Source organism: Mobula hypostoma, chromosome 8, assembly GCF_963921235.1.
Source record: "Mobula hypostoma chromosome 8, sMobHyp1.1, whole genome shotgun sequence".
Taxonomy (NCBI): Eukaryota; Metazoa; Chordata; class Chondrichthyes; order Myliobatiformes; family Myliobatidae; genus Mobula; species Mobula hypostoma.
In genome coordinates, this window is record NC_086104.1 from 94,634,241 (window position 1) to 94,778,419 (window position 144,179).

The window sequence follows — 144,179 nt, forward strand, 5'->3', positions numbered from 1 at the left end:
TCATAACCAATAAGGTCATAGATAATAAAGTCATAGCTTGTAAAGTCGTAACTAGTAACATTGTAACTAATGAAGTCATAACTAATAAAGTGCTAACTAATAAAGTGGTAACTGATAAAGTCGTAACTAATGAAATTGTAACTAATAAAATCATAGCTAATAAAGCGGTAACTAATAAAGTCATAACTAATAAAATCGTAACTAATAAAGTTGTAACTAATAAAGTTGTAACTAATAAAATTGTAGCTGATAAAGTCGTAACTAATAAAGTTGTAACTAATAAAGTCGTAACTAATAAAGTTGCAACTAATAAAGTTGTAGCTAATAAAGCCATAACTAATAAAGTTGTAAGTAATAAAGTGGTAACTAATGAAATGGTAACTAATAAAGTCGTAACTAATAAAATCGTAACTAATAAAGTTATAACTAATAAAGTCGTAACTAATAAAATCGTAGCTGATAAAATCGTAGCTGCTAAAGCCATAACTAATAAAGTGGACACTGAGTTGATGTCATTTTCTTTCCTTTTTTTTTCTCTCTGCCATTGGCACCAACAGAAATAGGTTTGGTCCAGTGGTTTCTCACAGCACGCAAAGACAAAACTATATGGAATGCAGAGATACCATTAACTCCCCTATCACAAGGGACTGAATGGAGTAATGGACACAGCCCAGTCTATCATGGGCACAGCCTTCCCCACCACTCACAGCATCCACAGGAGGTGCTGCCTCCGGAACGCTCCATCCTACCATCCAATCATGCCCTCTTCTTGCTGTCGCATGCAGACAGAAAACACAGAAGCCTGAAGTCACCCAACACCAGGTTTCCTATAACCATCAACACAAGAGATTCTGCAGATGCTGGAATTCCAGAGTATTCAGAGTCCCAATGAAATGTTTTGGCCTGAATTACTGACTGTTTATTCCTCTCCATCGATGTTGCCTGGCCTGCTGAGTTCCTCCAGCATTCTGTGTTTCTTACAATCATCAGCTTCTTCAAGTGACCTGCACAACTCTTACCTTACCTGAGGAACAGAACACCAGGGATTGTGTCTCATTTTTAATTAATGTTCTGTTGTGCACAGACTTCTCTGCTTCACTGTCGTATATAATTTATGTTTAATTTATAATCTTGTGTGCTGTCTGAGCCTATGTGCCTGTGACGTATACATGTACCTCACTGTACTTTTGCACGTGACAATAAGTTCAGCTTGACTTGACTTAAGTGAACTTGAACACTGGGAATTCCTCCCCAGGGTACTAGAAACTGAAAGACGTGTTCTGGTCTGTCTCTGGCTTCCCTCTGTTTCTCCCCATGTACTGACTGACCTGACCCCCGCTTCTAAGCACCCGTGTACAGCTAGGAACTGACCATGGGGCCGAATGGTCATGCATTGTCAGCTTGCAATCTTCCACTCTGTGGGACTCCATCACTCTTTTCCGGGGGACAGGAATGTTGCAAATGGCACTTCACTCTTTAAGAAGGGAGGGAGGCAGAAGAAAGGAAATTATTGGGAGAATGGGCAAAGAAATGGCAGATGGAATTTAGTGCAGGTAAGTACATGATCATTCACTTTGGTAGAAGGAAAAAAGGCATAGACTATTTCCACAAAAGGAAGGACTCCTCTATAGCGATTAAATCTTTAGGCCTGAATGGGACAACCTCAAATTTACTACGCTGCAGGTGTCTATATAATAGTTGGATTATATAGTATATTGTGTGTATAAGATAACTAGACATCTATGTGACATAAACACCAAACAAAGGGCATATAATGTAGCAAAAGTGAGTGGGACGTTGGATGACAGGGAAGCTTTTAAAACCCAACAAAAGGCAATTAAAAGGCTATAAGAAGGGAAACGATTAAATATGAGGGCAAACTAGCCAATAATATAAAGCAAGATACTAAAAGTTTTTTCAGTTATATGAAGAGTAAAAGAAATGACAGATAAACTTAATGGGTACTTTGTATCAGTCTTCACTGTGGAAGACACCAGCAGTGTGCCAGAGGTCCGTGAGTGTCAGGGAGCAGGAATGAGTGTCATTGCTATTACAAAGGAAAAAATGTTTGGCAAAGTCAAAGGTGTTAAGGTGGATAAGTCACCTGGACCAGATGGCCTACACCCCAGAGTCCTGAGAGAGGTTGCTGAAGAGATAACAGATGCATTGGTCATGATCTTTCAAGAATCACTTGATTCTGGCATGGTCCCCATGGAGGTGGAGGAGGGGTAGGTAGTGCTGAGGAAGCAATGCGATTGCAGCAGGACTTAGATAAATTGGAAGAATGGGCAAAAAAGTGGCAGATGGAATATAGTGTTGGGAAACTGTATAACAGACACAATGGTATTTCTATGTTATATTTGTTATCCTGTTGTACATAATATTTAATATAAATTACAATAAATTGCACATTGCACATTTAGATGGAGACATAACATAAAGATTTTTACTCCTGATGTTTATGAAGGATGTAAATAATAAAGTCAATTCAATTCAATTCAAAAGTATGATAATGCATTGTGGTGAAAGGAACAATTGTGCAGACTATTATCTAAATGGGGAGAAGGTTCAAACATCAGAGGTGCAGAGGGACTTAGGAGTCCTCGTACCAGACTCCCAGAAGGTTAATTTACAGCTTAAGTCTATGGTAAAGAAGGCAAGTGCAATGTTGGCATTTATTTCAAGGGGAATAGAATATAAAAATAATGAGATAATGCTGAGGCTTTATAAGACACAAGTCAGGCCATTCTTGGAGTATTATCAACAGTTTTGGGCCCCATATCTCAGAAAGGATGTGTTGTCGTTGGAGAGAGTCCAGAGGAGGTTCATGAGGATGATTCCGGTAATGAAGGGGTTCACATATGAGTGTTTGGCAGCTTTGGGCCAGTACTCACTGGAATTTAGAAGAATGTAGGGGGGATCTCATTGAAGCCTACTGAATGTTGAAAGAACTAGATAGGGTGAATGTGGAGATGATATGTCCTGTGGTGGGGATATCCAGAACTAGAGGGCACAGCCTCAAAGTTGAGGGGCAATGTTTTGGAACGGAGGTAAGAAAGAGTTTTTTTCAGCCAGAGAGTAGCAAATCTGAGGAATGCTCTGCCACAGACTGAGGTGGAGGCCACGTAAGCGTGTATTTTTATGGCAGAAGTTGATAGTTTCCTGATTGGTCAGAGCATCAAAGGATACGGTGAGAAGGCAGGTGTATGGGGTTGAGTGGGATCCGGGATCAGGCATAATGAAATGGTGGAGCAGACTCGATGGGCTGAATGGCCTAATTCTGCTCCTATGCCTTTTGGTATTATGGTCTTATGGTTTAATACATTACATATCTGAGTTGAGATGCATTCTCCATTCTATATTGGGTTGGAGTTTATAGCTGATCACGGAGGAGTGTAGTATTTTAATATTTGAGTAATATTGTAAATATATAGTTTAATTAAGCATTGTTTGTTTACATAATTTCTTATGGGTTATATGAAAGAAGTACATAAATGTCATGCGTTATTATGCTACCACATCATTTGAGCACATCTCACTCAAAGTAAAAACACATTCCCCGGTTCCATGGTTTTCTTTTGATTAGTTTGATGTTTTGGAGTTAGAAAGCATGATTGTGTTATGATTTTGAATTATAAGATTAGAGATCCGTTAGATACAATTAACTTTATTCAACTCTCCTTGCCGGCAAACAAGATCACAGGAATGATTGACCACACAGTTAGGAAACTTTGTTAAAGTCCTGAGGTGTGCATACAGTACTTAGTCCATTGCCAAGTTAACTGTTCAGCATCAAACAATCTGCTGGAAGACTTGCTGGATCAACAAAGCATCCATAGGGAGGAAGAAATGGTCAACATTTCGGGTTAAAACCCTGAATTGGGACAGAGATTGGGCAGTAGGCTGTACGAGGGGTGATTGATAAGTTTGTGGCCTAAGGTGGAAGGAGTTAACTTTAGAAAACCTAGCACATTTATTTTTCATCATAGTCCCCTCCTACATTTACACACTTAGTCCAGCGGTCGAGGAGCATAGGGATCTTGGACCTCTCGGAAGTGTCCACAGCAGGGGTGATTGATAAGTTTGATGGCCTATGGTAGAAGGAGATGAGTTATACAGCTCTTGTTAAATGCACATGCAGTTCAATTCTTTGAGTAATTATGCAGAAAGTTTGAAGTTAATAACTCATCAGTTAATAACTCATCTGGGGTGATTGATAAGTTTGTGGCCCAAAGCAGATGGAGATGAGTTATTAACTTCAAACTTTCTGCATAATCACTCAAAGGGTTGAACTGCATGTAACGAGAGCTGTATAACTCATCTCCTTCTATCTTAGGCCACAAACTTATCACTCACCCATCTGTGGACACTTTCTGGAGGTCCCAGATCCATATGCTCCACGACCACTGGACTAAATGTGTAAATGTAGGAGGGGACTATGCTGAAAAATAAATGTACTAGGCTTTCCGAAATTGACTCCTTCTATCTTAGGCCACGAACCTATCAATCACCCCACGTATATGAATGAGAGGGGAGACCTGTGACAGGGGTCCTTAAGTGACAGGTGGGGTGATGGACAGTGGACTGATAGAGCCCAGGGCTGGGGGTGGGATGGGATGGGTGACAGAGACTGGTGGGGTATTAGTGGAAGCAGACAAAGGCAAATCAAAGGGGCAGATGGAGTGAGGGGAGAGGAGGGGAGTGTGAAGGTTGGAGACAGCTGTTGGAGGAGATAAGCAGAAGCACAGAGACGTTGGTCGGAGCAGGTTTAGTGTATTGTGAGTAGCTTTGGGCCTCTTATCTATGGTCTGGCATTGGAGAGCGTTCAGAGAATGAAAGCGTAAGCATATGAGCAGTGCTTAATGGCGCAGGGCCTGTACTCACTGCAGTTCAGGCAATGAATGGGGATATCATTGAAACCTATCCAATATTGAAAGCCCCAGACAGAGTGGATGTGGAAATGATGTTTCCTACAGTGGGGAAGTCTAGGACCAGAGGGCACTGTCTCAGAATAGAGGGACAACCTTCAGTTGGGATGAATTTTTTAGCTAGAGGATGGTGAATCTGTGGGAATCATTGCCACAAGTAGCTGTGGATGTCAAGACATTGGGTATATGTAAAGTGGAAATTGATAGGTTCTTGATTAGTAAGGGTATCAAAGGTTATGGGGAGAAGTTGGGCAATGGTGTTGAAAAGGATAATAAATCAGCCATGATGGAATGGCAGAGCAGATTCAATGGGCCGAATGGCCTAAATCTGCTCCTATGTCTTATGGTCTGGAGGCTTTATGTTTGAGCTGGACTCTGATGAATAACGAAGGTGGAAATGGGAATGTTAGGGGAGAGAGAAAGGCAGATGGAATCAGATTCGGTGGGTGACAGAATGGGTGGGACCAGGAGGGGACAGGGAATGAAAATGGGTGTTGTGGGTGCTAGAAGAGGAGGGGATGGGAATGAGAGTACTGCAGGTGGATCAGCGAGAAGGAGAGATGGGAGCATAGAAGGGAAGGGTTATCTGAAGTTGGAAAATTCAATGGATGGTGGTCTATCCAAGTGGAACATGAGCTGCTTGCTCTCTGGTTTCTCTTGGGCGTTGTCCTGGCACTGGAGGAGCTGCGGTTGGGCAGCTCAGCGTGAGAATGGGAAGGAGAATGGGGATGGAAAGCAACAGGGGGCTTGGGATGGCCGTGGTTAACTCAGCCTCAGTGATTGTCGAACAGTCTGCTCTCGGTCTGGCTGATGTCGAGGAGTCTACAGAGGGAGCTACTGTCCTGTGCGGGCAGGAGTGTGGATTATTCTATTTGTCAAAAGATGCTTCCGTTGTGATCGGTTAGCTCAGAAACTGCAGATGCTCTTCCTGTTGGTTAGCAGCCTGGTTTCCAGTTTCAAATATCCCGGGTATAAAACACCACGTGAAAGAGGCTTGCTCTCTTCTTCCATTGTTTAAGGTAAGTGATGCACATAACCATTGGGGAGGTATGCTCTGCACGTTCTTTTAACTATGTAAGTATATTTATTGAATATTCAGCTTTATAGTTTCTATAACCTGGAGAACATGAGAATTCAGTCAAATTTTTACTGCTTGTAAATATTTACACAGTATACGCAGGAGTAAGGAAAACCCCAAGGCATTGTACAAGTATGTGAAGAGCAAGAGAATAAGACGTGAGAGAATAGGACCAATTAAGTGTGACAGTGGAAAAGTGTGTATGGAACTGGAGGAGATAGCAGAGGTACTTAATGAGTACTTTGCTTTAGTATTCACTATGGAAAAGGATCTTGGCGATTGAAGGGATGACACAGCGGATTGAAAAGCTTGAGGATGTAGATATTAAGAAAGAGGATGTTCTGGAGCTTTTGGAAAGCATCAAGTTGGATAAGTCTCTGGGACCGGACGAGATGTACACAAGGCTACAGTGGGAGGCGAGGGAGAAGATTGCTGAGCATCTAGCAATGACCTTTGCATCATCAATAGGGATGGGAGAGGTTCCGAAGGATTGGAGGGTTGCAGATGTTGTTTCTTTATTCAAGAAAGGGAGTAAGGATAGCCCAGGAAATTATAGACCAGTGAGTCTTACTTCAGTGGTTGGTAAGTTGATGGAAAAGATCCTGAGAGGCAGGATTTATGAACATTTGGAGAGGCATAATATGATTAGGAATAGTCAGCATGGCTTTGTCAAGGGCAGGTCGTGCCTTATGAGCCTGATTAAATTTTTTGAGGATGTGACTAAACACATTGATGAAGGTAGAGCAGTAGATGTAGTGTATATGGATTTCAGCAAGGCATTTGATAAGGTACCCCATGCAAGACTTAGTGAGAAAGTAAGGAGGCATGGGATCCAAGGGGACATTGCTTTGTGGATCCAAAACTGGCTTGCCCACGGAAAGCAAAGAGTGGTTGTAGATGGGTCATATTCTGCATGGAGGTCGGTGACCAGTGGTATGCCTCAGGGATCTGTTCTGGGATACCTTCTCTTTGTGATTTTTATAAATGATCTGGATGAGGAAGTGGAGGAATGGGTTAGTAAATTTGCTGATGACACAAAGGCTGGGGGTGTTGTGGATAGTGTGGAGGGCTGTCAGAGGTTACAGCGGGACATCAATAGGATGCAAAACTGGGCTGAGAAGTGGCAGATGGAGTTCAACCCAGATAAGTGCGAGGTGGTTCATTTTGGTAGGTCAAATATGATGACAGAATATAGTATTAGTGGTAAGACTCTTGGCAGTGTGGAGGATCAGAGGGATCTTGTGGTCCGAGTCCATAGGACACTCAAAGCAGCTGCGCAGATTGACTCTGTGGTTAAGAAGGCATACAGTGCATTGGCCTTCATCAACCGCGAGATTGAGTTTAAGAGCCGAGAGGTAATGTTACAGCTATATAGGACCCTGGTCAGACCCCACTTGGAGTACTGTGCTCAGTTCTGGTTGCCTCACTATAGGAAGGATGTGGAAACTATAGAAAGGGTGCAGAGGAGATTTACAAGGATGTTGCCTGGATTGGGGAGCGTTCCTTATGAGAATAGGTTGAGTGAACTTGACCTTTTTTCCTTGGAGTGACGGAGGATGAGAGGCATTAATTGTATGGATAGTCAGAGGATTTACCCGAGGGCTGAAATGGCTAGCACGAGAGGGCACAATTTAAAGGTGCTTGGAAGTAGGCACAGAGGAGATATCAGGGGTAAATTTTTTTACACAGAGAGTGGTGAGTGCGTGGAATGGGCTGCCGGCAACGGTGGTGGAGGCGGATATGATAGGGTCTTTTAAGAGATTCCTAGATAGGTACATGGAGCTTACATAAATAGAGGGCTATGGATAACCAGAGGTAATTTCTAAAGTAAGTACATGTTTGGCACAGCATTGTGGGCGAAATGCCTGTATTGTGCTGTAGGTTTTCTATCTTTTTAAATAAATGCTTAATATACTTATTCGCAGCCAGTGATGTCTGTTCAGTGGCCAGACCGGTGAATCTGACAGGCACGAAACAGAACAGATGAGGTTAGAAGAGCTGCATGTGAATTTTGCGTCACTGGAAAGGCTTTTTTCAGAGAATGCGCAGTGTGTATACCCAGTGACGCCCAGTGTTTGGTTCTATCGTAGTGCTGAACAGGTTTGCAATGTATGTTCAGATGGGGCTCTTTTGCCGTTTCTGAATGTACAGATTTGCTTTTCCACTCAATTTAGTGTCATCAGCAAACTTAGATACACTACACTCAGTCCTCACTTCCAGACCGCTAATGTATATCGTGAACAGTCGCAGGCCCAGCACGGACTCCTGCGGCACACCGCTCTCCACTGATTGCCAACCAGAGTAGCACCCATGTATCCCAACCCTCTGCTTTCTATTAGTTAACCAATCCTCTATCCATGCTAATACATCACCCCCAACTCTTTTATGTGGCATCCTCGTCTTATGGGTAAGTGTTTTATGTGGCACCTTATAGAATGCCTTCTGGAAATCCAAGCAAATAATGTCTATCTGCTTCCTTCTATCCACTTTGTGTGTTATATCCTCAAAGAACTCCAGTAAGTTTGTCAAACAGGACCTGCCTTTGCAGAATCCATGCTGCATCTGTCTGATGGATCCATTTCTTTCCAGATGCCTTGCTATTTCTTCTTTAATGATAGCTTCAAATATTTTCCCAACTATGGATGTTAAACCAACTGGCCTGTTGTAACCTGCCTTTCGCCTACACCTTTTTTGAATAGTTGTGTGACATTCGCCTTCTTCCAATCAAGAGGCACCCTCCTAAGTCCAAAGAATTTTGGTAAATCATCACCAAAGCCTCAACTATAACTTCTGCCACTTCTTTCAGTACCCTGGGACGCATTCCATCAGGACCAGGGGACTTGTCTATCTTCAGGCCCACAAGTTCGCTCAGCACTACCTCTTCAGTAATAGTTATTGTATGGAGGTCCTCACCTCCCATCACACCCATAACATCTCTCTTTGGCATGTTAGATATGTCCTCCACCATGAAGACTGACACCAAATAGTCATTCAAAGCCTTGGCCATTTCCTCATTCCCAATATCAATTCCCCTTTTTCATCCTCCAAGGGACCTACGTTCACTTAAGCCACTCTTTTCCACTTTACAGTATATAATTATAAAACTTTTACTATCCATTTTTATATTTTGTGCTAGTTTATTTTCATAATCTATCTTCCCTTTCTTTATTGCCTACTTAGTGGTTCCTTGTTGCTTTTTAAAGTTTTCCCAATCTTCCAGTTTCCCACTACTCTTGGTGACTTTGTACACATGAGCTTTTAGTTTGATGCCTTCTTTTATTTCCTTAGGTATCCAAGGCAAGCTCTCCTCACTCTTACTGTCCTTGCTTTTAACTGGAATATAGTTTTATTGAGCACCATGAAAAATCTCTCTGAAAGCCTTCCACTGTTCCTCAACCATCCCACCATATAGCCTACGTGCCCAGTCTACACTAACCAAATCCTTCCTCATCCCCTTGTAGTCTCCATTGTTTAGGCATAATACACTGGTTTTAGATTGAACTATTGCACCTTCCATTTGTATGCGAAATTCAATCACTCTTTCCAAGAGGATATTTTACCTGTCTCATTTGCACAGGACCAGATCTAAGATAGCATGTTCCCTTGTAGGTTCAGTAACATGCTGTTCATGAAAGCCATCACAGATGCATTCTATGAAGTCCTCCTCAAGACTGCCTCGACCAACTTGATTTACCTGATCTATGGACAACTCTCTTGTATTTGCCTCCAGCACCACCACTGGCAATACATTCCAGGCACCCACCTCTCCCTGAGTAAAAGTTGTCCTGCTCATTTCCTTTGAACTTGACCCCACTCATCCTGAGTACTCGTGCTCTAGTATTGGACATTTCAACCCTAGGGAATCGACACCAGCTGTCTACCGATCTGTGCCTCCTGTAAGATTATAAGCCTCTACCAGATCTCCCCTCAGCTTCCAACCCTCCAGTGAAAACTCGTTTGTCCAATGTCTCCTTATAACACATGCCCTCTAATCCAGTCAGCATCCTGGCAAACCCCTTCTGCACCCTAAGTCTCTACATCCTCCCTAAAATGGGGCACAGGAATGGAACTCCAGATGTGGCCTAACTAGGGGTTTATGATGCTCAAAGTCAAAATCAAAGTTATTTTTAAAGTATGTTCATATAACAATGGATTCCAGTTGATTGGGACACATTGGGACCAGTACATTTTGACCCAATTAAGCAGCTACCCTAATTTTCCAGTTTCATGGAAATAGTTACAAAAAATTAAAAAGTCAAAATACTGTTCAACTGAGTAACCATTGAAGTATTTCAATGAAATACAGAACGAATTTAAACATTACCAATACTACTACAGTACTATAAAACTGTGCATTAGTTCCTAATGTAATTAATGAATGAATTCATCCAGTTTGATTGAACAAAACCAGCACAGAGACCTAGTGCAGATAATGGACCGCCTTCATACAGTGATTTTGACAATTGCATCCTTCAAATCTTCATCTTCATTGTAACATTCAAGATGATTTTTGATACCTTCAAATTCTTTGTAGTCTCTAACTTGTTGAAATAGTGAAATTGTTTCATTTTCACTCCCAGCTGTTTCTATCACCTCCGAGTCTGAATGCTTGAAACGGCAGTGAGCGAAAACAGTTCTGAATTGTCTTACTACTTATTTCTGAAGAGCTAGCAGTGAGAAAGTTCACTGTTTTTTGAACACAAACACACACAACTGACGCTATTTAAAAGTTGTTTGCTCTAAGCATGGTGTAGTATCTAACGGCCACTGAAGTGTAAGTGACTGAATATAATAGAGTTTAAGAAAAGGTATACGTAAACAAAACAGACAAACAGCCAATATGCAAATGGAAAACTGTGCATATAAAAACTAAACGATACTGAGAACATGAGTTGTAGAGTCCATGAAAGTGGGTCTGTTGGTTGTGGAATCCGTTCAGAGTTGTGGTGAGTGAAGTTATTCATGCTGCAACATAGTTTCTGGAGTTTTTCCAACTTAGTGCCTCATCTACAAAAGGGAAACATGGCACATGTTTTATAACTCTATTGGGCTGTGGGGTCACTTTCAGGGAGCTTTGGACTTAGACCCCAACATACATCCACTGTTGCTGCTACAGTTTCTGCCATTAACTGTGTACTGTTCCTTTTGTTACGTAAACGGCAACAATGAATATCAATCGAGACAGGTTATATAAAAACAACCAAACATTTATTAAACACGGATAAACAATAAGGAAAACAAAACAAAAACTTTAACAGGAAGTTAACCGTTATGTAGCCGTTCAACAAATTGCCACTCGGCACTGGTTCTTAAAGCGTTAAATGCGAAAACAGTTCTTAAAGTGATAAAGTCAGATATAGTTCTTAAAATGGTAAATTCGAAAGTCCAACAGATTTATACATTCACTTGGGAGACTTCCCTGGAGAAGGATTTCTTCATAGACACGACTTTCCTGCTGGTTCTGTCCACAGGATTCACGATGCCGAAAATAAACAGTTTAAAACAACTGACCTTAAATTCTTTTACAGAGAGAGCAAACCTTTGCATGAACTCTTTGCTCTTTTTTGGCAAGAGTTTTCTTCGATGCAGGTCGCTACTCCTCCAATGAAGACTCAATAAGGTCAATCCTTTGTTAAACTGCCAAACGATGCCGACTCCTCTCGATCCTTCGGTCCCGTACTTCAATAAAGTCTTCACTCTCCCTTCTACTGCTGGAATTGAGTAAATCAGCACATCTAGCAAAAATTTCCAGTCCAATAATATTGTAACTTGCAGTAGAACGCAACACTCCGTTTTAAAAATGAAACTGCGTCACAAAAACAAACACGCAACAGAAACGGAAACACAGCACGTTCTACCCGGAAATCTACAAATTAAAAACGAACTGCGTCACCTGGGATCTTCGCTTATTCCTATGGTGCACATGTCATCACGTGACCTCACATCGGTGGGAAAGTCACATCAGGTGACCTCCAAAAGACCATTACATCATTCTCACAAAAAAAACCACAGATCTCCTTGAGCATGTAACACTTTATATTTAATCTTTCTAAGCACAAACCTCACATTTGGCTGCATTAGATGCCCAGATTTCAGTGTCCCGGTGAGACAGCCGTTGATAATTGATAAGCCTGATGTGAAATGGTTAGCCCGAATGTGAAACACAGTTAGTTCTTTATCTATTAACTTCATTATTTGCTCAAACACTTTGAAGACCTTTGAGCCAGACTCACATCAGCTCCCCTTCTGTGTGGACAGCACACTCACTGGTAGCAAAAGGACTACAGGGCCGGGGAAAATGGTAACCTTTGACGACCTCTTGGAGGAAGCTGGAGAATTTGGAGTCTTCCAGAAGACGGCCTTCACTCTGTCCTGCATAGCATCAACAGCGTTCTCCTATTTGTACGTTGGGATTGTTTTCCTGGCCTTCACTCCTCGACACTGGTGTAGAAGCCCAGGGGTATCGGAGCTGAGGGCTAACTGCGGCTGGTCCCAGGAAGAGGAGTGGAACTATACAGTGCCCCCTGCTGCTGGCGGGGTCCCATCACATAGCAACTGCCTCAGGTACGATGTGGAGTGGGAGTGGACCCCGTCAGGCCACTGTGAGACCCCGCTCTCGTTCCTGACAAACACCTCGGCACAGGAGCTCCCCCTCACCCTCTGCCAGGGGGGGTGGGTTTTCGAGGAAGGCTCATACCCCAGCATTGTCACCGAGGTAGGTCACCCCTCACAAGCCTGGCCCTCAGCAGGTAAGCGTCATCCAGTTGCCAAGCCAACACAAGTGAGGAGACCGCAGTCCCCCCCCTCCCCGTTAGAGGACCACGCACCGTATGCGCGTAGGAGGGAAGGAGGAACAGGTCTTGTTTCACTGCTGTTGGTTTGTCGCTTGGTATGTTCCGTTCTGCTGCGTTCCGTGCGGCTCTGCTGAGCACAGTAGGCACGCTATGTTGGCGACACTAGCAGGCTGCCCCCAGCTCGTCCTTTGGTCCGGGGCATTTCACCATCTGTTTTAAAGTGACAAATGAACCTGAATCTGAATCCACGTCCTGACATCCAGCCCAGCGCACGGCGATGCCAGCACCCCGCTCCCTGGGTTTCACCAGATACTCAGCTTCGGTTTAAGCCAAGTAGCTGAATTTAACCAAGATCCTGACCTGAGCTCGCAGAACCTACGCATCAGATCAGTCAGAGCCCGAGGCCAAACAAGCAGCTAGCAGCCCAGCGACTCACTCTCACTGGAATCCAGGAAGAGCGGGAGCAGGCTCAGACACACCTGAGCTGGTGCTTCTAGACCAGATCTTATTGCTCTGATTCTATGCCTTGTAGAATGTGGAAGATACCCTTCGGCTCGGCACAGTGCTAAATTAAACTAATTCTCTTCTGCCCACATGCAATCCACATCGCCCCATGCCCTGCACTTTCATATCCCTAAAGAACAGCCTCTTAAATGCCACTGTTGTATCTTCCTTCACCTCTCCCACTGGCATGCTAGGCAGCTGCAACTCACTGCGTCAAATTCAATATCTTCCAATGTTTTAGTATGTTTTTATTCCATTGTTTTTGGAAGGTGCAATGTTATTTGGAATCTGGCCCTCAACGGGGGAGCTTTTGACTTCCAAAGTAGAATGGATCTATGCATTAAACTGACATTTACCCCAACCACAGGGGCATTGGGATGGCTGATTCCTGGAATATTTCTGTCTCTGTTCTATTCATTTCCTTCCAGCCATCTTCCACCTCCCTTCATACCTAGAAACTGGATTTTCATCGTTTGATGTGTTAAGTGTGTGCTGCTTATAGTGTGAACATGGATTTAGATCACTATGATCATATAAGTGAGCAGCTCCCTGAAGTTCAAAGTTCAAAATAAACTTATTATCAACGTTACTGGATACTATCTTGAGATTTGTTCTCTTGCAGGCAATTTTCAAGAAATTTTCAATACTGAAACCTATCAAATATCAAAAGGCTAAGATAAAGTGAACGAGGAGCAGACATAAAAGTTGCTGGTGAACGCAGCAGGCCAGGCAGCATCTCTAGGAAGAGGTGCAGTCGACGTTTCAGGCCGAGACCCTTCGTCAGTTAGTCCTGAATGTGTTGCTTGAATTTCCAGCATCTGCAGAATTCCTGTTGTTTGCGTTTAAAGTGAATGAGGAGATGTTTCCAATAGTGGGAGAATCTAGCACCAGCGGGCAAAGCCTCAGAATAGAAGGATGTCCCTTTAGAACAGAGATGAGGAGGAATTTCTTTAGCCAGAGGGTGGTGAATCTGTGGAATTCATTGTCTCAGACGGCTGTGGAGACCAAGTTACTAAAGCAGAGGTTGATAGGTTTTTGATTAGTTAGGGTATCAAAGGTTATGGAGAAAAGGCAGGAGAATGGGGGTTGCGAGGGATAATAAATCAGCCATGATGGAATGGCAGAGCAGACTCAATGGGCTGAATGGCCTATTTGCGATCAGTTATTCTTAAACGAGGGGTGATTGATAAGTTCATGGCCTAAGGTAGAAGGAGTCAGTTTTAGAAAACGGCACATTTATTTTTCCTACATTTAGTCCAGCGGTTGTGGAGCATATGGATCCCTTCTTTGTAGAAGTCGGTGTCTTGGACCTCCAGAAGTGGTCCACAGCAGGGGTGATTGATAAGTTCGTGGCCTAAGATAGAAGGAAATGAGGAAAAACTTCAAACTTTCTGCATTTTCACTCAGAGTTGAACTGCAAGTGCATGTAACGAGAGCGGTATAACTCATCTCCTTCTACCTTAGGCCACGAACTTATCAATCACCCCTGCTGTGGACCACCTGGAGGTCCAAGACACTCTCATTACATGCACATGCAGATCAACTCGTTGAGTGATTCTGCAGAAAGTTTGAAGTTAATAACTCATCTCCTTCTACTTTAGGCCACAAATTTATCAATCACCCCTGCTGTGGACCCCTTCTACAAAGAAGGGATCCGTATGCTCCACGACTGCTGGACTAAGTGTGTAAATGTAGGCGGGGACTATGTTGAAAAATAAATGTGCTAGGTTTTCTAAAATTGACTCCTACCTTAGGCCACGAACTTATCAATCACCCCCCACCCCCCATATATACACAACCAAGCAATGTACAAAAGACAAATTGTACAAAGGAAAAATGATCCTGAGAAAATGAATGGTAGAGAATCCCTGAAAGAAAGTCTGTAGGCTGTGGGATTAGTTCAAAGTTGTGGTGAATGGAGTTATCCACACCAGTCAGGAGCCTGTAAGCTAATAACTGGTTCTGAACCTGGTGGTGTGGGACCTAAGACTCCTCTACCTCCTGTGTGAGGGTAGCAATAAGAAGAGCGCACGGCCTGGATGGTAGGGAAACACTGACGATGGATGCTGCTTCCTGTGGCAGTGCTGTGTGTAGATGTGCTGAACGGTGGGGAGGGCTCTGCCTGCGATGGACTGGACTGTGCCCAGCACAGACTGTGGAGGCGCGAAGGTGAGTTCTGCAGTTCGCCATACTGCTGGAACACACTGAGCCAAGGCTGGTGGGGAGGGAAGTGGGGTGGGGTAGGGGAGGTTCCGTTTTTAGGGGAAGCTCATGAACTGGTCTGCCTTTTACTGGATGGTGTTGGGTCTGCACTCATCCAGGCAAGTGGAGACTGTTCCATCTCTCTCCTGACTTGTGCCTGACACCTAGTGGAGAGGCTCTGGGATGCTAGGAGCTGAGTCACTCACTGTAGACCATCCTACCTTGTTTCTGTCCTTGCAACGAGAGCGTGTCCATGGCAGGTCCAGTGCATTTTCCAGCCATTGATGCCGGCAGCATGGTGATGGTGGGGGTCTCAGTGACAGTGAGGATCTTGAACATATTGGGGAGGTGACTACATACTCTCTTTGCTGGAGATCAGCGTTACCTGGCTCTTCCGTGGCACAAATATGTCCCTCCGGAGCAATGCACACAAAATGCTGGAGGAACTCTGCAGGTCAGTCAGCATCTGTGGAGAGGAATAGCCAGTAGACGTTTTGGACCAAGACCCTTCATCAGAACTGGAAAGGAAGGGGCACAAGCCCGAATAAGAAGGTGGTGGGGGGGGGGGAGAAGTGGAAGGAGCACAAGCTAGTGTGACAGGTGAGACCAGGTGAGGGTGATGGTAAATTATAGAATCCATTGTTCTATTACAACAATAGATGCATGCTATAATATCATTTATGAAGTTCCTGAAACTTTTTGTGTCGTTGCTGTTGCATCCCATGTCTCTACTTTTGTCTCCGGTTCCCTGTCATCATATTTGGATACCAACAGTTACTTCAGATATGTAAAGTATAGGATACCAAAAGTTTGTTCAGATACGTAAAGTGTAGGATACTAAAGTATTCTTCGATACATAAAGTGTAAAAGAGAGGTGAGAGTGGATATTGGACTGCTGGAAAACAATGTTAGAGAGGTAGTAATTGGGGACAAGGAAATGGCAGATGAACTGAATAAGTATTTTTACTCAGTCTTCACTGTGGAAAACACTAGCAGGAGGGTGGGAGTTCCAGGTGTCAGGGGTCATGAAGTGTGTGAAGTTACCATTACTGGGGCGAAGGATTGTGAGAAACTGAAAGGTCTGAAGGTAAATAAGTCACCTGGACTGGATGGTGTACACTCCCTGGGTTCTGAAAGAGGTGGATGAAGAGATAATGGAGGCATTATTAATGATTTTTCAAGAATCACTAGATTTTGGAATGGTTCCAGAAAACTGGAAAATTGCAGATGACACTCCACTCTTCAAGAATGGAGAGAGGCAGAAGAAAGAAAATTATAGACCAGTTAGTCTGACCTCAGTGGTTGGGAAGGTGTTGGAGTCCATTATTAAGGATGAGGTTTCAGGGTACTTGGAGGCACATGATAAAATCGGCCATAGTCAGCGTGGTTTCCTCAAAGGAAAATCTCGCCCTACAAATCTGTTGGGATTCTTTGAAAAAATGACAAACAGGATAGACAAAAGAGAACGGTTAATGTTGTGTACTTGGATTTTCAGAAGGCCTTTGATATGGTGCCTCACAAGAGTCTGCTTGATAAGCTACGAGCCCATGGTATTACAGGAAAGATTCTAGCATGGATAAAGCAGTGGCTGATTGGCAGGAGGCAAAGAGTGGGAATAAAGAGACCCTTTTCTGGTTGGCTGCTGGTGACTAGTGGTGTTTCACAGGGGTCTGTGTTGGGACCGATTCATTTTACTTTATATGTCAATGATTTGGATAACGGAGGTGATGGCTTTGTTGCAACGTTTGCAGGCAATACAAAGATAGATGGAGAACAGATAGTTTTGAGGAAGTAGAGAGACTACAGAAGGACTTAGATTAGGAGAATGGGCAAAGAAGTGGCAGATGGAATGCAGTATCGTGAAGTGTATGGTCATGCACTTTGGTCAAAGAAATGAAAGGGTTGACTATTTTCTAAATGGAGAGAAAATACAAAAATCTGAAGCTCGAGGGGACTTGGGAGTCCTTGTGCAGGATTCCCTACAGGCCAATTTCAGGTTGAGTCTGTGGTGAGGAAGGCAAATGTGATGTTAGCACTCATTTTGAAAGGACTAGAACATAAAAGCAAGGATGTAACGTTGAGACTTTATAAAGCACTGGTGAGGCCTCTCTTGGAGTATTTTGAGCAGGTTTGGACCCCTTATCTTAGAAAGGATGTGCTGAAACTGGAGAGGGTTTAAAGGCAGTTCACAAAAACGATTCCAGAATTGAATGGCCTGTCATATAAAGAGCATTTGATGGCTCTGGATCTGCACTCACTAAAATTCTGAAGAATGAGAAATGACCTAATTGAAACCTATCAAATGATGAAAGGTCCTGGTAGAGTGGATGTGGAGAGGATGTTTCTTATGGTGGGAGAGTCTAAGACTAGATGACACAGTCTCAGAATACAGGGGTGTCCTTTTAGAATGAAGATGAGGAGGAATTTTGTTAGCCAGAGAGTGGTGAATTTATGGAATCCGTTGCCACAGGAGGCTGTGGAGGCCAAGTCTTTATGTATATTTAAGGCAGAGGTTGATAGATTCTTGCTTGGTCAGGGCATGAACGGAAATGGGAGAAGGCAGGAGAATGGGGCCGAGAGGGAAAACGGATTAGCCATGATGAAATGGCGGAGCAGACTCGATAGACCAAATGGCCTAATTTTGCTCCTATATCTTATGGTCTTATTAGCACAATCCACATCCCTGTTGACTAGGTATTTTGCCCTCTCTATTCTTTCCCCTTCAACAGTTACAATGTTATAAGACAGAATATGAACAAAAAATAAAGAGGAGCCATGAGAACAAAGGAAAAGATGAAGGAAAAAGCAGTTGTGGTCATCTCATAATCACACTGGAGATAAAACGAATTCCCGTGGTAACGAGTAGAAAGCAGTCAGATTCCAGTCCTGTGACACCTGCTACTGAAAAATACAGAAGCAACAATACTGTAATTACTGGAAAATTTGCAGACAATTGCATGGATTACATTAAAATTCAAGAAAGTTAAACTACAAGAAAAATAACAGTTCTATATGCCAATACAACTTGGGCATGCAGTGAAACTCATAATTTATACCCAAGAGCTCTAATGAATGGTGGTAAGGATGCCTTGCACGACTAGTGGTATAATCTGTTGTTCATCTGAGACGTGCTTTCAGCTGAATCTGATTGCCAGTGTAACCCAGTTAATGTTGATTCTGGATGTGTCTTGAATGTAACGAAAGGGTGTTAATTGTTCAGTGTCTGGGTATTACTGTTATAATTCTCACTAAAATATTTGATGGACTCTGTCTTCAGCAGTGGCTTCACCACCACCAAATAAAATTCCTGTGTCAATATTTAAGTTACCAAATTCTTCGTGGCATTGTCTTAACTCTACGCTTTTTCACTGCCAGAGGATCAACTTCCCCTGTTATATTATTTCCCCCATTTTATTCCCCCAACTGCAGCTATATTACAGCTATATAGGACCCTGGTCAGACCCCACTTGGAGTACTGTGCCCAGTTCCGGTCACCTCACTACAGGAAGGATGTGGAAATTGTAGAAAGGGTGCAGAGGAGATTTGCAAGGATGTTGCCTGGATTGGGGAGCATGCCTTATGAGAATGGGTTGAGTGAACTCAGCCTTTTCTCCTTGGAGCGACGGAGGATGAGAGGTGACCTGATAGAGGTGTACAAGATAATGAGAGGCATTGATCATGTGGATAGTCAGAGGCTTTTTCCCAGGGCTGAAATGGCTAGCACGAGAGGGCATAGTTTTAAGGTGCTTGGAAGCAGGTACAGTGAAGATGTCAGGGGTAAGTTTTTTACACAGAGAGTGGAGAGTGCGTGGAATGCGCTGCTGGCAGCGGTGACAGAGGCGGAAACGATAGGGTCTTTTAAGAGACTCCATGATGGCTGCATGGAGCTTAGAAAAATAGAGGGCTATGGGTAAAGCCTAGGTAGTTCTAAGGTAGGGACATGTTCAGCACAGCTTTGTGGGCCGAAGGGCCTGTATTGTGCTGTAGGTTTTCTATGTTTCTTTGTTTAACCTCTCCATGCTCTATCAGGTCTACTCTTAACAGACCTGAGAACAATACAAAAGGTCCCAGCAATTCTCAATAGTTGCCCCAAGCCTGTTTTTCATGGTTATGTCCCAGTGAATGAAATTCAGAAAGAAAACTGCAGGTGAAGATCTCCAATAAAAGCAGAAAATGCTGTGCTTTTGGCTTTGCTTTGTCCTGGTGGAGGAAGGGCTTCAATGCGTTGCTACCATTACACCAACATGGACCTAATTAAGTGTGCATTAGTTCACTGTCACCTCTGATTGCAACCTTTGCCGCTGGCCCTACAGCCAACAAGTCAAGCCATCTTATAGGCTCATTGAGGGATACAGCCTGGAAAAACGGCCCTTTGGCCTACTGAGTCCGTGCTGGCCAGCGACTGCCAAATTACACCCCCCCCCCCACACCAGGCAGTACAGTCGCTTAGCGGCTAGCGCATAACTTGACCGCACTAGTGAGCCAGGTTTAAGTCACGCCACTGTCCGTAACCAGTTTGTAACTTATCTGCGTGACCAGAAGGGTTTCCTCTAGGTGCTCTGGCTTCCTCTCATAGCAGTAGGTCACGTGGTGTGGCTGGGCAGCGTGGACTTGCTGAGTTGGAAGGACCTGTTACTGAGCTGGATTTCTAAGTGTTAAAATGTTCATTCGCCCCACTTTCCCATCGGGTCCCAGCACCTGCTGAACGTCAGGGACAAGTTACCGCAAAAGGTTAACCCATCAAGCTGTGTGCGTTTGGGATGTGGTGTTGGGGGTGGGGGCGTGGCTGCAGCCCTCTAAGAAATCGGTACAATCTCAGGGAGGACATGCAGACTCCACACAGAGAGCACCAGAAGTCAGGATTGAACCTGGGTCTCAGGTACTTTGACCACGGTAGAAGGAAAAACCCTCCTGATGAGGGGTTCCGGCCCGAAACATTGATTGATCATTTCCACGGATGCTGCCCGACCTGCTGAGTTCCTCCAGCGTGTTGTGAGTGTTGCTTTGACCCCAGCATTTGCAGAGTATTTTGTGTTTATGATGGCTCTGAGCCTGTACTGTACTTGCTGGAGTTTAGAGGATTGAAGGGGGATCTGACTGAAACCCAATGGAAAGGGCTTGATAGAGTGGACATGGAGAGGGTGTTTTCAATAGTGGAAAAGTCTAGGACTAGAAGGATGAACCTTTAGAACAGAGGTGTAGAGCAATTTCTTTCGCTGGTGGGTGGTGAATCTGAGGAATCCATTGCCATTGATGACATGGAGGCCAAGTCATTGGGTGTATTTAAAACGGAGGTTGGTAGATCCTCAATTAGTAAGGGTGTCAAAGGTTATGAGGAGAAGGCAGGAGAATGGGGTTCAGGGAGAAAAATAAATTAGCCATGATCGAATGGCAGAGTAGACTCAACAGACTAAATGACCTGATTCTGCTGGTTTGTATTATGGTCTTCCCACTGCATCTGCTTTTCAATGCATTTGCTATTACCTGGTTTAATAACTGGCATTATCTATATACCATGGGCCCATTTCCCTCCACTTCCTGAAAAACTATCGACACTTTATTGTACTGTTCTCATTTTTACTTTGTGTCTTATTTATCTGCTGTGAACAGCGACACACATTAGTAAGCTGAGCTACTTACTGTCTTCAGCACAATTTGATGATGGGCCTCTGGTTCTGTGCCAAAGTCGGGCCTTTTCTGCAATTTAGTTCCCCACATTCAGTCCCTCTCCTCACGTGACTAGATTCCTTCCATGACATGCCTCTTTCATCTGTTCCTCGAGGCCTCATCTCTGATATCTTATCAAAAGCATCAAAGACTATTTGGCTTTCGCTAATTGATGCTGTCTGACATAAACTGACCTTTACCTCAGTCTGCAACCACAGACACAGGATAAGATCCAACAACTGAACTAAGGCCAATGATGTCCCACCCCGCCCTACACGATGAACATAAGGGTATTTGGAACCTACCCAAATAATTTTTCTTTTATTATTTTAAGTCAAAGCTTCCATTCAAGATGTCACTGAGCTGCAGTCTCTGCTTAAGTTATGGCTCAGTCTTGGTGTCTTTTTTTAGATAGGGGTCAGGTGAGCGTCTGGGGACGGGGCTGTTTGGGGAATCAGGGTTCAGACTGGAGCCTAGTTCAAAGATCAGCGGCATGGGCATGGGACATCCGCGGGTGGACGTCGGGATAGCAAGGACTGGTGCCATGCATCCCCCAACTCTGGATCGGCGAGTCAGCAAGTTACCAGTGGGTTCCAGGATTGGAGTTTTGCACGTGTCACTACCTGTGACACCACTTTTAGGGAATTTTGTATCTGTATTCCCAGATAGCTCTGTTCTACTGCACTCCTCAGTGCCTTACCATATACCCTGTATGTTCTACCTTGGTTTGTCCTTCCAAAGTGCAATACCTCACACTTGTCTGTATTAAACTCCATCTGCCATTTTTCAGCCCATTTTTTACAGCTGGTCCAAATCCCTCTGCAAGCTTTGAAAACCTTCCTCACTATCTACTACACCTCCAATCTTTGTATCATCAGCAAACTTGCTGATCCAATTTACCACATTATCATCCAGATCATTGATATAGATAACAAATAACAATGGACCCAGCACTGATCCCTGTGGCACACCACTAGTCACAGGCCTCCACTCTGAGAAGCAATCCTCTACTACCACTCTTTGGCTTCTTCCATTGAGCCAATGTCTAATCCAATTTACCACCTCTCCATGTATACCTAGCGACTGAATTTTCCTAATTAACCTCCCATGCGGGACCTTGTCAAAGTCCTTACTGAAGTCCATGTAGACAACATCCACTGCCTTCTCTTCATCCACTTTCCTGGTAACCTCCGCGAAGAACTCCAATAGATTGGTCAAACATGACCTACCACGCACAAAGCCATGTTGACTCTCCCTAATAAGTCCCTGTCTATCCAAATGCTTGTAGATTCTGTCTCTTAGTACTCCCTCCAATAACTTACCCACTACTGACGTCAAACTTACCGATCTATAATTTCCCAGATTACTTTTCGATGCTTTTTTAAACAACGGAACAACATGAGCCACTCTCCAATCCTCCGGCACCTCACCCGTAGACACCGACATTTTAAATATTTCTGCCAGGGCCCCCGCAATTTCAACACTAGTCTCCTTCAAGGTCCGAGGGAACACCCTGTCAGGTCCCGGGGATTTATCCACTTTAATTTTCCTCAAGACAGCAAGCACCTCCTCCTTTTCAATCTGTACAGTTTCCATGATCTCACTACTTGTTTCCCTTAATTCCATAGACTTCATGCCAGTTTCCTTAGTAAATACAGTCACAAAAAACCCATTTAAGATCTCCCCCATTTCTTTTGGTTCCGCAGATAGACAACTACTCTGATCTTCAAGAGGACCAATTTTATCCCTTACAATCCTTTTACTCTTAATATATCTGTAAAAGCTCTTTGGATTATCCTTCACTTTGACTGCCAAGGCAACCTCATGTTTTCTTTTAGCCCTCCTGATTTCCTTCTTAAGTATTTTCTTGCACTTTTTATACTCCTCAAGCACCTTATTCACTCCGTTTCCTATACATGTCATACAACTCTCTCTTCTTCTTTATCAGAGTTGCAATATCCCTTGAGAACCAAGGTTCCTTATTCCTATTCACTTTGCCTTTAATCCTGACAGGAACATACAAGCTCTGCACTCTCAAAATTTCTCCTTTGAAGGCTTCCCACTTACCGATCACATCCTTGCCAGAGAACAACCTGTCCCAATCCATGCTTTTTAGATCCTTTCTCATTTCTTCAAATTTGGCCTTCTTCCAGTTTAGAACCTTAACCCTAGGACCAGATCGATCTTTATCCATGATCAAGTTGAAACTGATGGTGTTATGATCACTAGAACCAAAGTGCTCCCCTACACAGACTTCTGTCACTTGTCCTAACTCGTTTCCTAACAGGAGATCTAATATTGCATCCTCTCTAGTTGGTACCTCTATATATTGATTTAGAAAACTTTCCTGAACACATTTTACAAACTCTAACTCATCTTGACCCCTAACAGTATGGGAGTCCCAATCAATATGTGGAAAATTAAAATCCCCTACCACCACAACTCTATGTTTCCTACAGTTGCCTGCTATCTCTCTGCGGATTTGCTCCTCCAATTCTCGCTGACTATTGGGTGGTCTATAATACAACCCCACTAATGTGGCCATACCTTTCCTGTTTCTCAGCTCCACCTATAAGGACTCAGTAGACAAGCCCTCTAATCTGTCCTGCCTGAGCACTGCTGTAACATTTTCCCTGACGAGCAATGCCACTCCCCCACCTTTCATTCCTCTGCCTCGATCACATCTGAAACATCAGAACCCTGGAATATTAAGCTGATGAGATAATGTTCTCTGTAGCAGCGTGTTTGGGTTATAATTAGTGATAACGGGACTTGTATTCATTTGCTAACCAATTGGGATAGATGTTATTCTTTCTGTCTGTGTGAAAGCTGTTAGTTTGCGCGGGCTTGGGGGAGGAGACGTGAAGAGGATGAAGGGAGAAGATGTGGCTTGAGGAGATGGTGGCTGGACCCGCTGGTCCCGGGCTCAGGGCAGGAGCCCAGGGATCGACAACCAGCGAAGGACGATCAGTGAAAGTGAATCCGTGAGCTTCAACGTTTGTGCACTGGACATGTTTATGAGATTATTGACGCCTTTTATTTGTTTTCCTTTTCTTTTGTTTCTCTACTAACCCCATACTTAGATATAAAATCTTAATCGTTTAACCGCACATTGTGGACTGAATGTTATTTTGGGGTACGGATGTTACAAAGGAGACACAACATGTAGCATCCACCCAAACAAGAGTGCTAAAGTTTGGCTGGGTAGGGGGTGCCACCCCCGAGATCATGCCACTAGGCAAAGTGAGTCTTACATAAACAAGGTATTTTCACCCACAGAAGTGCTGATCATTGGATTTTTTTTTTTTGTTTTTCACAGCATTTTCTGTAAACTCTAGAGGCTGTTGTGTGTGAAAATCCCAGAGGATCAGCAGTTTCTGAGATACTCAAACCACCCCGTCTGGCACCAACAATCATTCCACAGTCAAAATCATTTATATCACATTTCTTCCCCATTCTGATGTTTGATCTGAACAGCAACTGAACCTCTTGACCATGTCTGCATGCTTTAATACATTGAGCTGCTGCCACATGATTGGCTGATTAGATATTTTCCACTGAGCATATATGCAATGGAAGAACAATATTGATATATTGCTATGTTTCTCTTCTTCCGCCAATGGTACAGTTTGGACTTGTGTGTAATGATGCCTGGAAGGTGGATTTGTCTCAAGCTTGCCTAAATTTGGGATATATGATTGGAACTGTAATCCTGGGTTTTGGGGCAGACATGTAAGTATCAATCCACGTCTATACCATGTGAAAAGTAACATTCAACAATGTTTACCAATTGCAAATCTGAGTGTTTTGCCTCCTCTTTTTGTAGATATGGTAGGAAATTCTGCTTCTTATTTTCCCAATTTATGACGACAGTGGCAGGAATTGCGGTGGCGTTTGCTCCGAATTACCTTTGGTTCCTCATCTTCCGCACACTGCAGGGAATATTGAGCAAAGGGGGCTGGATCAGTATCTATGTCTTAAGTAAGATGCTCTTTTATTTCTGCTAAATAGTTAAGTAAGATATGTGTGCTCCTTCAGTCCTGGAATTTTGCATCTCCCAAGATTTAATCGCCTAAGACTTGTTACTCATTCCTAAACTCTGGGAATTCCCTGTAAACCCTCCCTTACCTTTCAACTTCTCTGCTTTTATGAATGAGTAAGTCCAGTAAAGGTCCTAGTGTCTGCATATATAAATAAGTGTTTTTTATGTTGATAATAATGTCATAAGGGCACAGCTGGGAACGGACCCAAGTGCAAGACACAGACACTGAAGTACTAGGATAGGACTACAGGACTAGGATACAGGGCGATGGCAAAGACATGGACAGGAAAACCAGGAACCTGGAACAGGACTGGACAAGAGAGCTAGGAGCCTGGGTTTGGACTTCGAGCCAGAGACTGGACAAGGACCCAGTACCTGGGTCTTGCCTCTGGCTCGGACCCCAGAACTAGGCAAGGACGAGGCTTGGCAGGCAGGCAGGATGAGGCTGGAGTCTTCAGGCTAGAAGCTAGAGGCTAGAGACTAGACTAGGCTTGGCTTGGCAAGAGGCTAGAGGCTAGAGGCTGGAGTCTACAGGCTCGAGGTTAGGCAAGAGACAAGGCGAGGCTTGGCAGGAGGCTGGAGACTTGAGACTTGAGGCGAGGCTTGGCAGGCTCCTCCTGGGCAGGGCGCAGATCACCTGGGCAGGGCGCGGTACTCCTGGGCAGGGCGCAGATCACCCCCCGACAGAGGCAAGGGACAGGAAGGGACAGAATCAACCCCAGATAATGGCAAGACAGCCTGGCTTACCTGGGCAGAGGCAAGGGACAGGAAGGGACAGAACCAACCCCAGGTAACGGCAAGACGGCCTGGCTTACCTGGGTGGAGGCAAGGGACAGGAAAGGAGCTGGGTACCGGGTGGCTCCAGGACCAGACAGCAAGACTAGGCAAGGCTACAGGCAAAGCAAGGCAAAACAAGAACTTTAGGCAAGGCGAGAGTTACCGGCAAGACAAGGCAGGGCTTCAGGCGAGGAAACAGAAGGCAGGGGAAGGGATACAAGGAGTAAGGACAAGAACAATCCAGCCACCACACCCTGGTCTCTGGAGGTATTTATGCAGCCAGCCCCAACGAGCATCAGCTGCCTCAATTAGCTCAACAAGAACAGAAACAGGGTAGATAGGAAAACCTGGAGCAAGGGTCGATGGACCGGACCGTGAACCGGAATATGGACTTCATGGATCGGACTATGACAAATAACCCTTAAATAATTCCGCTATTTTAAAGATACTGGATGTTGCTATGGAGATGTCTGCAAAACTCATTAATAATGGAAGAATTTGTTACTAATGCATGCTCCAGTTTCGGATGTCCTCATCAAACACACAAAAAAGACTTTCCCTTCTTCTCTCTGGTTCTAACTTATTATTGGTCTGGTGTCACTGGTTACTTGTAGACCTTACTTTTCAGAATTGGATTTATTGTCACTGACTTACCTGACGTGAAACTTGTCATTTTGCCACAACAGAGAATCGGTGTGTGAGCCTGTGTGTGTGTGTGTGTGTGTGTGTGTGTGTGTGTGTGTGTGTGTGTGTGAGAGAGAGAGAGAGTGTATGCGTGTGTGTGAGTATGTATATGTGTGTGCATGTATGAGTATGTGTATATGTGTTTGTGTGTGTGCATGTGTATGTATGTGTGTGTGGTGTGTGTGTCTGTGTGATGCTCATGTAAGTGTATGTTTGTGTGTGTATGGTGTTGTGTGGGTGTGAGTGAGTGTGTGTGAACGTGTGTATGTGAGTGTGTTTGCATGTGTGTTTGTGTGTTGTTTATGTGTGAGTATATGTGTGTGTTTGCATGTGCGTGTGTGTGTGAGTGCGTGTGTATATGAGTCTGTGTGTGTGAGTGTGTATATGTGTGTGCATGTGTATGTATGGTGTGTGTGTGTCTGTGTGATGCTTATGTAGGAGTATGTTAGTGTGTGTGTGGTGCTGTGTGGGTGTGAGAGTATGTGTTTGAATGTGATCATGTTTGTGTGTGAGTGTGTGTGTGTGTATATGAGTCTCTGTGTGTGAGTGAGTGAGTGTGTGTGTGTATAAGTGTGTGTGTGAGTGTGGGTGTGAGTGTGTATGTCTGTGTATGTGTGTGGTGTATGCGCATGTGCATGTGAGCATGTGTGGGTGGTGTGTATGAGTGTGTGTATGTGTGAGTGTGTGTATGTGTGTTTATGTGTGTGTGAGTGTGTGTTTATGAGTGTGTGTGAGTGTGTGTGTGTGTAAGAGTGTGTGTGTTTATGTGTGTGTGAGTGTGTGTGTGTGTGTGAGTGTGTGTGTTTATGAGTGTGTGTGTTTGTGTGTGTGTAAGAGTGTGTGTGAGTGTGTGAGTGTATGTGTTTATGAGTGTGTGTGTTTATGAGTGTGTGTGTGTGTGGTGTGTCTTAGCCACAGCTGAGGGACCCTGCACCATGCAGTAATGTTTGAGTGTGTTTGATGGGCACAGCTGCAATGTGCTTTATCTGGAGAACACCGCAGCAGATGCTGCAATATCCCACAGCTGTCACAAGCTGCACCGTGACCCGCTCACCATGACAGGTGATGCACGCTAACTGGAGCAGCCTGGCAGTCCAATCAGGAACATGAACAAACTGGCGTTATACCAGTGTTGCCAGACTGTTGTCCGGGCTGGCAGAGAACACCATGAATTCCACCCAGTCATCAAGGCGCAGTGGCAGGTGGACAGGGGCAACCAGGATGTGCGAGTCAGAGTGAGCGGGACCTGAGAGGGTACTGGTCAGACCCTGTGGTGGGACACCTCTGTACTGTTGTCCCATGGCTGGGGCTCTCTGATCTCCACAACGTGATGGACTGGGAGGGGTTATGGCGCACACTTGTGGCTCTTGCAGGGAGTGTCTGATTCAGGAAGTTGCCTTTGAAGGTCCTGTAAGATGTTTATTTTCACGCAACCCTAGTTTCTGAGCTAGTTGGAATGAAGCACAGAAGAACAGTGGGGATTGTAACCCAGACATGTTTCAGCTTTGGGATGATGTTGCTTTCTGCTATCGCTTACCTGGTGCCAGCCTGGAGGACCCTGCAGCTGGTGACTACCGTACCCAACTTCATTTTCATGACCTACTACTGGTAAAGTCAGTCAGAATAATCATTATTGCTTGCTCAAGAGTGTGGACACACAGTGTGGAGAGAACAACGGCTGTTTTATAATTGCAGGCTGCTGCCAGAGTCTCCGAGGTGGTTACTGTCAAGAAATAAACAGAAAAAAGCCGTCAAAGTCCTTCAGAAAATAGCAAAAAGGAACAAGAAGTTTTTCTCGATAAATATTGAGGTAACTGTATCACAGTAACCCACACTTTGTACCCCTTTCAACACCCTTGCTCTCCTGATGTAAAAGGCTATAAAACCGACGTCCACCCTTAACCTTTGATGCCTTTACAAATCAAGAACCTATCAACCTCCACTTTAAATATACCCGATGCCTTGGCCTCCACAGCCGCCTGTGGCAATGAATTCCACAGATTCACCACCCTTGGGGTGAAGGAGCTTCTCGTCATCTGGCTCTGCTACCGTGAGGCAGCACTGCTACCAAATGGGAGTCTGCTTCACTCGACATCAGTGCCCAGCCTCTCCTCAGACGTGGCCCATGGGCGCCAGAATCTGAGCTGACACCAGTCTGTGTCCTTGAACTACCTCAGTTCACTGTTAAAATATCCATGTCCCTGTAACAAAAACAAAATTACACGATCACAATGCCTGGACCAAAGAACCAAAGTTCTGAGCACCCTGGTAAAACATTTCCAGTATTTTGTGAGTTCCTTTTCAAAACCAATGCTTATTACGAGTTGTACCCTGAAACTGCTGGGTCTGAAGTTCGTAACAATTGCTTTAGGTTAAGCCCGTTGCTTTCAGAATCAGACCATTAGACCATAAGACATAAGAGAAGAACTAGACCATTTGTGGCCCATCAAGTCTGCTCTGCCATTCCATCATGGCTGACTTATTGTCCCTTGAGGAAACCACACTGACTTCAACCTATTTTATCAGGCACCTCCAACTTCTCCAAAACCCCATCCTTAATAATGAATTCCAACATCTTCCGAACCACTGTAGTCAGGCTAACTGCCCTTTTATTTCCTGTCTTTTGCCTCACTCCCTTCTTAAAGAGCAGAGTGATGTTTCCAATTTTCTAATCTTCTGGAACCATTCCAGAATCTAGTGATCCTTGAAAGATCATTACTAATGGCTCCACAGTCTCTTCAGCTACCTCTTTCAGAACCCTGGGTTGTAGTCCATCTGGTCCAGGTGACTTACCTGCCTTCAGACCCCTCAGCTTCCCAAGCACCTTCTCCTTAGTAATAGCAGCTACACTCACTTCTGCCCCTTGTCATTCTTGAATTTCTGGCATACTGCTGGTGTCTTCCACAGTGAAGACTGACACAAAATACTTATTCAGTTCATCCGCCATTTCTTTCTGCCTCCATTACTATCTCTCCAGCCTCATTTTCCTTTGTTCCAATATCCACTCTCATCTCTCTTTTACTCTGAAAAGACTTTAGGCATCCTCTTTTATATTATTGGCTAGCTTACCTTCATATTTCATCCTTTCTCGCCTTGGTTTTTCAGTTGCCTTTTGCTGCTTTTTTAAAGTTTCCCAATCCTCTAGCTTCCCATTAATTTTTGCTTTTATGCTGCCTGTGACTTGCCTCGTCAGCCATGGTTTCCTCACCCTCTCTTTAGAATATTTCTTCATCTTTGGGATGAATCCATCCTGCTCCTTCTAAATTGCTCCCGGAAACTCCAGCCAATGCCATTCTGCTGTCAGCCCTGCTAGTGTTCCCTTGCAATCATCTATGGCCAGTACCTCTCCCTTGCCTCTGTAGTTCCGTTAATTCCACTATTTTTTCTCTTGGTGACACAGTTGCAGTTGAATCAATCGAGGAGGCCTTGTGCAGGTCTGGGAGCGAAAGGTTTAATAAAGGAGCTTTAGCGGGAGTTTGACTTTTTTGGCAGTGCATTCACAACTCATTAGCAAGAGAAAATAAAATCGAGGCAGGCAAAAGTGGAGCAGCCATTATGTGAGTAGACCTGGGTTAGGGTGAGGAGGTTTTAGCTTATCAGGCTTATGCGAGAACAGACTTGGGCGAGGTACATATCTGATAAGTTTCTTCTTTCTTCTTCACTCTTCATTCTTCATCTGTTAGCGCTTTAGTTAGCGCAGTGAGGACGGCTCCAGGGTCTGTTTTTCTGAGATGTTGGGATTCTGGGAGACCTCCAGCCTCCCCGATAACCACATCAGCACCAGATCAGAACTGCAGCGCCTCAGAGAACGTGTTAAGGAACTGGAGCTACAGCTCGATGACCTTCGTCTCATACAGAAAGCTGAGGAGGTGATAGGTAGAAGCTACAGGAAAGTAGTCACCCCTAAGTTGTAGGGTGACTGTTTGGAGAGGGAGCAGAAATGGGCAGCCAGTACAGAACACCCCTGTGGTTGTTCCCCTACTGGGGGGGGGGGCGGCGCACAGCCAGGTCTCTGGCCCCGACTTTGGCACTGTGGCTCAGAAAGGAAAAAAGGGAGAAGAGGACTGCAGTACTAATAGGGGCTTCCATAGTCAGAGGACTAGACAGGAGATTCTGTGGACACAATAGAGACACCTGGATGGGATGTTGCCTCCCAGGTGCCAGGATCAGGGATGTCTCAGATCGGGTCCACGTCATTCTAAAGGGGGAGGGTGAGCAGCCAGAAGCCTTGGTACATTTTGGCACCAATGGCATAGGTAGGGAAGGTGAGCAGGTCGTGCAGAGAGAATTGAAAGAGCTAGGTAGAAAGCTGAAAGGCAGGGCCTCCAGGGTAGCAATCTCTGGATTGTGACTGGTGCCATGCGCCAGCGAGGGTAAGAAGAGGATGATCTGGCAGATGAATGTGTGGCTGAGGAACTGGTGCAGGGGGCAGGGGTTCAGATTTATGGATCATTGGGATCTTTTCTGGAGAAGGTACGACCTGTACAAAAGGAACGGGCTATCCTTACATGCAAGTTCGAAAGAACTGTTGGGGATGGTTTAAACTAACTTGTCAGGGGGATGGTTGCTGGAGTGATGGGGCTGTTGATAGAGAGTAGTGGACTGTCAGGGAGGACAGGCAGATGACAGAACAAAATTGCTGTCAGTGGGATGAGATGCAGTGTAAAATGGGGACAAAATTGAAAAGGGTGACAGATACAGACTGAAAGTGAATGCACACAATATAGAAACATAGAAACATAGAAACATAGAAAATAGGTGCAGGAGTAGGCCATTCGGCCCTTCGAGCCTGCACCGCCATTTATTATGATCATGGCTGATCATCCAACTCAGAACCCCGCCCCAGCCTTCCCTCCATACCCCCTGACCCCTGTAGCCACAAGGGCCATATCTAACTTCCTTTTAAACATAGCTAATGAACTGGCCTCAACAGTTTGCTGTGGCAGAGAATTCCACAGATTCACCACTCTCTGTGTGAAGAAGTTTTTCCTAATCTCGGTCCTAAAAGGCTTCCCCTCTATCCTCAAACTGTGACCCCTCGTTCTGGACCTCCCCAACATCGGGAACAATCTTCCCGCATCTAGCCTGTCCAATCCCTTTAGGATCTTATACGTTTCAATCAGATCCCCCCTCAATCTTCTAAATTCCAACGAGTACAAGCCCAGTTCATCCAGTCTTTCTTCATATGAAAGACCTGCCATCCCAGGAATCAATCTGGTGAACCTTCTTTGTACTCCCTCTATGGCAAAGATGTCTTTCCTCAGATTAGGGGACCAAAACTGCACACAATACTCCAGGTGTGGTCTCACCAAGGCCTTGTACAACTGCAGTAGTACCTCCCTGCTCCTGTACTCGAATCCTCTCGCTATAAATGCCAGCATATGGAATAAGGTAGACGATCTTGTAGTGCAGAAAGAGATTGGCAGTTCTAATGTTGTGGGTATCACTGAATCGAGGCTGAAAGAAGATTATCGTTGGGACCTTAACATCTAGCAATACACCTTGTACCAAAAGGACAGGCAGGTAGGCAGTCAGACTGGTGAGGCTCTGTCGGTAAAAATTGAGACAAGTCCTCAGAAAGAGGTGACATAGGATTGGAAGATGTAGAATCCCTTTGAGTGGAGTTAAGAAACTGCAAGGGTAAAAAGACCCTGAAGGGAGTTATATTCAGGCTTCCAAACAGTAGCCAGGATGTGGGCTACAATTTACAGTGGGGGATAGAAAAGGGATGTCAAAAGGACAATTTTACGATAGTCATGGGATTTCACTATGCAGATAGATTGGATACCAAGAGAGGGAATTTGCAGAATGCCTATGAGATGGGTTTTTAGAGCAGCTTGTGTTTGAGCCCACTGGGGAATCAGCTCTTCTGGGTTGGGTGTTGTGTAGTGAACTGGATTTGATTAGGGAGATTAAGGTAAAGGAACCCTTAGGAGACAGTGATCATTAAATGATATGAATTCACCCTGCAATTTGAGAGAGAGAAGCTAAAGTCAGACGTATCAGTACTCAGTGGAGTAAAGGGAATTGCAGAGGTGTGAGAGAGGAAGTGGCTAAAGTTGATTGGAAGGGTACACTAGCAGAGGTGATGGCAGAGAAGCAGTGGATGGAGTTTCTGGGAGCAATTTGGAAGGTGCAAGATAGATACATCCCAAAGAAGACAAAGTATTCTGTAGGCAGGATGATGCAACCATGACTGACAAGGGAAGTCAAAACCAACATTAAAGCAAAAGAGAGGCCATATAATAAAGCAAAAATTAGTCGGAAGTTAGAGGATTGGGAAACTTTTTAAAACCTACAGAAGGCAACTTAAGAGCCATAAGGGAAAAGATTGAATATGAAGTAAGCTAGTGGATAATATGAAAAAGGATACCAAATACTTTTTCAGATATATAAGGAGTAAAAGAGGGGTGAGAATAGATGTCGGACTGCTGGAGAATGATGTTGGATAAGTAGTAATGGGGGACAAGGAAATGGCAGATGAATTGAATAAATATTTTGCATCAGTTTTCACTGTGGAAGACACTAACAGAATGCCAGCAGTTCATGAGTGTCAGGAGGCAGAGGTGTGTGAAGTTGCCATTACTAGTGAGAAGGTGCTTGGGAAGCTAAAAGGTCTGAAGGTAGATAAGTCACCTGGACCAAATAGACTAGATCCCAGGGTCCTGAAAGAAGCAGGAGAAGAGATTGTGGAGACATTAGCAATGATCTTTCAAGAATCAATGGATTCGGACATGGTCCTGGAGGATTGGAAAATTGCAAATGTCACTCCACTCTTCAGGAAGGGAGGGAGGCAGAAGAAAAGAAATTGTAGGCCAGTTAGTCTGACCTCAGTGGTTGGGAAAATGTTGGAGTTGATTGTTAAGGATGTGGTTTTGGGTACTTAGAGGCACATGATAAAATAGGCCAAAATCAACATGGTCTTCTTAAGGGAAAGTCTTGTCTGACAAATCTGTTGGAATTCTTTGAGAAAATAACAAGCAGGATAGACAAAGAAGAATCGGTGGAATGTCATGCACTTAAATTTTCAGATGATCTTTGACAAGATCCTTAACAATATAAGAGCCCGTGGTATTACAGGAAAGATACTAGTATGGATAGAGCACTGGCTGATTGGAAGGAGGCAAAGAGTGGAAGTAAAAGGAGCCTTTTCTGATTGGCTACTTGTGAGTAGTGGTGTTCCACAGGGGTTTGGTGTTGGGAACCACTTCTTTTTACGTTTATTTGCCAATGATTTGGATGATGGAATTGATGGCTTTGTGGCCAAATTCGTGGATGATACAAAGATAGGTAGAGGGCCAGGTATCGTTGAGGAAGCAGGGAGGCTTCAGAAGGACATAGGCAGATTAGGAGAATGGGTGTAGAAGTGGCAGATAGAATACAGTGTTGGAAAATGTATTGGTAGATGGAATAAAAGCAAAGACTATTTTCTAAATGGGGAGAAAATTCAGAACTCCGAGGTGCAAAGGGACTTGCGAGTCCTTGTTCAGGATTCCCTAAAGATTAATTTGCAGGTTAGGGTTAGGATGCTGAGGAAGGCAGCTGCAATTTTAACATTCATTTCCAAAGGACTAGAATATAAAAGCAATGATGTAATGCTGAGGCTTTATAAGGTATTTGTGAGCAGTTTTGGATCCCTTATTTATGAAAGGATGTGCTGTCATTGGAGAAGGTTCAGAGGAGGTTTACGAGAATTATTCCATCAATGAAAGGCTTATCATATGAGGTTCTTGGCCTTTACTCACTGGAATTTAGAAGGGTGAGGAAGGAAAAAAGTATACAGTGCACTGGCCTTCATCAATCATGGGATTGAGTTTAGGAGCTGAGAGGTAATGTTGCAGCTATATCGGACCCTGGTCAAACCCCACTTGGAGTACTGTGCTCAGTTCTGGTTGCCTCACTATAGAAAGGATGTGGAAACTATAGAAAGGGTGCAGAGGAGACTTACAAGGATGTTGCCTGGATTGGGGAGCATGCCTTATGAGAATGGGTTGAGTGAACTCGGCCTTTTCTCCTTGGAGCGATGGAGGATGAGAGGTGACCTGATAGAGGTGTATAAGATGATGGGAAGCATTGATCGTGTGGATAGTCAGAGGCTTTTTCCCAGGGCTGAAATGGCTAGCATGCAAGGGCACAGTTTTAAGGTGCTTGGAAGTAGGTACAGAGGAGATATCAGGGGTAAGTTTTTTTACGCAGAGAGTGGTGATTGTGTGGAATGGGCTACCGGGGATGGTGGTGGAAGTGGATACAATAGGGTCTTTTAAGAGACTCCTGGACAGGTACAAGGAGCTCAGAAAAATAGAGGGCTAAGGGTAACCCTAGGTAATTTCTAAGGTAAGGACATGTTTGGCACAGCTTTGTGGGCCAAAGGGCCTGTATTGTGCTGTAGGTTTTCTATGTTTCTATGAAATCTCATTGAAACCTATCAACTGTTGAAAAGTCTATATAGAGTGGATAGGGAGAAGATGTTTCCTCTGGTGGGGGAGTCTAGGATCAGATGGCAGAGACTCAGAACAAAGGAATGCTGCACTGCCTCTTTGACGGTAGCAATGAGAAGAGGGCATGTCCGAGGTGGAGGGGGTCCTCAATGATGGACGCTGCCCTTCTGAGGCACCACCTTTTGATTTCCTCGATACTGGGGAGCCTAATGGCTGAGTTTACAACCCTCTGCAGCTTTTTCTAATCCTGTGCAGTGGCCCCTCCACACCAGGCAGTGAAGCAAATGGTCAGAATGCTCTCCACTGTACGTACGTCTGTTGAAATTTGCAGCAGTCTTTGGTGACATACCAAATCTCCTCAAACATCAAATGAGGTATAGCCACTGGTGTGCCATCTTCATAATTACATCAATATGCTGTGTCCAGGATAGAGCTTCAGAGATGTTGACACCCAGGTGCTCAGCCTTTCCACTGCCGATCCCTCGAAGAGGACTGGTGTGTGCTCCCTCGACTTCCCCTTCCTGAAATCCACAATCAACTCCCTGGTCCTACTGGTGTTGAGAGCAAGGTTGTTGTTGTGACACCACTCAAACAGCTGATCTATTTTTTAAATCTGCAATATTTGAATTGCAGTGACTTTTTGTACAGTTAATTAATAAGTAGATGGTTTTCTAGGTCATTTTGTCATTTTGGGATTCTCTTTACTGCAGACGGTCAAAATTGAAAATTCTGAAGATGAGCTAAGAAAGCCAGCTTTCATGGACCTGGTGAAAACACCACAGATAAGGAAGCACACTCTTATTCTGATGTACGGCTGGTAAGAGCTTTTTTTATAATTCCTCTGTTTCAACATGAATTAGCTTTCGCGTCCAAGTGTTGCTGGGAAGTGTGCTGAGGACTCCACTGTGCAAAGAGGCAACAAGACACAATGAAGATTGAGTTGCTACAGCATCCCCACCACCTTGCAGTCATTAGAATGAGGTCCAAGCCCAAAGCTTGCTCACCTCTGTAAGTTCAAATTTGTGCTTAGTGCTGACGTGACTTTCACCCGAAACCAATTGTGATTCTGTTAAAGATAAAGGTTAGCACTATTTGTCACATGGACACCGAAACGCGCAGCAGAATGCGCTGCTTTTTGTTAAAATCGAATCAGCGAGGATTGTGTTGGGGACAACCTACAAGCCCGTTACTCACCAATCTTAATTGTACGTCTTTGGACTGTGGGAGGAAACTGGAGCACCCGGAGGAAACCCATGCAGTCACGGGGAGAACGTTCAAAATCCTTACAGGCAGTGGCGGGTGCTGAACCCCGATCTGACAGCTGGTGTTATAAAGCATTGCACTTACCGCCGTGCTATCGTGCCACTTCTATCATTCATCATCTACCTTCTCATGTCCCTTGGGCTTTATTGTCTACCTGTACCACACTTTCTCTGCAACTGTAACACTATATTCTGCATTCTGTAATTGCTTTTCCCTTGTACTACCTCAATGCTTTGAAACGTTCCAGATAGAAGGCTTGCGAAACCTGTATCTCATTATGTGTGACAGCCCCCCTACCTTTACCGTCCCACACCTGCTGCTCATTAGGTGAGCTGGAAGAGGACAGAGGGTCAGTAGGGATATTAACTTTATATTGCCTACCGCCATCTCTGCCTTTAGCGATGGGCCCTTCTGCAACACCTTCAATACATTTCAAAAGATTAAACGAAAGGGATCTCCAGAATTTGACCAAAGCCTTTCCCCTAACAGGATTTTGGTGATGTCCCAAGTGCAAAGGGAGAGACACAGACCCGGAATGAACCGTTCACTGAGTTTTAATAAGAAATGCACAGAAGAAAGGAAAACAACTCTCAGACTAAAGCTAACACCGCCACTGTGGCTCGGAAGCAGTAACTTAACACTAACAGTAACTTAACACTAAGTTAATGCAGTGCCTTTACAGTGTCTATCTAAATTATTAATTTATTTTCCTGGAACGTGGCCTCAGGTAAGCAGGGACCATAGTCATCACTGTGCTTTGATCAAGATTTAGCAAGACTGAATTGAAAGTAAGGGAGTTAAATACAGTTACTGAGAAATCCAAATTGGCTGGAATGTGCATTCTCACATGTGTGACAACCGATTTCTTCCACTGCCCACTTGTGAGAGTACCCAGATTCCACAGCTGTGACTTGCCCCCAGTGAATTTGACTAGAGTCCTTTCCCCACACTCGAGACATCCCAGAACTTCACTCCGAAGGTATTTTAAGATTGTCTTTGTATGTCAGATGTACATCAGAACATACGGTGAAATGCATTGTTTGCATCAAATCCAATCAGTGGGATTGTGCTGGGCAGCCCACAAGTGTCACTACCCCCCCCCCCCGGCACCAACTTAGCACGCTCACAACTTACCAACACTTGCGCCTTTGGTCTGTGGGAGGAAACCGGAGCACCCGGAGGAAACTCACGCAGTTACGGGATGTACGTACAGACTCCCCACTGACTGCGGCGGGAATCGAACCGCGATCTTACCGCTGGTGCTGTAAAGCGATGTGCTAACCACGATGCCGCCATGCCGCCCGTTTCTTGTTCATGTGACAGTTTCTGGCCAGCAAGATCCAAGAGGTATTGAAAGGAAGCAAGGAGAAGGCCACAGTATCCTTCCACGTCTCCATGTACGGGACAGGGCTGGGCCCTGAATTAAGTGGTAATTGGCTCATTATTGTCCCGTGTACAGGGACACAGTGAAACAATTTTGTTTTTGTGTCAACCAGCGAGACCACAGTGCACATAACTGCATCGAGGCAGTACAAAAGGAAACGAGATTGCAGAATAAAGTATTATAGTTCTAGAGGAAGTGCAGTGCAGGCAGACAATAAAGTACAGGAATCGCGAAGAGGTAGACTGAGAGATCAAGAAATCACCTCTATCACCTAAGAGGTTCACTCAAGGATCTGATAACAGTTATCCTTGAGCATGGTGGAATCGGCTCTCAAACTTCCTTATCTTCTACCCAACAGGAAGGGCGAGGGAAGAGAGAGCAGCCAGGGTAGGAGGGGATCTGAAATTACGTCGCCTACTTTCCTGAGGCAGCAGGAAGTGTAGTCGGGGTCCATGTAGGGAAAGCTGAGGGATTCAGAGATGGGATAGAAGTCTCTGTGGTTACCGAGCCAGCACATCGCCTCAACGGGAAGCTCCTTTGTTTCAGGTTTGTCAGTGCTATGGTGTATCTCGGCCTCGTGATGCGCCTGGGAGTTATAGGAGGGGACGTTTACCTCAACTTCTTCTTCTCTGGATTGATGGAAATCCCTTCGGCGATCTCCATTGTGCTGCTGGTCGATCGAGTCGGGCGCCGCTGGCCTTTTGCAGCCAGCTACCTGTTGGCAGGGGTAACCTGCCTGGTGGCTGCCTTCATCCCTGATGGTAAGCTCAACATTGAACTGGGTCCAAGTCCAGAAGGTGCAGTCACATCAGTGTTGTGACCAAGGTGCAGTTTAACAGTCTAAATATTACTGCCCATCCTGGTGTTTTGCAGGAGAAAGATAAGGTGACCATGTTAACCTCTAGTCATCATCATCGTCATGTGCCTTGTCGTATGATGTAGGTGATCATGGTGACTGTGATCATTCTTGTCAAGTTTTTCTACAGAAGTAGCTTGCCTTTACAAGATGGGTGGCTCCAGCCGTTATCAATACTCTTCAGAGATTGTCTGCCTGTGTCAGTGGTCGCATAACCAGGACTTGTGAATCTGCACCAGCTGCTCATACGACCATCCACCACCTCCTCCCATAGCTTCATGTGACCCTGATCGGGAGCGGGGGGCTTAACAGGGTGCTACACCTCACCCAAGGGTGACCTGCAGGCTTTTGGAGGGAAGGAGAACCCTGCAGCTCCTTTGGTAGAGATGCATCTCCACCCTGCCACCCAATAACTTCTAGTACTAGTTTAAAATAAGTTACATCTTCTCTCAAAGGTTAACATTATATTCACGTTTATGTGTGTTGCTTGAAATTCCAGCATCTGCAGTTTTCCTCGTGTTTACATTATATTCACGTTTGGCTGAGATTGATATCGATGCAGGAATGTATAGAGTGATACAAACAAAACACTGGAGGAACTCAGTAGGTCAATTTCAAAAGTTCAAAGTAAATCTATTATCAGAGTATGTATATCTTACCATGTACTACTGAGAGATTCCTTTACTTGCAGGCTCTCACAATAGAACAAAGAAATACAACAAAATCAATGAAAGGCTATACACAAACAAGGACTGACAAACAATCTGTGCAAAAGAAGAAAAACTTTGCAAATACAAAAAAGAATAATAGTAATAATAAACCGAGGCATTTTCCAGGGTAACTCTCTAAACCCACTATGGGTCTGTCTAGCTTTAAACCTGCTCTCTAATTTATTGAATTGGATGAAAACAGCATATCCAATCGGAGACAACCAAACGAATTATACCTTGACACACCTTCTACACCTGGACCATTTGAAATTATACGCTCCTTCATCAGTAAAGCTAAAGCAATTAGTTCAAATAGTAGAAAAAAATTCTATTAAGATATAAACATGAACTTTGTATTAGATAAGTGCAGGATGTTAAACATAAAGGAAGGTGCATAAGAGTTGGTAGAATATAAAACAGAGCATCAGGATACAATACAACTCGTGAATGAATATGAACATGTAAGTATCTAGGTTATCAACAAGCAAAGAAAATAGTTGATAGTGTGATACGGGGAAAGCTTTTGACAGAATTTACTCCAAGGCTTAAGAAAATGAGCTCATCAGTAAAAATATAACCAAGGAAATAAACAGTTTCACTCTACCTATATTAACGTATTCTTTTGACATAATATCTTGGTCTGTAAACAATCTAGAATAGAAAACCTACAGCACAATACAGGCCCTTCGGCCCACACTGTTGTGCTGAACATGTACTTACTAGAAAACATGTAAAACATATAAAATCTGGAAATTTTATAAAGAAAAGTAAGAACTGAAATGACAAATTTTAGAAACCACTCTGTGTACTTGAATGTACTTACAGATCTAAGGATATACAGTACAGTATTTTCAGCAATGAAAACAGGATTCAGCCCTCTATGTGGGCAGATGCAATTTCAATAAGAAGTACGCACCACTAAACTTAGATGAAAGCACCAACCAGAAAAATGTCAACACAACAGAAAAAAAAATTAACCAATGGAAGAGCATGGCCCTCCATGAAAGATGTCCCCACAATCTAAGCAGGCTAGATGTCGATAAGGAAGTGTCGAACGCCCAGCTCAGAGGTGTTTTGTATCCTTCTGAAGATTTACATAAATATTACAGTGTAGACTTAATAGTTTAAACCAAAGGATTTCCTTGTGGCAATGCAGAACCAGGAGGTTAACCAAAAAATTATCAAAAATACATAATTAAATGCCAACAAATTCAAACCAAAGAATGCAGAAACAATCCAACACATTACAGGATCCTGTAGCAGTTTAACTCAATCTGATTACTTACACAGGCACAATCAAGTGGCAAAGATCATTCAACAAAATCTTGCTTTAAAATACAAACTGATAAATAACACCATACCTTACTGTAAATACATGCCTGATCCAATTTTAGAGTCAGAATCCTACAAATTATATTTCAATCGATCCACTATTACAGACAGAACAATCCATAGTAACCATCTGGATATAATATTACAGGATAAACAAGCAACTTATTTAAGAGATATAGCCATTCCAAACACACACAACTTATAGAAATCAATAAATGAAAAACACCAGAAATATGCTGAATCAAAAGAGGAAATTGAAAGACTATGGAACATGAACAGGGTATACATTGTCCCGACAGTAATATTTGTAACTGGTATCATTCCAAAGTCATTACACAATAACATTTACAATTAAGCCTCACAGGAATATCTATATAAATCATCATAAAGATACTAAACACCACTAGAATAGTCTGAAAGTCCCTAGCAATACTGGGTGGGCACAGGAGTACATTCAGCCAGAGACTCATTCCACTGAGATGCAGCACAGAGCGTCATAGAAAGTCATTCCTGCCTGTGGCCATCAAACTTTACAACTCCTCCCCTGGAGGATCAGACACCCTGTGCTGATAGGCTGGTCCTGGACTTATTTCATAATTTACTGGCATAATTTACATATTACTATTTAACTATTTATGGTTCTATTACTATTTATTATTTATGGTGCAACTGTAACGAAAACCAATTTCCCCGTGGGATCAATAAACTATGACTATGACTTTGACAATGAGAAATGAGTGTGTTTAGCCATGCCCATACCTCAGAAAAACAAATAAATAAATAATTCTGAGAGCATGAGTTAAGAGTGAGTCCATAGGTTGTGGAGTCAGTTCAGAGTTGAGGTGAGTGAAGTTACCCACACTGATTCAGGAGCCTGATGGTAGAGGGGTAATAACTGTTCCTGAACCCGGTGGTGTGAGTTCCGATGCTCCTTTCTGATGGCAGCAGCAGTGGCCTGGATGGTTGGGGGGGGGGAGGGGGTCGTTGATAATGGATGCTGCTTTTTTGTGGCAGGGCAGTTCCCCTTGTAGATATGACAAATGGTGGGGAGGGCTTTACGTGTGATGGACTGGGCTGTATTCACCTCTTTTTGTAGGCTGCTTTGTTCTGGGGCATTAGTGTTTCCATACCAAACCACGGTACAGACAGTCAGGATCATCTCCATGATCAGGCAGGCAGCGTCTACGGAGAGGAATGAGCAGTCAGCATTTCGGGCCGAGACCCTTCATCGGGAACGTATAGACGCAGTATTCCCGAAAAACTCCTCAGCGTTCCCTGCCTACCATCCAGTACATAATAAGTGCTTTGTTTTTGAAAAGAAGTGCAACAGTGGTCTGTGAAAGTTTTAAATATTCGCACAAGAAAAAGAGTTTGATGAGTACTTAACGAGGTGGTGCCTAACCAACCCAGGAGCTGGGTGGTCGTGAAGGGCAGTGGTGTGTCACTACAGAATCTGCTGGAGGAACCGAGCAGATCACGTCGTATCTGTGGGAGGAATGGATGGAATGTTCGCCAGCACGGTAGTATGCTTTGGCTAGGAAGCCTCGAGTGGATCGGACTGTGGCTGCTGTACATTGCACAGCTGCAAAGAACTGCTCCCTCTGACGGCGTTGTGAAGAGGGCACGTGGTACAGCCTCCTTCATAAGTCAGGGTCCCGAGTCCAGCAGTCAGGATGTCATGTCACAGCGGTGGGAAGGGCACACTGGGATGGCTGTGCACAGTTCCGGTCACCCCTCTACAGGAAGGGTATCAATACACTGGCAAAGATCCAGTGGACTAAAGCAGTACCACAGAGTTAGACCAACTTCCCCACATCATGGTCATTTCAAACCAATGTGTACAAACATGGAGTGACAAAGGAAACATCCTTTAATCTTTGCAAGTTTATAAAATTAACTCTTGGAAGTAAACAAATCTAAATATTCATTAATTCCTTGCATGCTTCAAATAACAGATGAATAGACGTTTTCCTCAATAGAAATAAAACTAAGATGACACTACAGAAATATGGATTGATAAAGTACAGGTAATAGTTTGGTGTCCCATTTTATTTTCAATTCCCATAGCTGCTGCCTGGCCTGCTGAGTTCCTCCAGCATTTTGTGTGTGTTGCTCGGATATCCAGCACCTGCAGATTTTCTCTTGTTTACGAAAGTTAAAGTGTTTGATTTTGTTTGAGAAAATACTTATTTTTCTTTGGCAAATTGTACATCTAACCTATTTCTAATTCAGATATCTTCTGGCTGAAAACAGTAATCACATCTTTGGGCAAGCTAGGAATTACGACAGCCTTTTTAATGGTCTGTTTTGTAAACACTGAATTATACCCAACATTTTTAAGGTGAGCACAGATTTTACTCATTGCAATGGACAACTTTTAGTTTATCTGTTCAATGTCAAATGGCAGAGAAGGTTCATTTAATGGTAACCCTTTCTCTTCACTGGTTAGAGTAATATAGAACAGGAAGTCGATTTTTGTAGGAGTCGCGACATTTAAAGCATTAATAAATAGTTTAACGAAATACTTAAGTAATTTTGGCAAATGGTAAGACTGGGTTTTTCCGTACAATATAGAAGGATCAACAACTAACCTGCTAGAGAAACTCAGTATCTGAGGGAGCAAAGGAATTGTCAACATTTGGGGGTCAAGCCCTTCATCAGGACTGAGAATTGAGAAGGAAGATTACCGGTGTAAAGAGGACGGGGAGGGGGGATGAGACAGGGGCCAGTCATTGACAGATGAACAAGAACAGAGGTGAGAGGTGAGGGGAAAGGTGGAGCCAGGTGAGGGGAAAGGTGGAACCAGGTGAGGGGGAAGGTGGAACCAACCTATTTTACCCCGCAGGTCTATGGCAGCACACAGACCAATCTGAACGCCTCACAGAGTTTCCCTGCAACGTTCTGGTCTGCTCTCCGGGATTCTACCTCTCTCGCTCACACCGGGGGGGGGGGGGCAATTTAGGACAGCCAACTGACCTACCAGCCTGTACGTCTTTGGGAATGTCGGAGGGAACTGGAGCAGCCGGAGGAAAACAAGGGGGTACAGGGGGAACATGCAAATTCCGCGCTGCCAGCAGCCGAGGCCGGTATTGAACCAGGGCCTCAGGAGCTGAGTGGCAGCGGCTTTGCACGCTGTGCCACTGTGCTGTTGTCAAGAGTGAAAGACGGGGATCCCAATTAATCCAGAACTTTCCTCTTAATTAAATAAACAGTTAAAAAATCAGAATGTATTTTTAACCCTTACCCCACCCCCCACACACACACATTCTGCATACTTGCAACTAATTATAAATCCAAGCAAGACAATATTCCTATGGAGAGTCCATGTTATATAAAATTAAATGTTGCTCTTTGATTTGGAAAGAATTTCTGAAGTTAATTTATGATCCAAATAGAGAGTAAATGCTTGTTTCCTTCAACAGAAACTTTGCTGTTTTGGTATGCTCAGCAATGTCTGACCTTGGAGGGGTGGTGGCTCCGTTCGTTTTGTACAGGTTGGTGGTGGTGTGGACAGAGTTGCCCTTTGTCGTGTTTGGTGAGTTGGCTGCCTTGACTTTGAATGACTTAAGCCTGCATTCAATGGAATGTGTTTTTTTAATTCTTCGGGGGAACTGGACAGTTGAGCGACAGTATATTGTAAATGAAAACAAGCTGGAATGGCAAATGGATTACCAAGTGACCCATATTGGACAGTCAGACCAGGGGAGAAGGCAGGAGAATGAGAATGACAGGGATAATAAGTCAGCCATGATGGAATGGCAGAGCAGACTCGATGGGCTGAGTGGCCTATATCTGTTCCTGTGTCTTATGGTCTTCCCTCCGCTGCCTGTAAAGGGTTTGTATTTTCTCCCCGTGATCGCGTGTGTTTGGGAGTGGGGTATCACTGCACTTGTGTTCAGATTCGAAATACAAGATTGTCATCATCGTCCATCTGTACGTGAGTGTGAAGGAGAACCAAACGATTGTTACTCCGGATCCAATGCAGCATCAATAAAAAACACAATAAATACAAAAAAACTGAACAATAAAGGATCCCCAAAGAATACAATAGGTATAAAAGTAAACTCATGAAGCACAGTGTACAATTAACTGAATGAGTGGGACTGAGGAGGGGAAAAAAGGTTCAGCCCTGATAGAATGTCAGAGCAGACTCGATGGGCCAAATGGCCTGATTCTGTTCCTATGTCTTATGGTCTTATATACATAAGATTATCTGATATACAAAGACTGATCGTACGTACGTTAGGTGATGCTCGGTAGTCGTGGTTGGGGAGCGGTGGGGTGGATTAATGGGTGGAGGTGTTGATCAGCTTCTCAGCTTGAGTGAAGTAAACGTGTTTTTTAAGTGTAGTCCACACAGAATTGCACCGTTCAGACGGGGCCATCCGTTCAAGTTTAATTGTCATTCAGCCGTACATGAACACAGCCGGACAAAGCAGCGTTCCTCTGGGGCAAACGGCAGCGTGGTAGCGCAGGGGTTAGCACAAACGCTTCACAGTACCAGTGACCTGGGTTCAATTCCCGCCACTGCCTGTAAGGAGATTGTACGTTCTCCTCGTGACCACGTGGGTTTCCTCCGGATGCTCTGGTTTCCTCCCACAGTCTGGATGTACTGGTTGGTCAGTTAATTGGCCATTGTAAATTGTCCCAGGATCAGGCTAGGATTAAATCAGAGGAATTGCAAGACGTTGTGGTTCGAAGGGCTGGAAGAGCCTGTTTCAAACTGTATTCCAATAAATTTAAAAAAGTCATACAAGTCATATACAGCACACATAATTATGATAGCAGTAAAAATAGTCACACAAAAAATATCAAATAGCCCAAGTCCCTGAGTGTCAAGATCTATAGCTAGATGTCGTCAGCAAGAATAAGCCCTCAGCAGATCGATCATCACGCAGACTGGCACAGTTCAGCTTGTCTTCCACGAAGTGAACACTGGGAGGGGCCAGCCCCCACCCATCATGGAAGCCTGCCATCTCTGCCATCCTCTCACCTGGGCGACTGCGGCGTGCGACCCTGTGGCACGAGGAACTGGTCCGCGCTACAACCGAGGCCAATCTCGTCAATGAACCAGTGAACCAAGCTTGCAGTATTTTACGTTGCCAGGGCCCAACCGGGCCTTGTGATCAAAGGATAAATGTCCAGGACAATCACTCACTCTATTTGTTAGACCGTGCACTGCCTCCATCGTCTTCTTGTAACAGGCACCAGCATGGTGCAGCAACAAGACCAGCTCCTCCGCTAACGAGATGGGGTAGACCTGCAGTACTCGGTGTTCAGAATAGCCAGCAGTGCCTAAAGTAGTAGCAGTAGTAGTAGTAGTCATACTTTATTGATCCCGGGGGAAATTGGTTTTTGTTACAGTTGCACCATAAATAATAAATAGTAATAGAACCATAAATAGTTAAATAGTAATATGTAAATTATGAAATAAGTCCAGGACCAGCCTATTGGCTCAGGGTACATCTCGGTGGAATGAGTCTCTGGCTAAATGTACTCCTGTGCCCACCCAGAACATTATGTAGTGGATGGGAGACATTGTCCAAGATGGCATGCAACTTAGACAGCATCCTCTTTTCAGACACCACTGTGAGAGAGTCCAGTTCCATCCCCACAACATCACTGGCCTTACGAATGAGTTTGTTGATTCTGTTGGTGTCTGCTACCCTCAGCCTGCTGCCCCATCACACAACAGCAAACATGATAACACTGGCCACCACAGACTCGTTCACCAAAGACCTAAAGGACCTTAATTACACAATGTGCACTGCTATCTTACCGGAAATGAGTGTAATGGAGTGTAATGGATATAAGTCCCGCCAATAGTAATAGTGAATGTCCACTCTGATAAACCTAATCTTGAGCTAACACGCCCGCACTGTCCCGATATGGTGCAGTTCCAGGGAGGTACCAGCAGATGGCAGTGTTGCTAACCGGGCCTGGCTGTAAATTTGCCTGGTGAATCACAATCCTTTCACAGCATGAGACAGGCCACTTGATGTTTGTCATCCGGGCTGCAGAATTTTTCAGCTAAGGCCTTCAGCACAGTGTGCTCTGGTGGAAAGAAGCACACCAACATGCCACTCTCGTCACAGCCTCTTTGCAACCCACTCATTGGGTATAGTCTACCATCACTGCAGGACTTCTATGTGAGGGCAAAAAAGCGGGCAGGAAAACCCACGGTGGAAACTCTATGCAGCCAGTATATTGCCTTGTTCAAAAGCTCTCTTGTGGAAAGTGCTATAGAGCTATTAAAACTTCAAACCATTTAAAAAAAGTTTCTTGCCCCCTGGGGCAGTTAATGTGATCGACTATTCTAGTTAGCCACCCCACCCCACTCTATGTATTGCTTCAGTTACTGCACTCCACCGTAAACACTTTGAACCACTTTTTTATAAGGCTGTTTACATTCTAAGTAGGTGTTAGAGAATGTATTTATGCACATTTTATTCTAACTATTTTTACATAATTCCTAATTCCGTACATTTGTTGAAAGATGTTGTTTTCGTTGCCTGCTGGCTCCTGACCAACACGCCACAGCAATGCGTGTAAATGCAAATGGTGAATGAAGTTGACCCTTGATCTTTGATTCTTAATCAGGCTGGTTAATGGGAGAGACTCCAAACAGCCTTTACTAATTCAGTGGCCGATACAAATTCCCAAAGCTCACTTATTAAAGTCTGGATTGTCTTCTTCGCGAGCGAATGCATCGTCCAGTCCTCACACACAGTGTGCCTGTTCACTTCCAGGGGTGACTGCGCTGCTCGCAGGGGGGCTTGTCTTGTACCTGCCTGAAACCAAGGGCATCCGATTACCAGAGACCATCGAAGAAGCGGAAACCCTTGGCCGGTAGGTACCCAGGGAACGGTGGGAGACTCACCTGAGGCAGAAGTCAATCTGAGCACAAAGCGTAAGGAACAAGGGCAGGATAGGCCACCTGGGCTGCTCCTGTACCACAGCGCCACCTTCTGCCATTGAAGTCATAGAGTTATACAGCAGGGAAAAAGGCCCTTCAGCCCAAAAGGTCGATACTAACATTAGCATCTAAGTTAGTCCCATTTCTCCCCTTTAGCCCATATCCCTCTAAACCTTTCCTATCCAGGTACCTGTCCAAGTGCCTTTTAAATGTTGTTAACGTACCTGCCTGAGTTCCATATACTGTCCACTCTCTAGGTGAAAATGTTGTCCTTCAGTTTCTCCCGCTCACTCTGCATTTCGCCATTCCCTTTATTTCCAAAAACTTATCAGTCTTGCCCTCTGACCAAACTTTCACAGCTGCTTGGACAGCGGGCCATCTGGTCCGTGGGCTGAAGGTCCTTACTTCTGTCCTGAATGGCTGACCCTTAATTCTGAGACTGGTTGTGGACCCCCCAGCTAGGACATCACCCCCGCATCTGCTCTATCAAGTGTGATAAGCACTTTGAATTCCTTATATTTCTAAACTCAAAAATGTATAGGACTAATATTAACCTTTCCAACACATCCACCGCTGGAATCAACCTGCTGAACCATTGCTTGACTACACTATTGTGAGTAAATGCCTGAGGTAGATATATCAGAGCTTTTCCAGTGTAGTCTCACCACGACCCTATACTATACACTCAGTTGCCAACTGTATACCTGCTCATTAATACAAATAGGTAATCAGCCAATCACGTGGCAGCAACTCAGTAGATAAAAGCATGCAGACATGGTCAAGAGGTTCAGTTGTTGATCAGTCCAAACATCAGAATGGGGAAGAAATGTGATCTGAGTGACTTTAGCTGTGGAATGATTGCTGGTGCCAGATAGGGTTTGAGTATCTCAGAAACTGCTGATCTCCTGGGATTTTCATGTCTCTAGGATTTACAGAGAATGGTGTAAAAAAACAAAAAAAACCCACCCAGTGAGCGACAGTTCTGTGGGTGAAAACGCCTTGTTAATGAGACAGGTCAGAGGAGAATGGCCAGACTGGTTCAAGCTGACAGGAGAGCGACAGTAACTCAAATAACCACACGTTACAACAGTGGTGTGCAGAAGAGCGTCTCTGAATGCACAACACGTGGTATCATGAAGTGGATGGGCTACAGCAGCAGATGTCACAAACGTATACTCAGTGGACTCTTTATCAGGTACAGGAGGTACCCTTAAATATCTCACCTTTCACCTTTAACCTATAACCTCTAGTTCTAGTCTAATCCAACCTTGGTCGTAAAAAGCCTGCTTGCATTTACCCTATCTGTACCCCTCATAATATAGTATATCTTTATCAGATCTCTCCTCATTCTCCTAAACTGCAGGGAATAAATTCCTAACCTATTTAACATTTCCCTAAAAGTCAGTCCTCAGCTCCTGGCAATATCTTTGTAAATTTTCTCTGCATTCTTTCAATCTTATTGATATATTTCATGCAGGTAGGTGACCAGAATTGCACAAAATACTCCAAATTAGGCTTCAGCAGTCTTATACAACTTCAACATAACATCCCAACTCCTGTACAGAGTACTTTGATTTATGAAGGCCAATTTGCCATCTTTACGACTCCATCTACCTGTGGCACCATTTTCAAGGAATTATGGGTCTGTTTTCCCAGATTCCTCCATTCTACCTCACTCCTCAGTGCGCTAACTATCACAGTGTTAGTCCTACCCTGGTGTGTCCTTCCAAAGTGCAACACCTCAGTCACGCCTGCATTAAATTCCATTTGCTGTATTCCAGCCCATTTTACCAGCTGGTCCAGATCCCACTGCAAACTTTGAAAGCGCTCCTTGCCCTCCCCCCCCCCACCCCCAGTCTTGGTGCTGTCTGTAAATCTGCTGACCTATCTTCCAGATCATGGATATACTGTAGAGGACAAGCTACAATGAACTCAGCACCGTTCCCTGTGGCACACCTCTGTCCCTTTTAAGTAACCAGTGTCATGGTACCTAATCAAAGGTCAGTGACTATCCCTTGGAACAAAATACACAGGAAACTTTCTTGCCTGTTGTATCAGGCTCTCATCCCCTTGGAGATGAAGTTCCTCGAAGTGAAGACACCTGTTGCCGATATAGCCACCATGCATCGTGACTCCTGCAAACAACAGCTCCTGTACACACGATCTGCTTTGCCCTTCTTCTCTTTTAAGTAATTTCTTTTTATTCAGAATTATTAATTTATTTACTTCTTTCGCCTTTATTCACCCAAGTCCCTGACTCACCAAGGCCCTCCCTCTGCCAGTCATCATGGAAAGAACACGCTTGCGTTTTCGCTTCCTCCACGGATCAACTCTCTCTCTCGAATGACTAGAACCAGAGGTCATAGGTTTAGGGTGAAAGGTGGAATATCTAGGGGGGAGTATTGCCACTCATCATCACCCCAGGGTGCGGGAAGAGCCGCCAGAGGAAGTGGGGGATGCAGGGTCGAATACAACATTTAAGAGAGGTACATGGATGAGAGAGGTGTGCAGGACTATGGGACAGGTGCATGTTGATGGGATTAGGCAGAGTACCAGGCAGGGACAGACTAGACGGGCCGAAAGGCTTGTTTCTGTGCCGTAGTGCTCTGTGATTCCATGACCTGACTCTCAGGCACCACTTTAAGTTGGTTTCCTAATTACCAGGGGGAGTATCAGCTGCTTGTAACAGTACCACTTACACCACAAGGAGAAGAGAATCTGAATGTAAACCTTATACAAGACAAAATGCCTGGCATGCTTTGATAAAGTGACTTCCTCATGTTTCTCCAGAAAGAAGAAAGCCACCCCTCAGACGAGCTATCAGATGGCGGCACCATATTCCGCAGCAGAAACAAGTAACGAGAAGGAGCCTGCCTCAGAGATCATCATATGATGAGATTAAATCATCGAAAGCAAATACGGTGTATATTTACTGATCAATAATATTCGATGCTTTAAACTCTGCAGTGCCAAGAACTTTGAAAAGTGCTTAACTTTCAGTCTTTCTGTAATTATATATACTAATGACTTATGATTATGCCTTTTTCTATGTTATGCGGCATTTTGATGTATCCTTAATGTCTATATCCAAGAGATTTGCGTTCAATAGATTATCCATCAGAGTCTCTGGCAGAATGCACACCTTTGCGTACGCTTTTGGCATTTCAGGGCGCGTCCCTTGGCAGGTCCCTGGTCCACCGTTCCTTTCCTGCCCACCACTCCCCACCCACATGCAGGTACAGGAGGTGTAGCATCTCCCTGCTCACCTCTTCCCTTCCCGCTGTCCGGGGACCCAGACGGGCATGGCAGCCGTTCACATGCAGGTCTCATGAAGATAGGTTGAGTGAGCTAATGTGACCATGAGAGGCTGGGCAAACTTGGGTTCCTTTCTCTGGAGTGGCGGAGGTTGAGGGAAGATCTGAAAGAGTAGACTGGGAGCATCTTTTCCCCAGGGTTGAAATGTCTAATACCAGAGGGCACGTGTTGAAGGTGACAGCAGGTAGGGATGTGAGGGGGATGCCTGGAATGCACTGCCTGGTATGGTGGTAGAGGCAAACACATTAGATACTTCTAAGGACTTTTAGACAGGCTCATGAATATGAGGAAGATGGAGGGATATGGACATTGTGGGTAGGAGGAATTAGTTTTTTTGGGGTTCTTTGCTTTACTCTTTAGCTGGTTCAGCACAACATTGTGAGCTGAAGGGCTTGTTCCTGTGCTGCACTGTCCTATGTGTTTGAACACTGGCCAGAGGAGTGAACTAGGTCTGATCCAATTCACCTTCCACCACAACAATCAACAGCAAACATCCTTCCATTGGCTCTGGAGCAATTAGACAGTGGAAATGCACACATCAGAAAGCTCTTCAGTGACTACAGCTCATCCCCTCGAAACCCAGTCCAAGACCTGGGCCTTGGCACCTCCCTGCACAGCCGGATCCTTGATTTCCTCACAAACAGAATCCTGTTGGTTTAGACTGGCAACAACATCTCCTCCCACGATCTCCATCAGCACTGGTGCACCATGTAGCTGTTGGGGCTAATTCCTGCCGCTGTCTATACGGAGTTTGTACGTCCTCCCTGTGACCGTCCGTGTTTCCTCTGGGTGCCCCAGTTTTCTCCCCACAATCCAAAGACGTATGGGTAAGTGTGAATGAGCTGTGGTCATGTGATGACACTCGCGGGCTGCCCCCAGCGCATCTTTGGTCCATGATGTTTGTTCGCCGCAAACGATGCCTTTCACTGTACGTTGTGATGTGCACGTAATAAATAAAGCTAATCTAGTCTGTTTGGAGCCACTTGTCAAATCCAGTTGGGTCTTTCGTCATATGCACAACATCACAGGCACATAGCATCAGATAAGCAGCACTCACACAAAAACATCAATTACCCACCATTGGAGCAAGAACCAGTGGAGTCCATTTTAGTGCAAAGTGATTGAAGTGACCATAAAGTCATAGAAAAGATCAGCCTTTCAGTCTGTCTAGCCCATGTTAATCAATTTAAACTGCCTAGTCCCATCGACCTGCCCCGGGACCATAACCTTTCATACCCCTGTCATCCATGTAGCAACCCAAACTTCTCTTAAATGTTGATATTGAGCTTGAATGTACGCATCACTTGTGCTGGCAGCTCATTCCACACACTCACCACCCTGTGAGTGAAGAAGGAAGGGAGGGAGGGAATGTCGACTCAGACCATGAGAGGCCTGCATCGGGCATTTTCATGCCTTACAAGGTGCAGATTGGACGTCTGTGTGGGGTGCCACTCCTCGCACAGACACTAGAGCAGTGTGTGGTTAAGTCCCTTGCTCAAGGACACAAACACGCTGCCACAGCTAAGGCTCGAACTAGCGACCTTCAGATCACTAGATGAACGCCTTAACCACTTGGCCACACGCCCAACACTTAAGTGAAGAAGCTTCCCCTTAAAACATTTCACCTCTCACCCTTAATCCATGACATCTAGTTGTAGTCCCACACAATCTTAGTGGAAAAGGCCTGTTTGCATTTACCCTATCTATAACCCTCATAATTTTGTATACATAGAAACATAGAAACATAGAAAATAGGTGCAGGAGTAGGCCATTCGGCCCTTCGAGCCTGCACTGCCATTTATTATGATCATGGCTGATCATCCAACTCAGAACCCCGCCCCAGCCTTCCCTCCATACCCCCTGACCCCTGTAGCCACAAGGGCCATATCTAACTCCCTCTTAAACATAGCCAATGAACTGGCCTCAACAGTTTCCTGTGGCAGAGAATTCCACAGATTCACCACTCTCTGTGTGAAGAAGTTTTTCCTAATCTCGGTCCTAAAAGGCTTCCCCTCTATCCTCAAACTGTGACCCCTCGTTCTGGACTTCCCCAACATCGGGAACAATCTTCCTGCATCCAGCCTGTCCAATCCCTTTAGGATCTTATACGTTTCAATCAGATCCCCCCTCAATCTTCTAAATTCCAACGAGTACAAGCCCAGTTCATCCAGTCTTTCTTCATATGAAAGTCCTGCCATCCCAGGAATCAGTCTGGTGAACCTTCTTTGTACTCCCTCTATGGCAAAGATGTCTTTCCTCAGATTAGGGGACCAAAACTGCACACAATACTCCAGGTGTGGTCTCACCAAGGCCTCGTACAACTGCAGTAGTACCTCCCTGCTCCTGTACTCGAATCCTCTTGCTATGAATGCCAGCATACCATTCGCCTTTTTCACCGCCTGCTGTACCTGCATGCCCACTTTCAATAACTGGTGTATAATGACACCCAGGTCTCGTTGCACCTCCCCTTTTCCTAATCGGCCACCATTCAGATAATAATCTGTTTTCCTATTTTTGCCACCAAAGTGGATAACTTCACATTTATCCACATTAAATTGCATCTGCCATGAGTTTGCCCACTCACCCAACCTATCCAAGTCACCCTGCATCCTCTTAGCATCCTCCTCACTGCTAACACTGCCGCCCAGCTTCGTGTCATCCGCAAACTTGGAGATGCTGCATTTAATTCCCTCATCCAAGTCATTAATATATATTAATATATATATATTAGTATACAGTACCTCTATCAAATTTCCTCTCAATTTTCTAAGTTCTAAAGAACAGTCCTGACCTGTTCAATCTTTCTTTATAACTCTAGTCCCAGTCACATCTTTGTAGATTTTCTCTGCACTCTTTCAACCTTATTTACATCTTTCCAGTTGGTATGTGACCAAAACTGCAGACTATACTCCAAATTAGGCCTCACTGATGTCTTATACAACTTCAACATAACGTCCCATCTCCTGTACTCAATACATTGATTTATGAAAGCCAATGTACCAAAAACTTTCTTTACGACCCTGTCTACCTGTGACACCATTTTCAACAAATTATGGACCTGTATTCCCAGATCCCTTTGTTCTACCACACTCAATGCTCTACCGTTCACTGAGTAAGACCTACCTTGTTTGGTCCTACTGAAGTGCAACACCTCGCATTTATCTGCATTAAGTTCCATCTGCCATTTCTCAGCCCATTTTTCCAGCTGGTCCCGAAGACCATAAGATGTAAGTAAACAATTAGGCCATTTGACCCATCGAGTCTGCTCTGTCATTTCATCATGGCTGATCCATTTCCCTCTTAACCCCGTTCTCCTATCTTCTTGCCGTAACCTTACATACCCCAACTAATCAAGAACCTATCAATCTCTGCCTTGAATTCACTCAGTGACCTGGCCTCCCTAGCCAGCTATGGCAATGAATTCCAGACTTAGCACCCTCTGGCGAAAGAAATTCCTCCTCATCTCTGTTCTAAATGGACGCCCCTCTATTTTGAGGCTGTGCCCTCTGGTCCCAGATTCCCCAATTATAGGAAACATCCTCTCCAAATCCATTCTATCGAGACCTTTCAACATTCAATAGGTTTCAATCAGATCCCTGTCATTCTTCTGAATTCCAGCGAGTACTAGCCCAGAGCCTTCAATCTCTGATCGTATGATAACCCTTTCATGATAAATATGAGGCGTCCCACCTCAGCAAGGAGATGGCACACTGTTAAGGGCAAGATGCTTAACAGTGTTCCTGAGCAGAGAGATCTTGGGGTTAAGTTCACAGCTCCTTGAAAGTGGCCGCACAGGTCGATAGGGTGGTTAAGAAAGCTTATGGGCTGCTTGCTTTTATTAGTTGAAGCATGAGTTCAAAAGTCATGGAGGTTATGTCGCAACTTTATAAAACTCTTTTTAGGCCTCATCTCGGGTATTGCATGCTGTCTGATCGCCCACTGTAGGAAGGATGTTGAGGCTTTAGACAGGGTGTAGAAGAGGTTTACCAGAATGCTGCCTGGTTTAGAACAGGGGTCCCCAACCTTTTTTGCACTGCGGACCGGTTTCATATTGACAATATTCTTGCAGACCGGCCGATCGGCGGGGGGAGGGGTGGGGTAGGGTCGCCAACGGACAAGAGTAGCAGTCAAATACGTTGAGCTTACCCCGAGAGACTACAATGACCATGAAGCTTTGCGCGGGCACCAGTGCGCATGCGTGATTTGTGCATGCCTGTACGTGCCGATTTTTTCTACAAATCATTTTTGGCATTCTGTTCGGGGCGGGGACGGGGGTGTTAATCATGCCCGGAATATAGGTGATAAGTGGCTAATACACTCAATTTTGTTTCTAAAAGGGTTTATCTAACGAATTTTATATTAAACACACAGTGCATATTTTCCTCGCATGAATATAGTGATAAGTCAATTATCAGGGGAGGACAGGGGAGGTTGAAGTAAGTGTTGAACGAACTTCCAGTAGAAGTGGTAGAGGCAGGTTCGATGTTACCATGTAAAGAAAAATTGGATAGGTACATGGACAGGAAAGGAGTGGAGGGTTATGGGCTGAGTGCAGGTCGGTGGGACTAGGTGAGAATAGCGTTCGGCACGGACTAGAAGGAGCGAGATCGCCTGTTTCCGTGCTGTAATTGTTATATGGTTATATAAGTCAATAGCATCATAACATTTTAAGTAACGTTTGGATATTAAACACACAGCACATATTTTGCCCGTATGATGATATAAAATCATTGCAACGCACCAATATCGCTGAATCAGTGGGAGCCCTGGGCTTGTTTTCCTGCAACAAGACGGTCCTATCGAGGGGTGATGGGAGACAGCGATACTCGAAGAGGGTTCCTTATGTCCAGTCTATTCCGCAATTTAGTTTTCGTTGCATTCATTGCAGAGATATGTTGGAAATGGAAGCAACATTTTCAGTGCTTTCCTGGCTATCTCAGGATATTTAGCCTTGACTTTGATCCAGAATGCCGGCAGAGATGTTATGTCAAACATACTTTTCAGCCTGCCGTCATTTGCAAGCCCGAGGAGTTGATCTTCTTCCCGCGCTGACATGGATGACGCATGGGTCACGACCTCGCATGCGTAATGACCTCGCGTGCGTTCAAGCTCAACGGTGCGTGACAGGGAATGAGGAAAGGTGCAGCTGACTCATATCGCCAAATCATATCGTTTCTTCGCGGCCCAGTAGCGCATGCTTTGCGGCCCGGTACCGGTCCGCGGCCCGGTGGTTGGGGACCTCTGGTTTAGAGGGCATGTGCTGTCACGAGAGGCTCGACCGACTTGGGTTGTTTTCTCTGGAGTGGTGGAGGCTGACGGGAGATCTGACAGGGGTTTATCGGATTGTGAGAGGCATAGAGAGACGGGGAGCATCTATTTCCCAGAGTAGAAATGTTAATACCAGAGGGCATGTATTGAAGGTGAGGGGGTAGGTTCAAAGGGGATGTGAGGGGTAAGGTTTTTACGCAGATTGTGATGGATGCCTGGAATGCGTTGCCTGGTATGGTGGTGCAGGCAAATTCATTAGAGGCTTTTAAGAGACGTTCAGATAGGCACATGGATGAGAAAGATGGAGGGATATGGAGATTGTGTAGGTAGGAGGGATTAGTTTTGGGGGGGTTTTGATTTACCTTTTAAGTGGTTCGACACAGTATTGCAAGCCGAAGAGCCTGTTCCCGAACCGTACTGTTCTATGAAAGGGTTAACATATGAGGCATGTTTGATGGCTGGAGCTCAGAAGAATGAGGGGGTATCTCATTGAAGCCTATCAAGTACTGAAAGGTTTAGACAGAATGGATGTTTCCCATAGTGGGGGAATCTAGCATCAGAGGACACAATCTCAGAATAGAGGAAAATCCATTTCTTTAGCCAGAGGGTGGTGAATCTGTGGAATTTGTTGCCACAGATGTCTGTGGATGCCAAGTCATTGGTTACGTTTAATGTGGAGGTTGATAGGTTCCTGATTACTAAGGGCGTCACAGGTTACAGGGAGAAGGCAGGAGAATGAGTTTGAGAGGAATAATAAATCAGCCATGATGAATTGATGGAACAAATTCAATGGGCCTAATTCAGCTCCTATGACTTATGGTCATGATCTTATAATATGATTGCTGTTTCTAATGCTTCCACTAGGGTTATGTAAACTGTAATTAAGAACTTCACAATAGAATTAGTTTTCACTCGAGCAGGAAATCTCAGTAGAGCAGGAAGAATGATTAACTGAGTAAATGTTTGTGGCAAAAACTCTGAATGGAACACTGAGGCTGTTTCTACTGATTCACTCAAATGCAAATTTGATACGTCAGCCAGGGGGTAACATGCTGCAACAACGTGAGTGGGAGGTTTCAGACATGACCGAATCAGAGCAGCTGGCTTGGGAGGAGCATTTGATACTGGAACTTAAAGCCATTGAGCCATAGAGCTCTACAGTTTGGAAACAGGCCCTTCAGCCCATCTAGTCCACGCCAAATTCTGCATAGACCCATTGACCTGCATCTTGCCCCCTTACCCCTCTCAATCATGGACTTATCCAAATTTCTCTTAAATGTTGAACATAGGGTTGCCAACTGTCCTGTATTAGCCGGGACATCCCGTATATTGGGCTAAATTGGTTTGTCCCATACGGGACTGCCTTTGTCCCGTATTTCCCCCGCTAAGGTAAAGCGTTCCTATGAAACCTTTTGTGCTGAAATGATGTGAAGCGAAGAAGCAATTACCATTAATTTATATGGGAAAAATTTTTGAGCGTTCCCAGACCCAAAAAATAACCTACCAAATCATACCAAATAACATAGAAAACCTAAAACAACACTAACATATAGTACAAGCAGGAATGATATGATAAATACACAACCCATATAAAGTAGAAATAATGTATGTACAGTGTAGTCGGGAAGATGAAGCCAAAACCGATTTGTGGAAAAAAAAATCAGCACGTACGCGCATGCGCACGCAGGTGCCCACACAAGGCTTCATGGTCATGGTAGTCTTTCTTGGGGTAAACACAAGTGTCCCATATTTGACTTACTTATGGCCCTTATTTGGGAGTTAGAAATTTGGCGACCCTAGTTGAAATTGAACCCACATGCACCATTTCTACTGACAGCTCAAAGCACACTCGCTCCACCTTCTGATTGAAGAGATTACACTTCCAATATTTCATCCATCACCCTTAACCTCTGACCTCTAGTTCTAGTCTCACCTTACTTCAGTGGAGAAAGCCAGCTTGCGTTTACCCCTCATAATTTTGTATATCTCTATTAAATGTTCCCTCATCCTCCTCCAGGGAATAAACTCCTAACTCAGGTCCTCATTTCCAGCAACATCCTTGTAAATTTGCTCTAGACTCTCACAATCTCAGTGATAACTTTTCCTGTTGGTAGGTGACCAGAACTGCACACAATTCTCCAAATTAGGCTTCAGAATCAGAATCAGGTTTATTATCACCGGCATGTGTCGTGAAGTTTGTTAACTCAGCAGCAGCAGCTCAGTGCAATGCATAACATAGAAGAAGAGGGAAAAAAATAATAATAATAAATAAGTAAATCAATTACAGTATACGTATACTGAAAGGATTAAAAATCGTGCTAAAAACAGAAATAATATATTTGTTAAGAAGTGAGGTAGTATTCAGAGGCTCAATGTCCATTTAGGAATCGGATGGCAGAGGGGAAGAAGCTGTTCCTGAATCGCTGAGTGTGTGCCTTCAGGCTTCTGTACCTCCTACCAGATGGTAACAGTGAGAAAAGGGCATGTCCTGGGTGCTGAAGGTCCTTAATAATGGATGCTGCCTTTCTGAGACACCACTCCTTGAAGGTGTCCTGGGAACTTTGCAGGCTATTAGCCAAGATGGAGCTGACTAAATTTACAACCCTCTGCAGCTTCTTTCGGTCCTGTGCAGAAGCTCCTCCCCCCCACCATAGCAGACTGATGCAACCTGTCAGAATGCTCTCCACTTCAATGCAATGTCCCAACAGCTGTATTCAATACTTTGACATATGAAGGGCAATGTGCCAAAAGCTCTCTTTTCTTTCTACTTACCTGTGATGCCACTTCTAAGGAATTGTGGACTTGTATTCTTGATCCCTCTGTTCTGCCACACTCCTCAGAGCCCCTCTGTTTACTGTGTCCAGTCCTACTCTGGCTTGACTTCCTAAACCTACACTTGTCTGCATTAAATCTAATCTGCCACTTTTTCAGCCTACTTTTCCAGCCGGTCCAAATCCCGCTGCAAGCTTTGATAGTCTTCCTCACGGTCTACTACAGCCCCCAATCTTGGTGTCGTTCGCAAACTTGCTGATCTATTTGACCATAGTCATAGTCATACTTTATTAATCCAGGGGGAAATTGGTTTTCGTTACAGTTGCACCATAAATAACTAAATAGTAATAAAACCATAAATAGTTAAATAGTAATATGTAAATATGCAAATTATGCCAGGAAATAAGTCCAGGACCAGCCTATTGGCTCAGGGTGTCTGACCCTCCAAGGGAGGAATTGTAAAGTTTGATGGCCACAGGCAGGAATGACTTCCTATGACGCTCTGTGTTGCATCTCAGTGGAATGAGTCTCTGGTTGAATGTACTCCTGTGTCCACCCAGTACATTATGTAGTGGATGGGAGACATTGTCCAAGATAGCATGCAACTTGGACAGCATCCTCCTTTCAGACACCACCATCAGAGAGTCCAGTTCCATCCCCACAACATCATTGGCCTTACGAATGAGTTTGTTGATTCTGTTGGTGTCTGCTACCCTCAGCCTGCTGCCCCAGCACACAACAGCAAACATGATAGCACTGGCCACCACAGACTTGTAGAACATCCTCAGCATCGTCCGACAGATGTTAAAGGACTTCAGTCTCCTCAGGAAATAGAGACGGCTCTGACCCTTCTTGTAGACAGCCTCAGTGTTCTTTGACCAGTCCAGTTTATTGTCAATTCGTATCCCCAGGTATTTGTAATCCTCCACCATGTCCACACTGACCCCCTGGATGGAAACAGGGGTCACCGGTGCCTTAGCTCTCCTCAGGTCTACCACCAGCTCCTTAGTCTTTTTCACATTAAGCTGCAGATAATTCTGCTCACACCATGTGACAAAGTTTCCTACCGTAGCCCTGTACTCAGCCTCATCTCCCTTGCTGATGCATCCAACTATGGCAGAGTCATCAGAAAACTTCTGAAGATGACAAGACTCTGTGCAGTAGTTGAAGTCCGAGGTGTAAATGGTGAAGAGAAAGGGAGACAAGACAGTCCCCTGTGGAGCCCCAGTGCTGCTGATCACTCTGTTGGACACACAGTGTTGCAAGCACACGTACTGTGGTCTGCCAGTCAGGTAATCAAGAATCCATGATACCAGGGAAGCATCCACCTGCATCACTGTCAGCTTCTCCCCCAGCAGAGCAGGGCAGATGGTGTTGAACGCACTGGAGAAGTCAAATTACCACATTATCATCCAGATTGTTGATATCGATAACAAACAACAACGGACCCAACAATGATCCCTGTGGCACACCACTAGTCACAGGCCTCCAATGAGAGAGCCAATCATCTCTCGCTTCAATCGCTCTCTAGCTTCTCCCTTGAAGCCAATGTCCAATCCAACTGGCTACCTCATCCTGAAAGACAAGCAGCTGAACCTTCATGACAAATCTCCCATGTGGGACCTTGTCCATGTAGACAACATCCACTGCTTTTCCTTCATCACCTTTGCTGTATGGATGCTGAATTTCCCCTCTCTGTGTTGTAATTTGATTGACAGATGATGGCTATGATTTCAGTTCCATTATTGTCATCTCACTGAGCCAGGTGGATAGTGTTTCATATCACATGGCACTTTAATACTTCTCAGCTCTCCTACACTCTCACTCTATTAGCCTTCTTGTCAATTTTATGGAAAAATGGTCTTCAAAATAAGATCATAAGACCATTAGATATAGGGGCAGAATTAGGCCATTTGGCCTATCTAGTCTGTTCCACCATTTCATTTTGGCTGATCTAATTTTTCTCTCAGTCCCAGTCTCCTGTCTCCTCTCCATATCCCTTCATGCCCCCACCAATTAAGAATCTATCAACCTTTGCCTTAAATATACACAAATATTTGGCCTCCCTCTGTGGCAAAGAATTCCACAGATTCACCACTCCCTGGCTAAAGAAATTTCTCCTCATCTCTGTTCTAAAAGGACGCCTCTTTATTCTCAGGCTGTGTCCTCTGGTCTTAGACTCTTCCACCACAGGAAACATCCTCTCCACATCCACTCTATCAAGGCCTTTCACCATTCAATAGGTTTCAATGAGGTCAGTCCTCATTCTTCTGAATTCTAGTGAATACAGGCCCAGAGCCATCAAACACTCTTCATATGACAAGCCATTCAATCCTGGAATCATTTTTGTGAACCTCCTTTGAACCCTCTCCAGTTTCAGCTCATCCTTTCTAAAATAAGGAGCCCAAAACTGCTCACAATAGTCCAAGTGAGGCCTCACCAGTGCTTTATAAAGTTTCAACATTACATCCTTGCTTTTATATTCTAGTCCTCTTGAAATTAATGCTAACTTCACATTTACCTTCCTCACCACAGACTCAACTTGCAAATTAACATTTAGGGAATCCTGCACAAGGACTCCCAAGTCCCTTTGTGCCTCAATTTTTTGTATTTTCTCTTCATTTAGAAAATAGTCAACCTTTCATTTCTTCTACCAAAGTACATGACCATACATTTCCCGACACTGTATTCCATCTGCCACTTCTTTGCCATTCTCCTAATCTGTCTAAGTCCTTCTGTAGCCTCTCTACTTCCTCAAAACTACCTGCCCTTCCACCTATCTCCATACCGTCTACAAACTTTGGAACAAAGCTATCAATTCCATTATCCAAATCATTGACATAAAATGTAAAAAAGTCAGTCTGAACACAGACCCCTGTGAAACACCACTAGTCGCTGGCAGCCAAGCAGAAAAGGCTCCATTTATTCCCACTCTTTGTCTCCTGTAAATACGATAGTCATTCTTAAATATTTTCTATTTATTAAAAACTGAACTTATAGACACAAGAGGCAACAGATGCTGGAACCTGGAGCAACAAAAAAAGATGCTGGAAGAACTCAGGAGGTCAGGCAGTATCTGCAGAGGGAAATGTATAGTCGACATTTCAGGAGGACACCATTCATTGGATTACATGAATGAAAGGTTTCACTCCAAAATGTCTACTCTCCATTTCCCTCTACAGCTTCTGCATGACCCAGTATCATCCTCTAACATTTTGTCTGGACTTAACTTATACACTTACTCCTTAATCTCTGGGACATCTTGAAAGATGTTCTCAGGACAATACATGTACATATGACAATAATAAGCCAATTAAATAATTTATTTACTGATTTATTGTAAATTCATTGTTGCTGTGTCAAAATCCTGAAACACCCTTCACTACCAGCACTGAAGCAATTCACGCTATCTTCTCGAGGGCAGTTAGGAATGAACACGAGGCATAGGCACTGGGGTGCGCTGGAACTGTGTGAGCTTTGTTTGATGAGTGGAAGCTGTTTGTGGAAACTTTGCAAGCCGCTATGCATATGAACTCTGGCCCAGCTCCACTCTGCACCAGTGAACCGCAAAGGTTCAGAGGAAGGAACACGAGCCTGCGAGGTTGAAGATAAACCTGGCCTTGTCTTTCCACACAGGGCACAGTGTCAGGCAGCCAGGCAAGATGCTGACATTCGACAATCTCCTAAGGGACATCGGAGAGTTTGGAAGATGTCAGAAGTGGATTGTTCTGCTTTTGTCTTTGTGCGGGCTGACATTTTCCTTCATGGTCGCCGTGTTTGTTTTCCTGGGAGTGATTCCAATCCACTGGTGCCGGGCCCCGCCTGTCCTCACAGGACTGCGGGAGAAGTGTGGGTGGTCCGTGGAAGAGGAGCGAAATTTCACCGTACCTCCGGAGAAGCCTGGGAGCTCCACATACAGCCAGTGTGAAGGCTACGATACAGACTGGAACCTGACCTCACTCAGTTGCGAGTACCCAGAAGCATTAATCGCAAACAGCTCTGGCGAGGTACGCCGTACGTCCTGTAAGAACGGCTGGTTCTTTGACAGTTCGCGTACAACAATCGTAAGCGAGGTAAATGATATTTCACTAAGATATGCCAGGATTTACATTCTTATTTTAGTAATATTTTCACTGGTTTCTTTTGGTACGTAGTTGCTTAGTCATAAAAGTATTTGTAAAATTGAACAGAATTTACGTGGAAGTTAAATTTCCTGGAACCACAGCATTGTAGATGCATAGGTTGGGACCCCTCAGCTCATCATACCCGGGCCAGCCCTTTGAAAACCTGCCTAACCTGTTCCCCATAGCCATGCACAATCATTTCCTTGAGAACTCAGCAGGTCAGGCAGCATCTACCGAGAGGAATAAGCATTTGACATTTTGGGTCAAGAGATTCCTCTCCATGGATGCTGCCTGACCTGCTGAATTCCTCCAGTGTTTTGTGTGTGTTGCTCTGGATTTCCAGCATCTGCAGAATCTCTTGAGCTTAAAGATATTTAGTGGATTCCAGATCTTTTAAATTTTTTATTAGTTTTCCAGGTTCTAATGATATTTAATTGGGTGACATAGTTTTCGAAGGCTGTTTTTCTCTTTTATCAAAGGAGTGGGTCCACTTAGCCAATTTTGAAGGAATGCTATTGAGCCAGAACTCGTTCATTGTTGTCATAGGCATACAGACAATCAATTCCATAAACATTAGCTTTTTGATGAGTACAAACATGTTAATATAAACTCAGATTAGCATAAATTATAAATAATTTGCATGTTAACAAAGCAACACCAATGCAAGATTGAGAGAGAGAGAGAGAGAGAGAGAGAGAGAGAGAGAGAGAGAGAGAGAGAGAGAGAGAGAGAGAGAGTGAAGTAGTCCGAGGTGGTGTTAAGGTTTTTCAGGTGGGTTCAGTATCCTGTTGGCAATGGGGAAGAAGTCACTGAGAAGTGGGTCTTCAGGCTCCTGAACCCTCTGCCTGATGTTAGCGATGAGAAGAGGGCATGCCCTGGTTGGTGGGGGTCTCAGATGATGGACACTATCTTCCCTAGATGTTGCGTCTTGTAGAGGTCCTTTGGTAGGGGGAGCTGTACCCATGATGGATCTGGCTGGGTCCACCACTTCTGCTTTTCTGTGTGTAAAAGAATCCCAGGGTAGTACACGGTGACTTATACGTACGTTGATAATAAATTTTCTTTGAACTTTGAACTTTATTAGAGTGTCACTTATTCACTTTTCTTCTATTCACAATGCCCTGCGAAATTTCTAGAATTTTCCATACTCTATTTATAGCAGTTAATGCTTGTGATAACATTCAAAATCCTTCTAAACGCTGAACAATGGTTTTACTTCCCTCTGCTTGCCTCCTGCAAAGTATGAGCTCGTATGCAATGATGCCTGGAAGGTGGGCATGTCCCAAGGCTGCATTCAAGTCGGCTTTTTCCTTGGAGTACTAATCACGGGCTATGCTGCGGATAGGTATGTGGCACCTGCAATCTGAGCATTCATTTGTCGCCCCCGCCCCCACACCCCCGACCCCTTCCTTAACTAAGCAAAACAAATGCTTCTGTTTCAAGGTTTGGTCGCAAGCTCTGTTTACTGACCTGCCTGGGTGGGACAGGAGTCGCCGGGATCTTGGTCACCGTTGCGCCCGTTTACCCGATGTTTGTGGTTTTCCGACTCCTTCAAGGCTTGTTTGGAAGGGGGATATCTCTCATCATTGCCGTCATGGGTAAGCCTCAGAGCTGAGTGCAATTGACTAAAGTGAATGCTGTCAAAGAGATCACCGGTGTTTGTGACAAAATGCAATCTTAAAGCTAAGCTGAACATTCTCACTGATTCACAAAGACAACAGCCTTCAATCAACAAAGTTCACATATGTCACCATATACTACCCTAAGATTCATTTTCTTGCAGGCATTCCAGTAGATCAAAGAATAGGATCAATGGAAAACAACACACAAACCACAATAGAATCAACGGAAAATGACACACAAACACTGACAAACAACCAATGTGCAAAATAAACAAACTAATAATATTGAGAACATGAGTTGTAGAGTCTTTGAGAGGGAGTCCATCTGTTTAGAATCAGTTCAGAGTTGAGGTGAGTAAAGTTATTCAAGCTGGTTTAGGAGCCTGATGATTGAGGGGTAATAACTGTTCCTGAACCTGGTGCTGTGGGACCTAAGGCTCTTGTACCTCCTTCCTGGTGAGAGCAGTGAGAAGAGAGTGTGGCCTGAATGGTGGGCGTTCTTGACGATGGACGCTGCTCTCCTGCTTCTGCGCTCGTTGAAGATGTGCTCATTGGTGGGGAGGGCTTTTCCTGTGATGGACTGGGCTGTATCCACTACGTTTTGTAGGCTTTTCCATTCCTGAGCATTGATGTTTCCACACCAGGCTGTCCTCCTACCAGTCAATATACTCTTCAGCATGCATCTATAGATGTTTGCCCAGGCTTTGCATGGCAAGCCAAACCTACACAAACTTCGAAGTCAGATGTCCTCTAAGTCAACTTCTAAGGCTGCTGTGCCTTCTTTGTGATGGCACTGGCATCCCAGCCCCAGGACAGAATCTCGGAAATGATAATGCTGGGGAATTGAACATTACTGACCTCTGATCCCCTGATGAGGACTGGCTCATGGACCTCTGCTTTCCTCTTCCTGACGTTGATAATCAGCTTTTTGGTTTTGTGAACGTTGAGTGAGAGGTTGTTGTTGTGGCTCCGTTCCAGCAGATTTTCAGTCTCCCTCCTGCTGATCAACATATTGGTCATTCATTTTCCTAATCGGGTACATTGATCGAGTTACAACCTAGACAGGGTAAAAACACAATGATGCGACGATGAGGTAGCAATTACCTGGCATGAAATTGGTTATTATCTTGTCTTTGTCATGACTCAAGCATTTGGGATATCATCAGGCAGGCTCAGGTCTCAGTTACCTTGTCCTATACTTGAGTTACCATTTCAATATTGATAAATCAATAATGAGCCATCTGAAGAATATAGCAATGCGTTTTGCTTTTCTGTGTGCACTATTTTATAACTTTGCTAAAAAGACAAATTGAGCTTATTGTGACGTGCACAGCTATGGTGAGGTGATTGATGCTATGAAAAGCTTGCTTGCACCAGCGCCAGGCATGTTGGTACAGACAATACACTGAATGTGCATCATAACACGCTGAGAAAAAGACAATGAGAGACTGCTCAGTTACAAGCCCTTAGTGGAAGAGAAAGCAAGTTCATGCTGGTGTAAGGGGTGCTTGTAGACTTTCATTGCTGAGGTGGTTAGGGTTGTGCAGATTAGTTCAAGTAGCTGGTGGTTGCAGGAAAGGAGCAATTCCTGAACCTGGTGGTGTGGGATTTTAGCTTCTGTACCCTTTGCCTGTTAGTAGCATCGAGGAGAGGGCATGACCTAGAGAGTGATGATAGGTGTCATTAGTCCTGATGAACGATGACTGTTCATTCCTCTCCATAGATGCTGCCTGACCTGCTGAGTTCCTCCAGCATCTGCAGGATCTCTCGTGAATATATTGGATCTTCATTCACTTTTACCCCAATGACTAAATGGATATCAGTAGCACCCATGGCAAGCTAGGTCTCTGGCAAGGTTGTGGCTCAGAATTAGTTGTTATCTTAATTTCATAGGGATGGTTTTGAAGACAGAAAGAGGAGTTAGGGGTCAGGCGAGGATTTAGGGACAAGAATGTGGGGGAGTTAGAGGTCAGATTAGGGTTTAGGGATAGGGATGTGGAGGAGTTAGGCCTCCGCTGTGCGCTCTGCATTTGAAGCCTAGTGATATGGACATGGGGCAAAGGACATCCAGAGTCTAGGCCTCCACTCCATGCTCGAAGGCCAGAGAAGTGGACATGCAATGGAAGGTTCACAGATGTCGGGCTGGCAAGCACTGTGGACGAGAATCAGTGAAGGCAATGGCTGGAGGCCCACTGGGTCAGCGAGCGAGACCCCCAGGTCAGTAGTCTCAAGAACGGATGTCCATGTGAGCAGGGAGCATGAGAGCCAGTACACATAACTTCAGACATCCCTTCCCCTCTCCCTGATACATGAGTCAGCAAGACCAGAGCTTAAGGCCAGGAATTCGTGGTCCTGTAATCAGCTAGTCCTGGGGCTGATACCGAAGGTCAGTCAGAAATCTGGAAGTCAAGGTCTGAAGTCCACTGGAGAAGCCAGAGGGCTGTTGTCTGAGTCCGCTGGGGAGCCAGCGGCTGGCCTGTGCTGGGGTTGGAGGACTCAGGGGGTGGGTTTGTGGAGGATGAGGAAAGGGGCTTGTTTTTGCTGTTGTTGTTTTGTTTCTTGTTAGATTCTGTTTTGTGGTGTTCTGTGAGCTTCTGCTGAACATTGTGAGCAGACTACGGTGGCCTGGCGGTGGTACTTGCCGGCTGCCCCCCAGCACATCTTTAGGCTGTGCTGGTCGTTAACGCAAATGACACAATTTGCTGTCTATTTGGATGTACGCATGATAAATAAATTAATTTGAAATCCGAATCTGACTGAGTCATCTTCATACAGCTGCTTATAATAGTGGTGCTTCACGCTTTGTAGCTCCTGTAATTATTGCCATAGCAACACTAAATATTGTCACCTGGAAGGCTTCGGATAATCAATTGTTCTTTCTTCTGGAGTTGGCTTACTGTCTGAAGGAGATTATTATATACATGATCAGCTTTTGGTGATTGGCTTTGGGATCCCAGGATCCAGCACATTCAGCACTGGGGACAATGTCAGAGACAGCAGAAGTTGGACAATCTCCTTCCCCCTCCACCAGCTTAAGCAAATTCCACTGGGAGACTGATATTCAGGCAGAGCAACAATCGGCATGGATTCAGGAATGATGTTCCCGGAACGCCAGGATAACACACCAGCCTGATAACCCCTTTGTGCCAATGTGATGTTGCAACAGGAGGCGTCAACATCTCTACAGATCTATCCCGGGCCCAACATATTGATGCAATTACAAAGAGGGCACCACAATGGCTAAATTTCATTAGGAGTTTGGGGAGGTTTGTTATGTCACTAAGGACTCTATCAAATTTCTACAGATGTACTGTGGAGAACATTCTAGCTGGTCACATTACCATTTGGTACGGAGGGGCCACTGGACAGGATTGGAAAACGCTGCAGAGGGATGTAAACAGGAGAAAGTCTGTGGATGCTGGAATTCCAAAGCAACACAAACAAAACACTAGGGGAGCTCAGTAGGTCAGGCAGCAGCTCTAGACATGAATAAACAGTCGATGTTTCGGGCCGAGACCCATCTTCAGGACTAGAAAGGAAGATGGAAGGTGCCGGAATAAAAAAAGGAATAAAAGGAAGGGAAGGAGGATAGCTCAAAGATGATGGGTGAAACCAGATGGGAAGGGAAGGTAAAGGGCTGGAGAAGAAGGAATCTGACAGGAGAGGAGAGTGGACAATAGGAGAAAAGGAAGGAGGAGGGGATAGGCAGCTGAGAAGAGGTAAGGGGCCAGGGTGGGGAATAGAAGAAGAGGGGAGGGGGAGGGAAAACTTATTTTATCAGAAGGAGAAGTCAATGTTTATGCCATCAGGCTGGAGGCTACCCAGACCTCCTCCACCCTGAGGGTGGCCTTATCTTGGAACACGAGGAGACTATGGACCGACATGTCAGAACGGGAATGGGGATGGGAATTAAAATGCTTGGCCAATGAAAAGTTCCACTTTTTGGCAGATGGAGTGGAGGTGCTTGATGAAGCTGTCTCCCAATTTACAACGGGTCTCACCAATGTAGAGGAGGCCACGTTGGGAGCACTGAACACAATGGACGACCCCAGCAGACTCACAAGTGAAGTGTTGCCTCACCTGGAAGGATTGTTTGGGGTCCTGAGTGAAGTTAGGGACGAGGTGAAGGGGCTGATGTAATTTGCACGGATAAGTGTTGGGAGGGAGATTAGTGGGGAGGGACAAATGGACAAGGGAATCACGGGGTGGAGCAATCTTTGCAGACAGTGGGTGGGGGGAGGTAAAGATATGTTGGGTGGTAGGATCCCTTTGGAGATGGTGGAGGTAGCGGAGGATGATGTGTTGGATGAGGAACCTCGTGGGGTGGTAGGTAAGGACAGGAGGAATTCTGTCACTGCTAAGGTGGTGGGAAGATAGGGCAAGAGCGGATGGTTGGGAAGTGGAGGAGATGTGAGTGAGGGCAGCCTCAATGCTGGAGGAAGGAAACCGCTCATTCTTTGAAGAAGGAAGCCTCCTTTGATGTCCTGGAATTGAAAGCTGTGTCCTGGGAACAAAAGTGGCGAGGATGGTAAACTCAGCTGGCTGCATCATGGGCGCTAGCCACCCAACTGTCAAGAACATCTTCAATAGGCGATGCCTCAGGAAGACGGCATTCATCATTAAGGACCCCCACCACCCAGGACATGCCCACAAACAAAACCTGACTATCTTGCTCTCTTTGTGCTACTTACAGTGTATATATATTCTGTATATTTCTTCTTGTAATTTATAGTATATTGTATGTTTTGCTCTGCACTGCTGATGCACATTTCAAGACACATGTTAGTGATAATAAGTCTGATTCTGATGTGACCCAAATTCAAAATTCTTTTCATGACCATCAGAAAAAAACTGGCTGTGGATGTGATAATCTCCTTCGAAGAGCCAAGCTGCAGCAAGCAAGCATACGCAAGACGGGGGAATTGATCAGAAACCTTCCGGATGACAAATCTGAGCACTTCATAACTTCCTGGTTCCTAACTTTCTCGGCTTGATTCCACATATCAGCAATCCCGATTGCGTGTGTTGCTCTGGATTTCCAGCATCTGCAGAACCTCTCGTGTTTATGTCAGTAATTCCACTTTGTTGGGGGTTGGTGGTAAAGTCATTCTGCTTCCTGGCCTTTAATGCTCTCCACGTCTTGTTCCAGAAAATGAACTTGTTGGTTTAATTCTTTTTTCATTCTCTTCCCTTTTCATTGATCCTGGATTTAGTGCAATTATAATACAGCAATTCAACCAAATTCACTGCACGTCTTGCCGTCTGAAGATACCTGCTTTTTGTCCTTCATTCTATAGTTTTAGAGTCATAGGCTCCTCCAGTACAGACAGAGGTGCTTTGGCTCACTAAGCCCACACTGATCACCAACACATTTACACTAATCCACCCTTTAAAGCCGTTATATTCTCCCCACCCCCACATTCTCTCCAACTCCCAGCCCCCAGATTCTACCACTCACCCACATGCTAGAGACAAGTTACTTTGCTCAATTAACCTACCTGCCTTTGGCATGTGGGCGAGAAACCAGAGCACCCAGAGGAAACCCACACACTCACGGGGAGAACTTGCAAACTCCACACTGACAGCTCCAGATGTCAGAATGGAACCTGGCTAGATGGAGTTGTGAGGTATCAGCACTACCTGATGTTCCACCCTACCAATGATTGATTGGCTGTCTGCACCACTCTGCCTGTGATTGATTGGTTGTCTGCACCACTCTGCCTGTGATTGATTGGTTGTCTGCAACACTCTACTTATGATTGATTGGTTGTCTGCACCACTCTGCCTATGCTTGATTGGCTGTCTACCACCTTGCCTATGATTGATTGGCTGTCTGTTTTATGGGGGTTTCTACAGTGGAAAAGCAATTGCATTGGGGCAGTCCCACTATCTCAACCTCGGATAACCAGGTCTAGTTGTACAAGCAGTTATCACAACAGGGGTCGTCCTCGGTTGCAGTGAATAATCATGACCTCTTCTGTTCCTTGTCATGCCCTTCGCTTTTCATGGAGTGCTGCAGAGCCTCCTTCTTGACTGTCGAATCTCACTGTTGATCTCATCCTCCCAGTCTGCCAGAGACGGCTTCACTTGCTAGGCCCCTGTATTACTGGTGTACATAAGGCCCACCAGCTACCCTCAACCAGCATAGCCCTCCTGTCGAAGCGGTGTTCCCCATGCGGCCGCTGTCATGTGGAAACAGTTACCTGGAGCCACAGGTGAGAGCTGAGTGACCAGTGGGGACCAAAGGTGAGTGAGCTGCCCCAGAATGGGCACAACAAGCCCCTTGACCAGAGGTTCTCCCCCTCCCTCAGTACCCCGTACACCCCATCTGTCAGCTATACAGCCTTTGGATCAAGCATCAGTCGCTCATATAATCAATTCTGCTCTCAGCTTAAAACTGGAATGGTTCAATCTTGTATTTTTCCAGTATAAACTGGTCTGATTTCTTCAATTTGCTTGCGACTCACTGTGTTAAATATCTGGTTATTCTTTAGCCATGTTGTTTAGCATTTTGCAAAAGGATGTCCAAGTGGCATTGATTATGCTCAAGGATCACTTGTCAAGTGTTCCCACGAATAAATAGAAAGTTTCTAGCAACAATCATTACTGGGCTTCCCAGGTTAATTGTGGGATAGAATGGCAAAACAAAATGCTTCACTGATTGTCAAGCTAATTGTAACATTGGTTGCTAGTTAAACAGAGCAAAAGGTTAAAAATGCGCTGATTCCAACATCAGGAAACTGTTATAAATTATTAATTTCTTTCTCCAATGCTGTCTTGCTTTGGTGGGGGAGGTGGGTAGATGGCGAGGGAGAGAGGCAGTTTAGATCACAACCAATGTTCCCTCTAAATTGTAATGACCAGTGTGCACAAAAATCTTGTGCTGTCAAACCTTTTGCCCAATGACAACAACGTGTGCACACTGAATAATTTCTTCAATAAAAAACAGCATAAATAAACCAGCTCTAAGACCTGCAGACAGATCATCACAAACTCCATGTTGTCAACACTGTCCGCATCAGAAACCGGAAAAGGAAATGTGATTGTGTACGATCGTGAGATATACTTAACGTGCCAACGTTTTGTGCACAGCTTAAATCCCTTCATGCGTTAGTAGCAAAAGATGTGTGCGTGCACACACACACACACACACACGCTCACCTCGGAGGGAGCATTGATCACAAGTGTATGGAGTCATCGACTAACCGAGGCATGTGGTGAATATGAAGTGAGGAGAAAGGGTTCTTCTCAGATTCTGGGTTAACAAAAGGGTAATAGTAGCGTAGCACTATACCGTGCCAGATGTAAGACTGGGTTTCCATTCCCAGTCTGTAATGAGATTCCCTTCCATGTCTGTAAGGACATTTGCACGTTCTCCCCATGACCACGTTGGTCTCCTCCAGGTGCTCTGGTTTCCTCCCACATTCCAAAGACCTACGGGTAGTGTTAGCAGTCATGGGCAAGCTTTTTTAGTGTGGGGAGCTGGTGACACTTGCAGGCTGCCCCCAGCAAGTCCCGAGTGCGTTAGTCATTGACTTAAGTGATGTGTTTCGATGCACATGTGACAAATAAAAATAATCTTAAGAAGTCTTAGGAGTGAATTTCGGGGATGTCTCAAATGTGGGGAAAGGACACCAGTCAAATTCTGGATGTCTCAGGGTGCCAGTCAGCAGCTTGGAGCCATTTGCAGAAGGTTGTGTAGGGGACTTGAGAAGAGAGGTGCCCACGCAGTGGAGCGTTTCCATGGAGGGCTTCCAGACGTGCGAGCTGACCGGAATTGCACCGAGAGCGGTAAGTGTAAAGGGGCTGGCGGTTCTGGTAAATAACAGATGGTGCAATCCTGGGCATATTACGATCAAGGAACGTGTCTGTAGCCCGGATATTGAACTTTTTGCTGTTGGACTCTGGCCACATTATTTGCCAAGGGTAATCTCGCATGCAATTGTGGTTGTTGTGTACATCCTTCCCTCTGCCAACCCGACGTCGGCGTGTAACATCATTTACACCGTCATAGCCAGATTACAAACCCAGCACCCAAGTGCCCTCATTACCATCTCAGGTGACTTCAACCAGGTTACCATGGCTAGAACACTGCCCAACTTCACGCAGTATGTGAGCTGTACAACCAGAGGGGAGAGGACTCTGGATTTGATGTATGCTAACATTAAGGATGCATACAGCTCCTCTCCCCTCCCCCCACTGGGAAGGTCAGATCACAACCTGAAGCATCTAAAACCCTGCTACGTGCCTCTGGTGAAGAGTAAACCTGCAACCTCGAGGACAGTGAGAAAATGGTCGGAGGAGGCTCCAGGGTTGTTTTGAGGTGACAGACTGGCAGGCACTCTGTGAGCCACATGGAGAGGATATTGATGGGCTCACAGAGTGCATCACTGATTACATCAACTTCTGTGTGGACTGCAATGTTCTGACAAGAACTGTCCTTTGTTATTCAAATAAGAAGCCATGGGTAACAAAGGACATTAAGGACATCCTGATTGCTAAAAAGAGGGTGTTTAGAGATGGAAACAGGGAGGAGCTGAGGGCAATACAGAGGGACCTGAAAGCCAGGATCAGGGAGGCTAAAGACAGGTACAGGAGGAAGCTTGAGTGGAAACTCCAGCAGAACAACATGAGAGAGGTCTGGAAGGGGATGAGGACCATCACTGGGTTCCGGCAAACTAGCAACAGAGGAGCTGAAGGCAGTGTGGACAGGGCCAACGAACTTAACCTGTTCTTTAACAGATGTGACATTGTGGCCCCTGCCCATCCCCCACATGAGTCATCTGTTGTCGGCCCCCAACCAACACATATTCCACTCTCCCCTCCTCACAGTCCCCCACCCTGCTCTCATGACTATACCCCTTCCCCACACGAAACCACCATGGTGGGCTTCACAGCTGAACAGGTGAGAAGACAGCTGAAACGTCTCAACCCAAGCAAGGCTGCAGGACCGGATGGTGTCAGTACCAGGGTGCTCAAAGCCTGTGCCCTCAGCTATGTGGAGTACTTCGCCATGTATTCAACCTGAGCCTGAGGCTCCGGAGGGCTCCTGTACTGTGGAAGACATCCTGCCTTGTCCCTGTGCCGAAGACGCCGCGCCCCAGCAGCCTCAATGACTACAGACTGGTGGCATTGACCTCCCACATCATGAAGACCCTGGAGAGACTTGTTCTGGAGCTGCTCCAGCCTATGGTCAGGCCACACTTAGATCCCCACCAGTTCACCTAACAGCCCCGACTAGGAGTTGAGGATGCCATCGTCTACCTGCTGAACCGTGTCTACGCCCAATTGACAAGCCAGCGAGCACTGTGAGGGTCATGTTTTTTGACTTCTCCAGTGCGTTCAACACCATCCTCCCTGCTCTGCTGGGGGAGAAGCTGACAGCGATGCAGGTGGATGCTTCCCTGGTATCATGGATTCTTGATTACCTGACTGGCAGACCACAGTACGTGTGCTTGCAACACTGTGTGTCCAACAGAGTGATCAGCAGCACTGGGGTTCCACAGGGGACTGTCTTGTCTCCCTTTCTCTTCACCATTTACACCTCGGACTTCAGCTACTGCACAGAGTCTTGTCATCTTCAGAAGTTTTCTGATGACTCTGCCATAGTTGGATGCATCAGCAAGGGAGATGAGGCTGAGTACAGGGCTACGGTAGGAAACTTTGTCACATGGTGTGAGCAGAATTATCTGCAGCTTAATGTGAAAAAGACTAAGGAGCTGGTGGTAGACCTGAGGACAGCTTAGGTACCGGTGACCCCTGTTTCCATCCAGGGGGTCAGTGTGGACATGATGGAGGATTACAAATACTGGGGATACGATTTGACAATAAACTGGACTGGCCAAAGAACACTGAGGCTGTCTACAAGAAGGGTCAGAGCCGCCTCTATTTCCTGAGGAGACTGAGGTCCTTTAACATCTGCCGGACGATGCTGAGGATGTTCTACGAGTCTGTGGTGGCCAGTGCTATCATGTTTGCTGTTGTGTGATGGGGCAGCAGGCTGAGGGTAGCAGACACCAACAGAATCAACAAACTCATCCATAAGGCCAGTGATGTTGTGGGGATGGAACTGGACTCTCTCACGGTGGTGTCTGAAAAGAGGGTGCTGTCTAAGTTGCATGCCATCTTGGTCAATGTCTCCCATCCACTACATAATGGACTGATTGGGCACAGGAGTACATTCAGCCAGAGACTCATTCCTCCGAGATGCAGCACAGAGCGTCATAGGAAGTCATTCCTGCCTGTGGCCATCAAACTTTACAACTCCTCCCCTGGAGGGTCAGACACCTGAGCCAATAGGCTGGTCCTGAACTTATTTCATAATTTACTGGCATAATTTACATATTCCTATTTAACTATTTATGGTTCTAGTACTATTTATTATTTATGGTGCTACGGTAATGAAAACCAATTTCCTCCGGGATCAATAAAGTATGACTATGACTGTGACTATTTGAGAGGTGTTTGTGTTTCTGTGAGACAGTACTCTGCTGGGGATTACGACAAAGCACCACAATAAGTCTCTGCATTTATCACTTCACTCAGTCACTGCCTAGAATTACCTCAGCTGGGTTGAGTTAGCACCTTACGGCTGAGTTCTGTAGATTATGCTGCGTACATGCTGCATCTTTGACAACGAGGTCCTGAACCTACTTGAGGTTTTTAGTGTGGTTTTCACTTGTATATTTCCCGACAAATTAGTCACAAAGCTGCTTTCTTCAAGACCATAGGACATAGAAGCAGAATTAGGCCATTCAGCCCATTGAATCTGCTCTGCCATTCTATCATGGTTGATTTATTATCCCTCTCAACCCCATTCCCCTGCCTTCTCCACATAACCTTTGGGGGGGGGGAACGTCAACTCAGACCATGAGAGGCCTGCGTCAGGCATTTTCATGCCTTACAAGGCGCAGATTGGAAGTCTGTGTGGGGCGCCACTCCTCACACAGACTAGAGCAATGTGTGATTAAGTGCCTTCCTCAAGGACACAAACACACTGCCACAGCCGAGGCTTGAACTAGCGATCTTGAGATAACTAGACAAACACCTTAACCTTTGACACCCTTATTAATCAAGAGCCTATCAATCCCCGCTTTAAATATACTCAATAATTTGGCCGCCTCCACAACAGTTTATACAATGAATTCAACAGATTCACCACCCTCCGACAAATGAAATTTCTCCTCATCTCCGTTCAAAAGGGCTATACATATTCTGATGCTGTGCCCTCTGGTCCAAAACACCCTCACTATTGGAAGGATCCTCTGCACGCCCATTTTGTCTAGGCCTTTCAATATTTGGTAGGTTTCAATGAGATCCCCCCTTCTTCTTCTAAGCTCCAGTGAGTACAGACCCAGAACTATCAAAGGCTCTTCATACTTTAACCCTTTCATTCCCAGGACCATTCTCGTGTACTCCTAGACCTTCTCCAATGCCAGTTCATCCCCTTTTAGATAACGGGCCTACACTGCTCACAGTACTCCGTGCAGTCTGATCAAAGCCTCATAAAACCTCAGCTACCCATTACTAGCAATGACGATTCACTTTCTGCAATTATATCTCTTAGCCATATCAACTCTCAGCCGCTTAACACAACGGATTTTTAAAGTCTCCACCAGGATGAGATGAGAGTGTCATTTGCCTTTGCCTTGGTGATGGCAGTGCAGGGAATGCCTGGAGGGGCAGATTCACTGCCGGGCACTTGGTCTCCTGGTATGTGGCTGGGATCCTGGGTCACTTGATCTGTGGGATAACAGGTCAACAGAGTAGAAACGGGAGACTTCATGAAGAAGTTCATCCCTGATGCATTTCACAATGAGCAATGCAATTTAATCATGAAGGCGAGTGCACTAACCTGACAGCATGTGAAGTCACAAATCCAGGGGCGGTATGGCATTGCTGTAACAAAAATATTTTTAAAATCCTTGTCTTGTCCTTTACTGAGAGATATTCACAAACAAAGGAAGCATTGTGTATGTGTTAAAGTAATAATAAATTATTTTATATATTTATATAAAGAATAAATTGCCAAAAGAAAGAAAAATGATAAACAAAGTAGCAAAGGAGACAAACTAATACTTCGTAATCAGTCACTAAGCCACTCCACACAATATAATCTAGCCAAGGCAGAAAATGAATCTGAAGGTAGGATATGGTGACATATAAGCAGCACACAGAAAATGCTGGAGCAGCTCAGCGGTGTCAATGGAAAAGAGAAAACAGCTGATGGAAGACTGACAGCCTTCATCAGGACTGGAAAAAGTTGAGAAGTCAGACTAAGGAGGTGGGGGAGGAAGAACCACAAGGTGATAGGGGAAGGGGCTGAGGTAAAGAGCCGGGAAGTCGATTGGTGAAAGAGATAAAGGGCTGGATAAGGGGGAATCTGCTGGGAGAGGACAGAAGGCCACGGAAGAAAGAGAAGAGGGAGGAGCACCAGAGGGAGGTGATGGGCAGGTGAGGAGATGGTGAGAGAGGAAAATGGTGAAGGAGAGGGGGTGAGGCAATATCGGATGGAGAGATAAATGTCCATGCCATCAGGTTGGAGGCTACCCAGGTGGAATATAAGATGTTGTTCCTCCACTCTGAGGGTGGCCTCATCCTGCATCTGCAGATCCTCTCTTCTCTGTGGTGACAGACATGTTCTTTAACAATGAATTTACTTTGAACTTCAATACACTGCTGGTGGGAATCAGATGTGCCAGTGGCCATTTCTGTCTCTCTTTCTCTTTCTCTCACCTTCTCTCTCTCTTGTCCTCCTTCGCTGTCATTCTCTCTCTCTCTCTCTCTCTCTGTTGTCGCCCCCACCCTCTCTCTCTCATTATTTTGTCTTACAAACTTCTATTTTGTGTCACACATTTCAGAATGTACTAAGGCAAATTTAACCCCTTCCTTACAAATGCTCCAAAGAGCTAAAGCACCTGCACATAAGGTGAACTCAGTGAATGAATGAGAAATACAGCTCACAGATACACAGCCTCTCCAGCAGGCGAACGAGACCAGGGTTAATTACGTGGGTTGCGGACCTGCAGAGGTATGTAGGGCACGTAGGTCAGTGGGACAGTCTCCATCCAGTTAATCTCAAACTTGTTACTTCAACCATCTGTTTTTGCCGTCACTTCATCCAATAGGATACCTCCTGGCCCTGCCAAATGTCATCCACATAAGCCAACAAAGATGGGTGTTATCAGCTCCTCCAAGTTCATGATAATATTGTCGTAGTAAAGGAGGAGTGCTGGTGGGTTTACATGATGGACAGATTAGAAAATAAGGATTATGAGATAATGCCCTTCAACTCCCACCATGGCATGGGTGAGTAGACCCTGTATGGACAGCAAGGTCTTGAATGGACTCAAGCTTAGAAGAAGTCCAGAGGAAACTGGGCAAGTATTATCCTATGTTGGAATTCATGGGTTTTATCATCTGCTACAACAGTGGAATTTGTGTAACTTGACAGTATGTTCTATTTGAGTTCAGTCCTCTGTCTGACCACCGTTAAAGGCGGCACAATATCCCAGTATACTGAAACCGAGAACCAGAAACTTCTATCCACAAGATGAATGGTATCATCATTATAAATCCAACTAATTGATGTTAACAGAATTCAAGCTTATAGAGTTTATTTTTAAATATTTACACTTTCAACGATTTAGATCTTCAAATTTAAGTGGGCAAGTCACAATATATAACATTTTCATTTAATCGAATGTCAAAGTATATAAGTTTAAATATATCAATAAATCACACCCGCTTTAATTCATCTTGTTCATTTGACAGAAAGTTATGTTCATAACAGAACCAAATTTAAAATACGAAAAGTTTTTGTTACAATTTCTAGGGTGCTCATTCTTAATAAACATGATTATTAATAGAAACATAGAAACATAGAAAATAAGTGCAGGAGTAGGCCATTCGGCCCTTCGAGCCTGCACCGCCATTTATTATGATCATGGCTGATCATCCAACTCAGAACCCCAACCCAGCCTTCCCTCCATACCCCCTGACCCCTGTAGCCACAAGGGCCATATCTAACTCCCTCTTAAACATAGCCAATGAACTGGTCTCAACAGTTTGCTGTGGCAGAGAATTCCACAGATTCACCACTCTCTGTGTGAAGAAGTTTTTCCTAATCTCGGTCCTAAAAGGCTTCCCCTCTATCCTCAAACTGTGACCCCTCGTTCTGGACTTCCCCAACATCGGGAACAATCTTCCTGCATCTAGCCTGTCCAATCCCTTTAGGATCTTATACGTTTCAATCAGATCCCTCCTCAATCTTCTAAATTCCAACGAGTACAAGCCCAGTTCATCCAGTCTTTCTTCATATGAAAGTCCTGCCATCCCAGGAATCAATCTGGTGAACCTTCTTTGTACTCCCTCTATGGCAAAGATGTCTTTCCTCAGATTAGGGGACCAAAACTGCACACAATACTCCAGGTGTGGTCTCACCAAGGCCTTGTACAACTGCAGTAGTACCTCCCTGCTCCTGTACTCGAATCCTCTCGCTATAAATGCCAGCATACCATTCGCCTTTTTCACCGCCTGCTGTACCTGCATGGCCACTTTCAATGACTGGTGTATAATGACACCCAGGTCTCGTTGCACCTCCCCTTTTCCTAATCGGCCACCATTCAGATAATAATCTGTTTTCCTATTTTTGCCACCAAAGTGGATAACTTCACATTTATCCACATTAAATTGCATCTGCCATGAGTTTGCCCACTCACCCAACCTATCCAAGTCACCCTGCATCCTCTTAGCATCCTCCTCACTGCTAACACTGCCGCCCAGCTTCGTGTCATCCGCAAACTTGGAGATGCTGCATTTAATTCCCTCATCCAAGTCATTAATATATATTGTAAACAACTGGGGTCCCAGCACTGAGCCTTGCGGTACCCCACTAGTCACCACCTGCCATTCTGAAAAGGTCCCGTTTATTCCCACTCTTTGCTTCCTGTCTGCTAACCAATTCTCCACCCACACCAGTACCTTACCCCCAATACCGTGTGCTTTAAATTTGCACACTAATCTCCTGTGTGGGACCTTGTCAAAAGCCTTTTGAAAATCCAAATATACCACATCCACTGGTTCTCCCCTATCCACTCTACTAGTTACATCCTCAAAAAATTCTATGAGATTCGTCAGACATGATTTTCCTTTCACAAATCCATGCTGACTTTGTCCGATCATTTCTCCGCTTTCCAAATGTGCTGTTATCACATCCTTGATAACTGACTCCAGCAGTTTCCCCACCACCGACGTTAGGCTAACCGGTCTATAATTCCCCGGTTTCTCTCTCCCTCCTTTTTTAAAAATTGGGGTTACATTAGCCACCCTCCAATCCTCAGGAACTAGTCCAGAATCTAACGAGTTTTGAAAAATTATCACTAATGCATCCACTATTTCTTGGGCTACTTCCTTAAGCACTCTAGGATGCAGACCATCTGGCCCTGGGGATTTATCTGCCTTCAATCCCTTCAATTTACCTAACACCACTTCCCTACTAACATGTATTTCACTCAGTTCCTCCATCTCACTGAACCCTCTGTCCCTTACTATTTCTGGAAGATTATTTATGTCCTCCTTAGTGAAGACAGAACCAAAGTAATTATTCAATTGGTCTGCCATGTCCTTGCTCCCCATAATCAATTCACCTGTTTCTGTCTGCACGGGACCTACACTTGTCTTTACCAGTCTTTTCCTTTTTACAAATCTATAAAAGCTTTTACAGTCCATTTTTATGTTCTCTGCCAGTTTTCTCTCATAATCTTTTTTCCCCTTCCTAATTAAGCCCTTTGTCCTCCTCTGCTGAACTCTGAATTTCTCCCAGTCCTCAGGTGAGCCACTTTCTCTGGCTAATTTGTATGCTACTTCTTTGGAATTGATACTATCCCTAATTTCTCTTGTCAGCCACGGGTGCACTACCTTCCTTGATTTATTCTTTTGCCAAACTGGGATGAACAACTGTTGTAGTTCATCCATGCAACCTATAAATGTTTGCCATTGCATATCCACCGTCAATCCTTTAAGTGTCATTTGCCAGTCTATCTTAGCTAATTCACGTCTCATACCTTCAAAGTTACCCCTCTTTAAGTTCAGAACCTTTGTTTCTGAATTAACTATGTCACTCTCCATCTTAATGAAGAATTCCACCATATTATGGTCACTCTTACCCAAGGGGCCTCTCACGACAAGATCGCTAATTAACCCTTCCTCATTGCTCAAAACCCAGTCCAGAATAGCCTGCTCTCTAGTCGGTTCCTCGACATGTTGGTTCAAAAAACCATCCCGCATACATTCCAAGAAATCCTCTTCCTCAGCACCTTTACCAATTTGGTTCACCCAGTCTACATGTAGATTGAAGTCACCCATTATAACTGCTGTTCCTTTATTGCACACATTTCTAATTTCCTGTTTAATACCATCTCCGACCTCACTACTACTGTTAGGTGGCCTGTACACAACTCCCACCAGCGTCTTCTGCCCCTTAGTGTTACGCAGCACTACCCATATCGATTCCACATCTTCCCGGCTTATGTCCTTCCTTTCTATTGCGTTAATCTCTTCTTTAACCAGCAACGCCACCCCACCTCCCCTTCCTTCATGTCTATCCCTCCTGAATATTGAATATCCCTGAACGTTGAGCTCCCATCCCTGGTCACCCTGGAGCCATGTCTCTGTGATCCCAACTATATCATAATCATTAATAACAATCTGCACTTTCAATTCATCCACCTTATTACGAATGCTCCTTGCATTGACACATAAAGCCTTCAGGCGCTCTTTTACAACTCTCTTAGCCCTTGTACAATTATGTTGAAAAGTGGCCCTTTTTAATGCTTGCTCTGGATTTGTCGGCCTGCCACTTTTACTTTTCTCCTTAGTACTTTTTGCTTCTATGCTCACTTTACACCCCTTAATGATATCACTTAATGATAGAGGTACTTAAGGGTTAAGGTGAAATTGTTATCTATTGCCAATCAAAATCTTAAATTTAGTTATAGCCAAATACAATTAACCATATATACAATAGACTCAGTGACCACTTTATTAGCTACCTCCTGTACCTAAACAAGTGGCCACTGAGTGTTTGTTTGTGGTCTTCTGCTGCTGTAGCCCATCCACATCAAGGTTTGACGTACTGTGCATTCAGAGATGATCACACATGGTGATTTGAGTTACTGTCACCTTTCAGTCAGCTTGAACCAGTCTCCTCTGACCTCTTTCATCAACAAGGCATTCTCATCCACAGAACTGGATAATTTTTGTTTTTTGCCCCATTCTCTGAAAATCCTAGACACTGTGTGCGTGACAATCCCAGGAGATCAGCAGTTTCTGAGATACTCAAACTACCCCTTCTTCAATAGTCATTTCACAGTTAAAGTCACTTAGATCACATTTCTTCCCCATTCTAATGTTTGGTCTGTACAACAACTGAACCTCTTGACCATGTCTGTGTGATTCTATGCATTGAGTTGCTGCCGCATGATTGGCTGATTAGATATTTGCATTAATGAGCAGGTGTGCAGGTGTACCTAATGAAGTGGCTACTGAGTGTATATCGTTGATTAACCATAATCATCTCTAAAGCAAATTATATTGTTATTTATTTTCAGCCACAGAAGTCGTTGGATACAGGTACAGAAGATTTGCAATAGTCGTAACCCAAGCAGTTTTCTCCTTGGGTGCAATGTTACTTCCTGGTTTTGCCTACATGATCAAATCCTGGAAAGGAATCCAAATGGCCATTACTGTTCCCAACTTTGTCTTGCTGCTTTACTGCTGGTAATATCAATTTACTGCAAACTTTCCCCGTCAGTGAATGATGCACGAGGGCTGTGGTGTTGATTGATTTTACAGACTTGACCTTTTCCACTTTTAGCCTAATCCCAGAGTCTCCTCGGTGGCTGTTATCCTGCAAGAGAACCAAGGAAGCATTGAAAGTTGCCCAGGTGATGGCAGAACAGAATGGAAAGTGTCTCCCAATCATCTACAAAGAGGTAATTAATTTGAGGCAAGGAACACGGGAAAACCATGGTAGAAGCTTAAATCCTCCACTACTGATTGTACATAGAACATGAACACAACATTGGTTCAAACTTTTTAACACATGGATGTGCCAAATTTGAATTTTGAATTTTTTTGTCTTTTGTCAAAGCTCCTTTCTAGAAAGCACTACAGGGCTATTAAAGCAAAAACTTCACATCATCTTAAAAGTTTCTTCCCCATGTAGTTAATCAGATCAACTATTCCAGTTAACCCCCACCCTTTCTATTTATTACCTCAGTCACTGTAAGCCCTTTAAACCATTTTTCATAAAGCTGTTTACATGGTAAATACATGCTGGTATTTATGTATTTGTGCGCATTTTATTCCAAATCCACACTTTATCCTCTAACTTTATTTTTATATAACTCTTTGTTCTTTATAATTGTTGAATGTTGTTTTTTTGTTCCATGTTGTGCCCTGACCAACACACCACAGCAAAATTCCTAATACGTGTAAATGTACATGGTGAATAAAGTTGATCCTTGGTGAGGTAACATGGGATTAAATGCAAATAAAGATTAATATCATAGCTTTTCAACTAACAATTCCTGTGATGATGATATACTTGGATACATAGAACATGGAACACAGAACAAATCACATCACATCACATTACAGGCTCTTCGATCCATGCTATCGTGTCAATCTTTTAGGATAATCTAAGATCAACCTGACCCTTCCCTCCTACATAAGCCTCCATTTTTTTACATCGTTATCAAACATACATTTGTTGACCTTGAATACTTTGAGGGTAATTCTTGTGTTGCTGCAGCATAAACTGGGCAGTGGCAGTATTGACATAACGACTAGCCGCACCATCCTCAATCCCTTTCCAAGTACATGACAGGGTGACCCTCCCACCGGAAGTAATTGTGAGTCTCACAGCTATCAGCTCACTGAAGCTAGCAATGTTGTTACAATCCTCATTCCTACATGGCTGATGCAGGCTCACGCTCCCACCTTTCAAAAATGTGCGACTGGAATGGGGTAAAGGGGTAGCCATCAGTGAGACCTTTAACATTCAGACAAGCCTGGCACTTGTCCTTACTGTGGCCTCTTTTGGACTGTGTGGCAATAATTCATCTTGCTCAGAACCCCTGCCTGCCTTTATTACTGATCTTTCTGCCCCTGATAATATGGTGTGGTGGGGGAGGAGGTACGGTGGACAGCAAAGCAGCACAGGAGAGCTACTGACCCTCGGGGACGGAGACCCGGGTTCAGCAGGAATTTAGCAGGATGCTACCAGGGAAGGGAGACTGTCTTCAGGCGAAGTGGAATTGGAAAGGTGGGTTCGTGAGTTTGCAGATGACACAAAGGTTGGTGCGGTCGTGGAGAGGAGTAGAAGATAGGTTGCAACGGGACATTGACAGGGCACAGAGGTGATAGATGGAGCTCAACCCAGAAAAGAGTGAAGTGATTCACTTTGGAAGGTTGAATTTGAAGGCAGGATATAGAATTAATGACAGGATTCTTGGCAGTGTGGAGGGAATTTGGGGTTCATGGGACGTAGCTCACTCAAAGTTGCCGCACAAGTTGAGAAGGTGTATGGTGTGTTGGTCTTCATTGGTCAGGGCGATTGACCTCAAGTTATTATGTTCTTATGCTCAAGAGCCACGAGGTAATGTTGCAGCTCTATGAAACCCTAGTTAGACCACACGGTGTTCAGTTCTGGTCACCTCATTACAGGAAGAATGTGGAATAATATGTGGATAAACACATAAATCCCAGCATGTATTCACAATGTAAACAGCATTATAAAAAGTGGTTTAAAGTGTTTACAGTGCAGTGACTGAGTTAATGGAAAGGGTTAATGGGTCTAACTATAATCGTTGATCAGATTAACTGTCTGGGAAGAAACTTTTAACGTGGCATGAAAATTTTGTTTTAATAGCCCCAGAACACTTTCCAGAAGGGAAGCTAGTTCGGCGGGTGGGAAGTGTCTGCAGTGATTTTTCCGCCCACTTCTTTGTCACTGACAAAGTCCTCCAGTGATGGTGAACTGCAGCCAATCACCTTTTCTGCTGACCTAACAGTTCACTGTAGATGTTGGGTAGTGTGAGAGGATGCTGCATCAAGCCAAAGTTCCAAGTTCAAAGTTAAAAGTAAATTTAGTATCCGAGTACGTAGTGTATGTGTCACTGTATACTGTACAGCCCAGAGATTTATTTTCCTGCGGGCGTTCGCAGTAAATACGAAGAAACACAATAGAATCAACGAGAGGCTGCACACAACAAGATGGACAACAACCACTGTGCAAAAAGACAACAAACTGTGCAAATACAAAAGGAAAAACGTAATAAATAATTAAGCAATAAATATCGAGAAGAGATCAAGACTCCTTGAAAGCGAGTCCGTGGCTTCTGTTCCGTTCAGTGATGAGCAAGTGAAATTGAATGAAGTTCTCCTCTCTGGTTCAAGAGCCTGATGGGTGTAGGGTAATAATTGTTCCTGAAGCCGGCGTTGTGGGTCCTGAGGCTTCTGTACCACGATCCTAAGCCAGCAGTGAGAAGAGACATGACATAGGTGGAGGGGGTCCTTGACGATGGAGGCTGCTTTCCCGCGAAAATGCTCTGTGTAGATGTACTTCAATGGTGGGGAGGGACTTTCTGGGGATGGACTGGGCTGTATCCACTACTTTTTGTAGGCGTTTCCGTTCAAGGGCATTGATGCTTCCATACCAAGCTGTGATGCAGCCAGATAATACACTCTCCACCACGCAGCTATAGAGGTTTGTCGAAGTTTTAGATGACGTGCTGAATGGATGCAAACTTCTGAGAAAGTAGAGGTGCTGTTGTGCCGTCTTTGTAAAGGCTCTTACATGCTGAACCCAGGACAGATCTTCTGAAACGATACAGTGAGGAACTTAAACTTGCCGACCTTCTCCACCTTTGATTCCCCTGTGAGAACTGGCTAGTAGACCTCTGGTTTCCTCCTCCTGAAGTCAATAATCAGCTCCTTGGTCTTGCTGACATTGAGTGAGAGGTTGTTGTTGTGGCACCACTCAGCCAGATTTTCAATCTCCCTCTTACATGCTGATTTGTCACCACCTTTGATTTGGCCCACAACAGTGGTATCATCAGTGAACTTAAATATGGCATTGGAGTTGTGCTTAGCCTCACAGTCATAAAGTAATTAGAGCAGGGGCTAAACACACAGGCTTGTGGTGCACCTCTGCTGATGCTAACACCAATGAATCTAAAGTGACTGACCCTCTCCTTCTCTGATCCCCTGATGAGGACTAGCTCAATGTATCTCCAGCTTCTTCCTGCTGTAGTTGATAATCAGCTCTTTGGTTTTGTTGATGTTGAGTGAGAAGTTGTTGTTGTGTCGCCATTCAGTCAGATCCTCCCATGTACCGATTCACCACCATCTTTGATTCGGCCAACAACAGTGGTGTTGTCAGCAGACATTGGAGCTGGACTTAGTCTCATGTCATAAGTACAAAGTGAGTAGAGCAGGGGGCTATGTACACACACAGCCTTGCGGTGCACCAGTGCCGATGATGATTGTGGAGGAGATGTTGTTGTCAATCTGTACTGAATTGGGTCTGCAAGTGAGGAAATCGAGGATCCAGTTACACAAAGAGGCATTGGCACCTAGGTCTTGGAGCTTATTGATTAGTTCCAAGGGTGTGGTAGTGTTGAATGATGAGCTGTAGTCAATGAAGTAGGCATCTTCTTTGTCCAGATGTTCCAGAGCTGAGAGAAGAGCCAAAGGAATGACATCTTCTGTGACGGTGGGCAAATTGAAGCAAATCCAAGTCATTTCTCAGGCAAGAGTTGATATGCTTCATCACCAACCTTTCAAAGCACCTCATCACAGTGGATGTAAGCGTGACTGGACGATAGTCACTGAGGCAGGTTACCATGTTCTTCTCAGGCACTGGTATAATTGAAGCCTGCTTGAAGCAGGAGGGTAAATCAGACTGCCAAAGCGAGAGGTTAAAGATATTAGTCAACACTCCAGGCAGCTGATCAGCACAGATCTTTAGTACTTGACCAGATACCATGTCTGGGCTGGATGCTTTCTGTGGGCTCACCCTTGTGAAGGATGCTTCAGGCTGGCCTCAGAGACTGAGGTCACAGGATTGTAGGGAGCTGTGGGTGTTCATGAAGGTGCCTCCATGTTCAGATGGTCAAAGGGAGCATAAAAGGCATTGAGCTCATCTGGGAGTGAAGCCTTCTGGTCCCCTGTGCTGCTCGGTTTCACTTTGTAGGAGGTGCTTGATTCAAGTCCTGTCGCAGCTGTTGAATATCCTTCCGTAGTTCAGGTTTGGTCTGGAATTGCCTCTCTGCATGTGAAATGGCTTTCCAGAGATCATACCTGGACCACTTCTATTTTGGTCGTCTCTGATCTGGCCCTCAGCAGATTGCGAATCTCATGGTTCATCCAGGGATTCTGGTTGGGGAGGACTCTGAATGATTTTGTGGGAAGACACTCATCTACAACTGCTTTTATAAAGTCTGTGACCACTATGGCGTATTGAAGACTGATGAGTCCTTGAATACCGCTCAGTCCTCTAACAGTAATGGCTGATGTGAGGATGCTCCCTGTGATGGCAGTGTAGAATTACACCAGGATGTTCTGGGGAAGGTGGAAATTTACCAGCTGTCCCAACAAGTACATCCTCTGCTGAGCCTTTTTGTTAGAGGAGGAGATATGATTCTCCCACATGAGGTCCTGTGAAATAATGATGGCCAGGAATCTGAATGTTTCTGAAACACCTCCCCTCCAACCAACACGCTATCCTGCATCCACAGTCCTCCTTTGTCACATGCCCCACATCCTGGGCCTTCCTGCCCAGCCACTCCACAAGCACCTTCACTGCGATGGCTTGGGATGCAGCTCACTCCCACCTTCACAAGGAGAGCAAACTTTTGCCTTGTCAGTGACATTCAGATCTGGAGAAGGAATAAACAAGAACTCCCTGCTGTTCTTAGGGGGTTTGGACCATCATAGAAATATATCAGGAAATGAGGAGCTGGTCTGACAGGATACCTGATTGAGACCAAGTTCACTTTCTCTCTGGGATCATCATGAAACCCTGTGGACATACAGCAAAGTTGAACACAAGAATCAACTAGATCAAACTACAGCACCTGTGTTAATCTTTCCTAAAGACAACTTTTTTATTGATTCAAACCAGAAGCTGTGATTTAGCATCATCCAGGTTGACTCAATCTCATGTTTTTAGCCAAGAGAGATTCTGCAGATGCTGAAAATGCAGAGTAACGCACACACCAAAAGCTGGAAGAACTCTGCAGGTCAGGCAGCATCTGTGGAGAGGAGTAATCAGCTGACGCTTCAGGCTACATCGGGAAAGCAGCGGGAAAGAAACCAGAATAGGGAGAAAGGGCGAGGGCGTGGAGTACAAGCTGGCAGGTGGTAGGTGAAACCAGCTGAGGGAGAAGGTGAGTCAGGTGGGGTTTGGGGCAGTGGTGAGAAGCTGGGAGGTGATCGATGGATGAGGTAAAGGGCAGAGGAATAAGGGATCTGATAAAAGAGTAGAGTAGACCATGGGAGAAAGGTAAGGAGGAGGGGCAACAAGGGGGAGGTGATGGCCAAGTGAGGAGAAGAGAAGGGGTTAGATAGGAGGCAGAATGGGGAATGGAAAATTACTGGAAGTTAAAAAATCGAAGTTCATGCCATCAGGTTGGAGGCTACTCAGATGGAGTATGAGGTATTGCTCCTCCAACCTGACTCATCGTAATGGTAGAGGAGGGCATGGACCAACACGTCGGAATGGGAATGTGGTCTCATGTTTGGCTGCCTTAGCATGAGGGCAAGCATGGAATTTTGTGGGATCTCTCTTCTGAAAACATGACTCACCTGTGTCTTCCAGATGGTGATGGGGGAGAACAGCCCTGAAGAGGTGAAGAATCCTTCCTTCCTGGACTTGTTTAGGACACCGCAGATGAGAAGACACGCACTAATCTTAATGTACTCCTGGTAGGTTTACAATCTGGGTTCCGTTAGTCAGAGGGAAACTCGGAGTGTGCAGGCCCTTCAACCCATTGTGTCCACACGGAGCTTTTTGCTCATCTACCCTAATCCCACGTGGGACCACATCCTTTCATGCCTGGCCAATGTAAGTGTTCATCATAGTGATTCCATCTGATTCCACTTCCTCCCCGGCAGCACGTTCCAGATGTCGACAACTTCAGGTAAGAAATCCCACCACTCAGCTTAAACTCCCTCCTCTCACCTTTAACCTACGCCCTCTTGTTTTCTAAACACCTCCACTACAGTTGAATGTAATAGGTACAATCGCTTATTTGGGGGTGGAAAGGCGATGGTTAAGATTCGAGATTGTTTAATGTCATTTCCAGTACACAAGTGTAAAGGCGAACAAAATCTGGATCTGATGCAGCACAATAAAAAACACAATAAGATAAAGAACCCAATAATAAAAAAAAATATTAACTATAAATGCATATATTGTTTGTATGTCCCTAAGGTGAAGCTAGGCACAGGAATGTCTGCACATAATGTGACTCTGACAGGAAATAATAAAGTAGTGGTGGTTGGGGTGGGTTAAATGAGGGACGTATTGATCAGCCTTACTTCCTGGAGAAAGTAACTGTTTTTGAGTCTGGTGGTCCTGGCTTGGATGCAGTGTAACCCCCTTCCTGATGGGAGTGGGACAACCAGTCCATGAGCAGGGTGGGTAGGATCCTTTATGACATTGCTGGTCTCTTGCTGGCACCTTTCTGAATATACGTCCTTGATGGTGGGTAGGCTGGTGCCAGTGACGCGTTGGGCACCTTTGACTGCCCATTGCAGATCCTTTCTGTCCGCCACAGTGCAGTTTCCGTACCAAGCGGTGATGCAGCAGGTTAGGATGCTCTCCACTGCGCATATGTAGAAGGTCTTGAGTATGGATGGGAAATTGTGTAAGTATTTTGTGTCAAAACCTCTCAGAATCTGGAATAAATGAGGAACTGAATGAAATTAGCAGGAAACCATTAGCATTCAGGAAATTAATGGGACTGATATGTGGTGCAGACCCTGCTGCCCTGCCCCCTAAGGGCTGGCTCTGGTGATAACAGACACACCGATTACTGACTTCCAAACTTCCCGTGGATTCAAGAACTGCTCCCACAGAAGAGAAAGTGGAAAATAAAACCTAATATTTAAGAAAGAAGGAAAGGAGAAAACACAGGGATCTATAGACTGGATAGCCTAACTTTAGTGGAAGGGAAAATGCTGAAGTATGTTAGATTAAGATTATATTAGTTTATTGTCATATACACCAGGGTGTAATAAAATTCCTTACTCGTGTGAAGCTCAGAGAATAACTAGTACTGGTACACACAAATCAGAATCAGGTATATTATCACTGATAGACGTTGTGAAATTTGTTAAATTAGTGATAGCAGTACAATGTAATACAGATAAATACAGAAAACTATGTAAAGTAATTACAGTATATATATATATCAAATAGTTAAATTAAAAATAGTGCAAAAATAGAAACAATAAAAAGGTGGTGAGGCAGTGTTCACAGATTCAATGTCCATTCAGGAATCAGATGGCAGAGGGGAAGAAGCTGTTCCTGAATCGCTGAGTGTGTGCCTTCAGGGTCCTGTACCTCCTACCTGATGGTAACAATGAGAAAAGGACATGCCCTGGGTGCTGGAGGACCTTAATAATGGATAATGCCTTTCTGAGGCACCGCTCCCTGAAAATGTCCTGGGTACTGTGGAGACTAGCACCCATGATGTCGCTGACTAATTTTACAACCTTCTGCAGCTTCTTTCAGTCCTGTGCTGTAGCCCCTCACCGGCAGTGATGCTGCCTGTCAGAAGGTTGTCCATGGTACACCTGTAGAAGTTTTAGAGTATTTCAGGTGACAAACCTAATCTCCTCTACATCCCAACTAAATACTACAATAAATTATAATAAAAAATATAAAATATAAATAGTGCAAAAATTGAGAACAGTGTTAATGAGGACCATTCATAAATCTGATGACGGAGGGGAAGAAGCAGTGTGTGTCCTCAGGCTCCTGTACCTCCTTTCTGACGGTAGTAATGAGAAACAGGCATGTCCTGGGTGATGAGAGTCCTCAATGATGGATGCCACCTCCTTGAGGCATCGCCTATTGAAGATGTCCTTGATGGTGAGGAAGCTAGTGCCCATGAGGGAGCTGGCTGGGTTTACTGCCCTCTGCAGTCCAATACATTAGTGCCTCCATACAGATGGTGATACTGTCCATAGTCCATCTGTAGAAATTTACTAGAGTCTTTGGCAACATACCAAATCTCCTCAAACTCCTAATGAAAAACAGCCACTAGTATGACTTCTTCATTATTGCTCCAATTAGTTAGGACCAGGATAAATCTTCGGTGATGTTGTCACCCAGGAACTTAATGCTGCTGACCCTTTCCTCTGCTAATCCCGCGAAGAAGACTGGTGTGTGTTCCCTTGACTTCCTCCTCCTGAAGCCCACGATCAATCCCTTGGCCTTACTGACCCTGAGTGACAAGTTGTCGTTGCGACAGCACTCAGCCAGCAGATCAATCTCGCTCCTGCATGCCTCCTCATCACCATCTGAGATAACCATGATGTATCTGCCTCTGCTTATTATTACCACGACGTTATGATTAGCCTGCGATCACCGCATAATAATAATAAACCCTCAAAAAGCACCAAAAGATTTCTCAAACATGATTTTCTTTTTATAAATCCATTTAGACAAGTACCTAATCAACCTGTCACTTACTGTTGTGGTAATGATAAATGCAACAACAAGTGACAGGTTGATTAGCTACTCGTCTAAATGGATTTATAAAAAGAAAATCATGTTTGAGAAATCGTTTGGAATTTTTTGATGATTTAACCAGCAGGATAGATGAGGACAAACCAATTGATGTCAATTTGGACGTAAAGAAGGCTTTTTGTAATGGAGTCACAGAAGAGATTAGCGTGCATTGCTCTGGTGGTGATATAGTGGTATGAATGGAAGATTGGTTCATGAAGGAAGCAACAGACAGGCTGGAGTCATCGAGCTGTAGAGCACAGAAACAGGCCTTTTAACTCATCTAGTCTGTGCCAAACTATTCCTCTGCTCAGTTCCACTGACCTGCGCCTGGACCATTGCCCACCATACCCCGACCATTCATGCACTTATCCAAACTTCTCCCAAATGCTGAAATTGAACCACTTCTGCCAGCAGCTCATTCCACACTCGCACCACCCTCTGGGTGAGAACGTCTCCCCCTTATGTTTCTCTTAAATATTTCACCTTCCACACTTAGCCTATGACCTCTAGTTCTTGTCTCACCCGATCTCAGCGGAAAAAAGTTGCCTACTTTTATCCTGTCTATACTCTTCATAATTTTGTATACTTTATCAAATTTCCCCTCGCTCTCCTGCACGCCAGCGAATAAAGTCCTAACCTATTCAACCTTTCCCCAATCCTATGGTGGGATCAGTGTAGGCCTTTATTGTAATTGGGTGCTGCCTAATGGCTGGTATGAACTGAGTGGGCTGAATGGCCTTGCTTTGTGCAGAATGGCTTTGAACTGAGTTAGTATTTGAGCACGGTCTGGATGTGGAGGGAATTATGAAGTGCAGGATGTTCCACGTGTCAGCTGGGCATCACGAGAACCAGGGATTCACAGGGGAGTCTGCTGTAACAGTGTTTTTGTTCCTCTTCCACCATGCTCAGGTTCACAAGCAGCGTGATGTACATGGGGCTTATCTTACGCCTGGGGTTCCAGGGCAGTGAGAGTTACAGTGATATCTTCGTAGCCGGGGCAGTGGAACTGCCAGCGACAATGCTCGGCCTCCTGGTTGTGCACCGTGTGGGCCGGCGCTGTCCCTTCGTGGCCTCCAGCATCCTGGCAGGAGCCTTCTGCCTGATAGCGGCATGCATTTCTGGAGGTAGGCACATTGCTTTCCACAGAGGGATGTAGACAGGCAGGCTGCAATATTCAGCTGCTGAGTGTTATGTTCAGGGCTGAGGTATTTCTCTCACATACTGTCCTCTCTGTTGAGTATCTTTTTACCATGTTTTATAACAAACAGCTAACTCTGAGTGGATCAATTGTAAGTATGTTTATTTTACTTGTGACAATGGAAGACTAGCACTGGCACAAGAACTGGTGATAGTTTCAAAAAAAGAGACAATATAATCTCTTCTTTATACACACGTACAGCTACTGTACATCAGTTCAAGGAGAGGATGCATTCTATTTGTCTGCTTAATCTTCCAGTAACCAAATCCATCTGCCTTTCTGCAGTTTGTCAAGGACTCAGGCTTCATCAGCATAATGTTGCATGAACACTGTTAGCAAAGCCATGTGGTACAATACAGGTTCCATTTTGTGACAGACAAAAATGCCATTTTGTTACTACAAGTAAAGTATATTTCCATATCTCTCACTTTTTCTCTCCTCACTATCTCTCTCTCTTTCTTCTCTCCTCTCTCCCCACTCCCTAAGCCTCTGACCTCACCACAGAAGGCACAATGTTACTACTGTCTAGCTGGCATGGGGAGTGTGCACTGCCTTGGCTAGATGCCAACAGCTGCGTTGAGTTGCTAAGTTACCCCTTTGGGCAGGTGTCGCCAATAGGCAAAGCCACCCACGTGAAATCTGGCTTCTAAAGATGTCATTGGGGAAAACATTTGGAGGGTGATGATTGGTCCAGGAAATGGCCAAGCCAAGAAACACTGAAAATGTGGGAAATCGGGGACAAGACACAAAATGCTGGAGGAATTCAGCAGGACGGGCAGTATCAGTGGAGTTGATGTTTTGGGTCCTTCTGGGGTTGATAGTTGGTATAAAAAGATGGGGGGGGTGGGGTGGAACAAGAGCTGGTAGGTGATGGGTAGATCCGTGTAAGAGGGGAAGGGGAGTCTAGAGCATCAACCCACCCGAAGTAATGTCCTGGGGAATAGGGACCCATGTCCAGGGTCCTTATTGCCATCATTGTATCAGAATCTGCAATGGGACCTCTGTTTTACCTCAGCAGTCTCATTCCATTGTTTCCCTGCTGAAGTTCTCACAGGGCTGGAATATTTTCAATTCTGAATCAAAAATTGGCCGCTGAATTCAGGATGAAACGTTGGATACGCAGCTGATCAGGCAGCATCCGCAGGGGAGAGAGAAACAGAGCTTCCTCGTTGAAGGATGAAACGGTGACTGTTGCTCCCACCACAGATGGTGCCTGACCTGCTGAGTCATTTTTCCCAGCATTTTTGATTATTATTTCAGATTTACAACTTCTGGAGATTTTCCTTAATTTCACATCAATGTTGGGGGTGGCCACTACAGTAAATACTGGGCACTGGAAAAGAAATGAGGTGAGAGGGGAGAGTTCACCACTTTACTGAGTGCAAGTGTTATTCACCTTGGACCCCACTACATCAGGTAGAATAAATAATCATGGTGGTAGGTGGAGGGCACACAATGATGGGGGAGCTCAGCAGGTCAGGTAGCGTCTGCGGAGAGGAACAAATAATTGACATTTCGGGCCGAGACCTTTCTTCAGGACTGGAAAGGAATGGGGGGAGCGGGGAGGATAAAGTCGGAATAAGAAAGTGGGAGTAGGGGAAGGAGTACTAGCTGCCAGGTGATAGGTGAATTGGGAAGGTAGTAAGAAGCTGGGAGGTGATAGGTGGAAGAGGTAAAGGGCTGAAGAAGGAGGAATCTGATAGGAGAGGACAGTGGACCATGGGAGAAAGAGAAGGAAGTAAGGAACCAGAGGGAGAACAAGGTCAAGCGCGTAAATACATACCCAGGGAATAAACGCCATGAAAATTAACTCCTTGCAGCAGCAGCTCAGTACATCAGAAACAAGAGTTAACATAAACTTAATTTGATATTAATTATACATAACTTACATGTGCAAAATATAGTGACACTTGTGTGAATTGTGAGAGAGAAAGAAATATAGTCTGATACCGTAAACCTAGATATGATATAAGTTCAAGGTAAAGCCACCACCAGGTAAGTTCAAAACCAAGCAGGTTGGAGAAGGAATTGGGTTATAGCTGGAACATGTCGTTACCTGCCACACGTGGCACTGATGAAATTTCCTTCTAACCCTCGTGATTAATGCCTGTAGAACAGGAAATGTAAATCTGAGAGGAACATAGAACATTGAGCATTAAAACACAGTACAGGCTTTTTATTCTACTCAAAGATCAATCTAACCCTTCCCTCCTACATAGCCCTCCATTTTTCTATCATCCATGTGCCTATCTAAGAGTTTCTTAAACGTCCCTAATGTATCGGCCTCTACCACCACTCGTGACGATGTGTTCCATGCACCCACCACTCTCAGAGATGACAGCTTCCTTAAAAGTCATTCATCTTGGTGTGGGTTTACCTTTGGGCGTTCGATTCATCACCCACTCTAAGGGTGAGCTTTCAAGGTAAGTCTGGGTTTAGAGGCTGGGTTTGTTATTTGGAGGTGGTCTTATTACTGATGCAAGTATTGTGGAGTAAACTTTGGCTTCTTGCTTGTGTTTTACTCCCCTCGAAGAAATGCACAGGCTCAAGACTGCCGTCACTACACTGGCCAGATTTGGAATAACAATCTCACTCAGCATACTCTTCCTCATGACCAACGAGCTGCATCCTACATCCGTCAGGTAACAAAGAGAAGCTGAACGTGATCTTGAGTCACCCGAGGAGTCCTCGATTCAGATACAGGCCCTTCGGCCCACCGAGTTCAACCTAACTATCAAATCATTCATTTGCACTAATCCTCCACTAATAGGAACACATAGGATCAGAATTAGGCCATCCGGCCCATCAAGTTTTCTCTGACGTTCAATCATGGCTGAACTATTGTCCCTTTCAACCATATTCTCCTGTCTTCTCTCTGTAACCTTTGACGCCATTACTAGTTAATAACCTATCAACCTCTGCTTTAAATATACTCAATGATTTTAGCCCACACAGCTATCTGTGACAATGAATTCCTCAGATTCATCACCCTCTGGTTAAAATAATTCCTCCTCATCTCTGTTCTAAAGGGACATCCTTCTATTCCAAGGCTGTGCCCTCTGGTCCTAGACTCTCCCACTATTGGAAACATCCTCTCCACGTCCACGTTATATAGGCCTTTAAATACTCGGGGAGATCCCATCTAATTCTTCTAAACTCCAGTGTGTTTAGACCCAGAGCCATCAAGTGCTTCTCATACGTTAACCCTTTTATTTCCGGGATCATTCTCGTGAATCTCATCTGGACTCTCTCCAATGCCAGCACATCCTTTATTAGATAAGAGGCCGAACATTGTTCACAACACTCCAAGTGCAGGCTGACCAATGCCTTATAAAGCCTCAGCATTACCTCCTTCATTTTATATTCTAATCCTCTCGAAATTAATGTTAACATTAATTTGCCTTCCTTACTGCCAACTAATGCCAACATTACATTTGCCTTCTTTACTAATTATCCCATTATTTTTACTCTACCCACCTTCCCATCAAATCTACACCTCACTGCACACGAGGGGCACCTTTTACACTGGATAAATAAACCACCAGCCCAGAGAGGACACCAGAGCCCCCAGGGGAAACCCACACAGGACATGCAAACTCCGCAGAGGCAGCACCAGCGGTCAGGATCTCTGATATTGTGTGGTAGTGGTTCTACCAGCTGCGTGACTGGGGCACCCCGAAGGCTGAATGATTCCAGGGATGATTGTGTCACTACCAGGATCTCAGCACTGATGTTACTGCCGTGGCTCACTGTCTCCGCAGTGGTGAACAGAGCCATTTGTTCCAGCTCCCCACTGGCTCTGTCCACACCATCAGAACATGACAGATCTCGCCACTCGGTCCGTGAGAAAACCCTCCTCATTCACTGCTTAGTGTTCTCTCTGTTTTTTTTTCACAAAGACTAGCTTTTCAAACGATTCACTTACTTTACCACATGATCATCAAAACATACAGTGAATTGCAACATTTTTGTGTCAAATCAAATCAGCCAGAATTGCCTAGGCAGCCCGCAAGTGTCTCCATGCCCCCAGCGCCAACACAGCATGCCCACAACTCACTAATCCTAACGCGCACGCCCTTTGGAAGGTAAGAGGAACCCAGAGCGGCTGGAGGAGATCCACGATGTCACAGGGAGAACATACAAACTCCTTACTGGCAGTGGCGGGAATTGAACCCAGGGTGGCCCGTATGGTAAAGTGTTGTGCTAACCGCTATGCCACCATGAGATTTGTTAGCTAATGTAATGCTTACCCATGCTCTTGTGAACTTTCCCCACAGAACACCCCATTAAAGTCAGACAATCATCTTCATAGTAAATTTATTACCGAATTATCCATACGTCACTATAGAATCAATGAAAAACTAAGAGCAATTCTTAGAGTAGTACACATCTTTATGTGAGATCCCTTTTAAATGTTTCCTTTATGGGATTTGAATTTGCATGTAGGTTTGTCTTGGGTCTAACTGCACTGTGTTTTCTGCACATGAACAAAGAAAGCAGAAACAAGATGGAGGAACCCAGTGGATCGGGCTGTGAACGCTGATGTAAAGCATTGCACTAACTGCTAACACACCCGTCCCGGTTACTCGCCCCGCAGCCAATCAAAACGTTTCTTCCCATTGGCTCTCCCATAACTTGAGCAGCCGATAGGCCCAGCCCTTCACCTGCACTGGGAATTAATGGGAACAGAACACCAGGGTTTCAAAGAGGAAGCAGTCATGCCACATAAGGTGGCTGAACGTGACCGGTGTGGTTGACAACAACAACCTGCTGCAGGAACTCAGCATTTGTGGGGGGGGGGGGAAATGGACACTCGGTGATTCGGTCAGAGTTCCTTCAGCTTAGGGAGAGATGGTCACTGGATAGAAATGGAAGCGGCAATCGTCTGGTTATTTCGAGTTGGAGACTGTGATGACACAGGGATTGGGCTGGGGCCTTAGCTGCTCAATTCAATATCAATGATTTGGATGAGGGGAGGCCCGGTAACATAGAGGTTAGGGTTACGCTTTACCTCACCAGCGACCCGGGTTCAATTCCCGCCACTGTCTGTAAGGAGTTTGTACATTCTCGGTTTCCTCCGGGTGCTCTGGTTTCCTCCCACTTTCCGAAAATGTAGGGGTTAGTAAATTAATTGGTGTAATAGGGTGGGGAGATCTCAATGGGCCAGAAGGGCCTTTTTCTGTGCTGTATCTCTAAATTTAAAAAAATATATAATATGTCCAAGTCTTCTGGGGATCAAACACCAATATGGGCTGTGAGGGGGATGCGGAGAGGATTCAGGGGGATATGAACAGGCTAAGTGAATGGGTGCCGGAGTGGCAAAAGGGTAAGGTCATCTGCATTGTGATAAGGGGAGGGGAGTGTGGGTGACAAGAGGTGATAGGTGGGGTGACAAGGAGCAGGAGTTGATGGAATCTGATAGGAGAAGGGGGAGCATGGAATGAAGTGGGAGAGGGCAGATGGAAACATTGGGGAGAGGACACTAAGTGAGAAGAGTGTGTGGGTGACGGCAGGTGGAGTGGGTGGAGGAGGGTGGGGGTGAGGGACTTGGAAGTGACCCATCTCCTCTGGGGTAATCAGAGGATAAGTTTGAACATAGAACATAGAACAGTACAGCGCAGTACAGGCCCTTTGGCCCACAATGTTGTGCCGACCCTTAAACCCCTCACCTTAAATTCCTCTATATTCCTGTCTAGTAGTCTCTTAAACTTCACTAGTGTATCTGCCTCCACCACTGACTCAGGCAGTGCATTCCATGCACCAACCACTCTCTGAGTAAAAAACCTTCCTCTAATATCCCCCTTGAACTTCCCACCCCTTACCTTAAAGCCATGTCCTCTTGTATTGAGCAGTGGTGCCCTGGGAAAGAGGCGCTGGCTATCCACTCTATCTATTCCTCTTAATATCTTGTATACCTCTATCATGTCTCTTCTCATCCTCCTTCTCTCCAGAGAGTAAAGTTTGGTGTAAGAGGAGCTCGGCAAGGGCACAGTTTGAGACAGGTGTGAAAAGCAAGAAGGACGGAGGAAAGTTTTGAATGATACATGCAAACGGGACTAGCTCGCAAGGATACCTTGGTTGGCATGGCCCAGATGGGCTGAATGGCCTGTTTCCATGTAGTATGATTTTATAACTGTATGACCCTATCTGCTTTGAATCATTAATTTGCTGATATAACTCTTTTTAATAAAAATTGTCCGGCATATACTGTAACTGAACCTGTGCCTGGCATCACACATCTCATGCCCCGAGCCTCTCCCTCTCTCTCTTCCTTTTTTTCTCCTGTCTCCTGCTTCCTTGGGCTTCTCTTGCTGCCCCTATTCCCGCTCCCTCTCTCTCCGGTTTGGTGTCTCTTCCCCACCAGGAATGGGAGTAACAGTTTGTGATCGGATTATTATTTCCCTTCAACAAACGACACAGGAGTCTGGGAGCTTCGGCGTGCCTGTCTATGAGCGACGTGGGTGGGATTGCAGCTCCTTTTATGCTCGACACGTTAACGACTGTGTGGACGGAACTCCCTCTTGTGATTTTTGGTGAGTTTTCAGAAGCAATCGAAGGCACAGATGAGCATCTTATTGACTTCCTGGAGAGTGGTACAGACTTGAAATTCAAAGTAAATTTATTTTCAATGTTCACGTATGTCACCATATACGGGAGGATGTGCGTAGGTCCGGAGTTGCCCCAGGTCCTAAAGTCCACCGCACTGAGACAGGTTAATTTATCAATATAATTATCAATTTTCTGAAATCCGAAAAATTCTGAATTCCGAAATGCAACTGGCCCCAGGGATTTTGGATAAGGGATTGTGGACCTGCACTGTCTTAAGATTCGTTTTCTTACAGGCGCTTACAAGGAAATAAAGAAGTACAATAAATTTATGAAAAAGCTATAAATAATAAAAACTGACAAACAATCAATGTGTAAAAGAAAACAAATCATACAAATGATAAAGAGCCTCACCAATGCCTTATACAACCTCATCATAACATTCCAGCACTTATACGCAATACTTCAATTAATAAAGGCCAATGTACCAAAAGCTCTCTTTACGACCCTATCTACTTGTGACACCACTTTTAGGGAATTTTGTATCTGTATTCCCAGATCCCTCTGTTCCACTGCACTCCTCAGTGCCTTACCATTTACCCTGTATGTTCTACCTTGGTTTGTCCTTCCAAAGTGCAATACCTCACACTTGTCTGTATTAAACTCCATCTGCCATTTTTCAGCCCATTTTTCCAGCTGGTCCAAGTCCCTCTGCAGGCTCTGAAAACCTTCCTCACTGTCTACTACACCTCCAATCTTTGTATCATCAGCAAACTTGCTGATCCAATTTACCACATTATCATCCAGATCATTGATATAGATGACAAATAACAATGGACCCAGCACTGATCCCTGTGGCACACCACTAGTCACAGGCCTCCACCCTGAGAAACAATTCTCTATTACCACTCTTTGACTTCTTCCATTGAGCCAATGTCTGATCCAATTTACCACCTCTTGTTGAAAGTCATGGTACCGACTGGGAAAATTGAACTTTCATGTAGCAAATTAAACAAATCTACAGAGAACCAGCTAGCTTAGTGATGAAAGAAACCTGTCAATGCTGTCTTGATCTGTAAAATTGAGAGTATATCCTAATTGCCTTTGGAAAAATTGTGAAAGATAAAATGCTGAGCAAGATTTGAAAAGGTTCCTTCTCTAGGTTTCAAGGTTTCCCAAGGACTTTTCTCTATGTCCCCAGGGTTTTATTTTTCCGATCGTTTCCAAGGCTTATTCAACATGTTTAGGGTTTTTCAATGTCCTCCTCATCTCGAGGACTCCGAAGCCTCCCTCTCGGCCCTGCCTGAGGTTTCTTGATCTCAGTCTGTTGGGGTTTCCAGGTCTCAGTCTCTCTGGATCTCCAAGTCTCCCTGACTCTTGAGTTCCCCAAGTCTCTCGAGTCTTCCCTGGATCTCGAGTTTTCAGGTCTTCCAGGGCCATCAAGTGCCAGCTATAGGGAGGGGGGTCCTGTAGCGACTACTTCAGGCCTGTGCAAGGCATTAGTTGTTTTGTTTTAAGAGCACCTGAATTGGTTAATTGTTGCTTAATAGTTAATAATGGTTCTAGAGTTTCTTGTGTTTTTTTTCTTGAGCGACTCACTCTTTGTAATGCGGTTTCCTGGTGCTTTCTGTTTAAGTTTATTTTGATAAACTCAGATTCTGTTAGTTTTATTCTTGAAGCAGATGCAGGATTAGCTCCAATCAGAATGTCCTCATTTTAAGAATGATTTGTCTCATGGGAACTTGGTCCAGGTACATCTGTGTAAGCTTTTGTTTGTCTCTACATGGAAGTCTTTGGCTCTGATATTGGCAGTGCCCACCATGGCACTTATCTGCCAGCATCACCGAGCGACATCTTGGACAAGTCCCTCATTCAGGACTTCCAGCGGACACAGGTCCATGGCGCCTCAGGGGCCCCTGTCACAACCACGGATTCGGCAGCACAGTAGATTCGGCAATTGTGCTTGTGAATATGCATGTGTCAGCTAATTATTATTTAATTGTGATAGTATTCATTCCATCGTAGTATTTGTCGAGACTTGCACATAGCTATGCTTTGTTATCTGCAATCTGCCTTGCCTGAGAAATTGGACTGTTGAGTCAACTGACTCCGAAGACTGCCAGTATTCGTTTTGTTCTTAGTTGTTCTTTTCAGCCGCAGTGTAAGCTTTGTTTTCCATTTGAGTGTTTTTGTCAATGGCCCTGTTTGGCCTAGCATCTATTATTTTCTTTTTCCCCTTTAACTTCGTTCGCTTTGAAGTCTGTGAAATATCAACCCACCTCAGTGTCTCTCACTCCACACTTGGGCCATGTCCAAACCTGGTGACACCCAATCCCTCAGTCACTTCCTGACCCTCCTGTGGAAGTCTGCAGGTCCCACATTGACCTCATCAGTCACCACACAGCCCACAGAGCAGATAGAGTACAAACGAGTTATCCTCGGTCCAAGAAGATAGTCATAATGTCACACAATGCAGAAACAGGCCCTTCCCACACGGTGTCATTGCTGCCCGTTTTGTCCATCTGCACTGAACCCATTGTCTGCATTACGACTCTATCCATCAATGTGTTTGCCTATTTAAGTAACTATCTCAATACCTTTGAACATGTTAAATATCTCCAACTCCATTACCACCTCTGGTATCAAGGTCTAGAAGTCCACCATTCGTTATGTGGAAAGAAAAATTATTCTTAAGGTCCTTAAATACCTTCCTCTCACCTTAAACATATGCTGTCTGTTTACCATGGGGTGAAGGTTCTGACTATCTACCCTATCTGTTTTTTTTATATACATTCCTCAGCCTCCTTCACTCTAGGGAAAACTAACCCAGTTCATCCAATCTCTTCTCATAACTAAAGTCGTCAGCTCCAGGTAATACCTTCGTGAGTCTCATCGGCACTCTCTCCGGTATAATCACGTCCTTTCTGTACTCTGGCTGTGACTTAACCGGTCTTTTGTAATGGGTTTACAAAAAGTTGCGAAACTGTCTATTTGTTCACAACCTGAAACTTGGAGAGACAGCACTGAGATACCCCCAAAAAGCAGCCAAGGCCAGATCGGATCAGAGCTTCAAAGCAAAAACTGGTATAGTTTTATAGACCATAAGATATAGGAGCAGAATTAGGCCATTTGGCCCATCAAGTCTGCTTTGCCATTTCATCATGGCTGATACATTTTCTCTCTCAGCCCCAATCTCCCTGTATCACTTCATGTCTTGACTAATCAAGAATCTATCAACCTCTGCTTTAAATATACTCATTGACTTGGCCTCCATAGCTGCCTGTGATAACAAATTCCACAGATTCACCACTCTCTGGCTAAATAAATTCCTTCCTCATCTCCTATTCTGAGGCCGTGTCCTCTGGTCTTAGACTCCCCTACCATAGCAAACATCCTCTCCACATCCACTTTATTTAGGCATTTCAACATTCAAAAGGTTTCAGTGCCATTCCCCCCCACCCCCCCCAATTCTTCTGAGTTCAGGCCTAGAGCCATCAGACTCTCCTCATATGACAAGCTGTTTAATCCTGGAATAATTTTCGTGAACCTCCTTTGAACCCTCTCCAGTTTCTTTCTTTCTTTTTAAATCTTTTTATTGAATAAGTACACAGAAGTTAAGCCATATAGGCACTAATACACTGTTAGAATATAATATATTACAGGAAATATTAATACAGAAAAAAATTAATACAAACAGTGCAATTTAAACATAAAATAACAAGGTAATATAATAGTATACTAATTTTTATATATATCAATAGAAGAAGAAAAAAAAAACCCCAAAAAAACCCACTGTGCAACTAAACTAAAAAGCAAAGCAAAGCAATGGGCTAACTAGGTATCAAGTAGAGTTAAAGTACTTAAAATCACGTCCTCAAACCCGACCTCTATTAAAAACAGTTTTAAAAAAACAAGAAGGGAATATAAATATGGACCGAGAGAAAAAAAATTACATTAAATGAAAATGTTGAATAAAAGATCTCCAGGTCTGATCGAATTTAACTGAAGAATCATAAAGATTACTTCTAATTTTCTCCAAATTTAAACATAATATCGTCTGGGAAAACCAAAAAAACGTAGTTGGAGCATTAGTCTCTTTCCAATGTTGTAAAATACATCTTTTCGCCATTAAAGTAAGAAATGCAATCATTCTACGGGCTGAAGGAGAAAGATTACTGGAAATTTTAGGTAATCCAAAGATAGCAGTAATAGGGTGAGGAGAGATATCTATATTCAATACCTTTGAGATAATATTAAAAATGTCTCTCCAAAAAGTTTCCAGAGTAGGACAGGACCAAAACGTATGAGTTAAAGAGGCTATCCGCCCCTGACATCTATCACAAAAAGGATTAATATGAGAATAGAAATGAGCTAATTTATCTTTGGACATATGTGCTCTATGGACAACTTTAAATTGAATTAGGGAGTGTTTAGAACAGATAGAGGAAGTATTGACTAGTTGTAAAATCTGCACCCAGTCATCCGCGGAAATAATAAAACCCAATTCCTGTTCCCAATCTGACCTAATCTTATCAAATGGAGCTTTCCTAAGTTTCATAATAATATTATAAATAATAGCCGTTGCACCTTTCTGACATGGATTAAGGTTAATTATAGTATCTAAAATATATGTAGGAGGGAGCATTGGAAAGGAAGAAAGTATAGTACTTAGGAAATTTCTAACTTGTAGATATCTAAAAAAATGTATTCTTGGTAAACTATATTTATTAGATAATTGTTCAAAAGACATAAGGGAACCATCTAAAAATAAATCCAAAAACCGTGAAATACCCTTAGTCTTCCAAATTTGAAAAGCACGATCCGTGAAAGAGGGAGGAAAAAATATGTTACCTAAAATAGGGATCGCTAGCCCAAATTGGTTAAGATCAAAAAATTTTCTGAATTGAAACCAATTACGTAAGGTATATTTAACTATCGGGTTACAGACCTGTTTGTAGCGTTTCAAATCAAAAGGAAGAGAAGAACCTAAAATAGAGCCAAGTGCATAACCTTGAGCAGATTGTAATTCCAATGCTACCCATTTAGGAATGGATAGTGTATCCTGGTCAAGTAACCAAAATTTCATGTGTTGAATATTAATTGCCCAATAATAGAATTTAAAGTTAGGTAATGCTAAACCTCCATCTCTCTTAGCTTTCTGTAAATGTATTTTACCCAGTCTCGGGTTTTTATTTTGCCAAATAAATGAAGAGATTTTAGAGTCAACTTTATCAAAAAAAGATTTTGGAACAAAAATCGGTAATGCCTGAAATATATATAAAAATTTTGGCAGAATAAACATCTTAACTGCATTAATATGACCGATCAAAGTTAAATATAATGGAGACCATTTAAATGAAAGTTGAGTAATATGATCAATTAAAGGTAAAAAATTAGTCTTAAACAGATCTTTGTGCTTACAAGTAATTTTAATCCCAAGATATGAAAAATAATTATTAATCAGTTTAAACGGAAGGTTATGATACAAGGGAAGTTGCTTATTAATCGGGAAAAGTTCACTCTTACTGAGATTTAACTTGTAACCGGAAAAGAGACTAAATTGTGCTAATAAATCTAAAGCAGCAGGGATAGATTTTTGAGGATTAGAAATATATAAAAGTAAGTCATTAGCATAAAGTGATACTTTATGAGACTTTAAGCCCGAGTTATCCCAACAACATTTGGAGATTCTCGAATAGCAATTGCAAGAGGTTCTAATGCAATGTCAAATAATAAAGGACTAAGAGGACAACCTTGTCTAGTAGCTCGAGAAAGAGGGAAAAATGGTGAACTTAAAGAGTTGGTACGAACTGAGGCCAAAGGAGAATGATATAATAATTTAATCCAGGATATAAATTTCGAGCTAAGATTAAACATTTCGAGCACCTTAAATAAGTAAGGCCATTCTACTCTGTCAAAGGCTTTTTCAGTATCTAAAGAAATAACGCACTCAGGAACATTTTGTGAAGGAGTATAAACAATATTTAAGAGTGTGCGAATGTTATAGAGAGAGTAACTTCCTTTAATAAAACCCGTTCGGTCTTCCGAAATAATATAAGGAAGTGCTTTTTCTAATCAGTTTGCTAATAATTTAGAAAAAATTTTAGAATCAACATTTAATAAAGATATTGGTCTATAAGATGCACATTGAGCAGGATCTTTATCCTTCTTTAATATTAGAGAAATTGACGCTCTATAGAAGGATTCGGGAAGTTTACCAAGTTTTAATGAAGCCTCCAGAACCCTAAAAAACCAAGGGATTACTGAAAGTGCAAAAAATTTATAAAATTCCACGGTAAACCCATCAGGGCTGGGAGCTTTCCCCAGGTTCATAGAAAAGATAACATTCTTAATCTCATCAGTGGTAATGGGAGTATCTAGCATAGAGGATATATCCTGTGAAATCTTAGGGAAATCTAGGTTATCTAAAAAGTCATTCATATATTTAGAGTCTCGTAAGGACTCTGATTGATATAAGGAGGAATAAAAATCAAAAAAGGCTTGATTAATCTCAGCATGATCAAGTATCAGTTGATCATTTTGATTATAAATCTGATTAATTTTGAAATTTAGTATAATTAGTCTTCAACTGATTAGCCAACAGTTTACCAACTTTGTCACTATGTACATAAAATTCAATTCTTGTTTTCTTTAATTGATTTACAATCGAGGACGAAAGTAATAAACTGTGTTCTATTTGAAGTTCAGTTCTTTGTTTATATAACTCCTCAGAGGGAGCTGTAGCATATTTCTTATCAATTTCCTTAATCTTGTCCACAATAACCAGCTCCTCCTGCTTCAGCTTCTTCCTCAAAGCAACAGAATACGAGATAATCTGACCACGAATATATGCTTTAAAAGTATCCCTAAGGATGTTCATAGAAATATCTTCCGTATAGTTGATTGTAAAAAAAAGATCGATCTGTTCATTCATAAAGAATCCTCTCCAGTTTCAGCACATCCTTTCTAAGAAAAAGGGCCAAAAACTGCTCACAATACTCCAAGTGGGGCTTCACCAGTGCTTTATAAAGTCTCAGCGTTACGTCCTTGCTTTTATATTCTAGTCCTTTCAAATTGAATACTACCCTTGCATTTGCCTTCCCCATCACCTTTGCAACTCATTTTTGAATTTTCTCTCCATTTAGAAAATAGTCAATGCTTTTATTTCTTCTACCAAAGTTCATGACCATACGCTTCCCGAGTCAGTATTCCACCTGCCACTACTTTGCCCATTCCCCTAATCTGCGTAAATCCTTCTGTAGTCTCTATGCTTCCTCAAAACTACCTGCCCCTCCATCTATCTTCATATCATCTGCAAACTTGGCCACAAAGCCATCAATTCCATTATCCAAATCATTGATATATAACGTGAAAAGAATTGGTCCTAACATAGACCCCTGTGGAACATCACTAGTCACCAGCATCCAATTAGAAAAGGCTCCCTTTATCCCCACTCCTGCCAATCTGTCAATGCTCAGTCCATGCCAGAACCTCTCCTGAAATACCATGCGCCCTTAACTTGTTAAGCAGTCTCATGTGTAGCACCTTGTCAAAGGCCTTCTGAAAATCAAACTACATGATATTCTCTGATTCTCCTTTGTCTATCTTGCTTGTTATTTCTTCAAAGAATTCCAACAGATAGCAGGGCAAGATTTTCCCTTGAGGAAACCATGCTGGCTTTGGCTTATTTTATCATGTGCTTCTAAGTACCCTGAAACCAAATCCTTAATAATTGACTCCAACATCTTCCCAACCACTGAGGTCAGGCTAATGCCCATAATTTCCTTTCTTCTGCCTCTCTCCTTTCTTGAAGAGTGGAGTGACATTTCCAATCTTCCATTTTTCTGGAACAATGCCAGAATCTGTTGATTCTTGAAAGATTATTACAAATGCCTCCACAATTTCTTCAGCCACCTCATTCAGCACCTTGGGATGTAGACCATCTGAACCAGGTGACTTATCTACCTTCAGACTGTCATGTTTCCCAAGCACCTTCTTCCTAGAAGGCAACTAGATACACTTCTGCCCTCAACATTCTTGAACTTCCAGCATTTAGCTAGTGTCTTCCACAGTGAATACAAAATACTTATTCAGTTCATCTGCCATTTCCTTGTCCTCCATTACTACCTCTCCAGCATCATTTTCCAGCAGTCCAACATCTACTCTCGCCTCTCTTTACTCTTTATATATCTGAAGAAACCTTTTGTATCCTCTTTAGCTTACCTTCATATTCCATCTATGCCTTCTTTATAACTGTCTTAGTTACCTTCAGTTGGTTTTTAAAAGCTTCCCAAGCTTCTGACTTCCCACTAATTTTTGCTGAATTATACGCCCTCTCTTTGGCTTTTATGTCAGTGGCAGTTGCATCACCCTGCCTTTAGAATACTGCCTCTTCTTTGGGATGTTTCTATCCTACACCTTCCAAATTGCTTCCAAAAATTCCAGCCATTGTTGCACTGCCGTCATCCCTGCTTGTGTTCCCTGCCAATCAATTTTGTCCAGCTTTTCTCTCATACTTCTGTAATTCCCTTTACTTCACTGTAACACTGATATATCTGACTTCAGCTTCTCCTTCTCAAATTGCTGGGTTATATTACTGCATAATATAATCCTATCATATTATAATCACTGCTTCCTAAGAGCTCCTTTACCTTAAACTCTAACAATTTTGGTTCATTGCACAACACCCAAACCAGAATATCTAGTTCCTTGGTGGGCCCAACCATGAGCTGCTCTAAAAAGCCATCTTGTAGGCAATCTAGAAGTTCCCCCTCGGGATCCAGCATGAACCTAATTTTCCCAATCTCCCCGCATATTGAAATCCTCCATAACTATTGTAGCATTTCTCTTTTGACATGCATTTTCTAAGTTCCATTGTCATTTGTAGTCTACATCTTTACTATTGTTTGCAGGTCCCATCAGGGTCTTTTTACCCTTGCAGCAGCTTAACTCTACCCACAACAATTCTACACCTTCTGATCCTATGTCACCTCTTTCTCATGATTTGATTTCATTTTTTGACCCACAGAGCCGTCCCACTCCCTCTGCCTACCTGCCTGTCCTTTTGATTCAACGTCTATCCTTGGATGTTAAACTCCCAGCTATAGTCTTCTTTCAGCCATGATTCAGTGATGCCCACAAAGTCATACATGCCAATCTGTAACTGCTACAAGTGCATCTGTCTTGTTCCATATACTGACTGTGTGCATTCAAACATAACACCTTCAGTCCTGTATTCACCCTTTTTGATTTTGTCAGCCTTTTACATTGCAACTCATCATGTTGACTGTAATTTTGACTTATCAGTAGCCTCTCCTTGCTAGCAATCTCACTACACACTGCCCGTTTGTAAGCCAACTGCCCCATCCTCAGCACGCTCACTCTGGTTCCCACCCCCCTGCCAAATTAGTTTTAACCCTTCCAAACAGCTCTAACAAACCTGCCCACAACGATATCGGTCCCCCTCAGGTTCAGGTGTAACCTGTCCCTTTTGTAAAGGTCCTACCTTCCCAGAAGAGATCCAAATAATCCATAAATCTGAACCCCTGCCCCCTGCACCAGTTCCTCAGCCAAACATTTATCTACCAAATCATCTTATTTTTATCCCCACTGGTGCGTAGCACAGGCAGCAATCCGGAGATTACTACCCTGGAGGTCCTGCTTTTCAGCTCCCTAAAATCTCTCTTCAGGACCTCCTCACATTTCCTTCCTATGTCACTGGTGCTAATATGTACCAAGACTTCTGGCTGCTCACCCTCCCCCTTTAGAATGCCATGAACCTGATCCGAGACATCCCTAACCCTGGCATCTGAGAGGCAACATACCATCCAGGTGTCTCTATTGTGCCCACAGAATCTGGTCTCTATTCCTCTGACTATGGGTCTCCTATCACCACTGCAGTCCTCTTCACCACTCTTCTCCTCTAGGCCACAGCACCATATTTAGTGCCAGAGACCCAGCCATGCGGCTCTCCCTGGTGGGTCGTCCCCCTCGATAGTCTCCAAAGCAGTATACTTATTATTGAGGGGAACGGCCACAGGTATACTCTGCACTGGCTGCCTATTTCCCTTCCTTCTCCTGCCAGTCACACAGTTACTTGTCTCCCTCAACCTAGGGGTAGCTACCACCCTGTAATTCCTGTCTATCACCTCATTAGTCTCCTGTATGAGCTGCAGTTCCATTTCCTTAACATGTTCTCTCAGAATCAGAATCAGGTTTATTATCACCAGCATGTGATGTGTAATTTGTTAACTTAGTAGCAGCAGTTCAATGCAATACATAATATAGAAGGAAAAGAAACAGAATAAAATAATAATAAATAAGTAAATCAATTACAGTAGACATATATTGAAAATATTAAAAATCGTGCAAAAGAACAGAAATACTATATATTAAAAAAGTGAGGTAGTGTCCAAGGGTTCAATGTCCATTTAGGAATCAGATGGCAGAGGGGAAGAAGCTGTTCCTGAATCGCTGAGTGTGTGCCTTCAGGCTTCTGTATCTCCTACCTGTTGGTAACAGAGAGAAAAGGGCATGTCCTGGGTGCTGAAGATCCTTAATAATTGATACTGCCTTTCTGAGACATCGCTCCCTGAAGATGTCCTGGGTACTTTGTAGGCTAGTACCCAAGATGGAGCCGATTAAATTTACAAACTTCTGCAGCTTCTTTTGGTCCTGTGCAGTAGCCCCTCCATACCAGACAGTGATGCAGCCTGTCAGAATGCTGTCCATGGTTCATCTATAGAAGTTTTTGAGTGTATTTGTTGACATACCAAATCTCTTCAAACTCCTAATGAAGTACAGCCACTGTCTTGCCTTCTTTATAACTGCATCGATATGTTGGGACCAGGTTATGTCCTCAGAGATCTTGACACCCAGGAACTTGAACCTGCTCACTCTCTCCACTTCTGCAGCTTATTCAGTGCAGATGTGGTTATCTGGGAGTCTGGAGGTCTGCCAGACTCCTCACATCCCACACACAGAACAAAACACAGCCCCTGTGCCCTGTCAGGTGAGGAGTGAAGAATGTAAAGAAGAGGAAGAAACTTACCAGATACTTACCTCATCCAAGTTTGATCTTACCAAAGCGTGACGAGGCAAAGTCATTCCAACACTACCCACTCACGCAAAGACCCCTCCAACAGTCCAGCTCACTGGAGTGAAGATATTCATTACAGCTGTAGAAATCTCTGGTCAAAATATATCTGAACCACTTCTCCGTCCCACAATGCAATGTCCATAGTCTTTCTACTGGCAATTTGAGGCTAGATACAGGAAAAACACCTCATATTCCTTCTTGCTAATTTCTTCAACCTGAAGAAATAATCATCACATTCTCTAAATTCTGGTATCCACTTCCGTCTGTTTCCAGCTTATCCCACCAGATACACTCCAGATCAGAGAGGATAATGGCTGTGATGTGAGGTCTCTGTGAGGTTTGAATACACTCTCTGGTTACCTTATTAGATACCTCCCGCTCCTAATAAAATGGCGTTGAGTGTATGTTCATGGTCTTCTGCCTATGTAGCCCATCCACTTCAAAGTTTGACATGTTGTGCATCCTGACATACTCTTCTGCACACCACTGTTGTAACTCATGTTTATTTGAGGTGCTGCCACACGATTTGCCGATTAGATTTTTGCATCAATGAGCAGGTGTACAGGTGTACCTAAAAAAGTGGCCACTGAATGTACATCAGGTTTGCATAATTTGGAATGTGAAAGGCCTTGGGATCTGTCTGAGACTTTTGCCAATTTGGAAAGATCAGCTGGGGTAAATTAAGCAATCCTCTGTGAATGAAATGTCTTGTGTGGGATGGGATAGAACACATCCTTGGAAACAGAGCCAGGAGAAAACAGGAAGGAATTGCACTCTGATCAACTGAAGGATTCCACAATAACTGGCAGGGATCAAGGATCAAGGATCAACATTTATTCACATGTATTAGGAATTTTCTGTGATGTGTTGGTCAGGGCACAACATGCAACAAAAATGCAACACTCAATGATTATAAAGATAAAGATTTATATAAAAATAAAGTTAGAGGGTAAATTATGGATATGGAATAAAATGTGCATAAATTAATAAATACCAGCATGTATTTACAAATGCATTATAAAGTGTTTACAGTGCAGTGATGGGAGTAATAGACAGAGGGGGTTGGGGTGGGCTAACTGGAATGATTGATCAGATTAACTGCCTGATGAAAGAAACTTTTAAGATGGTGTGAAGTTTTTATTTTATTAGCGCTGTAGCGCTGTCCAGAAAGGAGCTTTTGGAAAAGTCAGTTTGCTGGGTGAGTAGTGTCCACGTTGGTTTTTTCTGCTTGCATCTTTGCCTTGTCCTGCCGTGATAGTACAATGCGGCCAGTGACCTTTTCTGCTGACCTGACAGTTCACCGTAGTTTCCGTATATTGTGAGAGGATGTTGCACAAACCAGGCAGTAATGACTGATGTGAAGGTGCTCTCTATGATGGCAGTGAGGAACTGCAGCAGTATATTCTGGGGAAGATGGAATTTTACCAATTGCTGTAAGACTCTGCATTTATCCCTGGACTAACGGTGCCGTGGACTATTGGTTTGAAACAATTGACTAATTTACTGAACTGTTTCAGAAGATAAACAGGAGTCGGCCACATTGGCCATTGTTCCTTACAAGCAATACTTTAACTTAGTTGTGGCAGCCAAGGTTATGCATTAATCTTCTACACATTCGATAGTCAATAAATTAGATGTGTTCCCTAAGCTAGCCTATCCATGTCAGTGTGTTGAAAAGCAAATAAAGATGATTATAATTGGTTTGCTCATTACCCCAGGTGTGCTTGCTCTGGTGGCTGGTGGATTAATGATGCTTTTACCTGAAACGAGGGGAATAAGGTTACCAGAAACTATCAGCGATGTGGAGAGCATCATGAGGTATTTATCAATTGGGCATGTTCTGAGTCAGTGTCTGCACTTCCTTCCAAACCTCTGACACATTGTTCATGCTCTGTTCCGCCTTGTACCTACAGACTTTACAGACATGACCAGGACGACTGTAAGGAGATGATCAACCTTCGAACGTCAGCCGAGGGAAAAGAAACACAGAGCACCTGGGAAAGAGTTCATAATCAGAGCTAACTAAAACAAGTTACTTATCAATCAAAATATAACCAATTGGTGGTCAATACTCAAGCAAATTGAACATTGAATGATAAACAGAATGATTGTAATTTTGATTACCAAATTGTATAGTATGCATGTGTATTATTCTCATATAAGTAAAACCAATTTTCCTAATATAATAATGGTTGAATTGAATGATACTGTTATTTCCAGGAATTTGATTGTGTGGTTCTGACAGGTGGGATAATTGACTTTGTCGTGTTATTTTATTGTATAGTTCAGACATGGTACTTTGAATATATGGCTGAAGAGTACTTGTGTGGGGCTGGTTAAAATACCACGTCTTGCCACAGGTAGTATGGTCAACCACACTATCTGATAAGATGCGCAATGGATAACAGCAGTTGTATGATCACTCGAGTCGAGTATGATGTTCTCCCAAAAGGTTATTCCCTTAAAGGAGAACGCATGTGCGTGACTTTGTTTAATGTGGGGAGGCTGATGCATGGGCATCCACCACCCGGTCCTTGACAGATCAGGGTCAGGGTCCAGTGACGCGGCATCCAAGACAACTAGGGACTATTCACTGCTACAACCTTCCTCCACCTTCACCGCCATTGTAATAAGTCATCATCTTCCACCAGCTCCACCGCAGAGGTCTTGGCACAATAGAAATATTACAGGAACAGATGAATTGCCTGATATGACATAATAATAAGGAAATTAACTTTAATTATGAATTTTAACATTTTTGAGTTTAAGAAGAACCTGCTGAATAACAGTGTCTTATGTTTTTTGTGAAGAGAACACAATGAATATTTTTCTAAAATTGAATACTATTCTAAAGCAAATGATAGAATAAGAATGAAAAGTCAAAGAAACAAAAATTGAAAAAGAAACCTGAAATGAAGATAAACATTTTGTACATGTTAAAATAAAATGTGTTGCTAATGATGTATTATGCCATTATTTTGCTGTGGGATTGGGATAGTAATCACATTTGGGATTGGGAATTGGATTATAATTAGGATTGGGATTTGAGCTGGAATTAGAATTAGGATTGGGTGGGAATTAGGATTGGGATAGAGGTTGGGATTAGGATTGATATTGGTATTGGGATTGTGATTGGGATTGGGAATTTGATTAGGATTAGGAATGGGATTGGGATTATAATCAGGATTGGGACTGAGATTGGGACTGTGAGGTGTTTGGTGTTGTAGTTTCTCCCAGATTGTGTCTGTCCATGTGACAGAGTGTGGAATAAAATGAAATAGTGCAAACTGACATGTCAAAGAGAGACACAATGAATCACACAGCCTCTGTCCACTGTACCTAAGTCTAAAGCACCAAACACCTCACAGTCCCAATCTCAGTCTCAGTCCCAATCCCAATCCCAACCCTGATTATAATCCCAATCCAATTCCCAATCCCAATACCAATATCAATCCTAATCCCAGCCTCTCCATCCCAATCCCAATTCTTAGTAGAGGTGGGCCATATACCGAAAGTGGGGATGCAAGGGTCCCCTGCTGCACCACACTGACAATAACAGTTCAGGCTCCAAGCTTGGAAAACATGGACCACCCCCAGTCCTGAGAAAGCCACCTCTCGATGATAGGTTCACCACCATCTTCAAGTGGCCAGTGAGCCTGGTAGTTGGTTTATTATTGTTAAGTGTACTGAGACAGAGTGAAAAGCTTTGTTTTACATAGCGTCCGCACAGATCATCAGCACACTGAAGCCGCACAAGGGAAAGCAATAACGAGAGTGCTGAATAAAGTGTTACAGTTACAGAGGAAGTGCAGTGCAGGCAGACAACGAGGTGCCAGGGTGTAACGAAGGAGACTGTGAGGTTAAGACTCCATGTTATGGTACAAGGGGCTGTTCAATGGTCTTATAACAGTGGAATAGAAGCCTGGCAGAACTTGCTTTCTGACTTTTGTATATCCTGCTGATGTGGGGGGTGGGGAGAAGAGAATGTGCAGGGTGGGTGGGGTCTTTGATTACATTGGCAGTGCGGTATGGACAAGTCTATGAAGGGGAGGCTGGTTTCTGTGATGTGCTGATCTGTACCCACCACTCTCTGCAGTTTTGTGCAGTCAAGGGCAGAGGCAAAATGCTTTCTATGCTGCACTGAACGAAGGGAGCATGCAAGTTCTGTAGCCTCCTGAGGAAATAGAGGCACTGGTGCACTTTTCAGGCCATGGTGTCTATTGTGGTTACAACAAGACAGGCTATTGGTGATGCTAACTCCTAGGAATTTGGAGCACTTATTCCTCCCAATCCCAACACGATTGATATAAGCAGGAGCATGTGCACCCCCTGCCCTCCCCCCCGAAGTCATTGACCAGCTCTTTTGTTTTCCTGACACTGAGGGCAAGGTGGTTGTCCGCTCAACATGTCAGTAGGCTCTCCGTCTCCTTACCTTGATCTAAGGGAGCCAACGTCACTGTCCTCTCTCGGTTCAACATCGCCATCATTGGCACCTTCCGTGGGCTTAGTGGAGCTGGCCGTGCTGCTCACAAAACTGACAAGAGCCACCAGAAAGGGTTGTATTGTTTGGCATGGTGATTGCTGAGAAATTAATCCTGCAAATGTGGAAGATGGACTCTGTGCCTACGTACGATCTGTGGCTGAGGGAACTGGCAAATACTTTACACTTGGAGAGACTGAGACTATGTAATGAAGTCAGAGGGGATCATCTTTGAAAGGATATGGAGCCCTGTATTGGACTTTCTTATGGGATGAGGACTGAGGTTTTTTGATGCCATGAACCTCTGCTGTGTATGTTCACTTTTGCCTTTATATTTTTCTCCCTTTTGCTGTTCAATATTTAACTAGATTTTGTTAAGGTCGTGGTTTTTGTAGATGTGCTGTTTTTGTTTTTGTTTTTTTGTTTGTAATAAAAAAAATAAAAAGAATACAAAAATGTTGTTTGTAAGAGCCACCAGAAAAATTCTACTCTAGACGCCATCGTGGGAAGACATTTCCAGCTGGAAAGTGGACCCTCATCATTTGGGACGTGCCCTGTTCTTGTTACTACCATCAGAGAGGAGGTACGGAAGCTCCAAGACCAAGATTCAATGTCTTAGGAGCAACTTCTTCCTCTCTCCCCTCAGATGTATGAAGATCTATGAACCCAAGAACACTACCTCACTTTTCCTCTTTTGCAATATTTATCTATCTATTTATTTATTTACCTTTCCATTTCCCTATTTATTTATTGTAACTTAGTCATTTTTTATGTCTTGCACCGTACTGTTATCACAAAGCAACATACGAGGGGTGATTGATAAGTTTGTGGCCTAAGGTAGAAGGAGCCAATTTTAGAAAACCTTGTACATTTATTTTCCAACATAGTCCCCTCCTACATTTACACATTTAGTCCAGTGGTCGTGGAGCATACGGATCTTGGATCTCGAGAAAGTGTCCACAGCAGGGGTGATTGATAAGTTTGTGGCCTAAGGTAGAAGGAGATGAGTTATACAGCTCTCGTTACATGCACTTGCAGTTCAACTCTTTGAGTGATTATGCACAAAGTTTGAAGTTAATAACTCATCACCTTCTACCTTAGGCCACGAACGTATCAATCACCCCTGATGAGTTATTAACCTCAAACTTTCTGCATAATCGCTCAAAGAGTTGAACTGCAGGTGCATGTAACGAGAGCTGTATAACTCATCTCCTTCTACCCTAGGCCATAAACTTATCAATCATCCCTGCTGTGGACACTTTCTGAAGGTCTAAGATCCGTATGCTCCACAACCGCTGGACTAAATGTGTAAATGTAGAAGGGGACTATGTTGAAAAATAAATGTGCGAGGTTTTCTAAAATTGACTCCTTCCACCTTAGGCCACGAACATATCAATCACCCCTCGTATGTCATGACAGGTGTCAGTGAAAACAATACTGATTCTGACTCAAGGACATTCTCAAAGTTTCCGCAGAAAAGCGTAAAACCTCTGCCGAGCTGAGGGAGCCTCCACCCTGTGCCTGCACTTGGCTGAGGAGGGGCAGTTGGGTTGTCACTGACCCTCCAATGGGAACACACAGAGGCTTAGCACAAACTGTATGCGGAGTGGGCCTACCCTGTTAGGAACCTCCACCCACCGGTACCATGGTCTGCAGGGTGAGCATTGGGCTCCTCAGCACCCACAGAACCAAGTCACCCTTGGTCCAAAGGAAGTGAAGAGGCAGGGAACTGAGTGAACACTACAGACTGTGGTGATTCCTGCTCCCACTTACTGTGTCTGTGAGACAAGCTGTAAACTCAGAATCCCAGCTGCAGAGTTGCAACTTCAAGAAAATATTAAAATTCACCACGCTAATAAATAAGTCCCTGTCCATTTCTCCTGCATTTTCATATTAAAATGTGTGGAATTCATTGCTACAGATGTCCATAGAGGCCAAGGCATTGGGTATACAGTGGATTCCAGTTAACTGGGCTGCCAGTTAATCAGGGTAGCCACTTATTTACGACAACTACTAAAGAACAAAAACAAATCAAGAAAATTACCAGAGTTTCCTTTGCTTTCTTGGCACACTCTGCCGCTGTTTTGGGGCAGGAGACTGTTGCCGAACGGGTTCTAACTAGCGTCAGTCGCCTGTACGTCATCTGGCTGCTAGACACTATACTGGGCTTAGAGCCAACAGTTCTTAAGTAGCGTCACTTGCATGTTTGCGTCAAAAAAGCAGTGATTTTTGTCACTGATAGCTGTTGAGTTGTAAATGATAAGACAATACAGAGCTATTTTGCTCACTGTGGTTTCAAGCATTCAGCCTTGTAGATGCCAGAAAGGGCCAGGTGTGAAAATGAAACTATTTCACTACTTCAACAAGTTAGAAACTATGAAGAATTTGAGGGTATTGACTGTCATCGTGAACATTACAACGAAAATGAAGATTTGGACAATGCAATCATTGAAAACACTGTTTGAGGGCAGTCCACTATCTGCACAAGGTATCTGTGCTGATTTTGTTCATTTACAATCAACCAAAAGAACACATCAGTGTACACTGGATGAATTCCTCTGTTGAAAACTATTAGGAACTAATACACAGTTTTATAGTACTGTAGTAGCTTTGGTAGCGTCCGAATTTGTTCTGTATTTCATTTAAATACATAATTTGTTACTCAATTAAACAGAGTCTTTTTTTTATACCTTTTTAAGTATTTCTATGAAATTTCAGTAATTGGGGCAGTTGCTTAATTGGGCCAAAGTGTACTGGTCCTGATATATCCCAATTAACCAGGATGTACTGTATTTAAATGGAACTGACAGGTTCTTGATTAGTAAGGGCATCAAAGGTTACGAGGAGAAGTCAAGAGAATGGGGTTGAGAGGGGTAATAAATCAGCCACACACACAAAATGCCGGAGGAACTCAGCAGGCCAGGCAGCATCTACGGAAAAAAGCACAGTTGACTTTTGGGTTGAGACTCTTCCAAAGAATCGACTGTTCTCTTCTCCATAGACGCTGCCTGGCCTGCTGAGTTCCTCCAGCATTTTGTGTGTGTTGCTCAGATTTCCAGCATCTGCAGATTTTCTCTTGTTTGTGAATAAATCAGCCATGATTGAAGGGCTGAGCAGACCCCAATGACCTAATTGGGTCCAATGTCTTATGTTATTACAGTGTAAGTCTCTATGAACTTACTGTTGTGTTTGTAATGTATGGTGCTGCTGATGCTGCAAGAAGCTAATTTTCATGCCATTTATACGCTGGGTATGTACAGCATGCACTTAAGCAGTCCCTTTGTCCCATCTAGTCTGTGCTAAACCTTTATTCTGCCTAGTCCCATTGACCTGCACCTGGACAATAGTCCTCCATTCCCCTCCCATCCGCTACTTATCCTTATTTCTCTTAAATGCTGCAATCAAACCCGTATCCACCACTTCCACTCGCACCACCCTCTGAGTCAAAACTTCCCCTTAAATATTTCACCTTTCATCCTTAACCAATGACCTCTATTTCTCATCCCACCCAACCTCAGTGGAAAAACCCTGCTTGCATTTACACTGTCTATACCCATCATAATTTTGTACACCTCAGTCAAATCTCCACTCATTCTCCTATGTTCCAGGGGATAAAGTCCTAAATGTAATCTTGGATCAGACCCCCGTTTTGATACAGATTCTTCACTTTTTAAGTTCCTTTTGTGACCTCTATCCAGTTGCTGAGTTACTCTTAAATTTATCCCATTCCTTCCTTCCTGTCATAGTCTGTTCATCATTTCATCATTACCCTTCCCTCCTGTCTTTGTCTGCTCTTAATCACACTGTCCCAACTTTGACTCCTTGCCCCCACTATTGAATGCGAAGTCCTTTACACCTCTAGTAACCCTAGGACCAGTGCACTGTCCCAGTTTCACCAATCCCCAGTGAAACTGCCGGTGTCAAATAACAAGCACTTCAATCACTCACCCTGAGCCAGGAACAGGGTCAGTCTTATGACTTTGAAAAGAAATTTTTTAAAAAGCTGCAGATGCAGGAAATCTGCAATTAATGCATGAAATGCTGGAAGTGTTCTGCAGTTCAGATGGCATCTGAGGAGAGAGCAGAATAAACATTTCAGGTTGATGGTCTTTCAAAAAAATCTCCTCATCAGACATGTCTTGAAAGGATTGAGATGGGTGCAAAGCCAACAAGACAGCAGGTGCCGAAAGAAGCCTTGACCAATCAAATGTCCAACGGTGTGCGGGATTTAGAGGAACAAATTTGTAGAGATCTGGTTATAAAGAAAGCTTTCAGCACATTGGCCTCAAAGATCAAAGTATTGAGCACAGGAATTGGGATGTTATGTTGAAGTTGTATAAGATGATGGAGATTGATGTGCTCTTTGTCCAGGTTTTCACACAATCATCTTCTCAAATGAACTGGTCTTTGTTCTAATAAAGTTAACCACTTTTGTAGCATAATCTAGAACTTTTTTCATTTCATCTCCAAGAGTTTTTGACGTCAGCACCTCACTATGAAGAAAGCAGTGTGTTGTGACAAGGTCAGGAGTTTCTTTTTTTACAAGAGAAACAAAACCTCTCACGGAGTCAAGCAGTGATTGGGCACCATCAGTACTGATGCCTACACAGTTCCTCCAAGATAGACCTTTTGTTTCCAAATATGAGGACAAAACATTAAATATATCTTGGCCTTTGCTTCTTTTGGGCAGTTCTTTGCAACAGAAAAAGTTTTCTTGAATTTCACGATCATTTACAAATCTTACAAATGTTAAATGATTTTTTTTATTGGTGAAATCTGTTGACTCATCAAACTGGATAAGGAAGCTATTGTTTTTTCAGTCTATCACACAAAACCTCTTCAGCATCATGTGACATAACATCAATACGTTGACTTATCATATTGTTTTTAGAGTGAAACCTTTTCAATTTCTCATACTGCATCTTGCCTTAGCATTTTACCCATTATAATTATACCTGCTGGCATTATTAGGTTCTCACCAACTGTGTGATCTTTCCTCTTCTGGGTAATAAGTTCTGCTACTAAATAACTTGCTTCCTAATTTTTTTACTGACTGTGACTTTATTAACAAAAGCTTTACTCTGTTTTGAGATTCCAATAGCTGTTTAAAATAATCAGCACTTTCACGTGTCATATGGCTGTGATTTGTAGTTAAGTGTCTTTTCAATTTACCTGAGGCCATTCCTACATTTGTAAGTTGTTTACCACAGACTAGGCACAATGGAATAGGACAACTTGGAACATCTGTCCATGTAAAACCCATTGATAAGTAGCTTTCATTGTAAAGATGTACTTTTTTGTGTCTGTTGTTGCACTGGTGCAGTGAAATGACTCAGAAGATTGTAATTCTTCATTGTTAACCTTATCAGAATTGTCCGTAGGTCTAAGCCTGGAATCCTCTTCAATCTCACACCTCCTCTTCAAAAATTGCCACACTGGACCTCCTTTGAATGAAAATTTTCCTCCAAATTTCTACAACACCGGTAGAGTTTGTTCGCTCCCATAAGTCAGTTGGCTTAAGTAAGTAAGTAAGTAAGGGGAAGTTTGGGGAGGTAATTCGGGAGGGAGAGGCTGACGACACAACTCAAGTTGGTCAGGTGCATTCAATCCTTGGAAAACACACTTTCCATTCCTCAATACCCTACCGTCCTCCCCTCCTTGCAATACAGCACTGACCAGTTATCAACTGTCCCTTATCTCCCATCAAAAACTGAGGGTAAAAACAGTCCTGCTGTGCACTGCCACACTGGGCTGAGAGACCTCTAACGAGATTGATAACTGGGCTGCTCAGTGACTGCTCACCACTGTGAGCTCCAGCTTCGCGCGTCGCGTGAAGTTCAAAAAACAATATTTATTTATTTTTAATCATGATCTTTCACGGAACCCCTAGTCACCTCTCACGGAATCCCATTTGAGAAACTCTAAACCCTGCCCTAGGTTGAAGAAGACTGGGGTGGGTGAGATTTGACAGAGGTATACAAGATTATGAGGCGTATAGAAAGGGTAAATGCAAGCAGGCTTTCCCCACTGAGGCTGGCTGAGACTACAGTTAGAAGTCATGGGTTAAGGGTGAAAGGTGAAAAGTTGAAGGGGAACAGGAGGGGAAACTTCTGCACCTAGAGGGTTATGAGAGTGTGGAATGAACTAAGTGCAAGTGATGTATGAGAATTTGAAGTTTAGGTAGGTACATGGATGGTAGGGGTATGGAGGCCTGTGGTCCAATGGGACTAGGCTGTTTAAATGGTTCAGCACAGACTAGATGGGCCAAAGGGCCTGTTTCTACGCTGTAGTTTTTTATGACTCTACAACTCTGTGTTGCTTGAACTTCACAATGAACAGATTGGCTAATATCTCGTAGAAGTACTATCCAGCTCCACGCTCTGACACCGGTTTCCTTCAGCAGATCTATCAATGCAATAGAGTCACAGAGCCATACAGCAGAGAAATAGGCCCTTCGTCCTCAACACGTTCATGCTTGTGGCTTCTACTGACTTTTAATCCCTTCATTGTGAATGACAATTGAGCTTGCAAATAAGAAATTTAAAATACACAATGTTATCAAATGATCAATATCCTTAACTGCTAGTCAATTCTGTATACAAATGGCATTTAACATAGAAACATAGAAAACCTACAGCACAATACAGGCCTTTCGGCCCACAATGCTGTGCCGAACATGTACTTACCTTAGAAATTACCTGGGGTTACCCATAGCCCTCTATTTTTCCAAGCTCCATGTACCTGTCCAGGAGCCTCTTAATTCTCGGAGAAAAGTTCAGAACAGCGTGGTGCCAGGTGCCAGGTCCTCCTTGTGCACAAGTGAATAAACTGTGATTGAGGAATGAGTCTGAGATTTCAGCTAGCTGGTGATGTCACTGCTCTAGACCTTGAGTGACTAAGACTTTCAGGGTCACCTCAGTGTAAATACTCCTATACACCAATGGGCCCCTCACTTAATCCACAGTGTATGACAGCATTACCAAATAGACCATAGGGGGTATGACGTCAAAGACATTGCCCAGGTTAGCCTTCTTGATATGAATGTGAACTTTGATGGATCTCAGTGAAGCACTGATACCCTGAGAGTTTGCATAGGGCAAGGGGATCACAGATGATTCTCAGAGGGCATTGACAAATGGATGTTGAGAGCATGCTTCTCCTAATGGGGTATCCAGAACTAAGCACATGGTTTCATTGAAAGAACAAGCCTCTCATCCAGGGGTTAGCCTGGTGAATTTCCCATCCTAGAAAACCAGTACAGTTGATATTCTATCATCGGTATTTTGATATGGTGTTCGACTAGAACTCTGAGTGCAGCCACAGCAGATATCTGCCCCTGCTCCTGCTGGTGGGAGACAGGGTGAAATTAGCTGTCTAACCATGCCCGAGAGAAATATCCACACCAAGTGAAACAAGAGGGAATGTTACTGATCATTTTTAGAGGAAATTTGCTACCTTTATTTTTTTCAGTCTCCATGACAAATAATGGTAAACTCCAGCAACAGCCTGATCGGAACTACACAAGGAATATTATCAATATAAAGTGCACTATGTACTAATAACAATAACACACTGATGTTTCTGAAATCTCAATGTATTAACGGTCCAGTGATATCACACCTCTGAGGAACGATGGCCCACTAACATGCTGTCGACTACATTACATGGATGTTTATTTTATCCCTGGAATTTTTTTTTATTTACAGATACAGCACAGTAAAAGGCACATCTGGCCCCATTAACTTACTAACCCATACGCCTTTGGAATGTGGGAGGAAACCAGAACATCAAAAGGAATGGCACAAGGTCACGGGAAGATCATACAGACAGATGATACTCTGATTGTCCTTTCAGACAGTGCTGGGATTGAACCCATGTCACTGGTGCTTTAGTGGTGTTACACTAACCACTGTGCTGAATCTATTTAGCATTTTTGACATTTACCAAGCACCTTTAACATGATATAAGATCTTTACTTTGCGGGATTACAGTCAGACAAGATCCACTAGCAGAGTGACGATAAGAGCAGGTTTTACGTGGCATTGTAAGGAGAACTGAAACAGGAAGCCTGTGAAAGGAATCCCAGAGCTAAGGGCCTGAACCTTTGTAGGCACATCTACCAAAGCTTAAGGTTCAGAAAATCAGACCAGAACAATGCAGCCGGAGCTTTATACGGCATTGGTCAGGCCACACTTGGGGTATCGTGAGCAGTTTTGGGCCCCGTATCTAAGAAAAGATGTGCTGGCGATGGAGAAGGTCCAGAGGGAGTTCACGAGAATTATTCTGGGAATGAAAGGGTTAATGTATGAGGAGTGTTTGATAGCTCTAGGCTGGTACTCACTGGAGTTTAGGAGAATGGGGGTGGATCTCAATGAAACCTATCAAATGTTGGAAGTCCTGGATAGAGTGATCATGGAGAGTATGTTTCCAATTGTGGGGGAGTCTCGGACCAGAAGGCCCAGCCCTTGAATTCAAGGACATCCCTTTAGAAAAGAGATGAGGAGGAATTTCTTTAGTGAGTGGGTGGTGAAGCTGTGGAATTCATTGCTACAGGTGGCTGTGGAGGCCAAGTCATTGGGTATATTTAAAGCGGAGGTTGATAGATCCTGGATTAGTAAGGGCATGGAAGGTTATGAGGAGAAGGCAGGAGAATGGGATTGAGGGGGTTAATAAATCAGCCATGATGGAATGGTAAAGCAGACACAAAGGGACAAACGGCCTAATTCTGCTCCTGTGTCTTATGGTCTTATGGTCTAACTCTTGCAAGATTGGGGAGCTGACAAAGCTCACAAGGCATGGAGGAGAAGGTGACAGAAATTGAACGGTATGTTAAAGCTAGTTCAAAGTTCAAAGTACATTTATTATCTAAGTAGGTATACTATATGCAACCTTGAGATATGTCTCCTTACAGGGAGCCACAAAACAAAGAAACCCAATAGAACCCATTAACAAAAAAAACTCCTCTAACACTGAATGTGCAGAAAAAACAAGTCGTGCAAACAATAAAAGTAGGCAAAGAACATTCAGAAATGAAGTTCACAAAAGTGAGTCCACATCTACAAAGCCTGCCACGGCTGATTCAGGAGCCTGTTACTTGCAGGCCACGGCCTCAGTTGAGCACAGACACCTCATGGCGCAGTGAGCTGAACTGGACTGTCCCTCGCCTCCAGCCCTGACACCCTGACCTTTCCAATCTGGTCCGGCGCCTAAATCGTCCAAACCTCAGATTGTTCATTGTTTCTGGACCTGGGCTCTACCCCTTCAATATGCTCCCCGGCCCGGTGGCCGCTGCCTCGATTTGGCCCATGCCCGACCTTTCCAATTCAAATAGAAGCAGGTTAAGACAAAACAAGCCTTGGTTACAACTTTGGGGAATTGAAACCAGGGTGACTATTGGGTTAAAAACCAAGTAGTGCATTTAAAGACTTAACCGTGCATTGAAGCATGCACCACGCCCAGAGTGATCGACCTTTCTGAAAAAAGAATTTCAAACTGTAGACACACCAGAAGTGCAGCAGCTATTTTGAGAAGGCTAGCAACAACAGGTATCTGTCTCAGAAATCTAGGAGGTTGCACAGTAGCGTAGCGATGAACACAATGCCATCACAGCGTCTGCGATTACCGATCAGGGTTCAAATCCCACTGCTGCCTGTATGTAGTGTGAGTGCTCTCCCTGTGAGCGTGTAGGTTATGTCTGGGTGCTATGGTTTCCACCCACACTCGAAAGACGTGTGGATTTGGGTTGGTGAGTCCTGGCCATGCTGTGTAGGCACTGGGAGCATGGAAATATTTGTGGGCTGCCCAGCACAATTCTCGCTGACTTGAGTTGATGCATTTTGCTGTATATGTGACAAATAAAACTAATCTCAAAAAAAACCTCTTATTTGATTTGGTATTAGTTTTGTGGGATCTGTAGAGCTGGTTGTGAAATGGCAGTGATTAAGGCTGCAGCCTCTGTAGGTGCAGCATGAGATTGTTCATTATTCCTTACAGTGTCGTATTAATTCCAGTGACACTCCAACGGGGGAGCACTTACCAGTCCTCAGTGAGGATCAGCAGCTTCATATTCCTGTGTACGGTTATTACCCTATGACCATCAGGCTCCTGAACCAATATAGACAACTTCACTCACCACAGCGCTGAACTGACTCCACAACCTACACACTCACTTTCAAGGATTCGACAACTCTGTTTCGAATCTCTTACTATCTCTTCTTTCAGTTAGTCCTGACGAAGGGCCTCGGCCCGAAACGTCGACTGTACCTCTTCCTATGGATGCTGCCTGGACTGCTGCGTTCCACCAGCATTTTGTTGTTGTTTTTTTAATTAATTTTTAAAATTCATTTCTACAATACAGCGATAGAAAAAAACCCATCAACAAAATGGAGATTTATACAGTGCAAAACAAACGTGTCCAATATATAATTCATAACAATAAGGAAAAAGCACCCAAAATAAAATCATATAAAATTAGTGTCCTCCCCACCCTCCCACTATAAAACCCCAGGCCAACCATTTCTATGTATAAAAGAAAAATTAATCAGAGCATTCAACCCCACAGAGCTGTAAATATGTATAAAAAAAGAAAGAAAATATAATGCCAACTATCAAAGCTATAATGTAATTCACAAAGCAGCATTTTGTGTGTGTGTTGTCTGTGTTACTGACTTACTTTTAAAAATTATTTGCACAGTTTGCCTTTTGCAAGTCATCAGATTTTATTGTTGATAGGCTTTTATAAATTCTATTGTATTTCTTTATTTTCCTGTAACTCTCTGCATGAAAATGGATCTCAGGGTAGTATACGGTGAGAAACAGGGTACTTTGATAATTTCACTTTGAAGCTGTGAAGCAGAGGCTTCATCAGCTGTGCCACCGTCTCCCCCTTTCCACGTTGTCTGAGACATCTGTGATGTGATCTCCACAGCTGCAACAGAACTCAGAATGTAAACCTGGCACCATCGAGCTGGCTACTGGAGATCGAGATGTTTCCACTGATAGCGTTAGGGAAGCAAACCAAACTGCTTCAGAGCACCGGACCACAATGGCCAGATGGATGATGTTGAACTTGGGGTGTAGAATTGTTCTATTTCTTGTAGTCTAACTTTCTCATACTTGTTTGTGTTTTAACCTAATCACCTATAGACATGTGATTGTTCAGCAAGTTGTCTTGTAGTAACAGTTGCCTTTGTATTTTTCTGGAAACTTCTGGTTTCAGTAGTAGGTGTCACATTACTTGAATCTGTCCATCTGATTGTTTAACTCTTATCAATGGAATCTCTATTACCTCTAGCCTGGTATGAGAAAACCATGACAACCTTTTAGTCTTCCTTTGCTCTCTCTCGCCATGCCTCTCCTTCACTTTTGTTATATTGAATAAAACCATTGTCTGCAACAAGTTTTATGCCTTATCCTTGACTCCCGAAGAGCCTTTGGATTGCAAAATCATCAGGAGCCAGCAGCGCTGAAGGCCGAGATTCTCACAACATTTATAGATCTCAATGACCAGTTGAATCACCAAGGCTATGGACTGTGCACCAGAAAATAGGATTAATGTAGATCAGTGATTAACAGACAGCACTAACTTGCTCACTCAACTTCAGCAAGGCCAAAGGATATTTATCCAGAGGCTGGTGAGCCAGTCCTCATCAGGGGGTCAGAGGTGGGGAAGGTCAGTAACTTTAAATTTCCTGGCATTATCATAATCAGAGGATCAGTCCTGCGAGTGCCATCACAAAAAAAGGCACGACAGTGCCTCTATCTTCTTAGAAGTCTGCTTACATTTGGCATGTCACCTAAAACTTTGCCAAATTTCTATAGACATGTAGTAGAGAATATCTTAACTGGCTGCGTCACGGCCTGGTATGGGATGCCCTGGAATGAAGAAGTTTGCTGGAAGTCCATCACCGTCAATGCCCTCCCCACCATTGAGCACCTTTACGTGGAACACTGGCACAAGAAAGCAGCATCCATCATTGAGGATGCCCACCATGCAGACCATGGTCTCTTCTCACTACTACCCGTTACGCAGGAGGTACAGGAGCCTGAGGAGCAAATGCACGTTTGGCCTTCTTCTTTTGTACATTGGTTGTCAATCTCTGTTTATACACAGTTTCTCATAAATTCTATTGTATTTCGTTATATTCCTGTAAATGTCTACAAGAGAATGAAACTCAAGTTAGTATCATCATCATCATCGTCATTACGTGCTCTGTCGTATGACGTGGGCGATCGTGGTCTTTGACCACATTTGTTTTTGGCAAATTATTCAACAGAAGTTGGTTTGCCATCGCCTGCTTCTGGGCAGTGCCTTTATAAGATGGGTGACCCCAGTCATTATAGATACTCTTCAGAGATTGTCTGCCTGGCGCCAGTGATCATGCAACCAGCACTTGTGACATGCACCAACTGCTCACAGGACCACCCACCACCTGCTCCTGCGGCCTCACGTGACTCTGATCGGGGTTGGGGGGGGGGGAAGCAGGTGCTACACCTTGCCCAAGGGTGACCTGCAGACTACTGGAGGGAGGGAGAACCTTACACCTCCTTTGGCAGAGATGTATCTCCACCCTGCCACCCTCAGGGTAGTATTTGGTAACATATACATACTTCGACAATAAATTTACCTTGCACTTTGAGTATAGTGGGCCAAAGGACCTGCAGTTAAACTATATGACTCCATGAAGATCTCATGGGATATGTGGTCAAACCCATGTCCCAGGGGAATTCCTGAAACTCCTGGGCGTCACTGTGATGCTCATGATGATGGGATCTTAAGGATTGTCAACAATCCACTGGTAGAAAATGGAGGCTATCTAACCCGGATATTCTCCAGTTATTAAATACACTAACTAACAGCTTCCTTTCCATCAATGAACTCTAATTCTATGTTAGATTATGACATTCCAGGATTGTTCTTGCTCTTTGATTAATTTTTCTGTAAAAGTGGAGTATTTGGTGCCACGTGATATATGGACAGTTGGCAGGTATTGATCCCAAGTGGTTCTGGTCTGTCTCTCATTGCACATCTATAGAGTATTTCGTCTATATTTTGTAAGTCTGACAGCTTCCTCTCTATGTACACCATCTACACTTCTAGCTACCTCAGTAGGGGGCGCTAGAGGTCAGGCCATTACAGTTCAGAGTTCAAGCCCGACATCATTGGTAAGGAATCTGTACATCTTTCCCAAGGAATGCATAGGTTTTCTCTGGGTGCTCTGGTTGCCTCTCACAGTCTAAAAATGTACTGGTTAGTAGGTTCAAGGACTCTACAACTCATGCTCTCAGTATTATTTATTTATTTTATTTTTTATTTTCACAGTTTGTCTTCTTTTGCACATTGATTGTTTGTCAGTCTATGGTTATGTATAGTTTTTCATTAATTCTATTACATTTCTTTATTTTCCTGTAAATGCTCACGAGAAAATAAATCTCAATGTTACATATATGTTCTTTGATAACTAATTCACTTCGATTTTTGACTTTTGACTAGTGTGGGCACATAAGCGATTGTTAGGCAAATGAGATTAAAGGGAAAACCTCCACAGCAATTAAATTTTTAGGCCTGGGTGGGATAATTTAAAATTTACTGTGCTGTGGATGTCTGTGTTGTAGTTGTATTATATAGTGTACTGTGTATGTACTGTATGCATACAATTTGAGATGCATTCTATATCATTGGAGTTTATAGCTAAGCAGGAAGGTGTGTTGTGTATTTAATATTTCAGTAATATTGTAATTATATTGTTTGATTAAGCACTCGTTGTTTGCATAATGCATAGCAGGTTATATGTAAAAGTATGTAAATGGCACACGTTATCACGCCACCACATGATAAGTGCATGCCTCGTTTAAAGTGAAAAACGAAGCTAGTCACTCGGCTTCTTTGTTTTCCTTTCAATTTGGAGTTACAAAACATGACAGTGATGACAGGACCCTGGAGAGAAGTGTAAGCATGTCACCTCTGAGCATCAGCGCATCCTCAGCTCATATTGTGCCCCTGCAGCCCGTCAGCAGCATTCCCTTACAGACAGTCAGGCTCCTCTCTTACCCCTTACCCTCTCCTCACCTGCCTGCCCCCTCCCTCTGGTGACCCTCCACCACTGAGCAGCTTGAGTGTTCTGGGTTAACCATAAGATCAGGAGTGTGATCATCCAAACATGAGGGAGCGTGCCACTTACAGAAAGCTCAAGTCAACTTTTACCCATTCCTTTCTCCTCCCCCGATGCCCGTCTCCCATGGTCCACTGTCCTCTCCTAACAGATCTTCAGCCCTTTACCTGTTCCACCTATCACCTCCTAGCTTCTTACTTCATCCCCTTCCCCCACCCAACCACCTAATTTTATCTATTATCTACCAGCTTGTACTCTTTCTCCTCTCCCCACCCCTACCTTCTTATTCCGGCTTCTGCCCCCGTCCTTTCCAGTCCTCAGCCCAAAACATCGACTGTTAATTCTTCTCCAAATTAGCTGCCTGTCCTGCTGAATTCCTCCAGCATTTTGTGTGCATTGCTCTGGATTTCCAGCATCCGCAGAATCTCGTGTTTATGATGTGTGACGAATGTTTTATTTTAAAGTTTCATAATATAAATCATTCATTAAAGATGAATAATTATGAAGACCAACAGTTTTTAACTTTGGGAAGATGAAGCCAGGGGAGACTGTCACCGCTAGCCTGGGTCGCTCTCTGTAACAGTAGAGTGGTGCGCAGATCCTCTTCCTAAGAGGCCTGCTCGGGTCCTCATTCCCTGCACCATCTGGTGGCTCACACTTCACTGAGTAATGAACAGAGTATAGGGTTCCCCCACTACAGGAGAGGGTTGGATGTGGAAGCCCCTCAATTGTTTATCTGGAGATACAGTGTGGACCAGGCCCTTCTGGCCCAACGAGCCACATCATCCAGCAACCACCTATTTAACCCTGGCTTGATCACAGGGCAACATGTGATGACCAATCAGCCTGCCGACAGATACGTCTTTGGACTGTGGGAGGAAACCCATGCAGTCACCATCATCATCATCATCATCATCATCGTCATCATCGTCATCATCATCATCACCACCACCACCATCATCATCATCATCATCATCATCAAAATCATCATCATCATCATGGGGAGAAAGTACAAACTCTGAACAGACTGCAGCAGGAAGTCCTCTCACACATGCTCCCTGACCCGCTGAGTGTTTCTGGCATTTTCTGTTCCTATTTGAGAGCCTGAGGAACTGTCAAAGGCTCCACTCGGGCTGGTCCATGTGCTAGAGCAGATGGAGACCCAAATATCCTCAACAGCCTGGAGATCACTTCTGTTTTGTTACTCCAAAATTAAAATAATTACAAATTAAACTGTGCAACACACATCAAAGTTGCTGGTGAACGCAGCAGCAACTTTGATGTCTGTTGCTTAAATTTCCAGCATCTGCAGAATTCTTTGTGTTTGCAAAATTAAACTGTGCAATGCCTTTTCATTCTTATATTCATAGTCAATGTGTTATGTAGTTTTCTATCGGTAGAGGTTAATTGGCCATTGTAAATTGACCTGTGATTAGGCAAAGGTTAAATTGGGGATTGCTGGGTGGCGTGGCCCATAGGGGTGGAAGAGCCTATTCCGCGCTGTGTCTCAATAAATAAATAAATTAAAGCAGGTGAAATGCTTACAGCCAAAGTCCTTTCACAGTCTCCCAATCGCTGGGGCAAGCCATGGATCGTTTTCGAATTTCAGTCATAAAGCACGCATCAAGGCGTTGGAACTGGTGGGATGACCAGCCAGAATGGCAAGTGTTGGCCTCCCAATGGACAGTGCCCCTGCTGGCAGCTACAGCACACTGCAGCTGAGGGGTGAGCAGGTACAACGTCGCCATCTACAGGCCTATCATCAAGATCCTGTTCATTGGATTCAGGTCTTGCTGCCAGAGGGAGCCTGAAATCCTGTGAATATTCCAGAATCTTAAGATTAGATCAGTTATCAAACGGACTGCATCGCAATTAGCCAGGCTTTCTGGTCGCTGCAGCCAGAGGTCAAAGCCTGGTGACTGAACCCTGGAGACTGGAGATACAAAGGCCTGTCCTGGGATTGGGGGACTGCATCAGATGTGGCCCGCTGGGGTGGTGCTCTATTATAATAATTGAGGGGCTTCTTCACCCAACCCAGGCCCTCCCTCTCCGGTAGAGGAAGGACCCTACACTGTGGTTGGGTGGTTGGGAGGAAGGAAAGGGGCTTGTTTTGCTGTGGTTGGATTGTAGCTCGTGTGTTCCATTTTATTTGGTTTTGTGCTGTTCTGCTGAACGTTGTCAGCATGCTATGTTGGGGCTGGAATCTGTGGTGACCCTTGCGGGCAGCCCTCAGCACATCCACCGTTGATGCTGCCCTCACCTGCTTCTGCTCCATTTCCCGGCCAACCGTGCTCACCCCATCTTCCCGCTGCTGTTAACAGTGATAGAGTTTCTCTTATCCTTACCTATCACCCCATCAGCCTCCCCGTCCAACACAACATCCCCAGCAACTTCTGCCATCTCCAAAGGGATCCCACAATAAACATATCTTTCCACCCCTCTATCTCCTCCCACCCCTCTCCACTTTCCACAGGGATCACTCCAATTCCCTAGTCCACTCGTCCGTCCCCACTAACCTCCCTCCCGGCTCTTATCCCACATGCGGCCTAAGTGTTACACCTGCCCATTCGCCTCCTCCCTCGCCTCCATTCAGGGCCCGCGAGTAGCCCTTCTGGGTGAGGCGACACTTCACCTGCAAGTCTGCCAGGTTGTCTATCATGTCCGGTGCTCCTGATGTGGTCTCCTCTACAATGGTGAGACCTGTCGTAAATTGGGAGACCACTTTGTCGAGCACCTCTGCTCCATCCGCCATAAGTGAAACTTCCCGGTGGCCAAACATTTTAATTCCCATTCCCATTCCCATTCTGACATGTCCAGGCCACCCTTGGGGTGGAGGAGCAACTTCTTATATTCCACCTGGGTAGCCTCCAACCTGATGGCACAATTATCGATTGTTCTTTCCAGTAATAAAATTTCCCCACCCACTTCCTCTCTTCCCCACTCTGATCTTTTACCTCTTATCTGCTTATCAGTCCCCCTGGGTCCCCTTCTCCTCCTCCCGTTTTTCACTTCCTTCTCCTATCAGATTCCTCCTTCTCCAGCATTTGAGCTTTCTCACCCATCCCCTTCCAGCTAGCCTCCTTCCCCTCCCCCCACCTTCTTACTCTGACTTCTCATCCTTTTTTTTCCAGTCCTGAAGAAGGGTCTCGGCCAAAAATGTTGGCTGTTTAATCCTCTCCGCAGATGCTGCCTGACCTGCCGAGTTCCTCCAGCATTTTGTGAGTGTTGCCGTGGGTTATGTTGGTTGTTAATGCAAGCGACACTTTTCACTGTGTGTTTTGGTGTACAGGTGATAAACACATGGATCTGAATCTGACGAAACCTTGGAACTAGTTTTATAAATCACATTTGCACAAGGTGCTGCAGCCTCCATTGGATTGGATGAGTGGATCAGAAACAGTGGGGAAGAGGCAGCCAATAAGCATCACCCAAAAAGAGATGGCATCGTTGCTGGCGAACTGGACTCCAAAATTTCACTCTCGTTCCTCAATCACACTTTACTTCCTTGTGCACAAGAACATCCTGGCCCCTGTCACCCACACTGCTCTGAAGTTTGAGCAAAGAAATGCCATTTTTATACGGGTAGATGGAGACACCTGTTGGTAACCTTGTGTATGTTCAAAGTCCTTCTTTGTATGATCAATCAGTCTGTGATGAGACAGGTTTAATAGCCAGTAGGATCTCCACATTAGAGACCAATAATGCTCAGAATTAATGTCACCCAGAATCCTCCGTTTGCATCCTTACCTGGTTTCCTTACGCAAAATGGCTCCAGCCCCTTGTTCTGCAAAGGGAAATAGTGATTTGTAGTGGCTTATAAAATCTTGAGGAACATAGATAAGGTGGATGGTATCTGTCTTTTACCCAGGGAAGCGGGGTCTAAATCTAGAGGGCATAGATTCAAGGTGAGAGGGATGGGATTTAACAGACACACTCACACAAAATGGCGGAGGAACTCAGTAAGTCACACAGCGTCGCTGGAACAGGATATACAGTCGACGTTTCAGGCCGAGACCCTTCGTCAGGACCGGAGAGGAAGGGGTGAGAAGCCAGAACAAGAAGGGGCAGAAGGAGTATAAGCTGGTGAAAGGAGGCAGGTGGGTGGCTGGGGGAGGGGTCGAGGTGAGAAGCTGGGAGGCGAGAGGCTGACAGGGTAAAGGCTGAAGACACGGTGAAGACAGAAGCTGCACTTGCTGGACATCCGAGCAACACGCACAAAATGCTGGAGGAACTCAGCAGGCCAGGCAGGACCTATGGAAAAAAAACACATCGACTCTACCTTTTTTCCATGGATGCTGCCTGGCCTGCTGAGTTCCTCCAGCAACTTGTGTGTGTTGCTCGGATGAAAAAGAGGATTGGAGAGTCAACTTTCTTACACACAGAAGTGGGTATTGGGTATACAGAACAAGGTGCAAACGCAAGCGGTCGAAGCAGGTAGAGTTAGAACATTTAGACAGGTGTGTGGATAAGAAAGAATTAGGGAGATGTGGGTCAACCGGGATTATCTTCATGGGGTACTTTGGTCAGCATGGATGAATTAATCTGAGGGGCCTGGGTCTGCACTGTAACCTCTGACTCTCTGTGTCATCCTTTCACCCTGAGCTCACTCCAAAATTCAAAGCGATGAGGCACACATCCCGAACCCGCCTTCACCTGGGTGTCTGGTGCACTCTCAGAGTAAAGGGCTGGATTTCCCAGTGGCCACCCATTTTAATTCCATGTCCCATTCCCATTCCGACATGTCGGTCCATGGCCTCCGCTACTGCCAGGTTGGAGGACCAACTCCTCATATTCCAACCATACGGCACGGACGCTGATTTCTCTAACTTCTGATAAGTTCTCCCTCTTTTTTTGCATTCCACGTTCTGGCTCCCCTCCTACCCCTTCTCTTCTCTTCACCTGCCCATCACCACCACCCCCACCTTGGTGCCCCTCCTCCTTCCATCCCTCCCATGGTCCACTATCCTCTCCAATCAGATTCCTTCTTCTTCAGCCCTTTACCTCTTCCACCTATCAGCTCCCAGCTTCTCATTTCAACCTCCCCCCTTCCTTCACCTACCCACCTTGTATCCTTCCCCTACCCCCAACTTCTTACTCTAGTCTCCTCCCCTTTTCTTTCCAGTCCTCATGAAGGTTCTTGGCCAGAAGCATCGACTGTTTGCTCCTCTCTATAGAAGCTGCCTGACCTGCTGAGCTCCTCTAGCGTTTTGCTCTGGATTTCCAACATCTTGTGTTTACAGCTACCAAGGTTCTGCTTTTGCATCAGGAACAGGAACTTAAAGCTATTACACAAACTATAAAGGTGAAGGGTTTTGGTGTTACACGCAACGGGTGCCATTTAATACGATGTACAATATTCAGATCCTCTGTGTGGGGAGCTGAGGACACGGGTGCAGGGTGCGCAGTGTGTGAAGGTGACACACAGTTGGATGACTTCCAACCAGGAAGTGTTGGAGAGTCGATCTTGTGCATAAGCCTCACTAGTCGGCAGGCAACCTAGATGGGTCGTTCAGGACTGGGTTGTTGACTCTTCTGCGTTCTTTTGCTCCTCTCTGCCACAATTCTGTTGTCTCTGCACTTTCTTCCTGATGGTCGTTCTCAAATCCTTGTTTTAGGCAGCGGCTATTCATTGTCCAGGGGCTTGTTTTACCTTCAGGGAAACTATAATGGAGGAGGAATTAAGCAATTATGATCAGACAGAGCAACTGCACACTCCCACCATGTTGCAACACAAAGCAGGGACAGAGGGACCGTTCTGTTCTTTAGTTGTGTGGTTAGGTTTGGGAATTGTGGCTTCTTTTACATTGCTTTTACTTCTTTGCAAAATACACTTGGTGGTACTTTATCGAGGACCCCCTATATCTAATAAAGTGGCCATTGAGTGTATGTTTGTGGTCTTCTGCTGCTGTAGCCCATCAACTTCAAAGTTTGATATGGTGTGCATGCAGGGATATACTACTGCACGCCACTGGTGTAACATGTGGTTATTTGATTTGCTGACAACCTCCTGTCAGCTTAAACCAGTTTAACCATTCTTCTCTGTCCTCTCTCACCAACAAGGCATTTTTGCCCACACAGGATTTTTTTTTCTTTTTTTGCACCATTCCCTGTAACTCTAGAGACTGCTGTGCTTGAAAATCCCAGGAGATCAGCAGTCTCTAGATGCTCAAACCACCCCATCTGGCACCAGCCCTCATTCCATGGTCAAAGTCACATTGCTTCTCCATTCCGATGTTTGGTCTGAACAACAACTGAACCCCTTGGCCATGTCTGCGTGCTTTTATGCATTGAGTTGCTGCCACATGATCGGCTGATTAGATATTTGCATGAATGGGCAGGTGTACTTAATGAAGTGGCCAATGAGTGTATTTTTTTCCAATATTCCTGTTTATTGGATATAGAACATAGAGCATTAAAGCACAGTACAGGCCCTTCTTCCCAGGATGTTGTGCCAACCTTTTAATCTACTCTCAGGTCAATCTAACCCTTCCCTCCAACATAGACCCCCATTCTCTACCATCCTTGTACTATCCAAATGCCCCTAATGTATCTGCCTCTACCACCACCTCTTGCAGAGCGTTCAACACACCCACCACTCTCTGTGTAAAGAACTACCTCTGACATTTCCCCCTCTACTTCCCTTTAATCACCTTAAAATTATGCTCCCTCATAGTAGCCAATTCCACCCTGGGAGTAATGTCTCTGACAGTCCAATCGATCTATTCCTCTTACCAACTTGTACATCTCTATCAATTCACCTCTCATCTCCCTTCGCTCCATAGAAAAGCCCTAGCTCACTCAACCTATTCCTATAAGGCATGTTCTCTAATGCTGGTAGATATCCTCTGCGCCTTCTCTAAAGCTTCTACATCCTTTGTATAATGAACTGTACACAGTATTCCTAGTATGGTCTAACTAGAGTTTTACAGAGCTACATTGTCACCCATGAAAGATTTCACAATACTTCCAAGCATCTTCAAATTAAAACATCGTCATCTTTGTCTCAGGTGCACTCCGCCCTGATATGGAAGACCTCCAGAGTATGTTGTATCAACGTCCAGTGCCTTTGCCTACCTGATGTTCCCACCGGACGGCAGGCTACACTCCCATTTCTTGGGGCTTCCTAAGACTCCTGGGCAAGCAGCAACAGCCAGGGTGTTGGTGAAGGGCGTCACATGTCAGAACGGGCAGGACTCCGTGATTGAGCAGTTCTCGCTGTTGGAATGTGTGCGTTACAGAGACAACAGGCGGAGTCAGGGTGTCTGGCTGTGTCACCCTGATCAGCCCACAGTCACGCAGCACTGATTTTTCCGAGGGGGAAGGACGTCTCGATGTTGAAGTACATTCATAATCTGTACTTTACCGGGTAACCAGAGCACTGGGTCAGTCATCTACAAACTTGAATCAGGGATGGTGTTCCCCCTCACTGTCAAGTTAACAACCAAAGGTCACGGCCTCAGAATAAAAGGCTAGGTGGACCTTTGGAATTCTCTGTCCCAAGTTCACTTGGAGCGGCTTTTATTCATGTATCTAGGGATGCAGTGTGGATCAGGCCCACCGCCCAACGCCCCACCTATTTAACCCTCGCCTCATCACAGGGCAACTTACATTGACCAGTTAACCCATTACAAGGTGCGTCTTTGGACTGTGGGGAGAACCCGGAGCACCCGGAGGAAACACACGAGGTCACAGAGGGAACGTACAGATGCCTTACAGATGAACCCCAAGTTAACCTCTGAACTCGAGACTGCTCTGAGTGGCAGTAGGGTCATGCTATCTGCTATGGCGTTTGGATGGGTTTCTAGATCTTGGGGACAGTGCAGCCGTGACCCTGGTGAATGCTGCAACTAGCTTGAAGGGCAAAAATGGCCGGTCCCTCGACTTTTCTGAGTGGTGACGTCCTGTCTGCGAATGTCTCCCCGCCTGTATGTGCTGAGAACGGTTGAATGGCGCAGATACGGCAGAGACAGAGGAATTGAGAGAAGGGGATGGCGTTCTTACAAGTAACAGGGTGGGAAGAGGTATAGTTCAGATAACAGTAGGAGTCCATGTGTTTATAATAGATATCAGTAGATAAGCTGCCTCCAGAGATAGAGACAGAGAGATCGAGAAATGCGAGGGAGGTGTCGGAAATGAACCAGGTGAATTTGAGGGCAGGGCTGAAGTTGGAGGCAAAGTTGATGAAGTCGATGAGCTCCACATGGGTGCAGGAAGCAACATCAATGCAGAAGAAGGAATCTCATAGGGGAGGAGACTGGGCCATGGGATCAGTATAAAATAGTGGTTGTTAGACTGAAAGATCTGTTTCAGTGGGGTATGATGGGGAGATTCAGCATGGAGTCTGTTGTGTCTGTGCACAAGCACGTGTCAATTAAATAAAAGCACGCACGTGGGAGATGGCTTTAACTGGTGCTTTCACGTTGCATCGAGAGAGAGAAACGATGCACATGTGCAGACAACAGATCAATACGTAGTGCTAAGGGGAGGGTCATTGCTCTAAAAGAAATAGATCCATGCATTACACATCCTACCCCTTTAGATTAACGCAACATAAAACTATATGTGTACAAAACATTCAACTTCCCCTTCATAAACCAATGTTCCAAATAAACATGTTTTCATAATAACAATCCATACCTAACTTCACAGTTCTAAAGATTCAGTCTTTTGGGTGGTGTTCTGTTTCTTTCAGGATTGTGGCTCCAGACCTGTGGAGGGGCATCAGGTTTGGTAGGTGTCTTGTCAACAGTAATATTCTTGTCACACCTCTGGGCCTTGTGGAGGGGCATCAGGTTTGGTAGGTGTCTTGTCAACAGTAATATTCTTGTCACACCTCTGGGCCTTGTGGAGGGGCATCAGGTTTGGTAGGTGTCTTGTCAACAGTAATATTCTTGTCACACCTCTGGGCCTTGTGGAGGGGCATCAGGTTTGGTAGGTGTCTTGTCAACAGTAATATTCTTGTCACACCTCTGGGCCTTGTGGAGGGGCATCAGGTTTGGTAGGTGTCTTGTCAACAGTAATATTCTTGTCACACCTCTGGGCCTTGTGGAGGGGCATCAGGTTTGGTAGGTGTCTTGTCAACAGTAATATTCTTGTCACACCTCTGGGCCTTGTGGAGGGGCATCAGGTTTGGTAGGTGTCTTGTCAACAGTAATATTCTTGTCACACCTCTGGGCCTTGTGGAGGGGCATCAGGTTTGGTAGGTGTCTTGTCTAAGACAATGTTCTCGTTTTCTGGTGTCACATTGCTGTCAGTGACATTATCACTGACTGTAATTTGTCCGTCTTGTTGGATGCAAATGACTCAGGTGTGTTCTTTGGTTGAGCACCCAGTATCTGGTCCACATGACGTCTCCATGTCTGATCTCCAACATCCACTGAGTACATCAGTGACCCAGTTCTTGTAGCTATCCTATCGGATGTCCACTTGTCTTTTGGTAATCACGCGCTAGGACTTTCTGTCCAACCTTGAAGCTCCTTGCTGCTTCACTTGGCAACCGGCTGAACTGTTCATTCTGCACTTCCCTCCATTGATCTGGTTTCAAAAGGTCTATGCGAGATCTCAGATTCATGTTAAAGAATACCATTGCATTTGATTTGTCATCACATGAACAGAGTTCTGATACACAAAAAGGAAGTTGTCACCTTCTGCTGTAGAGAAATGTTCTCCTTGTCCATCACTTTAATGGACCTTAAAGGTTTGGATAAACCTTTCAGCTAATCCATTAATTGCTGGGTGGTGAGGAGATGTCTTGAAATGTCTGATGCCATTTTTCTTCTTGAACAGTCAGAATTCTTGTCACTCACAATTTGTTCTGGTAAGCTGTTTCTGGTGAAGATGGTCCCCAGAACGGAGACAGTCTTTGCTGAGGTGGTTGACTTCATTGGTATAACCTCCAGCTGCTTCGAATGAGCACCCACAGCAATCAGAAACATGGAGTCCATGAGTGGCCCAGCGAAGTCAGTATGTACTCTTTGCCATGGTGAAGATGGTCACTTCCATGGGTGTAATGGTGCCTGTGAGGGTGCATTTTGAACATTTTGGCATGCTGAACAGTTTTTGGCCAAGTCATCAATCTGATTATCTACCCCCCATCTCTGCAGGTAACTCCAGGCAAGACTCTTCATCTTGACTGTACCCAGGTATCCTTCATGTAGATTTTTTAACACTGGCGCACAGTTAGAGGGAACACCAACACGCGATCCACACATTAGAGTTCTTTGACATATTGACAGTTGGTCTTGTCTCACTGAGAATTCTGGAAACATAGGGTTACCATGAGCTAGCCACCCTTGCGTGGTGATTTCATAGACTTTTGACAATGTCAGATCATTCCTTGTTTCCCTTTATATTTTGAAGTTTGTTACTAGTAACTGGTCCACCAATGCAGTGTGGAACACTTCTGCTGGGTCACAGTATGAAGACTTCTCTTCTTCAGTTGCCAGCAGTGGAAGACATGACAAGTTATCAGAGTTGCTGTGTTGTTTGGTACCCTTGAACCGAAAGAGTGGGCTCCTAGGAACAGAGACCAATGTTGTAACCGGGGAGCAGTCATCACTGGAATTCCCTTCCTGGGATTGAAAATGGACACAAGGAGCTGGTGGTCTATCACTAGAGTAAATTTTTATCCGTAGAGATAGTGGTGGAACTTCTTTATTTCCCATACTAGACTAAGGGCCTCTCAGTCAATCTGTGCATCGTTATGTTCTGTGCTCATCAGTGATCTTGAAGCAAACGCCATCAGGCATTCCGATCCATCTTTCATAATGTGTGACAAAACGGCTCCAATGCATAAGAGGACACACCACACGCCAGTCTGATGGGCAGGGATGGGTTATAATGGGGGACCAGTTCATCAGACGTTATTAGTCTCTGTTTCCTTAGATGCTTTCACATTTTCTGATCAGTCCCACTTTGCTCCTGTCTGTAGCAGTGTGTTCAATGGATGCAGTACTGTAGCAATGTTTGGGAGAAACTGGTCGTAGTAGTTTCCAAGGCCCAAGTATGACCTGAGCTGTGACATATTTTTGGGTGCCTGCAGCACTGCTTCAGTCTTCTCTTGTGACTTATGCTCATCCATGAGATTTCATTCTTGAAAATCTCACATTTCTCTCTCTTTGCGTGCACACCATACTCACTCAGCCTGGGGAGAACTTTACCAAGGTTCCGGTGCTCTTCATCATTTTTGCAATTTACAATGATGTCAACAAGGTAACATTGCATTCCTGGGATATCTTGGAGCAAGTGGTCCATTGCTCTTTGCCAAATTGCTGGAGCTGATGCGACGCTAAAGACAAGACAATAATACTGGAACAGTGTCTTGTGAGTGGTGATTGTGAGGAATTTCCTGCTTGATTCCTCAATCTCCTTCTGCAGACAGGCTTGTGACAAGTCAAACTTTGAAAACCTCTCTCTGCCTGGTAAAGACGCAGCAGCATTGGGTTGATGAGCATCTTGAAATCCTCACTTATGCAAATGGTTCCGAACTTCCCTTTCTTGATCACTGGGACAATGGGCGTGGCCCAGTCACTCCGCTCAACCTCGGAGAGAGTTCCAGACGTATCCAAGCTCTATAGTTCAGCATTCACTTTAGGACGTGGTGCGTAAAACACTGGATGTGCTTTATGGAATCTAGGTGTTGCTGCTTCGTACAGTTCACAGTCATACTTTATTGATCCAGGGGGAAATTGGTTTTCGTTACAGTTGCACCATAAATAATAAATAGTAATAGAACCATAAATAGTTAAATAGTAATATGTAAATTATGCCAGGAAATAAGTCCAGGACCGGCCTATTGGCTCAGGGTGTCTGACCATCCAAGGGAGGAGTTGTAAAGTTTGATGGCCACAGGCAGGAATGACTTCCTATGACGCTCTGTGTTGCATCTTGGTGGAATGAGTCTCTGGCTGAATGTACTCCTGTGCCCAACCAGTCCATTATGTAGTGGATGGGAGACATTGTCCAAGATGGCATGCAACTTAGAGAGCATCCTCTTTTCAGACACCACCGTCAGAGAGTCCAGTTCCATCCCCACAACATCACTGGCCTTATGGATGAGTTTGTTGATTCTGTTGGTGTCTGCTACCCTCAGCCTGCTGCCCCAGCACACAACAGCAAACATGATAGCACTGGCCACCACAGCCCCGTAGAACATCCTCAGCATCATCCAGCAGATGTCAAAGGACCTCAGTCTCCTCAGGAAATAGAGTCGGCTCTGACCCTTCTTGTAGACAGCCTCAGTGTTCTTTGACCAGTCCAGTTTATTGTCAATTCATATCCCCAGGTATTTGTAATCCTCCACCATGTCCACACTGACCCCCTGGATGGAAACAGGGGTCACGGGTACCTTAGCTCTCCTCAGGTCTACTACCAGCTCCTTAGCCTTTTTCACATTAAGCTGCAGATAATTCTGCTCACACCATGTGACAAAGTTTCCTACCGTAGCCCTGTACTCAGTCTCATCTCCCTTGCTGATGCATCCAACTATGGCAGAGTCATCAGAAAACTTCTGAAGATGACAAGACTCTGTGCAGTAGTTGAAGTCCGAGGTGTAAATGGTGAAGAAAAAGGGAGACAAGACAGTCCCCTGTGGAGCCCCAGTGCTGCTGATCACTCTGTCAGACACACAGTGTTGCAAGCACACGTACTGTGGTCTGCCAGTCAGGTAATCAAGAATCCATGATACCAGGGAAGCATCCACCTGCATCGCTGTCAGCTTCTCCCCCAGCAGAGCAGGGCGGATGGTGTTGAACACACTGGAGAAGTCAAAAAACATGACCCTCACAGTGCTCGCTGGCTTGTCCCGGTGGGCGTAGACACAGTTCAGGTAGACGATGGCAACTCCTAGTCGGGGCTGGTAGGCGAACTGGAAGGGATCTAAGTGCGGCCTGATCATAGGATGGAGCAGCTCCAGAGCAATTCTCTCCAGGGTCTTCATGATGTGGGAGGTCAATGCCACCAGTCTGTAGTCATTGAGGCCGCTGGGGCACGGCGTCTTCGGCACAGGGACAAGGCAGGATGTCTTCCACAGTACAGGAACCCTTCAGAGCCTCAGGCTCAGGTTAAAGACATGGCGAAGTACTCCACATAGCTGAGGAGCACAGGCTTTGAGCACCCTGGTACTGACACCATCCGGTCCTGCAGCCTTGCTTGGGTTGAGACGTTTCAGCTGTCTTCTCACCTGTTCAGCTGTGAAGCCCACCATGGTGGTTTCGTGTGGGGAAGGGGTATAGTCATGAGAGCAGGGTGGGGGACTGTGAGGAGGAGTAGGAGGGGAGAGTGGAATATGTGTTGGTTGGGGGCTGACAACAGTTGGTTCACGTGGGGGATGGGCAAGGGCCACAATGTCAAATCTGTTAAAGAACAGGTTAAGTTCATTGGCCCTGTCCACACTGCCTTCAGCTCCTCTGTTGCTAGTTTGCTGGAACCCAGTGATGGTCCTCATCCCCCTCCAGACCTCTCTCATGTTGTTCTGCTGGAGTTTCCACTCAAGCTTCCTCCTGTACCTGTCTTTAGCCTCCCTGATCCTGGCTTTCAGGTCCCTCTGTATTGCCCTCAACTCCTCCCTATTTCCATCTCTAAACACCCTCTTTTTAGCATTCAGGATGTCCTTAATGTCCTTTGTCACCCATGGCTTGTTATTTGAATAACAAAGGACAGTTCTTGTCGGAACATTGCAGTCCACACAGAAGTTGATGTAATCAGTGATGCACTCTGTGAGCCCATCAATATCCTCTCCATGTGGCTGACAGAGTGTCTGCCAGTCTGTCACCTCAAAACAACCCTGGAGTGCCTCATAAGCCTCCTCCGACCATTTTCTCACTGTCCTCGAGGTTGCAGGTTTACTCTTCACCAGAGGCATGTAGCAGGGTTTTAGATGCACCAGGTTGTGATCTGACCTTCCCATTGCAGGGGGGCGGGGGGGGAGAGGAGCTGTATGCATCCTTAATGTTAGCGTACATCAAATCCAGAGTCCTCTCCCCTCTGGTTGTACAGCTCACATACTGCATGAAGTTGGGCAGTGTTCTAGCCATGGTAACCTGGTTGAAGTCACCCGAGATGGTAATGAGGGCACTCGGGTGCTGGGTTTGTAACCTGGCTATGACGGTGTAAATGATGTTACACGCCGACGTCGGGTTGGCAGAGAGAGGGCCAACATGCCAATTCTGGCCTTCATGCCTTTAAATTTACCAATCCCCTTCTCAAACACCTTCTCATTAGCATTAAGCAGCTGTGCCAGTCTCTAGTCAGTGTTCCCATTTGGACCGCCATTGCCTGTTGATGTCACACTGAGAGCTTTGAATGTCAGTCCAGATGGATTTTTCTCAACCATTCATGTCTGAAAAGTGCTGGCCTTCCTCTTTTCAAGAAAGTTCTAACTGATGTGTTTGGCCCCCGTATATCACATTCACCTTCAGTTTGCCTTTGGGAGACACTTTTTCGCCTGTGTAGGTCTTTAGCATTGCTGAGATCTTATTTAGTGGTATCTCAGAAAACAGTCTGTTGTTGTCAGCCTCTGGAATTATGGGCAAAGTTGACCCTGTATACAGCTCCATTTTCAGTTTTACACCAGACACATCTATTGTGATCCAGATGATTTGTGATCTGCTTCTGTAATACTATGTACTACTGGGCAGGACAGTTCATCTTTGTCAGTCTCTATGTTGTCTGATTCTGTTTTACATTTGGTAACTTTATGCATTTGTTTAGTTTTGTTTGAGACTTTTCGCTCGGTTGTGTTTTTTGTCTGCCTCGTATATTCTCTCTTTGTGATCTTGTCTGTGACGCTTTCTGCAGAATTTTTCTTTGAACCAACAGTCATTTCATCATGGGAGGATTTGCCACATTGATAACACTTTTGGCTTTTTGCTCCATTCAGGGACATTTTGTGCATTTCACATTCTAACCTTCTTTTGTGTAGCTCTGCTGCATCCTTTGCTGCAGTCTCTAATGATATTGCAATGGTCAATGCCCATTCTAAGGTTAGGTCTTTTTCAGATAGTAGCCTCTTTTGAGTGCTTTGACTATGCATGTCACATACAAGCCTGTCCCTTAATGCATCAGCAAGTCCATCTCTGAAGTCTCACTACTGGGAAATTTTGTGCAGTTCTGTAATGTGTTTAGAAAAGCTTTCAGTTTTTGTGAAATCTAAATCTCTCAGCTATTACCAACGGTTTAGGGCTCAGGTGATTGTGTAAAATTGTAACAATTTCGTCAAACGTCTTGCTTGCTGGCTTTTTAGAGGTCTCTAGGTTGCATAAGAGA

At 44.4% G+C, this 144,179-nt stretch overlaps 2 protein-coding genes across 3 annotated transcripts; both read left to right on the forward strand.

The window, feature by feature from the left end:
* Positions 1 to 11,228: 11,228 nt before the first annotated feature.
* On the forward strand, positions 11,229 to 51,866 carry LOC134350747 (solute carrier family 22 member 2-like). 2 transcript variants are annotated; one of them, XM_063056383.1, is made up of 11 exons: positions 11,229 to 12,721; positions 24,802 to 24,905; positions 25,000 to 25,154; positions 28,116 to 28,284; positions 28,372 to 28,486; positions 35,825 to 35,931; positions 38,308 to 38,522; positions 42,892 to 43,000; positions 44,082 to 44,194; positions 47,409 to 47,508; positions 50,366 to 51,866. In XM_063056383.1, exons 1-11 carry the CDS (start codon positions 12,305 to 12,307, stop codon positions 50,466 to 50,468), a joined length of 1,707 nt encoding a protein of 568 aa, XP_062912453.1. In that variant the 5' UTR covers positions 11,229 to 12,304; the 3' UTR covers positions 50,469 to 51,866. The 2 variants fall into 2 exon arrangements, with proteins under 2 accessions (XP_062912453.1, XP_062912454.1); XM_063056384.1 differs by lacking the exon at positions 24,802 to 24,905 and having other exon boundaries at positions 11,229 to 12,570.
* A 10,578-nt stretch (positions 51,867 to 62,444) lies between these two features.
* On the forward strand, positions 62,445 to 113,285 carry LOC134350748 (solute carrier family 22 member 3-like). The gene is made up of 11 exons (XM_063056385.1): positions 62,445 to 63,003; positions 64,296 to 64,399; positions 64,498 to 64,652; positions 82,286 to 82,454; positions 82,552 to 82,669; positions 88,561 to 88,667; positions 92,392 to 92,606; positions 95,214 to 95,322; positions 99,101 to 99,213; positions 112,043 to 112,142; positions 112,238 to 113,285. The coding sequence occupies exons 1-11, from the start codon at positions 62,593 to 62,595 to the stop codon at positions 112,344 to 112,346; spliced, it is 1,710 nt and encodes a 569-aa protein (XP_062912455.1). The 5' UTR covers positions 62,445 to 62,592; the 3' UTR covers positions 112,347 to 113,285.
* Positions 113,286 to 144,179: the final 30,894 nt, after the last annotated feature.

Coding starts and splice junctions, on each gene's coding strand:
- LOC134350747 (XM_063056383.1), top strand. CDS start 12,305: ATGGTAACCTTTGACGACCTCTTGGAGGAAGCTGGAGAATTTGGAGTC. Junction 38,523..42,891: donor GGCTGCCTTCATCCCTGATG/GTAAGCTCAACA, acceptor TTTCTAATTCAG/ATATCTTCTGGCTGAAAACA. Junction 47,509..50,365: donor GAAGCGGAAACCCTTGGCCG/GTAGGTACCCAG, acceptor ATGTTTCTCCAG/AAAGAAGAAAGCCACCCCTC.
- LOC134350748 (XM_063056385.1), top strand. CDS start 62,593: ATGCTGACATTCGACAATCTCCTAAGGGACATCGGAGAGTTTGGAAGA. Junction 82,670..88,560: donor TCCCAATCATCTACAAAGAG/GTAATTAATTTG, acceptor TGTGTCTTCCAG/ATGGTGATGGGGGAGAACAG. Junction 88,668..92,391: donor CTAATCTTAATGTACTCCTG/GTAGGTTTACAA, acceptor CACCATGCTCAG/GTTCACAAGCAGCGTGATGT.